The sequence below is a fragment of the Sus scrofa genome, chromosome 9 (genome assembly GCF_000003025.6).
Source record: "Sus scrofa isolate TJ Tabasco breed Duroc chromosome 9, Sscrofa11.1, whole genome shotgun sequence".
Lineage (NCBI taxonomy): Eukaryota > Metazoa > Chordata > Mammalia > Artiodactyla > Suidae > Sus > Sus scrofa.
Window position 1 is genome coordinate 5,413,945 of NC_010451.4, and position 144,179 is coordinate 5,558,123.

General features: G+C 43.0%; 9 protein-coding genes across 9 annotated transcripts; 6 read left to right on the forward strand and 3 right to left on the reverse strand.

Annotated features, from left to right (window-relative positions):
• LOC110255384 (olfactory receptor 51F2-like) lies at positions 9,481-14,927 on the forward strand. Its single transcript, XM_021062410.1, is given in 3 exon segments — positions 9,481-11,674; positions 11,677-11,814; positions 11,817-14,927. Coding segments are annotated over 3 exon segments (1,026 nt in total). The 5' UTR covers positions 9,481-11,055; the 3' UTR covers positions 12,086-14,927.
• On the forward strand, positions 17,154-20,539 carry LOC100625684 (olfactory receptor 51E2). Its single transcript, XM_021062411.1, has one exon. It carries the CDS (start codon positions 18,667-18,669, stop codon positions 19,627-19,629), a length of 963 nt encoding a protein of 320 aa, XP_020918070.1. The 5' UTR covers positions 17,154-18,666; the 3' UTR covers positions 19,630-20,539.
• LOC100738083 (olfactory receptor 51I2-like) lies at positions 35,923-39,090 on the forward strand. The gene has a single exon (XM_003482548.3). It carries the CDS (start codon positions 36,437-36,439, stop codon positions 37,400-37,402), a length of 966 nt encoding a protein of 321 aa, XP_003482596.3. The 5' UTR covers positions 35,923-36,436; the 3' UTR covers positions 37,403-39,090.
• LOC100737488 (olfactory receptor 51I2-like) lies at positions 43,972-46,690 on the forward strand. The gene is given in 2 exon segments (XM_003482539.2): positions 43,972-46,111; positions 46,114-46,690. Coding segments are annotated over 2 exon segments (1,053 nt in total). The 5' UTR covers positions 43,972-45,462; the 3' UTR covers positions 46,518-46,690.
• On the forward strand, positions 55,831-60,452 carry LOC100738133 (olfactory receptor 51I2-like). Its single transcript, XM_021062413.1, has one exon. It carries the CDS (start codon positions 55,947-55,949, stop codon positions 56,907-56,909), a length of 963 nt encoding a protein of 320 aa, XP_020918072.1. The 5' UTR covers positions 55,831-55,946; the 3' UTR covers positions 56,910-60,452.
• On the reverse strand, positions 60,642-78,828 carry LOC100737531 (olfactory receptor 51E1). The gene is given in 3 exon segments (XM_005656617.3): positions 60,642-61,826; positions 61,829-62,687; positions 78,666-78,828. Coding segments are annotated over 2 exon segments (951 nt in total). The 5' UTR covers positions 62,646-62,687; positions 78,666-78,828; the 3' UTR covers positions 60,642-61,692.
• On the reverse strand, positions 70,427-77,033 carry LOC100737577 (olfactory receptor 51D1). The gene is given in 2 exon segments (XM_021062412.1): positions 70,427-75,790; positions 75,793-77,033. Coding segments are annotated over 2 exon segments (972 nt in total). The 5' UTR covers positions 76,534-77,033; the 3' UTR covers positions 70,427-75,559.
• On the forward strand, positions 88,987-102,992 carry TRIM68 (tripartite motif containing 68). Its single transcript, XM_003482550.4, is given in 8 exon segments — positions 88,987-89,057; positions 91,558-92,036; positions 93,816-93,911; positions 94,738-94,998; positions 95,418-95,440; positions 96,003-96,103; positions 96,286-96,390; positions 96,393-102,992. Coding segments are annotated over 7 exon segments (1,455 nt in total). The 5' UTR covers positions 88,987-89,057; positions 91,558-91,610; the 3' UTR covers positions 96,836-102,992.
• On the reverse strand, positions 98,297-104,141 carry LOC100738212 (olfactory receptor 52I1-like). The gene has a single exon (XM_003482551.4). It carries the CDS (start codon positions 102,572-102,574, stop codon positions 101,459-101,461), a length of 1,116 nt encoding a protein of 371 aa, XP_003482599.3. The 5' UTR covers positions 102,575-104,141; the 3' UTR covers positions 98,297-101,458.

The window sequence follows — 144,179 nt, forward strand, 5'->3', positions numbered from 1 at the left end:
GGGGTGTCCTGACACCTGTATGATCCACATCAGAATGGCTCAGTGGCACTTGAGTCTCTTGTGTATCTTGCAAAGATGCAGATTTTGATCTAGTACATCTGATATTCTGCATTTCTAACACACTTAACACAGGGGATGCCAATACTGTTGTTACCCACCTGGATTCTTGGACTTCTTAATCAATAGAAATTGACAAGAGGCCAGCGTAGAAAATTCAGACAAGGCTCCATCGGGACTCGGGCGGCATGGGGAATGGAAACAAGCATCAGGTGCCCTCGGTCTGTCTCCCTGAGGAGGGCGGGCTGATTCCGTAACCGGGGTGAGGGTGAGAGCAGATGGGTGGTCAGGCAGCAGGGTGGCTAGAGTGGTCTGCCCACCCCCTTGGAGGTGCTGCGTGCAGGGATCCTGCACGGTGCCCTCCTTCTGCTCCTGACACCTCAGAAGTGGCAGCTGAGTTTTTGCTCGTTTTGCATCTTTTTGTACATAACTTGCCCCACTTCCACATGCATGCAGTTATTTTTAGTCCCCTATCTCTGTCTATAGTTGTAGTTCTGCTGCTGGAGGAGACTTTGTCCAGGTGCAAGCACTGCAGCAGAGGGTCCCAGGTCCCAGATCCCAGCCTGTCTCACTCTGAGTTCTTTAGTAGAAAAAGATCTCTATTTATTCTCCTTTTACTGTAATTATAACATGTATTTAATTACATCCTCCACTAGACTCTGTAACATCCAGGGCAATGTTACAGCCTCAAATCTTGTTCAGTAAGAGGTGTACAGTGTGAATACAATATTTTTGTAAAGATGAATGAATAAAAACATTGACAGAAGCATGTACAAGGCATGGCGGGAACAGAGGAATGGAAAAGTTAGAATAGGAATAGCCAGAAGAAGCGGATAAAGAGAGAGTGGGAAAAGCTACATTTCTTTATCCACTAAAATGGGATGGTTAATTTTGACCAAGTCAGCAAGGGAGGAGAACTGCTAATAATTTGACAGGCTATTGAAGTGGATTGCATTGCTAGCTGCCCTTCTGCTAGTATTTGACTTGAGGGGAAGAGGAGAATTAAGACTTTCACAGACCACATAGGGCCAGTAGGCACTGTAGGACCTTAACATTTTTTTTTAAATAGTGGTCTAATCAGATTATTGATGCTGCAACCAGATGTTGCTATTGCTGTTATTGTTTGCTTGGTTTTAAGTTTATTTCTACAATCTGGATACCTTAACTCTAGATTACTGGGTTTGCATCTGGCCTCCTGTGTCTGTCCCAGACTTTCTTTTTCTTTTAGAACCTAATGCTGTTTCCTGCCTTGTAAACCTCTCAGCCCTGACTCTGGCCTTCCCATTTCCTGATTCAGGATGAGCATCAGAGCAGCTGCTACATGCATGAATTTTAAAGTTATATAACCTCCTATGACTGGATATATGACTTCATTTATTTCTGCATCATTGAGAATGACCTGTGTTTTTTGACTACTGTGAATAATGCTGCAATAAAGGTCCCCCTACATAGAACACCACCAGCATCTCTGATTTTTTTTTTTTTTACTTTGGATAACTTTTTAGAAATGGAATATTAAAGACATTGTAAGACAGTAATATACTGGAAAATTCACTTCCATAAAGTTTCTACAAATATTGTAAAATACTGCTTAGAACAGTCTAACATGGCAACACAACACTCTGAGTTGTGTTTAAAAAATATTCACTGATTTAATAGGTAAGATTATTTTTCTGTTAACTGTGAAATGTTGATACTCAGAAAATATTTATTATGAGTCCCTAACAAGAAACAGAGTTCTTGTTTCTGTTTCTGCTCTTTCTGATTGTCTTAATAAGTTTGGAAACATTAATATGGAATCCGTTGACATCACAGACCATGGTATGCCTCCCAGGTTCAAAGTCATTGATATTGAAATATCAATCACTACATAGTCCTGTTGCAGCTGATTTTACTGAGGGATCGCTGACCCAGGTTTTTGGAATGCTGGCTTGAGTTCCTAGCTGCTCTTCTGTTAGGCTGGTGTAAGCATAGGGCAGCGGAGAAGGGACATGTTCTCAAAGCATGTGTGTAGCAGAGCAGAACCCTTTGGGGTCTGCCCCCCATCCTCTGCTTTAGCTCCTCTCCAACGTACCTGGATAATAGTATTTGGTGCACATCTCCTGAGTTGGTTTACAGATGCTAAAACCCACAGCAAATGGATGACATTAACTATTTCGTGATCATGAGCATGTAGCTCCCAGACCTACTGGTGCTTAAGGATTGATAATGTGAACCCCTGTGACATGACCATTGGCCAGTCAGAGAATTGTGCATGAGCTGATCACTTACACTGCGACCGCCCCCCCCACCTCCCTGCCTTAGCTTTTTAAAATGCTTTAAAATTTTGGTTAGCGGAGTTCGGGCTTTTGGGGGAAGTCACCCATCTTCTTTCATGGCTTGCAATCCACCTTTCTCTGCTCCAAACTCTAACACTTCAGATTGTTTGGCCTCACTGTGCATTGGGCACACGACCTTGCACTAACACGTGTACACGTGTGTGGATCAATGCTTTACCCTTACACACACCAGTTCCATGGGCATGCACCAATCTCTGGCACAAAATGCTTATGATACTCCTCTAGTAACTCTACTACTTTGAGAGAAAAGGAACGTCCTTTTGTCCAGGGGAAAAATAATTCTTATCCTTGTCAAATAGTTTCTGATGGGAAAATAGTCACTGCCCTAGAATTTGTCCAGCCTGGCGGAGACAAAGTTTCCATGGGTCTTGAGGAATTCACTGTGAGATCACAACAGAACAAAACTCCATATGCAAAACATAAACACACACAAGTGACAAGGCATTAACATCCAGTCTGGCACCCAGGCATGCATGCCTGCTGTAGGTTTAGAACAAGTTGAGTCGGATTTACTGGTAGATAAATAGTCATGTGAAAATTCTCTAGGGCATGAGTTTTAAACTTGAAAGAGTCTCCAATAGCCCTTGGTTTGAATCCTGGTTGTCCCACTTGTTAACTTCGAGACCTAAGTAAGTTACTTAAAGCCTATAATCCTTGGTAACTGCATAAATCAAAGTAATAATAGATTCTTTTACCAAATTTAGTAACTTGAAATTGTGTAGGTTGAAATTTTGACTTACTAAAATCAAAGCATCAGCAGGGCTGCATTCTTCTCTAGAAGGTCTCAGAGGGTCTTGGGGAAAGTGGGTTCCCTTGCCTTCTCTCCTTCTAGAGGCTGCCCACATTCCTTGGCTCATGTTCTCCTTTGGCCGTCTTCAAACTATTGACAATGGATCAGGTCCTTCTCATTGAGCTCTGTCTCTAGCTGTCTGCTTTGTAGGACTCATATGCTTATACTGGATCTCCTCAGAAAATCCAGGATAATCTTCTATCTCCAGGGATTCAACTTTAATCACATCTTCAAAGTCCCTTCTTCCATGTAAAGTGACATATTCATAGGAAGCAGTCATTTTTGAGGGTCATTATTTTGCCTACCACAAATATTGGCATACTATATTGGACACAGAAAGCATAATCGTATATAACTATTGTTTTGATACATTGTCAAAATAAAATACTTTATACCAAGACATTTTCCAGGGTGAAACAGACTTGGTGGTGGGGATGTAATATGGAAAATGGTTAGGAAATGACTGAAATTATCACATCAGAGATAGTTGTGACTTGGATAAGCGAGGCATTTTTGAAGGTGATGGAGAATGATTCCATTCTGGTTATAGTTTCAGATGTTGGCATGATTTGCCAATGGTTTGTATACAGAGTGTAAGAGATAGAAATCAGAGATGACTCATACACTAAAGACTGGTCCAGAAGTGGTGGAAATATCTGAGGATCTAAACGGTACCGTTAGTAGAGAAGATGGATAGTCCACAGCTAGAGGTGGGTTCTGTTTACTGAAGACTAAAGAAGACAGTATTCACCTCGCAGCAGCTATACTCAGATATGCAATATAAGATCCTCCAAATTTAAATGCAGGTTGGGAGAACCCCAGATAATCTTGATTAGTCTTCTTCCACCTAGTGGTCTGGAGCTTCAAAACAGAAAATAGAATGGATTATGCAAAAGTAAATTAACTTTATTTTCTGTACACCTAAGTGATGCTGAGTAAACTAGGAGATACTTGGAGAGTAAGAACTATTGTTATATCCTTTTTTTTAATCTCTAGCATTTAGCATGATGATTGGGATATAGGACATTTTAGGAAACATTTACTGAATAGGTATAGATGAATACATAATTTTTTTCTTGTAAGAGAGAGGCTACTGTGAAGCATAGGTAGTCAATGATAGAAACTCTGGGGTGGAGAATGATATACACTCACAATAGGTGCTTTTTAACAATCTTTGGCAATCGAGTGTAAAATTTCACTTAAAAATACTCTTCAGAGTGATTGCAAATAGGTCTGGGTTTCTTTTTGGCATAGTGAAATTTTTCTCAAATTAGACTGTGATGGTTGTTTCACAACTCTGTGAATTTACTAGATTAAATGGTATACTTTAAATAGGGGAGTTTATGGTATATGACGTATCTCAAAACTGTTTTTACAAAAAGTCCTTCAATAAAAGGGCACCAGGGAAAACATGACATCAGCCTATAAAGCACAGAGCTACACCAAGCAAGTGCATAATGGAAGGGATATAAAAAGGCGACGTGAGGCGAAAGAAGTCTTCTGGGAACCACCATACCCTGGAGACACAGGGAGTGACACCACCCCTGGGAATTGGCCGCTCAGCTCTGAGACTGTCCCCACCCAGGCTTGCCGTAAGTCTCCCATAAACTCCGCCCTCCTTTGGATCAAAGCCTCCTCAGCGTTTTGAGTCAGCCTGAGAGGGACAGAAAGACTGCTGTATGGGCCCTGTAAGTAAAACCATTTTGTTTAATGAAACAGCTCAACTCTAGACAAGCCGAACGAACTTTCTTACCCACAGAGAAGCGTTTCCCCACGTTGCGCAGAGTTAGATTAGATAATGGGACAGTGGGCTGAGGGAGACGGTAGGTTTGTAGAATTATGTATTCTCTGGAAATCTGTAGAGAAGGTGGGTTGGATATCCCGTTGGTCTCTAGTTAAAGACTTAATCCGTTGCTAATGTATTTATCCTAGTTAGTGTTTTGGTACCCAAGAAAACCAGAGTTTTTTCAGAGGTTGAAAAACCTCATTTCTAAGCCCAGTGATTCTTACTAAAATTTTAAAAAGTACCAATTTTGAGAATCTACTGAATGCCAGATACTGTACTAGACACAGTGCAAAGAAAGTTTACGCTACTTGTAGGTTTCAGGGATGCAATAGGTTTTGAAGCAAGCACATTGGAATTAAAAAAGAAATGGGTCTAGAATCCCAGCTCTGCTGTTCAGTAGTTGTATGTGATCCTATATATATTTCATAACTTCTCTGATACTCAGTTTCTTTATCAGAAAAGTGAATTTAATAATACTTGCCACATTGTGTCATATTAAGAATGAAAAGATAAAATGTTTATAGAGTGCTTGGCAAGGTAATGTTAATAGAACAAGTTCCAGTAAATGGTAGCTGCTGTGATGAGTAATATTTTTTGCTATTACCACTGTGCAAAATCTCAAAACTAGTTAGTGTTTGAGCAAGGATCTAAACACAGATCAGTCACACAACAGCCATGCCATTGGCAATGGGTGGGACAATGCCGATAATGTCATACGGTCTGATTCAGCAGTTAAGGACATAGCCACAAACTATAGCTTATGGCAATGCAAAGAAAGAAGAGCATTGTTGTAACCTAAGTGGACAGGAAAATTAGGAAAGACTATAGCTTATTTCTCACAAGAGAAAATGAAGTTATACAGGGATTGGAGAGGGTGTGTGGAACGGATTCAAGGGTAATGGTTGCTCAACAGAGTAACTTGGGGAAATTTTTGCTTCTTGCTGCTAAATCCATGGGTCCTCCTTTATTCTTTGATAAGAACAGTTACATGTTTTCGATTTTTAAAAAGTGCAATGAAATATAGCTACAAGGACCCACTGCCAACCAGATCGCTACTACACAGCCTTCATAGATAGACCTGATGCTCCAGGTTTTGGCACTTAGGGAGCAGAATCAACACAAACTTAATGATAATTTATATGTTGGGGAGGAGAGAGAGGGAGAAGAGTGTGTGTGGTGTCTGCCCGTGAAGAATGTCTGCATCATTCTAAGTAGAGAAGTTGCTAGCATTTGATATTATTTACAGATAAGTGATGTGTAGGAGAGAGAGCCAGGCTTGGAATGGGGGAAGGAGTGGCTTCTGTTTGGCTCTTATTTATTTCGCAGTGTCTGCGGATATGTGAGTGGAGATACACCTCAAATGAGATAACAAATTTGTTTACCTTTTATCTCTAGCACTAAGCAGAGAGCTTGCATTTGCTCTCCAACTTGCTGCTAGTTTTTTTCTAAATTATCAATTTTGATCATCTAGTTCATGATTCATTACTGCCTTAAGTTCAAACATAGAAATCTTGCCACAGCTTCAAAGATTCTATTACTTTTGAAATATAAAACTCAGGAGAGGCCATAATTAGATTTCAGATTTGGAGTCATCTGGGCATGTGTTATTTAAAGCCATGGGAAAAACTAATATACCCCAAGGAGAATATACAGAGACCAAGGAACTCCTTGGAAGAAAAACAGCTCCTAAAAAAAAAATCAGAATTAAAAGACAGAGAACAAAATACTGCTTGATAGACAGGGGAAACCACAGAATCATTGTCATTGAAGCTTTTGTAAAGAGGAATGTTTCAAAGAGGTGGCAGTCAACACTACAATAATTTGAGATGAGGGAAGGGAAAACTAAGGTGGAAATCAGCTTTTGGACTTGGTATTTAGAAAGTCATTGGTGACATCAGTCGGAGAATGTTCTGAGAGTCATTAGAGGCAAAAATCCAGATTGTGCTAATGGTGAAGACCTCATAAGCAAAAGAAGACTGTCCTTCAAAGAACATTTTTTTGACGTTACAAAAGACATGGCGGGAAATTGAGAAAGAAATAGGATTTATGTTTCTTTCAGTAGCTAAGCACAGGAGCCAGTTATGAGAGCTGTTCAGTGTCTCGCGGTTGAATTGAATGTGCTGAAGAAATATGTACATATGTATATCAACATGTGGGAAGCTTTTGCTGATAGGTGGGGGTAAAATTGATTCTTGTAGGCTGCAGAAAGGGAGTCGATGGTCCTAAATAAGATGTTGAAGAAGGAAAGATATTTTGTTGGCATTAAATTAGAAAAGATGAAGAATAATTTATTTACTCACTCATAAAATATTTGGAAATGCCTAATGCAACAAAAATCTATTCCTTATCCTTTCCACAGAATCCAAGAGTTTCATGTCTCAGCCCCCTTGCCTCCTCTTCATCTTTCATCTCCCATAGCACCCAGCTTCACCTCTAAGACTCCGGCATTCTGATGTTCTTGTAGTCATTCAACAAACTGTATTGCGCTATTATTCCATTTAGCCTCTGCTCCATTGTTACCCATGTCAACAATACCTCTTTCCTGCTTTCCATCCTTGTCAACTCACTCCCCACCCATCAAAATGTTACACAGATAAAATCCATCTGCTCTGTTAAGATTCCTTGGAACTAATTCCTCTCAACACACAGACAAACACATTTACGTAAATATGCACTCCAAATCTGTCACCCCACAGTTTCTGCCTTGTCTATCACTCAGGAGCACCTTAACCTGCACACTCTATGGACAGTGGCAGTTCTTTGTCTCTGATACCCACTGTACCTAATACAGTTCCTGACATGTAGCAGGTGTACAAAATTGGTAGTTTTTCATTTTCATTTTCATTAGAGTCCTTGTGCTCTTATTAAAAGACAAGGTCTTAGCCTGATGAAGACGAGGTCCCGACAGCCCCTCTGGTTTCCTCAGGCACCAAACCACTGTTATTTCCCTTGCTTCATACCCTTAGTGCTGGCGTAATACACAGTGAGCTCCCATTTTGAGGCTGAGATGAACAAAGCGTTTATGGTGGATGATCAAGAGCTTAGGTGGAGTAGGAGTTCCCTGGTGGCTCGGTGAGCTAAGGGTCCAGCATTGTCACTGCTGTAGCTCTGATTACTGCTGTGGTGTGGATTCAGCCCCTGGCCCAGGAACTTCTGCATGCTCCAAGCACAGCCAAAAAAAAAAAAAAAAAAAGTTTAAGTGAAGTTCTTGGTTATGAAAGGAATAAGGACACCCTGTGTCTGAGCCCAGTATGGATGATGAGAGGGTGAAGGAAGAGATAGATGGGTGTGGACTCACAGAGGAGAAGCAATTCGAGGGCGTTCTCTTCTGCCAGGCTCAGCACAGATCACTTCAGCCTGTGCTGTCCTTCCGACCTCTCAGTAAGAAAGGAGGGGGAAACAAAAAACCCACAAAAACAATGAAAATGAGGAGTTCTGTCATGGTGCAGTGGAAACGAATCTGACTAGGAACCATGAGTTTGTGGGTCCAATCCCTGGCCTTGCTCAGTGGGTGAAGGATCCTGTGTTGCTGCGAGATGTGGTGTAGGCCAGCGGCTGTAGCTCCAACTGGACCCCTAGCCGGGAACCTCATATGCCACAGATGCAGCCCTAACAAGCAAAAAAAAAAAAAAAAAAGAATGAAAATGAGCAATGAATGGATTGTTTGGATTAATCAAATAATGTAAGAGGACTCATGAAGAAATTGGGATGAAAGAGAAAGTGTTCAAACAGCAATTTGTTTTTTGAACTGATTTCATAGTTTCCAAGAACTCAGTGACAAAAAGTACAACTAAGTCATTGCATATCATCCTGAAAATCGTTGTGATAGGCAGGATTAACTGACATAGATGGAGGCCCTCTGTACTCCCATAACCATTGTTATTATTCGTCCTTATACACTAGACTTTGGAGTTACTTATGATGTTACCGTTCTTTCTCCCCTCTTCGATTGTAAACCCTTTACAAGGGATTTTGTTTGTGTTATGCCCTAGCTTCTAATGCAGCACTGTGCCCACAGTAGATGCTTCGTAAGTGTCTCTGAGAATATAAGGCAACAACAAAGGGAGAGATACTGCAAGTTCAGTCGGGCTTAACACTTTCACAGATGCCATCCTAAAAGCCTTGGAATACATCATCTTGGCATACACAAAACAGAAATCATCCAAGCACTGATTTTCTGGGAAAATCTTCTCCGAATACCCCAGACCTTTTGGACACAGAATTGAAGTGCTCCCTTTTTCATAATTAGTCTACCTCCCAGTAACCCCGGGAAGTTGTTACCTTCAAAAACTTCATCCTTTGGAGTTCCTGTTGTGGCTTAGGAGGTTAAGAACATGACCTTGGGTCTGTGAGGATGTGGGTTCAATCCCTGGCCTCCCTCAGGGTGCGAAGGATTCAGCATTGCCTCAAGCTGCAGCGTAGGTCACAGAAGAGGCTCGGGATCCGGCATTGCTGTGGCTGTGGCATAGGTTCAGCTGATTTGAACCTATAAGCTATAGCCTGGGAACTTCCATATGCTGTAGGTGTGGCCATAAAAAGAAAAAATAAATAAACTCAGTCCCGGGTTTGGTGAATTACTAATGAACAGATTTTGTAGGAAATGAGAGGGGAACCAATTACTTGAAATTATCATAAATATTATTCATTTAATAGATTTTTAGTTTATCTTTCTGACAAGTATGTACTTTTTTGAAAGAACTATAAGAATGCTTTTCAGAAATCAATCTGTTTATGGAAAGTGCTAGTAGGACTTGCTCCTCTTTCAGACTTTTCAATTAGTGGGAAATGCATGCCCTTTGGGCAAGACAGTATCGACTTCATTTCTATATATTGCTGGTCAAATTCATGACCCTCAATAACCAGTCACCGGAATTAGTGTCAAAAAAGAGATGCCCTTTTTAAATAAACTGTTTCCTTTCTGTTAACTCTCACTACATTATGAGGTTTGATAATATGTTTCTGGCAGTAATTCCGTTGGTTCTTTGAAGTCACACTCTCATTACCTTAAACTGGAGACTCTGTAAAGTTACAATTCACTGATTTGGTCACCTTCTGTAACTAAACACTTCTTCTTTTTTTTTCCTATAATTTTCCATTTGAAGTAAAAATTTCCCAGTTGCTAAAACTAAGAGATTTTGGGGGGGATTCTTGCAGTGCACTTGTGTGATCTGGAAACATATTCCCCTGAGGAACAGTTACCTTCACCTTGGCTACGTCTCCCACATTGAGCCTCTCCAGGCACAGCCCAAAACTCTAACTTCTCCAGACCCCATCGTCCAATTCATACAGACCCATCTGCCTCATCTTCAATTCTCTACTCAATGAAAAAAGAAATAGGATGTTTGCAGTAAAGTTTTACCATCCCCTCCAAATTGCAACAGTGACATCTAGTAGGTATTGCCTAAGAAGTAGGTCTTGACATAATGGAGAAAATCCGTTCTGGAGGAAAGCTAGTTTTCAAACAGATTGGAGCAAGAAATATATTTGAGCACACCATTATGTGACATCAAGTGGGTGGCAGAGGTCTCGGTAGGTGACAGTTCTGTGTTCTACTTCTTCATCTCTCTCCAGTGCAATTCCAGATGCTGCACAGCAGGGGTTACTTGAAAAGTTTGATGCTCTAGGCACCTTCACATGACTGCACTGGTGCCTAAACCATTTTTTATCCCTTCATATGTGTCACTTTGCTTTACAGGTACATCTTTCTCAGTATTTTCCCACATTGTCTGTAAGCTTCGCTGTTTTCTATTCTCATGGCCAGTGTAATATTGCTGTTCCAAAACCCCAATCTATTTTCCTCTGATGGCAACTATACAGAAAAACATTCCAGAGAGGATGGCCAATCTTGGATAAGGTGTCTTTTTCATAGTCCAGTCATCTCTGACTAGAGAAAAAGATCCCATAAACCTAGCTACCAGCAAAAGGTCCCATGGAAGAAAAATCATGGGTGGAGCAAATATTTTTTTTTAAAGGTACCTACTACAACAGTTGAAATATAGTGATTATTTTATCAATTTAAATGAGTCATTCATATTTACGTAGTATGTAAATATTCATCTTTGGTTAGTTTTTGGCTAAATAAAATGTTATTGATTGGATTAATTTTTAAAATAAGGGGTTTTTTAGTTATCGTAGGATTTCATCTCAGAATTCTATGCTTTTCATCCAGCATGTCACACTTCCAGAATACCACATCCTCTTCCATCACTTTCCTGCTGACTGGTGTTCCTGGGCTGGAAGCCTCCCACACCTGGATCTCCATTGCCTTCTGCTTTCTCTATGTGACTGCTCTCTCAGGAAACAGCCTGATTCTCTTGGTCATTGTCACCCAGTCAAGCCTTCACGCACCCATGTACTACTTCCTCTCCATGCTGTCCACCACTGACCTTGGCTTGTCCGTTTCCACCCTGGTCACCACGATGGGCATATTCTGGTTCAATGCCAGGGAGATCACCTTTAATGCCTGCTTGTCACAGATGTTCTTTATTAAACTCTTCACTGTCATGGAATCGTCCGTGCTGTTGGCCATGGCCTTCGATCGATTTGTGGCCATCTCTAATCCTCTCAGGTATGCCACCATTTTAACCGACTCCAGAATCATTCAAATTGGAGTGGCCATTGTCATCAGGGGGACACTTACGCTGACACCAATGGTAGCACTTCTTACAAGACTGTCCTTCTGCCACAGCCTCGTGCTCCACCACTCTACTGCTTCCACCCTGACGTGATGAAGCTCTCGTGCACAGACACCACAGTCAACAATGCAGCTGGGCTGACTGCCCTGATCTCTACCGTTGGTGTGGACTCAGTCCTCATACCCTTTTCTTATGTTTTGATCATTAAGACATCCTCAGCATCGCATCCCCGGAAGAGAGGAAGAAAGCCTTCGGCACATGTATCTCCCACATTGGGGCTGTTGCTCTTTTCTATATTCCATTGATCAGCCTGTCCTTTGTTCACAGATTTGGGAAACGAGCCCCAGCCTATGTACATACTCTGATTGCTAACACCTACCTGCTGATCCCTCCTGTAATGAACCCCATCATCTACAGTGTGAAGACCAAGCAGATACGCAGAGCTGTGATAAAAGTTCTCCATCCCAAAGACACATAGAATCATAGAATTCTGTAGGTGGTCTATGTCAGGTCGTATGACCAGTTGAAAAATAAATCTGGCGATTGTTGAAGCTAAGTGTGCAAATATTGAAAATCAAAGCTGAAAGAGATACAGAAAATCAGCTCAATGGAGACCTTTATTTTAGAAATGATGAGATGAGAGACACAAGAATAGAAGGAATGAATAGCCTAACTATTCAAATATGCCCCTAGTGCAAGTTACTTAATATTCTGTGCTTCAAATACTTATGTTTCTTATCAATGAGAAAATTGAAACACAGAAGATGAAGGAACTTGCTTAAATGGCTAGTAAGTGTCAGAGCCACATTTCACATCCATACAAACTGACTCCAAGGTGCCCTCACTCTTAACTTGAATGCTGTATTGCTATATACAGTATTATCAATATATTTATATATCTATGCTATATTTATATATAATATAAACATATATATGCAATATAGTGCATATTTACACATGAAGTAATTAACTTGTACTAGGGGACATAATTTATCCAAACACACAAATGAAAAACAAAACTGTCCTCTAAAAATTTTCAAACAATTTATGGAGGAAAAGACCCCTCAAAAATATCAAAACCGCACAAATATATTCCTACCTGATGTTCTTTCCCAACTTTCTCCACCCTCCATCAACTTTCTGCCTCAGCAGAAACTGAAAAGTGACAGAAATACAAAGGAATTACAATTTGTATTATTTGCTTAGATTTTTTTAAAATTGTGACATATATTTCATGTAATGGCTTAATCTAGCAAGTTAATTATTTTTTCCAACTGTCCACATCAAAATCCTCAACATGTTTGATAACAGTATTTTCAGTCTCAATTACCATCTTCCTAGTCTTTGTATGTTGAGATGTCCTGGGACTTTGCTATGTTCTATTCTTTATATTCTCAGTTTTGGTCATTTCATCTAGTTATCATCATGACTTTAAATACCATCTGTATGCTGGCAAATCCAAAATTAATGTTTATAGTCCAACTCATATCCTGTTGCCTGTGTGTCAGTATCTCCATTTGAACATCTACCAATCATCTTAGACTTAACATGTCCAAAACCTATCTTAATATTCATGTAAAAGATAAAAACTCTCAACCAGTCTTCCATGACTCACAAACTCTGCCTTTCAAGTTGCTGTGATGGAACCCTGGAGTTATTTCTGACTCTTGCCTGTCTCTCCCGCTCCACATCCATCCTTTCAGCAAGGGCTGATGACACGTCATTGCAGGTAGTCTAGATGTTGCTAGCTGGAGTACACCTAGTTTCTGCTACCTCTGCCGCTCCCACCATGATCCAAGCCATCACCACCTTGAACCTGAATCCAGTAGCCTCCTGCCGGATCCTCCTTTAATCCACTTGTAGTTTACAGTACAGCCTATTTTCCCCACTGTAGTTGGAGTGATTTTGGGATACGCAAGACAGATCATGTGTATCATGTAATACGCAAGGCCTGTGCAACATGGTCTAAAGGCCTCCTATCTTGCCCAGGGCACATTCACAGCTGTCATAATATCTTATAAGGATTTATGTGTTGAGTCCTCTGTGTTATCTCAACTTCATCTGCCACTGCTCTCCCCTTTATTTGCCCTGCTGCATCTGCATAAGCCTCCAGATTCTCCCTCAAACTCACTGTGCACGCTTCACCTTCAGACTTTGCACTTGCTCTCCTTCCTCCTTGGATGCTCTTCCTCCAGACGCTCAAAGGGCTTCCTGCCTTGCTTCACGCAGCCTCTGCTTCTGTGTCTCCTTATTATAAGGCCCTTTACAGCATAAAAAATCATCATGACAAATCCCTCCCTCAGTTAATGCCTGCATTCACGCGCTCCCTTACCTGCCTTGTTTTAATTTCTAGCACTTTCGCCCCTCCCCAACGTATTACATACCTGTTTATTTCTTTCCTAGTGTCCCCATGACAAGGTACGTTCTTTGAGAATAAAGACTTTGTTTCATTTATGCTGCCTTCCAGACCCTAAACCAACACCTGCCAGATAGAAAAATAATAAAAAATCTCTGAACGACCTGGCTCTATTTACTTCTCAAGGCTCATTGCTTCTCCTCTATGCAATGCTCCAGACATAACTGACAACTTGCATTTCCTTAGCCCTGATTGCTCCATCCCACTTTCAAGCCTTTGCATAAGCTGTCACCTCCATCTACAGCACCCTCCCTTCTCCTAAGTTAGAACAGAAGTGACTTTCCTTCAGAGACTTTTTCACGACTTCTCAAGCCTGTCTGGTGGCCTTTCCAGGTGCTCATGCAGCACCTTGTGTTTCTTCCTCATGACATGCCTTTTCAGACTCTACTGCAACCATTCTCCCCACAACAGACACTGCCCACTACTCAAGACCAGGGACCACATCCTATTCTCCATTGGAAATAAGTGAAAAAGCGAAGATGATGGGGACGTACAGACTCGATTTTTGTTTGTTTCCACACATGGCCTAAGATGGACCATGGAGAAGGAAAAGGCAAGGAGAAGGGGGCTTGGGCTAGAGAAGGACGGGGTACTCCAAGACCTAAACATGGGAAGGGAAGATGGAACTTCACTCAAGAACTAAACAGCCAAGATGTGCACACTCCTCCACAGATGTTTCCCCCCCACCACGTCTCCCCCCAACACACACACTAACATGTGAAAAGCCAAACTGTCCGACAACCCTGGAAACTTGTAAGCTTCCGTTCCTAGATGATTTGGACCCTTAGGTGGTTGCCGAGCAAATGTCACCTCTGACCCAAGGGACAGGCTCACAGTGAATCGGAGACTTTCCTAAGGGCCAGAGTGGTGGTAGGTACCTAACCACTGTCAGAGTTACTGGAAGTCAGAGCCCCGGTGAAAATCCTTCCGTGTCCCATGAGTCCTGTCTGGCCCTCTGTGACCCAGTCCCCACCAGCTCTCTCACTCTGCCCCCCTGGTCCTCTTGCCTTGTTACCTCTACTCAGGCACACCAGCTTCCCTGGAATTCTAAACCACCAGATACACTTCCTTCTTAGGAACTTTATTTGTAGTTTCTGTTTCTTCTTCCTGGAATAGTTTTCTTCAGATAGCTCCATGAATATGTTTCTCATTCTCCCCTGGCATCTCCTCAAATGTTTTCATTACATGAGAACTTTATACATAGTTTTGTGCTACAACTTCATTTAAAATTTCAGCTACCCCCTTGATACTTATCTGTTCCCTTCTTCCCTTTATTTTTCTCCTTTCAACTAACTAACATTCTATTTCTTTTTTTTAATATTAACTCCATTTATTATTTGCCTCCCAACCCCCTAACTCCTTGAGAGTGGGGATTTGTGGGTGTGGTATATGGTTTCTGATTGAATCTCAGGCCCTTGATAACCACCTGTTGAACATGAATGCATAGAGTCCGAATACCTGGTTCTCTGACCAGTAGTCTTGCTCATTAACTGTGTGGCCCAAGCAAAGAGCCTTTAGGTCATGTGTTCTTTCACTATAACGCAGGGGCAATGAAAAGTGGCTTCTTTACCTCAAGGTCTGTCTCACCAATGGAAAGAAAACTGAAGAGACACAGGGCCGTCTCTTGAATTATGGGACTGCATTTTTGTGTTCCTGTCTCAAGAAAGAGAGTGTGAATTCCTAAAGGACATAACTATACACCCACGTTGGCAGTTGTGACTGGCAAAGAGCTGTGAGGAAAACACTAAACACTGTGGCTAACTGGAGTGTGAGCTATTTGGGAAGTGGAAATAGATGGCTGAGAACCTGTGTGTGTGAGTGTGGGAGTGACAGCAGAGGCAGCGGGCACTGGCTGATAAACACCCCACACACACTCACACACACCAGACTGAAAGAGTGGGAAGCCTGTGGGAGTGACACGCAGGTGGCCATGGTGATACTGCCCCCTGGCTGTCTACCCTCCTGGGTCCTCTGTCCCTATTCCCACAGCTGGCCCCCATGGGCTTCATGCACAGCATGAGAAATAGCCCTGTGCCTGAAAGGGAGAGCCAGCTTCAGCTGCATCTCATCAGGAGTGCACCGAATTCCAGTGAGAGACCCTCACGGGGGTCCGGCAGCCCAAGGCCCCTGCCATCCTCAAAGACCCCACAAACTGTCTCATGGCAGGGTGGCGGGAAGCTCTTATGTCTCATCCATATCTTCATTGGCTGGGAGGAAGTGTTCCAGAGAATTAGCTGACATCCAGAAAGGCAGGTGAGAGTAAATGCACAGCCGCATTCAGACCCAGAGAGAAGCTAAAACTGGGTCTGACAGGGGTCATTTAGGCAGAAGGACAGACCACATGGGAGAGAAACATGAGGTCTTCTGGGATAGGTGACTGGGGAGGTGACAGGATGGCCTATAGGCTTAGAGGGCTACCAGCAAAGCAGAAAAATGTGCCCCACGGAGAGAAGAGTCAGGGAAGTATCTGACTCTGAGGCCAGCAGAGACCCCTCTGTCTGCCGGCGCTGATGCAGCAGCATGGGCGAGAGGCCCTGAGGAAGGGGAAGTGCATTGCTGTGCTCCCCTTGGCACTCTGCAGGCCTGTAAGCATCTGCCCCTGAAAAGGCTCTTCTTTCTCTGACGGCAGCTGGGGGCTAGATCGGGGGTCTAATCTTTGTCAGGGAAGGTAGCTGCGATATCTAGGCACATGTCCTGAGAATGGAGAACAAATAATAATCAGGGGTGTGGATTTTGTGAGCTTTGAACCCTATATCTGTTCTTAATCCAAATCAAATTTTTTGGTTCTCATTTTATCATGTTGTGTTTTAAGACCTCTGGTCTCCAAACCTTCTCCACTAAGGCCAATTAGAAGAGAAATCCCAGAGTTCCCGTCATGGCTCAGCGGTTAGCAAACCCGACTAGCATCCATGGTGAGGCAGGTTCGATCCCTGGCCTCACTCAGTGGGTTAAGAATCCGGTGTTGCCATGAGATGTGGTGTAGGTTGCAGATGTGCCTCAGATCCTATGTTGCTGTGGCTGTGGTGTAGGCCAGCGGCTACAGTTCCAATTGGACCCCTGGCCTGGGAACCTCCATATGCTGTGGGTGCGGCCCTAAAAGACAAAAGGACAAAAAAAAAAAAAAGAAAGAAAGAAAGAAAGAAAGAAAAGCAAAGCATGTCCCAGTAGCAGTAAGGACCCAGGTTAGGAGTGAAGAAGAATCCTGGGGAGTAGGAGGGGGGTGGCGAACAGATTAACCTGAACACCACAATGAAGGCACCTGCAGACTTTATTCCCCCAATTCAGAACCTCTTCCAAACAAAGCCAAGCCCTTAGCTCTTTCGAGACAATTAGCTGTAAGTACCAGGGCTCTTAGGAAGACTATCAGGGAGAGAGTTTGATGAGGTCAGCGCACAGGTGTTTGGGCAAAGCAGAGCAACACTGGGCTTCCAAAAAAACAGATGTCCCACCCAACATGAATGACTTGTTGGCAAAAGTTCTGAGAAAAATAAAGCTCTAGGAGTGTTAGGACTCAACCCAAGTCGTCATCGAGACCATTCAAATGGCCTTTCAGCAGCTTCTAAGCGTGGAGGAACCTGTTGGCCAGGAGCAGAGAGAAGATTCCTCACAGGGACCATGCCTGGCAGCCAGGATGCTGCAGCACCTTCATGTTCAGGAGATGGAGGTTGGAGGGAGCTACTGCCTTTCATTTGATGTCCCCAGATAAGTTTCCTTTTTATCTTAAGAGATTGCGTTCTGGCCCCTCCCCCCTTTTTTAAGTGTGTGTGTGTGGTGTGTGTGTGTGTGTGTGTGGTGTAATCACAGCCATGCTTCTTTCTTCTCTTATTGACCTTAGACCTGGAGACCCGGAATCCTGAAAATTTGCCAAAAAAACAGAAACCTGCATATTCCCACTCTTGGGTACACGTACCTTTTATTCCCTCCTCTGTCTGTTTAATTTCAACCCGTGTTTCAAGACTAGCCAGAAGGATTATATTTTTTTCAGGAAGGTTCTTTGATCATGCCTCTCCTCCCAATCATTACATGCACATCTTTTGCTAACACTTATCCCAAGATTCTAATATTTCAGTACTTGTCTAGATCGTTCACCCTAGATAGGTTATCCGAAGGGCAAAAGGTATGTCTTTGTATCGTGGGCACCTAGCAGATAGCCTTGATATATATAGTAGGTCTTACAGAACAGCTGAATGGTGGAAGGAGAGGGGAGGAGAAGAGAGGAGAGGGTGGAAAGGGGACACAGCCTATCAGGAAGAAATTCCTGGGAAGGCATCTCCTAACATCTGGCTGAGAAAAGGGCCACCCAATATCCAGGCCATAAAGGTATGTGCCAGGGCAAGGAGTCTGAGGGAACTTGGAAAGGACAGAGTTGGGATAAGCATTGTTCTCTCCAGATTCCCTTTTTCAAATGAAATGGACTTTGAGCATAGTGGCTGATAATGAATCTGAGCTCTCTCTTTTGTCTTTGGCAGAAGGCTTCAGAGAGCCTCCTTAAGAGAGAGGTAAATGACTTGGAGGAGTAGGGGAGAGAGCAGGGGAGGGAGAGCTCAGGTGCATCCAGGGCTGGCCTCTCTGATTGTGCTCCATGTCCTAGCAGGCTGCCAGTGTGACCTCACCCTCTCCAGTGCCCCCTCTCCGTGCCAGCTATGAGTTCCTGCAACTTTACACATGCCACCTTTGTGCTTATCGGTATCCCAGGACTAGAAGAAGCTCACTTCTGGATCGGCTTCCCTCTGCTCTCTATGTATGCCGTGGCAGTGTTTGGAAACTGCGTCGTGGTCTTCATCGTAAGGACGGAGCGCAGCCTGCACGCACCCATGTACCTCTTCCTCTGCATGCTGGCCGCCATTGACCTGGCCTTGTCCACATCCACCATGCCCAAGATCCTTGCCCTCTTCTGGTTTGATTCCCGGGAGATTACCTTTGATGCCTGCATGACCCAGATGTTCTTTATTCACGCTCTTTCAGCCATTGAGTCCACCATTCTGCTGGCCATGGCCGTTGACCGTTATATAGCCATATGCCATCCACTGCGCCATGCCGCAGTGCTCAACAACACAGTGACGGCCCAGATTGGCATGGTGGCCCTGGCCCGTGGATCCCTTTTCTTCATCCCACTGCCTCTGCTCATCAAACGGCTAGCCTTCTGCCAGTCCAACGTGCTCTCACATTCCTATTGTGTGCACCAGGATGTGATGAAGTTGGCCTCTGCAGACACATTGCCCAATGTCGTCTATGGTCTCACCGCCATTCTTTTGGTCATGGGTGTGGACGCCTTGTTCATCTCCTTGTCCTATTTTCTGATTATACGAGCCGTTCTACAACTGCCTTCCAAGTCAGAGCGGGCCAAGGCCTTTGGAACCTGTGTATCACACATCGGCGTGGTACTGGCCTTCTATGTGCCTCTCATTGGCCTCTCGGTGGTGCATCGCTTTGGAAACAGCCTTCACCCCATTGTGCATGTTCTCATGGGCGATGTCTATCTACTTCTGCCTCCTGTGATCAATCCCATCATTTACGGTGCCAGGACCAAAGAGATCAGAACTCGAGTGCTAGCTATGTTTAAGACTGGCTATGACAAGGACTTTCAGGCTGTGGGAGGCAGGTGACCCGTATGGTGGCACTTACTCTTACCCTTAGTGGCTTGACATAATGATTTCGTAATCTGGCATAATCCCAGTTGCCCATAAACACATCAGTGCTTTTCTCTAGTTTGGATTCCAAAAACTCCCTCTGCTTGGGGTGAAATGTTTGAGGCTACCATAATTCTTTTCCACAGATAAAACCACTGTTGATATCTTTACTCTATAAAAAGCTTAATTTGGAAAATAAATAGTAGAAGAACATAAAGGAGAGTGACAAACATTACAATTGACTTTGAAACAAAAGATTATCTGACTAGTAATCCAAGAAACCCCTATACTGAGACAATAATTAGGAAACATTTTTGCCTATTAAATTAGTAGTTTTTATTAATGAAAGTTCACAAGAAAAAAGGAGTTTGGGTTAAAACATATATATATGCCTGAGCATCTCAGCTGATGGTGGACATCGCAAGAACATTTTAAAAGTTGCATTCTTTAAGGAATTACCTGGTGCCTAGTTAAGGATCCTGTGTCACTGCTGTGGTGCAGGTTCAATCCCAGGCTGGGAAAACTTCTGCATGCCAAAGGCATTCCCCCCTCAAAAAAAAGTTTCATGCTTTAATACTGTAATCTCACTTTTGAAGATTCATTTTAACAAAATAACCCTAAATGCAGAAAACAAGTTTTTAATAAAACATATCAGTTATACAATTATTTAGAATAATCATATATTAGAAATCCTAGGGTATGATCTATAAAAGTTAGGAATAGTAAACTCAAGTATGCCCATTCACTTAATTGAATATTTATGAAACAATCCATATTAATGAAATATTATGCAGTCTTCAAAGACTCTACCAAAAAAATGAATCTTGAATGTAATGTTAACTAAAATTAGAAAGAGGAGTTCCCGTCGTGGCTCAGTGTTAACAAATCCGACTCGGAACCACGAGGTTGTGGGTTCAATCCCTGGCCTTGCTCAGTGGGTTAAGGATCCGGCATTGCCATGAGCTGTGGTGTAGGTCGCAGACACACCTCAGATCCCACGATGCTGTGGCTCTAGTGTAGGCCGGAGGCTACAGCTCTGATTAGACACCTAGTCTGGGAACCTCCATATGCCGCGAGAGTGGCCCAAGAAAAGACAAAAAGACAAAAAAAAAAAAATTAGAAAGAAATGTAATTCAAACTAACTTGAAAAAGAACCTAAGCCTTGAAGGCAATGTGTTCAAATTCTAGTGACTTAATTATGCTTCCATTATTTAATTTTTAATGGACGTCTTGTACAACTTTTTCAACTTGTACAAGTGACATGGTCAACTTTTAAAATGGAAAAAGTTAAACTGATAATTTACATAAACAAGGGCTTGTAGGAGACCTCACTGTTGGTTTACCCTCTATGACCTAGGAATTTAAGCCCTAAATAACAATGCTAATGACTATATCTTGAGCTCTTGTAATATTCCAGGACTGTAAGTGCTTTATAGGTTTTATCGGATCTCACAACAACTTTATGGGATAGGTAATGTTTTTTCCCCAGTACCAGTGAGAGAAGTGAGGTTTACATTAACAAGAAAACTATGTCACACAGTTTGTGGTGCTGTGCCATAAGCCGAAATTAAATTTCATAATCAAATACAGTTATTTACTCTCTGTGCTATATTGCTTCCTGTGTAACATCTGCCACTTATTTCCTCAGCCTGTGTAAATCCTGTTTTCTCTCTACTCTGTGCCTTATGAGATGTATGACTGTATTTGTGTTGAGAGATAACTCTGCCCTTATTGGGAGCTATAATTCTAGATTTTTCTTCATGTTCTACAGTCACCTTTGTGTTCTGCAGGCTGCTTCTTTCCAGATTAAGGAGAACATTTTTGTCTATTTATCTCTTATATCTTCTCAATCATGTCTCCTTTTTTGTAGTGTATTCTATATCTGTCAAATATTTCCAGTGTCTGAGTTCAACCTATGTGTGAGACATTATAAATTTTCTATTAAATTTTTCTAAGGGCTATATCTATTTGCTTTCACATTATAGAATGCTATAAACTCAGATTTGGAGATGTGAGAGTTTCCCTGATCTTATTCCCACCAGTGCAGAGGTCTGAATGCATCTTTTCTCAAGACGAGCTATTTCCATTGCATTGTTGAGCAGATCTGATGAGAGTTGAAACCTAAAGTCAATCATTGAGCCTATGTGTTCCCTCAATAGCCTCCCTGAACAAATCTTGGATGGGGGACTAGGATGGATTAACCATGGGGGAGACTCCAACCTGTGGGCTCTTTCTTACAAGGAAGGGACCTCAGACTCTTAACCTCTCTCCTGGGAAGGGTCCTCCTAGCATATGTGTCTGTGAGCATCCAATTGTGATTCTCTGTCCAGGGGCAGTAAAGTCACCTCCAGAATCATGCAGCTAATCAATGCAGATAGAGAGGGGTAGGAGTTCCTGTCGTGGCACAGTGGTTAACGAATCCGACTAGGAACCATGAGGTTGCAGGTTCAATCCCTGGCCTTGCTCAGTGGGTTAAGGATCTGGCGTTGCCGTGAGCTGTGGTGTAGGTCGCAGACGTGGCTCGGATCTGGTGTTGCTGTGGCTGTGGCGTAGGGCCGGCAGCTGTAGTTATGATTGGACCTCTAGCCTGGGACCTCCATATGCCATGAGAAGCAGCCCTAGAAAAGGCAAAAGACGAAAAAAAAAAAAGAAAAAAAGAAAGAAAAGATAGAGAGGGGCTGAGGGAAAGAGACAGAGTGGAAGGAATGGATGACGTCCCTAAAGAAACAAGGGGGTTCTCACGCTCTGTAAAAATGGGGTTCAGGTATTGGGTGTCATCCCACATAATATGGTGGGAGCCTCCTTTTATGAGATCGAACCCCCATATCTCTCCCCACAACTTATATCCTCTTTTATTTTCCTGTGCGTTCCTCTACCTCAAAGCATACCTTCCTGACTACTTCTATTTGCCTAAGTGAATGACTAGATTGATAGTTTAACAAAGTACAAAACTCTCACTCCCAAATCCTCACTGTTCACTGTAGTCCAATTTATTCATATTCTATTGCAGTTCCCTACCCCTCCTTCCACCCTGAGATTTTAACTTTTTTAAAGTAGTCCAAAGACCGTGTTCATAGCAGCACTATTCACAATAGCCAAAAAAGTGGAAAGATACCCAAATGTTTTCAACATGTGAATGAATAAACAAAATTAATATACACACACAATGAAATATTCAGTCATAATAATGTGAAATTCTGATATATTCTACAACATGATGAACCCTGAGAACATGATGCCAAGTGAAATAAGCTAGACACAAAAGGACAAATATTGTATGATTGCACTTACATAAGGTACTGAAAATTCATCAAGATAGAAAATAGAAGAGGGGTTCCCAGGAGCTGGGGGGGGGGGTGAGGATGAGGCATTATTGTTTAATTGGTAGAGTTGCAGTTTGGAATGATGGAAAAGTTCTAGAAATAGATAGTGTTAATGGTTGCACAAAATGCGAATGTACTTAATCCCACTGAATCTGTACAACTAAAAATATTGTTTAAATGGTAAATTTCATGTTATGTATGTTTTATTATGATTATTACTAAAGAAAGAACATGATATATCTCCTATAAATTTTATAACAAGAACATGTTGAAATGTTTGTGCATTTTGGATACACTGGGTTAATGAAAATATATTATTAAAGTTTTCAGAAAGTATCCTAGAGAGGAAGATACTTAATTCCCAGGATTGAGAGTAGGGCAGAGCCCTGGGATGGAATTTAGGAGCTCAAAACTCTCTCGTTCTGCCACTAAGTGGATAACCTTGTCTTCAGTCACATTATGTCTTTGAAAAAGACCATAACGAATGGTGAATAAATTAGATAAGTTTTGAGTTCCATCTACATTCTAAATATTGTGTACTCTGATCATTAGGAAGCCAGGAACAATTCTAAAGGTCCTTCAAGGCTGAAACTCTCCAAGGAACCCTTGAGAACTGCTTTCTGACCCACATAAGAAAACCAGCCACCTTACCTGGGGCCACACCTGTTATTTGCCCAAATATGTTTTTTACCAAATTGATCTCCTGCCCCCTTGATTCTGCCAATTATAGCTCTTTCCAAAAATCAAAACTCCTCTCGAAGATGGGGGCCTGTCCACCCAGGAGACATTCACAGGCTGAAAGGGAGCCTGTCTCAACAGCAGGAGCAAACTGTTCTGCGACTCATTAAATGGATTCATTCTCCGTGAGGCTCATTTTGCTCTCTGTTTACTAGATGCAGTAATCGTATCTAGCCATCAGTACTTTTGTGAGGTTATGTGCAGTAATCCATGTATAATGCTTAGCACCGTATTTAATACATAGTGTAACTCAATAAATATTCGCTGTTACTGTTAATGCCGTGAAGGAGGTGGACAGTAATCCCTGCCTCACATAGACATTGAGGGGCTAGAAACACGGGTTCCTGCCCATGGCAAAGCAAGATCCACAGATCTTTCTTACATACCCATCTGGTCACATTAGCCAGAGTTGGAGTTTAAGACCTGGGCTTTTTCCCCCTTCTCATCTTTCCCTTTTCAAAGTTGTCCCCGGAAAATTTGATTGCATTCTAGAAGGTGGCAAAATAAAGGGGAGTTATGATGATGGCTTATTCCTTGTTCACACAGACCAGAGTCTGGGAGAGTGTCTGCCTTCTGTTTCCCAGTGATCTGGAAGGGCTTCCAGGAGGAGGGTGCTCAGGGCACTGAGTCAATTTGCAGAGGTGGTCCCAGGCAGCCCTTGCCGTGAGAGGCCTCTGAGTCTCAAGCAAGCACTCACTGTAATTCGCAGAGGTGGTCCCAGGCAGCCCTTGCCAAGGCCTCTGGGTCTCAAGCAAGTGCTCACTGTAATGAGAGCTTCAATTTCCCAGTGAAAAAAAGGGACTCCAGGGACCAAGGACCATAAAAGCACTGCCCTGTTCCCAGCCATGTTTATGTTGGCCTGGACAGTGGAGGGCACCCGTTTAGGTAGCCAATTCCCCTTGAGAGCCAAAGTGCCTAAGCCTGCTCCATAGCCAGGACAGCTCCCCCCAGCCCCCAGTAATTACATTTAGCCCCATCTCCAAGCAGCACATCCAGACTGATGGACAAGAAATAAGGGTAGAACATAAGGGGTTATTTTTTTGTTTGGGCATAGAGATTTACTCAGGCTTTTTTTTTGTTTTCAGTGGAAGGAAAGATTTACTCTTAATATGTATTTATGACCAGAGATTACCAGCGTCACATATCTGAGATTCTTTCCAGTGATGATCACCAAGAATTCTCCCAGCCAGTGGCAGAATTTATGCCCAAGTCCATTTCTGATATCATTTAACTTGAACATTCAGAGATCGCTCACAACATTCCAGGCCCTGAAAAAACATGAAGAGAATACAAAAGTAAACAAGAGTGGATATTAAAGTGTATGTCAGATATTATCCAAAGAAAAGAGATAACAAGGGTTGGCAGGGATGTGGAGGAAAAGGCACATTTGCACACAGTTGGTAGGAATGTGAATTAGTGCAGCTACTAAGGAAAACAGTATGGAGGTTATTCAAGAAATTAAAAATAAAAATACCATATGCAATCGTTACCTCAAAGAGCTAGCTGCACTCCTGTATTGATTGCAGCATCGTTCACAATGGCCCATGTATGGAAACAAGCTAAATGTCTGGCGTGGATGAGTGGATAGAGAAAATGCAATATAAATATATACTACACATACATATCATATATATAATGTGTGGAATATTATTCAGCCTTTAAAAAGAAGCAAATTTCACCATTTGTGACAAGATGGGTGAAGTTGGGGGACATTACGTTAAGTGAAATATCAGACAGAGGTAGATAAATAGTGCATATTATCATTTATATGTGAATCAGGAGAAAAAAGTTACACTCAGAGAGTACAATGGTGGTTGCCAGAGGCTGAAGGAGGCAGGGGACAAGTAATAGAAGGTTGATAAAAGATTACAAACTCTTAGTTATGAGTATGTTCTTAGTTATAAGATGAGTATGTTCTGAGGCTATAATGTATAACATGTGACTATAGCTAATAATACTACATTGTACATCTGAAATGTGTGAAGAGAGTATAAATTAAGTGTTCTCAGTAAAAAGGAAAAAAGGTAGATATTTAAGGTGATGGATTATTTTTTTAAGGTGATGGACACTTTTTTTAAGGTGATGGATTTGTTAACTGAATGGTAGGAATCCAAACATTTCAAGTGTGTGTGTTTATAAATATATATATACAGTCATCACACTGTATACTTTAAATATAGTACATTGTTATTTGTTAATTATATCTCAGTTATACACAAAATAACTCAAAATTGATCATTAATCTAAATGTAAAAATTTAAATGTAAGCATAAATCCATAAAACTCTTAGAAAACATAAGAGAAAGTCTTCAGGATCTAGGGCAAATCTTTCTTAGTCTTAACACCAAAAGCATGATTCATTTAAGGAAACATGGATAAATTAAGCTTTATCAAAATAAAAATTGCTGCTGAATCAAAGATTCAGTAAAAAGGATAAAAAGACAACACACAGAGTGTGAGAATATTGCAAATTATATATCAAAAAAGGCTTATTGTGTAGAATATAAAAAGAACTCTGAAAATTCAACTATAAAAAATCTAAGTAAAAACAGGCAAAAGACATAAGGAGACATTTCATGGAAAAATATATATGCAAGAAAACACAAAAATATTCACATTATTAGCCAGTGGGAAACAAAAATTAAAGCTATGGTGAAATATCATCACACATGTATTAGAATGGCTTATTTTTAAAAACAAATGTGAATACATCAAACGCTACCCAGGGAAAACTGGATGCTTCACACACTGCTGGTTGAAATGTGAAATGATATAGTCAGCCAATCTGAAAAACATTTTGGTAGTTTGTAAAAATACTAAACATCCAACTAACATTTGGCTGAGCATTTGCACTCTGTTGTTGATCTTAGAGAAATGAAGAATTACGTTCACCAAAAGCTTGTATACAAATGTTTGTATTAGCTTTAAAATAATAGCCTACAACTAGAAACGTCACAGATATTCTTCAACAGGTGAATAGTTAAACAGTAGTATAACCATGACCTATAATATTGCTCAGAATTTAAACAGAATAAACTATTAAGATGATGCTGTCTGAAGGTCCTGAGTTCACTTCCTCCCATACACCAAAATTACAACTATTTACAGAGCAACTCTTTATGAGAATGACCTGAGGACTAGAAGAAAATTTTTTCACAACTAAAGATATACACAGACTGAATGTGACGGAATAGAAAAAAAAAAGTATTCCATGCAAATGGACATTGAAAGAAAGTTGAGGTAGCAGTACTTATATCAGAAAACATAGACTTTAAAACAAGGACTGTAACAAAGACAAAGGACATTGCTTAATGACAAAGGGATACATTCCACAAGAAGCCATTGTAAACATATATGTATTAAACAGGAAGCAACTAAATATACAACGCAAATATTGACAAACAGAAGAGCAGACATTGACAATTACCCATTAATAGTAGGAGAATTTAACCACCCATTTACATCAGTGGGCAGATCATCCAGGCAGAAAATCATAAGGAAACACTCTTCTTAAAAGACACATTACACAGATGAACTTAATAGATATGTATAGAACATTCCATTCAAACCAGTAGAACATACATTCTTTTCAAGTGCACGTGGAACATTTTCCAGGTAGATCACGTGCTATGTCAGAAAACAAGTCTCAATAAATTTAAGAAGATTGAAATCTTATCAAGCATTTTTTCCAAACGCAAAGTCATTACTAGAAATCATCTATGAGAAAAAAATTGCAAAATGCACAAACGCACGGAGGCTAAATGATATGCTACTGAAAAACTAGTGGGTCATTGAGAAAATTAAAAAAAATACGGAGACAAATAAAATGGAAATACTATGACCCAAAATCTATGGGACTCAGCAAAAGCAGTTCTAAGAGGTAAGTTTATAGTGATACAAGCCTATCCCAGGAATCAGGAAAAATGTCAAACAACCTAACCTTGCACCTACTGGAATTAGAAAAAGAAGAACAAACAAAACCAGAAATTAAGAAAATAAATCATAAATATCAAGAAATAAATGAAATAGAGACCAAAAACAATTAAAAAATCAATGAAACTAAGAGATGATTCTTTAAAAGGATAAACAAAATGGATAAAACTAATTAAGACCAATGAGAGAGAGAGAGAGAAAGGACCAAATAAATAAAATCAAAAATGAAAAGAATTTACAGCTGATACCACAGAAATACAAAGGATCATAGGAGACTACTATGAACAATTTTATGCCATAAAATGGGCAGCTCAGAAGAAATGAATAAATTCTTGGAAACGTACAATCTCCTAAGATTTAATCAGATAGAAATGGAAAATATGGACAGAGAGACTACCACCAATGAAGTTAAATCAATAATTTAAAACTCCCAACAAACATAAGCCAGGACCAGTTTTCACAGGTGAATTCTGACAAACATTTAAAGAAGAGTAAATGCCTACCATCTCAAACTATTTCAAAGAAATTCAGGAGGAAGGAATGCTTCCAAACTCATTCTATGAGGCCATCATAACCCTAAAATCAAAACCAGACAAAGATACCAAAGAGAGAGAGAGAGAAGAAAATTATAGGACCATATCACTGATAGTTAGGTTCAAAAATGCTCAACAAAATATTAGCAAATTAATGTCAACAATACAATAATCATATAACATGATCAAATGAGATTTATCGGTAGGATGCAAGAATGTCTCAATATCAATAAGTCAATCACTGTGAGACACCTCATTAACAAATGAAGAATAAAAATCATATGATCATCTCAATAGATACAAAAAAAAACTTTTGACAATATTCAGCATCCATATATGAGAAAAACTCTCAACCAAGTGGGTATTGAGGGAACATACCTCAACATAATAAAGACATATATGACAAACCTACAGGCAACATTATACTCAACAGTGAAAAGCTGAAAGCAGAGTAAAAGAAAACAAAACCAAAAGGCAGCCTACCTAATAGAAGAAGATATTTGCAAATGATGTATCTGGTAATGGGCTCATATCCAAAATATGCAAAGAACTCATACACCTCAACATCAAAAAAAAAAAACCTAATTAAAAAATGGACAGAAGACCTGAATATAGTTTTCCAAAGAAGACACACAGATGGCCAACAGACATGTGAAAAGATGCTCAACATTGCTAATCATCAGGGAAAAAGCAAATCAAAATTGCAAAGAGCTACCACTTAACACTTTGTCAAAATAGCTGTCAACAGAAAGACAACAAATAACATGTGTTTACAAGAATGTGTTAAAAAGTGACCCCTCTTGCACTATTGGTGGGACATAAATTGGTGCAGCCACTATGAAAAACAGTATGGGAGTTACTCAAAAAAAATAAAACTACAGAATGATCCAGCAATTCCACCTCTGTGTTTTTTGCTGAAGAAAAAAAAAATAATATGAAAAGATATATACACCTCTATGTTCATTGCACCATTATTTATGATACCCAAGACATGAAAGAAGCTGATAGATGGATAAAGAAGGTATGGTGTGTGTGTGTACACACACATACATAAATATATATATATACACACAATATGTGTATATACACACTGAAATATTAGTCATAAAAAAGAACGAAGTCTTACCATTTACAACAATATGGATGAACCTAGATGATATTATGCTTAGTGACATAAGTCAGGCAAAGAGACAAATACTATATGACTTTACTTACATGTGTAATCTAAAAAAAAAAACCAAATAAACAGAAACAGAGTCATGGATACAGAGAACAAACTGGTGTTTCCCAGAGTGGAGAGAAATGGATAGACGAGTGAAATAGGTGAGGGAGATTAAGAGGGACAAACTTCTGGTTATAAAATGAACAAGTCGTGATGATGTCATGTACAGCAAAGGGAATATATTTGGTAATGTCGCAATGGCATGGTGACAGATGGTAACTAGACTTATCACGGCAATCATTTTGTAACGTAAAAAGTTATTGGATCACTATGTCATGCACCTGAAACTAATACAATACTGTAAATTAATTATACTTCAACTTAAAAGGAGCAGACCATTAAGACATGGAATAAACTGGACAAATCTCTAGATAATTATGCTGAGTAGAAAAAAAAAATCCCCAAAGATTATACACCATCCTATTTCATTTATATAACAATTTTGCATTGAAAAAATTGTAGAGATGTAGAACACCCTAATTATGGCCAGGGATTAAAAAGGGGTTGGGGAAGGAGGGAATTGGGAGTGGCCATAAAAGAAGAAAGTGAGAGATACTTGTGGTGACGGAAATGTTCAGATCATGACTGTACCAATGTCAGTATCTTTACTTTGATATTGTACTACTCTTTTGCAAGACATTAACCTTGGGGGAATTGAGTGAAGGGTTCATGGGACCTCTATATTAGGTCTTACAACTGCATATGAATCTACAAGTTCCTCAAAATAAAAAACTTAAAATGTCTCAAAATAAAAAATCTTAACGTGTCTTGGTTCAGCTATGGCATTTAGAATTTCATTTATTCATTTATTTAATATAATGGTTTTTTTTCCATTATAGCTTGTTTACAGTGTTCTGTCAATTTTTCTACTGTACAGCATCGTGACCCAGTTACACATACATGCATACATTCCTTTTTCTCACATTATCATGCTCCATTATAAGAGACTAGACAGAGTTCCCAGCGCTACACGGCAGGATCTCATTGCTAATCCATTCCAAAGGCAATAGTCTGCATCTATTAACCCCGAGTTCCCAGCCCATCCCACTCCCTCCCCCTCCCTGTTGGCAACCACAAGCCTGTTCTCCAAGTCCATGTTTTTCTTTTCTGTGGAAAGATTCATTTGGGCCATATATTAGGTTTCGGACATAAGTGATATCATATGGTATTTGTCTTTGTCTTTCTGACTTACTTCACTCAGTAGGAGAGTCTCTAGTTCCATCCGTGTTGCTGCAAATAGCCTTATTTTGTTCTTTTTATGGCTGAGTAGTATTCCATTGTGTATATATACCACCTCTTCCTAATCCAATCATCTTTTTATGGACATTTAGGTTGTTTCTGTGTCTCAGTTATTGTGAATAGTGCTGCAATGAACATACGGGTGCATGTGTCTTTTTTAAGGGAAGTTTTTTCTGGATATATGCCCAAGAGTGGGATGGCAGGGTCATATGGTAGTTCTATGTATAGATTTCTAAGGTACCTCCATACTGTTCTCCATAGTGGTTGTACCAGCTTACATTCCCACCAACAGTGCAGGAGGGTTCCTTTTTCTCCACACCCCTCCAGCATTTATTTGTGGACTTATTAATGGTGGCCATTCTGACTGGTGTGAGGTGGTATGTCATAGTAGTTTTGATTTGCATTTCTCTAATAATCAGAGATGTTGAGTATTTTTTCAAATTTATTTATTTATTTATTTATTTATTTATTTATTTTTGCTGTAAATAATGAGCAGCCAACAAAGAAGTAGTTAAATGGTGGAGATGGGGTTGACATGAAACACACGTGCCTTGGGCTGGGTAGTCTCTCTGGCAGGGTGTGGTTGTAGGAGTGGAAGCAAGTGAGAGAGCGGACATGTTGGGCAATAATCTTAGAAAGGGCACACTTGGCGGCCTTGGCTTCTCATGAGAAATTAGGTGCAATAACAAAGCAGCTGCTGAGAGTAAGACGGAAGTTTGGATAGAGCTTGAGGAGAATGGTGACAATTTAAAAACGGAGAGGAGGAGCTCCCGCTGTGGCTCAATGGGATCTGCAGTGTCTTGGGAGCTCTGGGACGCGGGTTGGATCCCGGCCAGCACAGTGGGTTGAAGATCCAGGCATTACCGCAGTGGAGGCTTAGGTCACAACTGCAGCTCAGATCTGATCTCCGGCCAGGGAGCTCCATGGGCCATGGGATGGCCAAAAATAAAAAAATAAATCAATAAAGACTGAAAGGAAAATTATGGAGAACTTCAAAAATCATTACTTTTCTGAAGTTTACTAATCACCTCCAGAAGGGAAAAGTAGGCAGGCTGGGCCCCGTTCAGCCGGGAGAGAGCAGCCAAAATCAAAGAGAAGAAAAGTCAGGTGTGTTCATAGAAAACAGCTCCAGGTAAATGACTGTAGTCCCAGTTGACTTAGGAAACTGCTGAATGTGGAGTAGAGCTACCGGAGTAGAGCTCTCAACAAAGTGAGAAAGAAGGGACACGGACTTTTATGTGATAAGAAACTGAGCCAGAAGTGGAGAAGCATTTTAACCCAGTTCTGAATGGCTCTGCAGAACCATTCTGAACCTGCTGGATTCAGGTTAGGAGTGTTGGCAGAACCTGTGCCAGCCACAGTCTGGAACTGCAAGCCTAGAGTCCTGGAGTCTGTCCCAGAATGAAGGCTAAGAGTTGTTTTGTGCTTTTTAAAAATTTTTATCGGAGTGTAGTCAACCCAAAATACTGTGTTAGTTCCAGAAAATCAAACAAGCCGTGTATATATGGCTACATATACCATTTTATATAGCTGTTCCTTTTCAGATTCCCCTCCCACAAAGGCCACCACTAGGCAACCACCACAAAATATTGGGTAGATTTCCCTGTGCTGTATTATACAGCAGGTCGCTGTTGGCCATCTGGTCCATATACAGTAGTGTGCAGATGCTACTCACAACCTTCTAATCTATCCCTACCTCCCCACCATACTTCCCTTTGGTAACCTTAAGTTTTATTTTGAAATTTTGGGGTCTGTTTATGTTTTGCAAATAAATACCTTTATATCATTTTTATTATCCCACAAAGAAGTGATATAATATGATATTTGTCTTTCTCTGCCTGACTTAACTTCACTTAGTATAATCTCTCGGTGTACGCATGTTGCTGCATATGACATTATTTTGTTCTGTCTAATGCCTGAGTAATATTCCATATGTACCACATCTTCTTTATCTATTCCTCTGTTTATAGATATTTATGTCGCTTCCAAGTCTTGGCTATTGTAAATAGTGCTGCAATGCACACTGGAATGCATGTGTCTTTTTGAATTAATGTTTTCTCAAGATATATGCCCAGGAATGGGATTGCTAGGCCAAATGGCAGTTCTATATTTAGTTTTTTTAAGGAACCTCTATACTGCTCTCCATTGTAATTTACCAATTTGCATTTTCACCAATACTGTAGGGGGGTTCCCTTTTCTATACACCCTTTCCAGCATTTATTGTTGTGGACTTTTTGATGATAACCCTTTTTGCCAGAGTCAGATGATACTTCATTATACTTTTGACTTGCATTTCTCTAATAATTAATGATGCTGAGAATATTTTCATGTGCATTTTGATCATATGTCAGCTTTGTTTGGATAAATTTCTATTTATACCTTCTGCCCATTTTTTGATTGAGTTGTTTCTTTTTTTGATATAGAGTTGCATGATATGTTTATATATTTTGGAGATTAATCCCTTGTAAATTGCCTCATTAGCAAAAATTTTCTCCCATTACTTGGGTTGTCTTTCCATTTTTTAAATAATTTCCTTTGCTATGCAAAGCTTTTAAGTTTAATTAGATATCATTTGTTTATTTTTGTTTCTATTTTTGTTACTCTAGGAGGTTGATCCAAAAATGTACTGCTGCAATTTATGTCACAAAGGGTTCTTCCTGCTTTCTTCTAAGAGTTTTATAGTATCTGGTCTTACATTTAGGTCTTTAATCCATTTTGAGTTCATTTATGTGTTTGGTGTTAGAGAGTGTTCTAATTTCATTCTTTTACATGTAGTATCCAGTTTTCCCAGCACCACTTATTGAATAGACTTTGCTTTCTCCATTGTATATTCTTGCCTCCTTTGTTGTAGATTAATTGACCATAGGTGCATGGATTTATTTCTGGGCTTTCTATCCTGCTCCTCTGATCTGTATTTCTGTTTTTATGCCACTATCTTACTGTTTTGATCACTGTAGCTTTTTAGTATAGTCTGAAATCAGGAAGCCTGAATTCTCCAGTTCTATTTTTCTTCCTTAAAATTGCTTTGGTTATTCAGGGTCATTTGTGTTTCCATACAAAATTTTTTTAATTGTTCTTTGAAAAAATGCCATTGATAATTTGATAGGAATTGCATTGACTCCATAGATTGCTTTGGGTAGTAGAGTCATTTTGACAATATTGATTTTTCGAATCCAGTAACATGGTATATCTTTCCATCTGTTTGTGTCTTCAGTCTCTTTCATCAGCATCTTATAGTTTTTCGAGTACAGGTCTTTTGCTTTCTCTGGTAGGTTTGTTCCTAGGTATTTTATTTTCTTTGATGTGATAGCAAGTATGATTTCTTACTTTCTCTTTCTGATCTTTTGTTACAGTGTATAGGAATGCAAGAGATTTCTGGTATTAATTTTGTATCCTGTAGTATTAATGAATTTATTAATGAGCTCTAGTAGTTTTCTGGTAGCATTTTTAGGATTTTCTATGTAGAATCATGTCATCTGCAAACAGTGAATGGTTTTACTCTTTTCCAATTTGGATTCCTTTTATTTCTTTTTCTTCTCTAATCACTGTGGCTAGTACTTCCAAAACTATTTTGAATGAAAGTGATAAGAGTGGACATCTTTGTCTTGTTTCTGATCTTAGCAGAAATGCTTTTCTCTTTCACCACTGAGGATGCTATCTCTGGATTTTTCATATTGACCTTTATTATGTTGAGGTAGTTTCCTTCTAAGCCAAGTTTCAAAAGAGTTGTTTTTTTTTTTTCATAAAAGTGTGTTGAAATTTTCTCAAAAGATTTTTCTGCATCTATTGAGATGACCATATGGTTTTTGAGAGCTGAGATATTAGAACAGGGTCTGTGGGCCTTTCAGAAGTCTCCCCTCTCTCCACTTCCTATAGGAAGCCTTTCTTGATTCCCCCTGACTGGATTAAGCCAATACTACTAGGCTCCCAATACATTACTCCATATCCCCACCCTTTACTAAAAACTGGGTGCTCCTGCTGGACTCATCCTGGGGTCTGTCCAAGAAGAGGCTTGCTTCATGAATATTGTCTTAAAGTGATTTCAAATGCAAATAGGCTGTTGAAGCTGATAGTCTTTGAAGATAATTTAAACCTTGGATGTTGTAGAATCTATGACTCTCTTTCCTTTCCTCCCTTATTGTTTAATTCCTCCAACCACTTCCTCATGGCAAAAGCTAGACTTAACTTGTGCATTCCCTAGGGACCTGAGCAGAGTGACACATCTGTGGCTCAAGCCTGGCCTTCCCTGGAGATAGGCACTGCAGTTAAATCATACCCATGCAGTGGAATAACGCTTAATCCCTGTGCTGCTTAGACATTCTGGGTTCTTGCAGCATGTGGAGTGGCAGACCAGCCAAGGACAACAGCCAGGGTGAGTCACCCGGGCCCTCAGCACACCCTCTACTCCACCTCCCAGATGACTGACTGCCATCACCTCATCCTCAGATGTAGATATCAGTGGAAAAGTTATGGAAATAATGCAGAAAAAAAAGAGAAATAACCAGTCTTGGACCATAGAAGACAGTAGTGCCATCTTGAGAAAAGGGTCTGAAGGAGACTGCCGTCCTGAGGGTCAGGGAGTTTACAGCTCAGAGAAGAACCCCAATCCTAACCACATTTCCAGGAAGTGGTGTCCCTCATAGTCTCTCAAGAGAGGGGACAGATGAGAGGATATGTCAAGCTCTTCTCTCATTTGGCATTCATTTTCCTTTTTCACAATTGACCTGAATTTTATGCCCTAAGAGCAAAAAACTAATTTGATTCTTTTTTAAATATCTTTATTTAGAAAAAATTTATACATAATGTTTCTCTCTCTTGAATAATTCCTTATCTCAAAGAGTATTTTTACATATCTTTAATGTGTTTTATCCCTTTTAAATTTTTATGAAACATGTTTCACAAGTTCAGTGCTAGAACTTCTCTGTTGGTTATTCATTTTTGAATGGAGTGAGTTCCATCGGATTTTGATATTTGCTCAGAAATAGTGTCAGAGAGGGATGGAGGATGCCAGAACTGACACTGTCGGCAACTTTAATTCACTATATTTCCTTTAAAAACTTATGCCAAAATATGCACAATCTTCTGCTTCACAAGCACAATGCTTGTCACCACCTCCTAAAAGGGGGGGGAAAGTCATTCCTACCTTCAGATTGAGTCAGTTATGTTGGCTAGATATGGCATATCATTAAACTCTAGGGTTTGCACGAAATCCCCTTTTAGCTCTCAGATTTATTTTTGGTGGATTTTGAATCTTTAATAAAAGACATTTGTGTAGCTGTTTTCCTTACATTCCTTTACTGATCTACCTTTAAAGAGTTCTTTTATTTGCTTATTTACTTGTTTATTTTTTGTACTGAGATTTAAAGGAAAATCCAAGAAAGATGATGATAAAAACCCATGCTGTCAGCCCTTTAGCCTTCCACAGTATGTTTGCAACTTATGTCCATGAGAATAGTTCTTCCTGTTTAAAATAGAGTGTTTTCTAAATTAGACTCTTTATAGTCATCTCACATATTTTTAAAGAAAATACTTTCTCCACTAGGTGAATTGATCAATGTTTCACATTATGAGATAATACTTCTGTAGCCAACAGGTTTAAATTATTCTTATTTTCTAATTTGGTTTTAGATGGAGTACATTTTTCAGTCTCCTTCACATTTCATAGTTGCTATTGCGTGTGACTCCATGTCAACCAATATCATAGCTGGTGTTTTTACAATAACTGTGTCTTGTCTTCTAATTTTCTGGCCAGACTGAAGAAGTCACATCTTTCTGGAAGAGTTATCTGTCCCCAAATGATGCTCTCTTCCCAGTCCTTATCCAATACCTCCTTCTTCCAGCCACCTGCTTTCCTGTTGATGGGCATCCCAGGGATGGAGGCCGTCCATGGCTGGATCTCCATCCCCTTCTCCTCCATGTACACCGTGGCCCTCACTGGAAACGGCCTGATCCTCTTGGCCGTCAGGAGGACCCCCAGCCTGCACCAGCCCATGTACTACTTCCTGTCCATGCTGGCCCTCACCGATGTGGGCCTCACCTTGTCCACCATGCCCACCACCCTGGCTGTGCTCTGGTTCGACCACCGGCTCATCGGCTTCAATGCCTGCCTGGTGCAGATGTTCTTCCTCCACTCCTTCTCTGTGGTGGAGTCCTCGGTGCTCCTGGCCATGTCGTTTGACCGCGTTGTGGCCATCTCCAACCCCCTGCGCTATGCAGCTGTCCTCACAGACAACGTCATCATCAGGATTGGGCTGGCCATTGTGGCTCGAGCCACTGTGTCCCTCTTCCCAGTGCCCTTCTTACTGAAGCGATTGAACTTTTGCCCTGGCAAGATCCTCCTGTCCCACTCGTTCTGTTTCCATGCAGATGTCATGAAACGGGCCTGTGCTGACATTACGGTCAACATCCTTTATGGGCTCTATGTAGTTCTGTCCACGGTGGGTGTAGACTCCTTGCTTATCATGCTGTCCTACACGCTCATCCTGCACACGGTCATGGGGCTGGCCTCTCCCAGGGAGCGCACCCGGGCCCTCAACACCTGTGTCTCTCATATCCTGGCTGTTCTGGTCTTCTACATCCCAGTCATAGGTGTGTCCATGATCCACCGTTTTGGGAGGCACCTGCCCCATGTGGTACATGTTCTCGTTGCCTACATGTACCTGGTGGTGCCCCCTGTGCTCAACCCCATCATCTACAGTGTCAAATCCAAGCCCATCAGGGAAGCCATGCTCAGGGTGCTCAGGGAGAAGAGGCAAGGCTGATGAAACCGAGAAACAACCTCAGAATCTGAGAAAACAAAGACAAATATGCAACTCTGATACCCAGAAAGCCCTTATTCTGAGCCCTGACTCAAATACGTTATCAAGAGAATGACAAGCAAATGCATATCTCAGACTTATGGCTGAAAAACAGTCCTGATTCTTTCCTACACGCATTAACCTCAGCTTTTTTACTTAGTATTTACTTGTGGAAGAATCTGTGGTCATTAGAGGAGATGATATTAAAACGAACCATATGTAGTGTCTTCCCCCCGCTGGAGGATAGAAGCTTCTAAACAAACAGGTGTTTTCAAGTGTAAGGAGGCTGTGAGAGGCTCACAGAAGAGCTGTGGGAACCAGGAAGAGGGCCTGCTGCCTTGTCAGGAGGAAATGAGAAAGGACTCAGCTAAGGAGGAGACGGAAAGTGAGAAGGATTTTTGTCAGGTAGGAAAGCTAGGCAAGGTGAAGGCACATCAAATAAGTAGGAAATAATTTTTAAAATGAAAAAAACTGAGATGTAGAATTTTGTGGTTGCTTGTGGAAAAGCGAATAGTCAAGAAGGCTCTGTACAATGTGTGTGTGTGTGTGTCAGAGGGAGAACAACAGGAGATGAGCTTGAAATGATGGGTGGTGGTAAGACTTCTCCAGGCCTTTCAGATCTTCCTGAAACATTTTGCCTTCATTCCTTGTTTAGAAGTCAGCCCTGGAAAGAGGTTGCAAAGGCTTAACTGTGTATTACAAATTAGAAGGTGAAAATAGAGGGAAAAAGCATGCAAAGAAAGCGTTTAGGAGGTTGCTGTAACAGTCAAGAAAAGAGAGAATGAGAGCTAAAACTTAAGCCAGTAATGGAAAAAAGTAGATTTTTTTTTTAATTTCATCTCTACATTTCTCTTCTTTGTCTTCTGAAAGTACCTGGAAGCAATGATCCCAGTGGCAGTGAGCAAAGCTAGCATCTATTTTTTGGCTTCTCAATACTATTCACCACTACCAACAACCTAGGATTCTTGTTGCAATGGATAATTGCTAATTTTATGTATCCAGGTGTGAAGTAGGAAAACGTGACAATATGGAATGGTTTAAAGCAATAAAGAACATAAAAACAATAGAACCACGTTTTAACAAATATATACAGAAACTCATTTGGAGAAGCTACTAGGGACCAAATGTGAGTCAATTAGAACATTAAAAATAAGTTTGCCAGCAATCCATTACAGCAGATGGAATTCTTTAAGAAAGAGTGAGTCCCTAGTGATATTCAAAATGAAGAGAGAGGGAAAAAAAGAAAACATTTTTATAGAAGAGTGCCATATAATAAATGCAAACATATTGATACATTTGATAGATTTAGAAGATTACCTCTTTTTCAGTTTTTAATGTAACTTTAAAATAACCAACAAATGCATAGAGAGTGGTGGGGAGCAACATTCATACAGTCTCAAAGTACGTTGCACAGCTGCTTCCGAATCGAAAAGGATGAACATGTCTTAGCAAGAAAGAGATTGGCAATAGTACCATAAGCAAGGGATCGAATTTAGCTTAACCAACACAGAGGTAATCTGATTTTATATACCTTCTGATATGAATAGTTAGGATACAAAATCATACATGTAAAATTCCTACCAAAAATGTTCAAGTTAAATTAACCATGAGGAAATAACCAGGAAAGCCCTGATATAGGAAGCAGCACACACATGCACTCACACACACTAGCCTGCAATCTTTTAAAAGTGTAATGTTATAAAAAAAAAAAACTATGTCGGGGGATTTAATCTAAATTAAAAGAGATGAAAGGGACATACAAACCAAATGCTGGCATTAATTAGCCATTATTAGGGCACTAGTGTAATTCAAATGTGTATTATATGTTGATAGTATCATGAGGCTGCATAATTTGCTTGGGTTCGAAGATGATTTTGTGGTTATGCAGGAAAAGTTATTTTTTAGAAGGTGCATGCTTAGTATTTATTAAGAAAGGTTGTGATGTCTACAATTTATTTTCAAATGAGTCAGCCATAAAAATGTGTGTGTGTGTGGTGTGTACGGAGAGAGAGGGAGAGACAGAGCCAGAGAGAAAGAGAGAGAGAAACAGTATAGAAAAATGTTATCAATCTAGGTGACTGGAATAATTATAATAGTCTTTCAACTTTTCCATTCATTTTAAGCTTATAAAGATGAAAAAGTGTGGGAGTTCCCGTCATGGCTCAGTGGTTAGTGAATCCGACTAGGAACCATGAGGTTTCGGGTTCGATCCCTGGCCTCGCTCAGTGGGTCAGGGATCCGGCGTTGCTGTGGGCTGTGGTATAGGTCACAGACTGGCAGCTTCAGCTCTGATTGGACCTCTAGCCTGGGAACCTCCATATACCACGGGTGTGGCCCTGGAAGTAGGCCAAAAAAAAAAAAATATATATATATATATATATGAAAAAGTGTTAGTGGGTATATCAAAAAAAAATAGAGAAAAAGAAACAGAGACAAAGAGATAGAGACAGAGACATCCTTATGCGTAGGGTCTCGTAATTCAAGAGAGATAAGACATTCTCTTGGATAATTATTGAGTGCTGGCGAGATCCTAAGACTGAGCCTGGGTGATCTGATCTATTGGTGATAAGAATACAGAATTAGAATGCAGAGAAAACAAAACAATTATACTTCCTATTGACTGGAATTGGGACTTTGCCCACTCCCACCCCAAGCAGAATCAGAGGTTTCCACCCTGTGCTCTGAGCACCCTGTGCTCTACTATTTTAACTGTAGTAGTTAACACATTATATTGTAATTATAAATGTCGATGAAAGCTTACTATGCAATACATAATATTTTAATGGATGAATGAAGATAGTGAGAGAATGTAGCACAGGGCGGGGTCTCACATACCCCTCCCCCAGATTAGCTCCAAATTTAGGTGCAGAGGGATGGCCCTGCAGCTCCACCGCCCTGGGTAGTGGACTTCTCAGCTTGCCTTATTGCTGCAGGACTCCACTGCTCCTTAACTGGAACTCATGTCCTCCCAAGAGGCAATGAAAGATCATGTCCTCTGTGTCCTGCTCCTTGATCTCTCTTCTGCTCCCTCTGCAGATTGTAAACACCTGTCTTAGAGCACGTATCCCTTGCTGTGGAAACCATCCTTTGCAACACGGAAACCTGACTCACATTGAATGCCTTTGTTATCTGAAAAAGGAATGGCCCAGAGCTGGTTTCAGGAATATTTTTCAATAAACCTATGTATGAATCATACGTCCTAAATAAACACCCTGAAGTTTGTTCGTTTATGTATTGAACAACTACCTGCTAAGTTTACATCACATCCCAAGCAAATGAGAGCTGAGATACAGCTCCTCACAGAGTGGATCAAACGGATCAAAATACTTCGCTCTGTTAGAAGCAAAGGGATTCCCTGGGGATGGAGTAAGATAGCAAGGACCATTTCGAGGTTGGAAGACATGCTGCATCTCTAAAAGGACAAATCCAGAGATAGGGATGCTCTCCCAGGAGACACGTCTACCCCTATTCCTCTCTCTCTCTTAGGGCCCTTTCTTCCCCATCTGTCTCCTCAGGTAGCTTGATATGTTTATGCTGTGGAACATAAAGGGGCTTTCACAATGTCACACGAGAAATAGACACAGGAAGTGGGGCTGCTTAACTTGTGAAACCAACCCTGGGGATGGAGGACAGAGAGGACGGAAATAGACATAACCAAGCCTGGGCGTCTGAAGGGTTGGAGGGGCCGGAAGGTGTTCTGTATGACCCAGATAATAGACCTTATCTCACTGAAAGGCAGAGTACAGAAAAGACTGACACGCCCAGTAAAATTTACTACCGATTGGTAGAGCAGATGAGCCTGGAGAGGGTGATGCTTCTAGACCCCTCCTCCATAACTCAGTTGCTGAACTATCCCGTGTGCCTCATCATTTTCCACCCAAACACACAAATCCTGCACATTTTCCATTGCCCAGGAAAAACTAAGCAGAGAATACCCTCTGTGGCTTCTGGCCTAGATGTCCCTGGGGAGCAGCAGTCACCAAGGCACCCGCCGGTGGTATTTAGTAATAGGTGAGCTTCAGAGTCTTTCAGGTCTCCTGCAGAAGAATGTGGAGCAGTAGAGAAGGCTGCAACAACAAGCTGAGTGAGTAACTCGGGGCCCAGATACAACCCTTTCTACACTCTTTAGAAGGACAAGGGCCTGGTGAGTGAGTCTCAGATTCCCTCTCTGTCAGCTGCTATCATGTGGAGGAGACAGTGGGTTGGAGGATAAGCAGGTGTCAAAAGCAGGAAGCAAACCAAGGAGGCCTAGACTTCCATAAATGGCAGGTCTGTTGTACCCCCAGATAAGGGAGAGGACATGAAGGAGGCTACTTCCCAAAGTCCCAAAGCAAAGATTTCCCCATTCAGATAATTCATTATCAGTGAGCCAGACTCAGTGTCCAAGCAGATTAATGCCCTTTTGTTTCTCTAATTAGGGCATCAGTATAAAGGTATCTTAAAACCCCATCCTGGAGAGCATCCTGTGGGTGATTTGATTGTTTGCTTGATGTCTCAACTCTCACTATGAGGTTGTCCTTCATGTTTTTCTGAGTTAAGAAGAGCCTTTTAGAAAAGCACTTGACTTGTATATTGCAAAACTATTACACCATAGCATCAGACAGTGCTTCCACCAAGTCACAAAATTACCAGATTTTTTTTTCTTTTTGTAGAAAACACAAAGAAAAGAAAAGCACTTGGCTTTCAGGGGAAGTAAAGAAATCATGCTGGATTCAGTCTTTTGTTTCTAGGCAATGTGACTTTCCCAGATAAGTTAACAGATCCTGGAGACCTAAAATGAAAAGAAATGAATGCCTCAGGGGAGAGCTATAATTTACAATATCACTTGCCCTTCAGTGTCCTTGAGATAATAATAGAAGACCAAACCTGGTCTGATTCCAGGTTAAAGTGATTTACTGTAAAACTTCTGGACTTCATGGGAAGCAAGAAACATGTCAATCCAATTTGGCTACTAAAATAGGAACAGAAAAAAAGAACTATCCTTTCACTACACAGAATTCCTTTCCAATGTCAGACTCCTCATTACACTGTAATATTTACAAAAGAGATTGAAAGATCCTTATCTGGATGCAAGGGAGAAATTGGTTTGATTGTACGAGATTGCCCATAATTTTGGCAGTTTGTCTTAAATGACATCCTATAATTTTATCCCCTTGAGCTCTAAGTTTCCTATAATATTCAGCCTAAATTACTGTTTGGATCCTTCTACCACAGCCAAAGGCAATAAATCACCTCAATACCCAGAGTTGCATGGGATCTACATATCGCTGGGGACAAAAGCAAATTCTGAGATAACATATGGAGGATTTGTGAATAACTCAATAATAGATCAATGCAGGATGAAAGAAAGAGAACTGTGACATGAATCCCAGGTAAAATTAATTCTCAGATTCCTGCAAATTAAATGGAGGCCTCAGAGTTCCCACTGTGGCTCCGCAGAAACAAACCCAACTAATATCCATGAGGATGAAGGTTCAATCCCTAGCCCCGCTCAGTGGGTTAAGGATCCAGCTTCAGCATTTGCATGAGCTGTGGCATAGGTTGCAGATGCTGCTCCTCGGATCTGGCATTGCCGTAGCTGTGGTGTAGGCCAGCAGCCGCAGCTCCAATTTGACCCCTAGCCTGGGAACTTCTGTATGCTGCAGGTGTGGCCCTAAAAAAAATTTTGATTAAAAAATAAATAAATGGAGAACCTTCACATTCTATTTTGATTTATGCTATAAATGACCAAGAGTATTTCCTGAGTTGATCCTAAGTAAATCCAAATAAAAATGGATAATAATAAGTATTAACTCTGTTACTCTAAAGGAGCCACTGGTCTTTATGATACACAAAATATATAGTTTAAGCTGTGAACATATGCACCTAGGAGGCACTATTTAGGGTTCCGGTGGAGGGGAATGGATAACAAAATTAAGGTCTTTCCATTCAGTTATTCATTTTCTTGTTCGTTCATTGATTATCCCTGACCAAAAAAAAAAAAGCAAATTTATGAAATCATCAAAATCAGAACAATGCGATTGAATAAGGTTTCTGAAGAAATGGGTCTTGGATTAGTGAAAAGAAAAGCAGGAGTAAAGAGATTATTAGCAAATAAAAGGCAAATGGCTTTCTAAGAAGGACCCCAAAGGTCACAGCAAGGAGTAAAAAGAATTTTGGAGAAACAGGAAGGGGCTTCATTTGTAGAACATGCCCTTGTCATCACAGGGCATCAAAGAGAAGAAGCTCTTCTTGGAGTTCCCGTCGTGGCGCAGTGGTTAACGAATCCGACTAGGAACCATGAGGTTGCGGGTTCAGTCCCTGCCCTTGCTCAGTGGGTTAACGATCCGGCGTTGCCGTGAGCTGTGGTGTAGGTTGCAGACACGGCTCGGATCCCGCGTTGCTGTGGCTCTGGCGTAGGCCGGTGGCTACAGCTCCGATTCAACCCCTAGCCTGGGAACCTCCATATGCCGCGGGAGCAGCCCAAGAAATAGCAACAATAACAACAACAACAAAAAAAGACAAAAGACAAAAAAAAAAAAAAAAAAGAAGAAGAAGCTCTTCTTAACAATCAGAGCTGTCCAGCCCTGTACTTGACAAATCTTCAGTAGGTAGTACAGCCCGCAGTCAACATAGGCAGTGTAAGATGCTGGAAGTGTGTAAGCCCAGTTGACCTGGACTTGAATTTGGACTCATTCCCGTCATGGCGTAGAGGAACTCTCTAAGCCCCTCCCTCCAGCTTTATTCTTTAACATCATCCCTATTATTGCTGTTCTAATTATTTGTTTAAAAAAGATGCAGTAATACCTTACGTCGTTCTTTTTGAGACTGAGCGTTATTATTTACAAACAAGAAAGTGAGGCGTCTAATATCTGAAACTCTAGAGAGTTTCAACAATTGATGAATTAGTAAATTTATTGGCCCAGCATCAGACACTAAAATTAGTGACAGCACCAGGACAGATCCCACTGAACACGAAAGGAGCTTAAATTTATGTCTTCAGTTCATGCCTTCAGTAGGTGTCTGAGGACATTCAAACTTTGAGAAGAAGACCTTGGGGTCCATGGCCCCTGCAGGTGTGGCCCTCCCAGCTAGGACAGGTGCAGTGCTTAAGCCATTTATAGGGAGGCATACTCAAGGACAGATCATAGATGAGTGTGTGAACGGGCTGAACAAATGTTCAGCTGGCATTGTGAATGTCGGGGATGTCAACCAAACAGAGTGAGGGCGTGATTTCCCTAAAAGCCATGTGTAGCCTGGATTTCAAGGGCATCCAATGACCTTGCCTGATATTCTCTGGGCAACTCATACATGGACCCTAAATACTTGTGTTCTTAGTGACCTTGTGAGAATCAAGGATCCCTTAATTTAGCAAAACCTTCTGAGTTCTTATTTTACTTTTCAACCTAGGAATGTATCATTACTGGGGCTTTAATCGAAAGGCTATTTCCTAATATTTGTACTAAGACCCTCCAAACACAAAAAGATCTCATATTCTGATAGCTGGTTCAGTGGAAAGCTGAAATTTCTCCTTCTGTGATAGGCTTTCAGAATTTCTCCCTTTTCACTTTAACTAAAACATTTCCCTTCTCTATTAGCAAGGTAACTGTGAGAGGGCATGAGATAACTACGTGAAAGCATGTAAAATATCACGAAATGCATTACAATGAGATAAAAATAACTACCAGGACAAAGACTTGGCGAAAATCGTGATGAGGAAGAGGATGATGAGGATGACGAATACGGGGAGAGTGGTTTACGTGTTACACAGTGTTAACAAACTCCACTTTATTTAATGAAGGCACCACATATTTGAGTGTAAGCAGTATAGTATTTGCATTTAGAAGCAGTAAATTCTAAATCTACTTCAGTCATTTATTTATTTTGGCAATCATGGAGAATTTAAACGAGCCCTGACATCCTGCACTTGTTCTGAGGACATATTATCTTATAAATGTACATTCCTAGAACAGTTAGTAATACAAAGTAAAAGGTGAGAAATGGAAAAAAACCTTAATGAAAAAGCCTATACAGCATAAATAAATATGTTCTTGATGACAGGTGCCCAGTCAGTGTCTTTCAGTGTGTCCATATTGAAAAGGTCACATTTTTCTGGAGACTTCAACTGCCTTCCAAGGATGCTGTCTTCCCAGTCCTTCGTCCACATCTCCTTCTTCCAGCCACCTGCTTTCCTGTTGATGGGCATCCCAGGGATGGAGGCCGTCCATGGCTGGATCTCCATCCCCTTCTCCTCCATGTACACCGTGGCCCTCACTGGAAACGGCCTGATCCTCTTGGCCGTCAGGAGGACCCCCAGCCTGCACCAGCCCATGTACTACTTCCTGTCCATGCTGGCCCTCACCGATGTGGGCCTCACCTTGTCCACCATGCCCACCACCCTGGCTGTGCTCTGGTTCGACCACCGGCTCATCGGCTTCAATGCCTGCCTGGTGCAGATGTTCTTCCTCCACTCCTTCTCCGTGGTGGAGTCCTCGGTGCTCCTGGCCATGTCGTTTGACCGCGTTGTGGCCATCTCCAACCCCCTGCGCTATGCAGCTGTCCTCACAAACAATGTCATCATCAGGATTGGGCTGGCCATTGTCGCCCGTGCTACCCTGTCTCTCTTCCCTGTGCCGTTCCTGCTGAAACGACTGAACTTCTGCCCTAACAAGACCCTCTTGTCCCACTCATTCTGTTCCATCCTGATGTGATGAGAAGAGCCTGCGCTGACATCACTATAAACATCCTCTATGGGCTTTATGTGGTACTGTCCACTGGAGGCATCGACTCCCTGCTCATTGTCTTGTCCTACACGCTCATCCTGCACACGGTCATGGGGCTGGCCTCTCCCAGGGAGCGCATCCGGGCCCTCAACACCTGTGTCTCTCATATCCTGGCTGTCTTTGCCTTCTTTATCCCAGGTATCACCATGTCCATGATCCACCGTTTTGGGAGGCACCTGCCCCACATGGTACATGCCCTCGTTGCCTATGTGTACCTGGTGGTGCCCCCTGTGCTCAACCCCATCATCTACAGTGTCAAATCCAAGCCCATCAGGGAGGCCATGCTCAGGGTCCTCAGGGGGGGAGGCCAGAGCTGATGATGCAGGATGCTGCAGGAACAGGGCCCTGAAAAGAAGTTGGTAAACCAGAAATTCAACTCCTGGATAGATTAAGTCCCACCCATACTTTGTTTTGGGCATCTGGGAAGAGTGGCAAAAAATAATCATGAGAAGAGTTCCCATCGTGGCTCAGGAGTAATGAACCAACTAGCATCCATGAGGACATGGGTTCAATCCTTGGTGGGTTAAGGATATGGCATTGCCAAGAGCTGTGGTATAGGTTGCAGACATAGAGACTTGGATCTGGCATTGCTGTGGCTGTGGTGTAGGCTGGCAGCTGCAGATCTGATTCGTCCCCTAGCCTGGGAACTTTCATGTGCCGCAAGTATGGCCCTAAAAAGCCAAAAAAAAAAAAATAGAAAAAAAGAAAAATAATCATGAGAAACTTTCACTTATTTATTCTCTCATTTATTTCACATATATTTTTTCACTGCTAACTTCTTTCAGGTGCTATGCTAGCTACAGTAACACAGAAATGATTTATAAATGATCTTCCCCTTCAAAAATCTCACCTTTGAATACATATAAAAATATAAAATAGGAAAATGGTTAATGCAGTGTAATAAGTGCATTGTTAAAGGTATGTGCAGAATTATGAGTAAGCACAGGAACAAATTATTCACCTCAGCATACTTTGCTTTCTCTACAGTTAAGTGGGAATATTGTAGGGTCTATCTTATAATGTCGTTATGAGGATCAATATGTGGAAAGTAATGTATAACATATGGTAAATGCCAATAAAGCTTTTCTATTCTTGTTATTGTATTAATCACTGATTTATTCATCAGGACCAAATACTTAACCTCAGAGTTCTGAGCCCTCGTAAATGAGCAAGACCTAAATTTGTGCCTTTGAGAAACTTATATCCTCATATTTGAGCATAGAGGAAAAATAGGTAGGCAACTATGATGACATTGATATAGGACAAGCACAGGGGTGTGTAAGGGAAAAAAAAACAGGAAAAATGTCAAGTTTATGTGTTTTCTGGAGGCTCTGTCTGGGCTAGATTCTTTGAAAAATAAAGATATATCATGCAGATGAGAGACTGTGGAGTAGTGGATAAACAGTAGGAAAAGATACTGCAAGTGGAGAAATTGGTAGGTTTCTTTCATGGAAAAAAAATCACGGCGATTAGAGAAGAGACTGAAGTGACAGAGGGAGAGGAGGGAGTAGAAGGCAGGGATCAAGCAAGTAGAACTTCAAAAAACGTATGCAACCACAAGTCTGTTCTCCAATCCCATGAGTTTCTTTTCTGTGGAAAGGTTCATCTGTGCCATATATTAGACTACAGATATAAGTGAATCATATGGTACTTATCTTTCTCTTTCTGACTTATTTCACTCAGTAGGAGAGTCTCTAGTTCCATCCATGCTGCTGCAAATGGCATTATTTCATTCTTTTTTATGGCTGAGTAGTATTCCATTGTGTATATCTACCACATCTTCCTATCCAATCATCTGTTGATGGACATTCGGGTTGTTTCCATGTCTTGGCTATTGTGAATAGAGCTGAAATTGGGGGAGGGAGTGGGATGGATTGGGAACTTGGGGTTAATAGATGCAGACTATTGCTTTTGGAGTGAATTAGCAGTGAGATCCTGCTGTAGCACTGGGAACTATGTCTAGTCACTTATGATGGAACATGATAATGTGAGAAAAAAGAATGTATATTTGCATGTGTAACTGGGTCACCATGCCATACAGTAGGAAAAAAAATAATGTATTGGGGAAATATGCAAAGGGGAGAAGGATCAAGATGGCTGAGGAGTAAGACGTCGTGCTCACCTTCTCTCACAAACACATCAAAAAGCGTAGGCAAAGGGAGATGAATCTGAACCTGAGCACCAGTATAGTGCTGTTTCCATGGGCCACCCCACTCTAAAGGGCAAAAGGGACTTTAAAGTGAGATTTTAAAGGGGTCTTTGTACCTCTGTATAGCACTTACCATCTCCTACTTTATATCCTAGTGATAATGGGTTATCACTAGAATATAAATAATGAATTACCACTCTATTAGCAAGGTTTTTTTTTTTTTTTTTTTTTCCATTTATTCCCTAGAAGTACAAGGCTCAGCAGAGAATTTGTGCCTGGTGAACATTTGCCAAGTGAATTTTCCAAAGACTAAATGCAGACTCACCCCCAGGAGAGAACTCAATAGTCCAGCTCTACTGAAACCCTAACTGAGCCTTCTGTTAAGTTGAAACAGGCTGTGGAGAGATGGAAAGAATATCAGACTGGGGCTGTCAGAAGACTCAGATTCTAGCACTGACCTTGATATTATTTTCCCATCTGCTCTTCTGAAAGATACGTTCTCAAGTTTGAGCATTAGTTTCTGCAATTGAAATATAGGAATAATAATACTTTCTTCATTCCACCACAAGAGAGATAAGATAATAAACTCAGGAAAAGTAATAATAAGGTTTTTGAAATTCAAAATAGATGAGAACACATTTGATTAATCAAATATAGTTCCTAAAGCTTTATTTCCTCTCCAACTTTTTATATTTTGTGATGAAATTTAAGGACAACAGCCCCATGATCTTTGGTCAAAGTCTTGGGGGCTGCCCTTGGACAGAGAAATTAGGGTGAACATAAGAAGAGGAAAGTTGACAAGTTAAATGTCAGAGAGTTTGGAAAATATCTTCTCCCTAAACTGTAAAACTGATAGGACTGTGTATATGACTCTTTAAGCTGAATTCTCCCGGAAGCAAATCTTGAGATAGGACTTAATTGCAAGTGTTTCATTTGAGGGATTGTTCCAGGAAATATTGAGGGGGAAATAAGAAAACCAGTAAGGGTGAGTGATTGAGCATGTTACCTTTGTGAGTAAGTGGGGGTGAAAACCCAGTGGGAAATTTTGAAACATAGTGGAGAATATACTTCAGAGTTATTCCACCTGTAGGCCCGGGAGGTGAGTTAGTTATCCTCCCATTTTTCATTGGCTGGGAGCTGCTCTTGCCGGCTTCCTGTCTGACCCTGCATGATGGATAGCAATCCCCCAGGTAGGGGCTCATTTCAGGACACAAGAGGATGCTGTTGAGGTAGAACTGTGGGTGCTGAAGGTTAGGGCACTCAGGGTGTGTGCCACCCTCTTCACCTTGCACCACGCTGATCCTAGGTCTACACTACATTAACTAGACCTGTCACTGATCCTTCATGATGGTGGTAATTTCAGAAAAAGAAAGAAAAGGAAAAAGGATTTATAACTAAAACTAGAGATGAGCAATCTAGAGGCGTCATTTCTGTGATCGCTCCCAACATAAAATGAATATTCATAATTTCCCTCATTTATCATCCGTGGTAGATGCCACCCTTTCATGATCAGTTTCAGGTTGCTGGACAAAGGCAAGCAACCCAGACCTTTTCCTTAATGAAGAGGCCAAACTTACAAAGTTTCCTTTATAAGCAAGCTTATTTGTGTGGTCTCTAATATTGGCAAGTCAGACATTCTCAGCAGCAGGAACCAGATATGCCCTGGTGAAAGGGTGTCCATTCCAGGGGGCATTCGCTTACCCCATCCCTGCCACTCTGGCCACTCAGCTGGGGGCTCCTTGTGCAGGCCCTGGGAAGAGTGAGAAGAGAAGCTTGCTGAGCACTAGCTGTGTCATCCTGTCACCAAGTTTACCTGGTTGCTCAGTGTTTCCTTTCAAACTGAGACTCTCTGCTGAGCAGTAATTCGAGACATCTTGATGTTCACATTTTATTACCTCCCCATATAGCCTTTCACATGTCTCCCCCAGACTCTTTGGTTTTCAGTCTTCCAGTATTTCTTCTTCTAGGCCTCCTCGCTTCCTTGAGACTGCCTCTGAATAAAGCTGAAGTGAGGCAGCATTACCTGTTTTACTTCAGCCAACACATAGAGCCGCCCAACCATGGATCAGGCCCAGGTTATTGCTCCTCCATCAGCTAGAGGGAGGGAGATTCCCAGAGACCATACATGCAAGCTGAGCAAGAGGCATTGACGTAACAGAGAGAAGTCACAGGAGGTCCAGGTCACCTGTTCATGTAACCCACTTGTGCCTGCGAAACCTGTACCAGTATAATCGATAGTTACTGTCTATACCCTCCCTATGACATGGGTGGGCCTGACAATAGCCATGTAAAATAGGCAATTTTAGTTACCTAGTCCCTTCACTTGATGTCCCATGAGCAGGTGTTTAATCCCTATTAGTTCCAGGAACACCCCAGCACCTGTTTTTCGGAACAAAGACTCTAGTGGAGATATCAGAATCTTAGGAGTAATGCCAGAGAAAAAGAAAAAATATATATATATATATATATATAAACTGGGTCACTTTGCTTACAGCAGAAATTGGCAGAACCTTGTAAATCAACTATAATAAAAATTTGTTTAAATGTTTGAGGACTTTGTCTCCCACTCTGTGATGTGTGTGTATGTCTCACCAGGGCATTCAGAGGACTTACCGCGTCCTGGTCTCCCAACCCTCGGTCCGTGATCTCAGTGTCTATGTCCAAACATAGATACTGATCTAGTCACTAGTTCCGAGTAGTCTCACCCTGTGTTGGCTAACTCTGCCTCTTCCCAGCAAATAGAAAAGTACTCTTTTTAAAGATGAAGTGAACAGTTTGACAGGCCACCAAAGCATGAAAACATGCTGAGATCATGTCTTAGAAAGGGTTAGGATGGATAACCAAAGAGTCTCTATGTTCCAGAGAGCTCTGACGGCTCACATCTCTCATTACATGTTCCCACCCCAGGGGTGACGCTCAGCAGGGAGCAGTTTCTCTGTGACCCAAAGCCCAGTGTCCCTGGAGATGGGCTGCCTTCCCCCCAGCAGCATAAAAGGGTCATATCTTGGCCGCAGAGTCTTCCTAGGCCTCTAAAGGATGTGGTACAACAAAACAGCCAGGGAAATCCTGTTTGGTTTGGTACAATACAGCCAGGGAAAGCTGCTGGGGTGAGTAGCCACGGCTCAGACTCAGACCCTTCTCTACGGCCAGAGTCCTGGAGGGCACCTCTGTCACCCCCGCGTGTCCTCGTCCAAAATAGGAGTCAAAGCAAAATAAATGACAGAAGGCAGAGGTGGCAGAGAAATACGGAGATGGGAGCATTGAGTACCCCCAGTGGTAGCTTCATATTCTGTGGAAGGCGGGGATCAAGCAGAATCTCTTACTGTGGCTTTTGGATTAGATCAGAGGAGGGCTCAGAATTCCCAGAATGGTGCCGGTCTTGGTGATCCAGTGTGGTAATGGTTAAGTGTATCCAATTGGAGTTCCCGTCGTGGCGCAGTGGTTAACGAATCCGACTAGGAGCCATGAGGTTGCGGGTTTGGTCCCTGCCCTTGCTCAGTGGGTTAACGATCCGGCGTTGCCGTGAGCTGTGGTGTAGGTTGCAGACGCGGCTCAGATCCCGCGTTGCTGCGGCTCTGGTGTAGGCCGGTGCCTGCAGCTCCAGTTCAACCTCTAGCCTGGGAACCTCCATATGCCGCGGGAGCGGCCCAAGAAATAGTAAAAAAAAAAAAAAAAAAAAAAAAAAAAAAAAAAAAAGAGTATCCAATTCTCTACTGAGCTTCCATTCTAGAAAAATATAAATATTTGTGCTTGACAACGTAAAGGCATAGTCCACAGATTTCTCTAGAGTTTTTGTTCACTCAACCGTTTATCAAAACCACTGAATTCCTAAGATATACTGTACATGTGCTGAGAGGAGCTTTATCAATATACATTAGAATTGCTGTTCTTGCTCAAGCTGGTTGAGAGGAGAGAGAAAGTAGAAATTACTATATAAATGATTGAATGATTGAATGGGGTTTCTAAGAGACATGAATGGACAGACAGAAGGAAAATATATTTGGACTTAGGGAAGGTTCTGCAGAGAAAATAAAAGGTTAATAACAAGAAAACCTTAGGGGAAGGAGATTTGGGGTGAGGGAACAGAATAAAGTGAGGAGGTGGGAAAGTGAAAAATAACTCTATTTCAGGAACACTGGGTCTTGTAATCGTAGAATGCCAGCATTAGAAAGAGAGGCTAATCTTGTCCAGGTCTCTGATTTTTGCAGAGGAGGAAATTGAGAACCATAAGAAGAAACTGAGGAATTTTTGCAGGTACAATGCGTAACACCAGTGCAGCTTATTTGGGAGAAGAAGGTATTTTATACCAAACAACAAAGATTAGAGCATTCCATACTGTCTCCTTGCTAGAAACATGATTTATCCAAGCCTCAGTGCCTTCATTGATGTCCGTGGAGAAAGCTACATCTCTCTCTCAATGTTGTTTCAGAGCTGAGGGAGTTTTATCAAGTTTATCAAAACTTGACTAATTTCTAATATGTGCCTTATTTAACCCTCATAATACAACAATGTAGTGGCACAACTGGACCCAGAAACCTCCTCTCTCATCCTCTACACCAAAATAAGTTGAAATGCCTCATATCTGGTTCATGTTGTGTGTTAGTGTTACTCCAGCAATTACAAAGCCTGGAGAGAGAACTGAGGGTCCCTGCCCTTGCAGTCGTCCCAGAGATTCTAGAGCTTTGAAGGGAGGTACACTCAAGCGATAGTACAGAGCTTCAGCTGGACGCACGGATCCACTGGCCTAGAAAATGATTGAAATGCCGTGGGGCAAGGATACAGCAATTTCAGTGTGGTGCCTTAGGAAAACTGAGTTGATTGAAGCAGTTTGAGAAACCTGCAAGGCGAGAGAAGTGGTGGTGTATGTTGAAAGACATGATACCAGCCAAGTGGCGGCCCTGAGAAACTAAATGATGAGATTAGGAGCAACTGAATTAGAGACTGAACAGTGAGAAGGAGAGCACAGGTGCAAGGCAGCAGGTGGATGAAAAGACATCCATTAGCTTTAATTCTATGCAGATCCTCCAATAGTAAGGCTGTAAGTACACATATGTATGAGAGAACCTCCCATCGCTCTCCTCAAAGCAGTGTATGGCTAGACCTAAATATTTGAGATTCATCGTTGACCTGTTATGAATTCATGTTTCAGAAGTGTAACCAAACATTTCATTGGAAATTTCTTCTATGCTCCGTCACCCATAAATCAAACATGTTTCCAATGCTATAATGCATTATTGCCTGGTGTAAGATCTCAGCCCCCCTCCTCTTTAAAATCAACCACTGATCCTAGTATCTGGAGGATGGGGGGGGCAGAAAATTTATTTTACTTCCTTTCCTTTCATGAGTTTACAGACTTAGTGATTAATTCTGTCATTTATTTATTCAAACAAGCAAATATTGGCTAGAAATCTATTCTGCTCCAGGTACTGCACAATGCAAGAGCAAATTGTGTGTGTCAGCAAATAAACCCATATGGCTGCTGGATTCATGGATCTTATAGTCCAGTGAGAGAGAACAAAAGATTTCAAGGAAAGGAGCAATCATAAAATTTTAAAGCATGTTGAGTGGTATAAAGGAAACTAAGCAGGTGTGGTGGAGGGAGAGCAGGTGGGGTATGTGGCTCCAGGCGCCTACATCCTAAATGGTCTCTGAGAAATTGATATTTAAGATCTAAAGAATGAGGAGCCAGCCATGTGAAGAGCAAAGAGAGGGATTTGGGATGAACATGAAAGCCCCAAAGTGAAGAAGCAACTTGGCTTTTTTAATAAACTGAAATAATGTCAGTGTGGTTCAAGAATACTGAGCAAGGAGTTCCTGTTATGGCGCAACAGAAACGAACCGGGGGAGCATCCGTGAGGCTGCAGGTTTGATCCCTCGCCTCACTCAGTGGGTCAGGGATCCTGCATTGCCGGGAGCTGTGGTGTAGGTGTAGGTCGCAGATGTGGCTCAGATCCCATGTTGCTGCGGTTGCAGTGTAGACTGGCAGCTGTGGCTCTGATTCAACCCCTAGCCTGGGAACTTCCACATACTGTGAGTGTGGCCCTAAAAATCAGGAAAAGAAGAAAAAGAATACTGAGCAAGAGTAGCCTTTTACGTGATAAGGGTGGCGTGTTATCATCTCATGCAGGCTTTCTCTCAGTGCACACTGGGGAATGGCCGAAGGGTTTTAAGCAGTGGAGTGACATAAACCAGTCCCCCCTTGAACCCCACTTACATCCACCCTCCACTGGGAATAGTCATGCCTTCAGGATCTGCATCACGGAATAACTGTAACCATTAAGGGAATACTATAGAGTGAAGGATTTAGAGAAATGCAACATAGTAGACAATAATAGCAAAAATCCTCTCTGTGGGGCTTTGCACGTAAGACAATTTTTCATGTCCTTTGTCTCATTGAAAGGAGAGGTCACAGCAAAGAGGATCGGATTTGGAATCAGACAGACCCGGATCCAGTGTCCAGGGCTCCAACACGTGAGCCGTTCATTCCGGGGTCAGCCACTAGAGTTGAGCAAGTTTCCTCATTTAGGGGAGAGAGGGCCTTGCCCAAAGTCTCAGTGGATCTGAAATGGGAAAACTCAGTCTAAACTGCTTAAGTGCACATCAAGCAATGTGTTTATACTCAAAAGTGTATCGTACAAAAGCCAAGAGCAAGAAACGTGTGTGGCCTTTGAAAGACTGGGTTCAGGAGATGGGAAGAGAGTTCCATGGGGGGGGGGAGCAGCTTCTCACTCTTTCAGACCTTCTCTCTATGGGACTGCATGGACGCTCATCCTTGCCTCTCTCGGCACATCTGATGCAATGACTCTTACCTCTTTCCTGACAGGCATTCTCCTTTTGTCCCCGGGCACAGGGACGTCACACACCCTCGACTGAGGGAACAAGTGGATGACAGCTCGTTTCTCTGAGCGCCAGTCACTACTTCTTGCAGGGGAACTTCGTCCTGTCAGCTCCTGCCAAGGCTCAATGCTATAGGATGATGAACTTTTGCAGGATAGATGAGATTATGTAGCGGTGACGTAACTCTTAGGGCCCAATCTCGTGGGTGAGAGACAGCAGCTTAAAAAAGAAATTTATGGTTTTTATCACGAAATGAGAAAATCCAGGCAAATGCACTAGCATAGTACACAGAATATAACATAATAGGGAGTCAGAAAAGATTTAAATTGTTATCGTCATTATGTGTTTAACATATCGATAAATAGTACAACCAGTTATGGAATTGATTTTTTTTTTTTTGTCTTTTTGCCATTTCTTGGGCCTCTCCCATGGCATATGGAGGTTCCCAGGCTAGGGGTCGAATCGGAGCTGTAGCCACTGGACTATGCCAGAGCCACAGCAACGCAGGATCCGAGCCGCATCTGCAACCTACACCACAGCTCACGGCAACGCCAGATCGTTAACCCACTGAGCAAGGGCAGGGACCGAACCCGCAACCTCATGGTTCCTAGTCGGATTCGTTAACCACTGCGCCACGACGGGAACTCCTGGAACTTGATTTTTAATATTGGGATTCAGTACTAGGGTTCCTCTCCTGTTACGCTGGATCTTCTCAGTGTCTGCCCAGATTGAAGAGCTGACATCTTTCTTCCTTCCAGGGATGCTCTCTTCCCAGTCCTTAGCCAATACCTCCTTCTTCCAGCCACCTGCTTTCCTGTTGATGGGCATCCCAGGGATGGAGGCCGTCCATGGCTGGATCTCCATCCCCTTCTCCTCCATGTACACCGTGGCCCTCACTGGAAACGGCCTGATCCTCTTGGCCGTCAGGAGGACCCCCAGCCTGCACCAGCCCATGTACTACTTCCTGTCCATGCTGGCCCTCACCAATGTGGGCCTCACCTTGTCCACCATGCCCACCACCCTGGCTGTGCTCTGGTTCGACCACCGGCTCATCGGCTTCAATGCCTGCCTGGTGCAGATGTTCTTCCTCCACTCCTTCTCTGTGGTGGAGTCCTCGGTGCTCCTGGCCATGTCGTTTGACCGCGTTGTGGCCATCTCCAACCCCCTGCGCTATGCAGCTATCCTCACAAACAATGTCATCATCGGAATTGGGCTGGCCATTGTCGCCCATGCTACCTTATGCCTCTTCCCTGTGCCATTTTTGATTAAGCGTCTAAACTTCTGCCGTGGCAACATCTTCCTGTCCCACTCATTCTGTTACCATCCTGATGTGATGAGAAGAGCCTGTGCTGACATCACCATCAATATACGCTATGGGCTCTGTGTGGTACTGTCCTTTGGGGGCCTCAACTCCCTGCTCATTGTCTTGTCCTACACGCTCATCCTGCACACGGTCATGGGGCTGGCCTCTCCCAGGGAGCGCATCCGGGCCCTCAACACCTGTGTCTCTCATATCCTGGCTGTCTTTGCCTTCTTTATCCCAGGTATCACCATGTCCATGATCCACCGTTTTGGGAGGCACCTGCCCCACGTGGTACATGCCCTCGTTGCCTACGTGCACCTGGTGGTGCCCCCTGTGCTCAACCCCATCATCTACAGTGTCAAATCCAAGCCCATCAGGGAGGCCATGCTCCGGGTGCTGAGATGGAGAGATCAAGGCTGATGTATTTATGAAATAGTAGAGGTCTGGGAACCATAAAGGTACATGCTGTAGCCTTGCAGGAACCTGGTCCCCTCAGCAAGCACTGAAAATTCCTAGTCTATGCTAATACAGTGGGAAACCCATCAGGCTTATTGACATTACAAATGGATGTTTTCACCATTTACCTAGAACTGGAAGCAGTGCTGAGGATTAAAGACTGAGAAAATATTAAACATGGTCCTTTCTTTCTAGAAACTCACAAGATAAAGGCATATAAATACACAACCATAATGTAGACTTATACATCCATAATAAATTTATATGCAAGAGATTACTATGGACTGTAAATTGATTCTTGCCAGAACTTTTCTGGGAAGACTGGACAAACCTCTACAAAAGAGATAATCCTTTTTATTTCATCTTGAAAAATGTGTAGGATTTTTCTATGTAAAGTAGAAATTAAGAAAGAGAAAAATTTAGGATAAAATAGAATATAAAAAAGGTGTTTAATTTTCCCTTAGATTTTTATTGAACAAGTGAATAAATAAATGTGTTGATGAAGTGATAAGGTGCCACCTGCCTCAGTAGTGACTCTACCTGTAACCCCTTCTCAGGAATGTCCTTTTCTCCAAGAGACCCCCTTACTTGGCAGATTCCATGCAATGTCTGACCCTGACAAAGGCATCCTCTTCTATGTCCCATTTCTGATCTCTTCCAGATTCTCTACCTTTGTTCTTCAACTTTCTTTGAGTTCAAAGCCCTACATTCTTGTTGGCTTTCTTAGCAATGGAGTAGGCAGATTGCCATCTGCTTCTGCAACTGCTTCACTCCCTTTGGATCAAATCGAAGATAAAAAGCTACAAGGTGCCAGGGGAAGACGATTGAAAGTACAACAAAACCCTTGCCCAAATATAGATCTTCCCATCTCAAGGTCAGACGTAATGGAAGGGAATGACCTTCCACATGTATGTTCACTGCCTCCAAGAGAATCTTATCTCAACTTAATTGAGTGATGTAAGATACCTCCCTTTAACCTTTTAGATACAACTCAGAGGTCTCGTCCAAACTTCTCTGAACTGGAAATGGTCCAGTTCTAAAATATGTGCCAACAAATCTGGGAACACTGAAAAGAGGAGACTTCTTGGAGTTCCCACTGTGGCAGGGTGGGTAAGAATCCCAACTGCAGTGGTTCAGGTCACTGGGTTTGAGTCCCACCCCGGGAACTTCCACATGCCATGGGTGTGGCCATAAAAAAAGAGAGGGGAGAGAGAATACTTCTTTTATCCTGATAAAGCATAAAGAACTTCATTTATAAAGTTACTAAAGAAAAATGGCAAAACAAAAAAAAAAAATTCAGACAAAGCACACAGAGCAAACCACAGGCTTTAAAAGTATATAAACTCCATAAGACACCAGGTAAAGTAGCTGAGTAATGTGGTATGTGGAAAAATTAGAGATCTTACATTGGAAAAGTAAGATGGGGACAATACCTGTGGGGAAAGGAGGTGCCTACTGTCGTTCTGAAATGTTTAAACTTTTCATAGGAAGTAATAAAAGATTTTTGGTGGCTTTTAGGCAGGGATGTTAATCAGAGTTGTGTTTTGAGAAACTCCTACAAGCTGTGTGGGATTCAGGACTGGAGCAAAAGATGTTCAAGAAAAGAGACCCGTGTGGAGATTTTGACAATCGTCCAGGCAAGCGGGGAGCATCTGGACTGGGGTGTTTGTAGTCACAGTGGAGAATACAAGGCGTGTTTATGAAACATTTCTAGGTAATATCTTAAAGAAAAAGTTAGCAAGTGACTTAGTGAGATTTCATACTATTCCATCATCTTTAGGACCCAGCAAAGGTCCAAGGAGCTGAGACAGTAGGACAAGAGACAAGAATATCCCAACAAAGGAAACGGGGGCAGTAAATGGATGCCCATGGAAAGGATGTATGAGGAAGGCCTTTGAACTTACCTTAACTCCAGCCAAATCTTCTACAAGACCTAGCGTCTCCCTCTCCTCCTGGTTCTTAACGCCAGGCCCTTCTGAGCGATCCATTAAGTATTCATGAAGTAAATGACAAGACAGAGTTTTGTTTCTGTGTCTGGCATTGAGTACTTACTGAGAAACTTAGGAAAGTGGTGGTGGTGATGCATGTGTGTTTTACAGTCCCTAGCCCTCTAGAATCAAAATTATGAAAATTTAACCTCAACTCTCATAGACTTGGTATCCGTTTTAAAATCTAGGATAATGGCTGCATCTCCAGAAAAAAAATATAAAATGTGTCTGTCTGATTTATCTCTTTATTATCCATCTATCTATGCACCCAATGGGATTTCAAATATAAAACAGATACACATATTCATCATATGTCCATACAGAGGCATGTACACAAACACATGTAAGAATCTGGAAGAATAAACATCAAAATGCCAAAAATAATTTCTTTTAATTTAAGACAAGTTTTCTGGAGTATTTATTATATTTTTATTTTTTTATATTTTCAGAGTGTCTCAGATTTTTGCTTACAGTGATCATATATTGCTTTCACATAAGAAAAAAAATCTGTCTCTTCCTTTCTTTCAATGTCAATGTCAGGGCACTACTTGGATGTGGGATGATCCTCCATAACATTCAAAGTCACCAAAGCCACCACTGCCTCTAGTCCACATGCCTTGTTCTGTAGACCACCGCTTGCCTGGGTATGGCAGATTCTCTACTGCTTATAATTACCATCTTCTGGATTCCAGTCCAAGAAATTGGATATATTCTCCCTATCTCGCCTCTGTCAAGTAGTTCTGTGCAGCTTCTGTGGCCAGAAACTCTGGCCATGTGTGGTGTTCTCCACAACACTACCTGCATATCACACTTACCTACCTCTCTCTCTTTTTCTCCTCCGACCACACTTGTGGCATGTGGCAGTTCCCAGGTGAGGGATCAAACCCATACCACAATTGCAACCTGCACCACAGCTCCAGCAACACCAGTGGCACAGGGGGCTTCCTTCCCTGCTTCTCTTTAAGCCTGACTAGCACTCCCCTGTGGGTGGACATCTCCTTCCTGCCCCATTCATTCCTACTGCACTCCTGTAGAATCCACACTCGTTCTGCTCCCTTCTGGAAGGGCTGTGCTTGGCTTTATGGGTCCTGCATCAGCCTGTGGAACCCATATTCATGCTAAGTACAGCTATCGGGATGCAGTCTTTGTTGGGCTTGCCTAGGTCTTGTTCTCTGAGCATTGATGCTCTGGGCATCCCCTGAAGGGTAGCTTTGAGGCCTGGGAATATGTGGTGTCCACTCACATGCTCTGTTCATTTTCTAGTGCTATGCTCGCACTAGAGAGCCGCCAGCCCTATTCAGTTTCATAATGTTTCCCACTCTTGACCCCCAGGGCTATGGTAATCAGCCCTACCACTTCTGCCACGACTTCTAGCCTTCCTCAGCTGCGTCTCCCCATAAAGTGTCTCTTCAGATATCCAGTGACTATCCCTACTGCTAACTATACTATTTCCATACGAGCCACTATTTGGGAATAACCCAGACATACTCCTGCTGCTACTACCCAAGTTCAATGGCAACTAGGCCAAGAACTACTGGGATAAAGACATCAGGAATGGAGTTCCCATCGTGGCGCAGTGGAAATGAATCTGACTAGGAACCATGAGGTTGCGGGTTCAGTCCCCGGCATCGCTTAGTAGGTTAAAGATCTGGCGTTGCCATGAGCTGTGGTGTAGGTTACAGACACGGCTTGGATCTGATGTGGCTGTGGCTGTGGTGTAGGTTGGCAGCTGTAGCTCCAACTGGACTGCTAGCCTGAGAACCTCCACATGCTGCGGGCATGGTCCTAAAAAGAAAAAAAAAAAAAAGAAATAAAGACATCCGGAAGAACTGAACAGGAAATTCCTAAATACAATACTGGATGAGCAAGAAAGGAACTTAAATAGCCCCCTCCCATAAAATTCAAAACTCTGGAATGTCTAACTCATTACCCCACTAGCCTCGCAGTCCCTCCTACCAACGTGGGCGTGGGTGCCAAAAGACGTAATGTTTTGAGCCTATAGATCAGTCCCCCATCCCTGTAATGGATACACCCATTGGTATAGTAGGGTACGAACCATATCCCTGCCTAAATCACAATGTTGATAAGAAAGTTAAAGAAGGGAAAGTGCCCACGGTCTGTTAAAACTTTCAGAATACAGTGCATCATCTTCATTAACTTAGGTGACTATAACCTTTTCATGGCTTTACTTGCAATCCTCTTCTTAAGGACTGGCACTCGGAAGGAAAAAAGAAATACTTTTTTCTCTGTGGAGGTCCTTTTGAAGAAGGAGATCCAGCTACATCTCTTTCCTATGATCCGAAACGGTTGGGGATTCTGAAGAGGAAATCATAATTCTGAGCCAGCTTACCTACCTGGCTTAAATTTGTTGTACGTTCTTGTATTCATTTTAGTTTTGCCATGCTTAAGCCTTTGGTAAGTGTTTTAGATGTATCTCAGAACACTGTGGACCATCAGTGCAAGCAATCCCCTTAATGATATGGAAATGAGAACTGGACTGAATAGTTAAGTGGGAAGTAATCACCCTCCAACCGCAACTACCTCAAAGAACTAAAAGGAAAAATCACGTTGACAAATAGCATTAGGAGCATACAGTTCCACTGCCTCTGCCCACGTGGAGATTCTCTGATCACTTTCATCTTGGAAGGATCGGTTGTGTTTTTAGTAATGATTTTTTTTCCTAATACTGTCCTCCAAAATATTGATATGAACATCTGCGTTGAAGTACTTTGCATGAAAAAGAAGTTTGATCCCGACCCCTAGGGATGGGAGGTGTGGGTAGTCAGGTGGAAAAGACGAAGGATGCGTTGCCGGATCTCCTTTGTCTTCACTCCGTAGACAATGGGGTTGAGCACAGGAGGAACAAGCAGGTAGGTGTTGGCCATGATGACGGCAGGAGGGAGTCATGCCGCTTGTCAAAGCGATGCACCATAGACAGTCCAATGAAAGGCACGTAGAATATGAAAACTGCGCACACATGGGAGACACACGTGCCAAATGCCTTTGCCTGGGCTTCACGTGTCAAGCCCAACACAGTCTTGAGGATAAGCAGGTACGACAAAGAGATGAGAAGCGAGTCCATGCCAATGGCAGAGATGATGACGATGAGGCCATAGATGATGTTGACGCGGATGTCAGCACAGGCCAGCTTCATGACATCTTGGTGGAGGCAGTAGGAATGGGAAAGGACGTTGGAGCTGCAGAAAGGCAGCCGTTTGATGAAAACAGGCAGAGGTGCCATAAGGGCAACACCCCGCACCACGGCAGCCATGCCAATCTTGGTAACACGGGGCAATGTTAGCACGGTGGCATGGCGTAGCGGGTGGCAGATGGCCACGTAGCGGTCAAAGGCCATGGCCAGCAGCACCGTGGACTCCATGCCAGACAAGGAGTGGATGGCAAACATCTGTAGCAGGCAAGCATCGAACTGAATGGTGGTGGAGTTGAACCAGAAGATGGCCATCATTTTGGGCATGGATGAGGTGGAGATGAGGACGTCGAGGCCGGAAAGCATGCAAAGAAAGATATACATGGGTTCGTGGAGGCTGTGCTCTGTCCGCACAATGTAGATGATGGTCAGGTTACCGAGCACAGCAATAAGGTAGAGGGAGCACAGTGGGAAGGCCAGCCAGAACTGAGCTTCTTCCAAGCCGGGGAGGCCTATTAGGATGAAATAGGTGGCGCTGGATTCGTTGCCGTTGGGGCCCACCATAGTGACGAAGCTGAGCTGCGGCCAGAGCCGGGCAGGTAGAGGCTGGAACACAAAGATAAGCCGTTGTCAGGTCCTCCGGAGTTCCCACATTGTTCTTCTGTCCCTCCCCCCTGATGTCCTAGTCTCTGCCCAAATCTAACATCATTGCCTACTTAAACTCTGATTCTATCCTAAACGCAACCTCGCCACCCTTCATAACTCAAGGCCCAAGTGAACATTCTCCCAGTCCTATTTACCAACCCCACCTTTAAAGTGTAACTGGGTCCCCATGCTCTACAGTGAGCCAAAAAAAAAAAAAAAAAAGTGTGTTGGGGAAATAACAATAAAAAATAAGTTAAAAAAATAAAGTTAATCCTGAAAACAAATGAAACGCTAAGACAAAAATTCTAAGTATATTTTAAATCATTTAGGTCACCAAGGACAGGTTATTGCCTAAATGCACGTCAAACTTAATGATAAAAACTCCCATCACTTCTGTTCTATCCTAACCCCCTGTTCCCCTAAGCTTAATACCAACTGAAATTCTACCGTTGGACTGTCTTTAAAACTAATTCCAGTCTGATGTAGCCATACTAAGACGAACATAGATTAACACTGAAACCTTATCACTAATCCTAATCTCTCCAGTTCTAGCTTTAACACGAACTTTAACATTAACCTGACAACTCTCGTAACTACTTCAAATGTAAACTAAAATTTAATAACACCTCTTCTATTATGCTAAAGTCTAATTCAATAAAAATACCTGACACGCTAACCTCATCCTGAACTCTCTGTTTCACTTTTGCCCAAAGGTCTGTGCAAAGCCCTCCACGTGTCCAGGCTGCTCAGTTTACACCACAAAAGGAACAGTGGCTGCAGCGGATGCCGTTGGTGTCCCACTTAGACCCCGTTCACCGAGCCAAAGCTACTGAACCCCATCAGCCGTGGGCGTTAAGGGCTAAAGACTCTCGGTTCTCCCTTTCCCCAGATCAAATGAGAGGCACCTCACCCAGGAAGTTCTGCTGTCCCCACCAGGGACCATCTAGAGGTCAGTGAGTACCTGACGCAAAGGTACAAAAGGCCAGGCTCCTTGCCTCCAGCCGGGACCAAAGCCGTGATGCACTGTGCGCTCCAGGGCTTCCTGGGGACCCACAGCTGAAGCTGGTCTCCGGCTTTCTTTCCCCGCTCTCTGCCGCTCCCCTCGCTCCTCTTCTCATGACAGCTGCCCCTTCGTGTATCCTTTAAACAAGAATTCCTATCTCAAGCTCTGTTTCTGGGGGACCAACCAGGCTTCAGAGAGTGGGACTGACACAGAAGACCAGAGAGAAAGACCTGATTGTTCTAGTGCTTCTCTTGGTCATAATTCTAAAGTCACTAAGAGGAGTTCCCGTTGTGGCACAGCGGAAACGAATCTAAGAACCATGAGGTTGCGGGTTTGCTCCCTAGCTTTGCTTGGTGGGTTAAGGATCCAGTGTTGCCGTGAGCTGTGGTTGTGGTGTAGGTTGCAGATGCAGCTCGGAGCTGGTGTGGCTGTGGCTGTGGTGTAGGCTGGGAGCTGTAGCTCCGATTTGACCCCAAGCCTGGGAACTTCCACATGGTGCAGGTGCGGCCCTAAAAGAAGGAAAGAGAGAGAGAGAAAGGAAGGAAGGAAGGAGGAAAAAATAAAGTCACTAGGAATCCACCTAGTTATTTCTCAAGCATATCACACTCTCTGTGTTGGAAAGTCGGTCTTCCAGAGGCAGATTGTGTAGCTGTTAAGAGTATGAGCTTTGAAAGTTATCCTGGGTTCATATCCCAGCCAGCACTTTTGTTTGCTGGGTGATCTTGGGTAAATCGTGTGAGCTTTCTAAGCCTTGGTTTCCTTATCTTAAAAACGAGGTTGAGGAGTTCCCGTCGTGGCGCAGTGGTTAACGAATCCGACTAGGAACCGTGAGGTTGCGGGTTCGGTCCCTGCCCTTGCTCAGTGGGTTAAAGATCCGGCGTTGCCGTGAGCTGTGGTGTAGGTCACAGACGCGGCTCGGATCCCGCGTTGCTGTGGCTCTGGCGTAGGCCAGTGGCTCTAGCTCCGATTCGACCCCTGGCCTGGGAACCTCCATACGCCGCAGGAGCGGCCCAAGAAACAGCAAAAAGACAAAAAACGAGGTTGACAGTCCTGCTCGATAGAAGCCAATGTGAGGATTAAATGAGATGACGAGCAAAAGGGTTTAAACACAACACCTGGCACGCACGAATTGTACAAAGAGCAAGAATGTGTCTGCTGTTAACTGTTTTCCTGTGGTGTTTTCGGGTCTCCCATGGTGGCCTCAACAGTCACATAAACTAAATACCCTGATTCTGATGGCCAGGCCCCTAGTATAAACTTCAGCAGCAGCAGCAGAGTCCCCATAATCTTCTACCCAAATGAAATCAAGTCGCCATTTATTGTTTAAAAAATGCCTTTTTAAAATGATTTTTTTTTTCCGTTATAGCTGCTGTGCAGTAATTCTGTCAATTTTCTACGGTACAGCAAGGTGACCCAGTCACACATACACACACTTTAAAATCCCCAAAATTAACCCTGGAATAAAGACTAAACTACGAGGGTAGAGCAAAGGTCTGTCTTCCTGTCTCTCTCTCGCCACCCCCACTGCGTGCCCTAGGCTCCACGCACACTGGAAGACATGCCATTTCAAAGACGTGGCATTGCTCTTGTGCCTCCGTGTCTGTCTGTCTGCGCACGTCCTTCCATTTGTCAGCACCATCCCAGACGGCTCTCCCTCCTCAACTGCACTCGAGGCAGCATCTTACTCATCTTTCACATCCCGGCTCACTGTCCCTCTCCAGGCACTTCCCCAAGCCCCTTTTCCTCTTTCTCCGCGGTGACATGTTTCCCGCTCTGTGCTCCTGAAAAACTTTGTTGTCCCCTCTTTCTGTGCCTTTACCATCATGAACGGAAATAATTGCTATATTTGTTTCTCACCAAAGTATTAACTTCTGAATGGCAGGGACCTTACCCTGTGTATTCATTCGTGTTTAGTTGATGTTTGTTGGAGATAAAAGTGAGTTTCATCAAAAGAAGAATTCCTCAATAAAGGGCTAATGAGGGCAGCACAGCTGAGGGTGGGAAGGGCTGCCAGGTGTCAGAACTACAGAGATTTTGGAGAAGAAAGAAAGATGGTTTGGGATCAGGAGGTCAGGGCGGGGTGGTCCATACATTCAGAAGAAGAATCTCTGGAGTCAAACAGGAAAGAGCTTTCTCGGCCAGGGAGCCGAGGGCATGAGAACGGGCACATGGACACGCGGGCAGGTGCGAAGCCCCGGCTCTAAGTAAGGGCAAAGTGGACACACAGCGGTTTGTGACCAGGCAGGGCGGACCTAGGGTCCCTGGTCTGGAAACCATAGGGTGCAGGCTCTCGTGGTCCAGAAAGCCCGACGGTCACGACCACCCGGAAAGTTCCCATGGACAGACACTGTAAAGGCAGGAAATTCCCGGGATAAAAACCTCCCGCCTTAGGAAGCACATTGGGAAAGGATTGTGGGTTGGCACCCTCAGCGCTCCTACCCCTGAGGGTAAAGTGATGTGTGAGCACAGTCACGGGACTCGGAACGCAAGTCTCGGCTGTAAGTGAATGCAGAGGACAAAAATCACCTCATCGTGCCGCCACGAAACTAATGGGAAAGGGAACGGCAAAGACAGCATAGAAATAGCATCACCGTGTACAAAGCACTGGTTTTCGCATTTCCATAAAAATGGGACACCAAGTCATGAAAATGTCTGAAGTTCCCAAAAACTTTTTATTCCCCCCGCCATTGCCACTTTGCTTCAATCACACACACACACACACACACACACACACACACACACACACATGCATGCACTGACTGACTGTCAGCCTCTCACAGGGGCAAAGTCTAAGCACTGAGATGGAAGATGCCAGAGATCAGAGAGGAGGATTCGGCTGGCCTGGAAGGGAGCTGTCTCGACGGCTGTCACTGGAGGCAAGGTCAGGCTGGATCTCAGGAGGCGGCAGCAGGAGCGAAAGGAGAGGATGGAGAGGAGAGCCAGCCCGAGGACCCAAGCATCACCCTGCAGACGGTCCGGCCCCGAGTGCCCCACGTCCTGCACTGACGGCCAGCCTGGGCCGCTGGTAGTAGTCAGAACCACGTGTGCAAAGAGAGAACATTTGTAGCTCTGAAGGAAATTGGAGCTAAAGCACTCTTTTGAAAACAAAACATAATCAAGGAAAAATAAACAAAGAAAGAGGTCTTTTTCTTTTTTATTTTTAGAAAGCTTACACTGCTTAACTCCCAGGGAATGGCCCTGTGCTGGAGATTTTCTCTGAAAAAGTCTATTTTCGCAAGTCCCAGGAGCATAATGGACATCGCTGGCCCTTCCTGAGGAGGGGGAGCAGGGGCCTCCAGCGACACAGAGGAGGAATCACTCTGAGGCCTTCACTTCTCCTGGCCCCTTCCCCCGGCCTCCAGGACCCTCCCCCAGGGCCAGCCCAGCCCCCTGCCCACCCATCTTCACACTCCTCCTCAGCCTCTCTGAACCTTCCTCCTCAGAGACCCAGGCAAAGCTGTTACAGACACAGACCCCGGAAGACAGCAAAGTCATTCCCAACATTGATTCTATTGTTGTTGCGATTATAGCAGCAATCAGGGAATGCCTACAAAATCCCAGACACCTATAAATATTGTCCAGCCCAAGAACAATTCTGCATAATAGGATTTCTACATGTCTTTTTTTAAAGATTTTTATTTTTTCCATTATGCTTGGTTTACAGTGTTCTGTCAATTTTCTACCGTATAGCTAAGTGATTACATATATACATTCTTTTTCTCACATTATCCTCCGTCCTGTTCCATCACAAGTGACTAGATATAGTTCCCAGTGCTATGCGGCTTTCTACATATCTTTTCGACATTGTAGTTGAGAACGCTGAGGCCCCAAGGAGGAAAATAACGTTTCCAGGGTTTAGCATGTAGCTAGTAAAGCAGAAACTTGACCTTGACTGTTCAACTCCAATGCCTGTACATTTTCCCCTGTAACTGCCTTTAACGGTGCTGCAACTTGCGAAAGCTAACAAAATCTGCCAAGAGACAGGGGAGAAGAAGGCCTTGGTAAGTAGGACACCTGGGCCAGCTAGAGCCTTGGAAAGGAAACCAAGAGGGCAGCGTCTTTCCCTTCTGGACCGGGGTGGGCACCCTCCCCTTTTTAGCCCCGACGCCTCTGTAAAAAGCTTTATCTCTACTGAGCATTTCTTTGTTATGCGACACAAGCTGCTCATCAAGCTGTGAGGCAGGTGTTATTAACCTCATTTGACGGATAAGGATGCTGAGGGTAAGCTAGGTCTCTCTGCACCAAATCCATGCACTTTCCAACAGGCCAAGCTGCTGCCGACTCCTGTCCCAGCCTCTTTTAGAATGACCCAATGCTATATAAGGACTATTTCAATGTTAATCCCCATGGAACCCAAACTTTGAAGACCCATGAGTCCAGAGGGCCTCTCTAGGACTCAGGACACCTGACCAGCTCTCCCCACTATGTTCGGGGGTGAGGAGGAACTAGGAGGAACTGGGACAGAGGCTTTGTGGTCACTGTCATTGTATGGGCTGAAAACACAGAACGTTCCGTGCCTAGAGCAGTGGGGTGGGGGCCTCTGGTGGCCCTGCCAGCCTCTGTGGGGACATCTGGAAGAAAATGTCCTTGGAGGGAAGCCCAGGAATACCTGGGAGCCTCTGGCTCTTACTCCCAGGCCCAGAGGAGGGCAGGCCTCAGGGGTAACGCTGTGGCTGGCAAGGTCTGTCGGGGCCCAGCACTGACTTCACCAAGACGGAGCCCTTTACTTAACATAAGGAAGGGTGGCGCCCCAGACACACATCCGCCCCAGGTCCTCTGCATCTTCTCTCCCTCAGACCTTGCTTGGATTTGAGAAAGCCCGTGATCCTTGGGAGGGCCTTGGACATTCTTTTTAGAATGGCCACAATGAGATGGGAAAGACGAGAGCGTGCCATGTCTCGCCCACAAAACAAAGAGTGAAGCTGCCAGCCCCGCTGTACTCACTCACCGGCCCTCTGAAATCTGCCCAGGTAGAGCTCCAGGGCCCAGGCTTCCCCCTCCCGGGGGGACCAGAGGCCATTAGATTCCCACACACCTACAAAGCCTGGCCGAGTTATCAGGGCCCTTCAGAGCTACTCTGTTTCCTACATGCCGTGGAAAGCCCGATCTGGGACTTTGACTGACACACTGATTTTTTTTTCAACAATTATTGATTGCCTACTGTATGCCAGACTCTGCTAGGTGCCGGAGATACTGAAACACAGAATCAGCAAAACGGTTCAGCTCTCCAGTGGCTGGAGAAATTGAGACAGATATGCAGCTATCATCACATGTTGTGATAAACGCTAGGGCAAGGGTGAATACAAGAGGCTCGGGAACAAAGCAAACAATAGCTCCTCAAGCGCATCAGGCTGGGAGGGCTTCCCTGAGGAGGTGGCGTCTGAGCCAAGACTTGCAGAGCCAGTCCCCGTTCACCAGACAGGGTTGGGAACACAGGGACGGCAGCAGTCAGTCAGACAACAAAACATATTGAATGCCTACTGTGTGTCCCAAACGGGAGATAAAACTGTGGCTAAAACAGGAAAGATGACTGCTCTTACGGCTCTCAAGCCCCAGGAGGGCCATAAAGGGAAGTAGACACATAAGAACGTTTCAGATAAAGATAAGGGTGCTGAAGATAAGACAGAGAGATGAGACAGAAAAGGACAGGGACAGGGCACCCATGGTTGAGAGAGGGGTCGGGGAAACCCTCTCTGTGGTGGGTACTTACCAGCTGAGAGCCGTGTGATGAGAAAACGCCAACCGTTCCGAAATTAGGGAAGGAGCGGTCCAGGCCAAGGGGCAGGGGGAGAAAGGCCTTCTGTGCCAGGGTTTCGTGGAAGGAAAAAGCCGGTGTGGCCTGAGCATCAGGGGCCCAGGAGAGTGTCGGAGGTGAGAGCAGAGAGGAGGGCAGGGGCCGGACCACGGAGGGGCTGGCAAGACATGGCCAGCTTTGATTTCATTCTGAGCGACTTGCAGGAATTTAAGCAATAGACCTGATCTTATTCGTTTTCAAAAGTTCATTCCGGCAAATGCAAAGACCCAGAGAGCAAGAGAAGAGGCTTTCATCTTTGAAAAGCTGCAAGCGCTTCAGTGGAAGGAGGGGACACGGTGGGGGTGGGTTAAAGAGTACGAGGCAGGGGGAGGCACCGCGTGGACACAAACCTGCTTTTTAAATGGGCTGGAGGGTGCACCCTGATCCTAGGCACAGACTGGGAAGATGGTGAAGTCCCCAAGGCGGCCGCAGCCTGACTCCAGAGCCAAGTGTGGAAGGAGCCCGACGCATTCGGAGCCCGCGCCCCAAACAGAGCTAGCGCCTGGCCCCTGATGACAAACGGAGTTCGACCACACTCACAACTGGGTGGGACTGGCCCCTTCACACACCGAACCCCAGTCCGGCTCTAGCCCAGTCCGGCCCCATCTCTTCTCTGCCCCCATCCCCTTCATTCAGGCCGGCTCCTCCTGCCAGGCTCTAGCTGGGCATCCCCATAGACCAACCACTGGAATAGCTCATGAAAACTCCATGGTAAGCAGCCAGCACGACCCGTGCTTCCCTTCACTCACAAACAGAAACTGCCTCTCCCTGAGTCGGGCCCCCTTCACATCCCAGGCTCTGGTTCTTCCTGGCTTGTTTCTCATTCACTCAGCAGGTCTAATGAGAGCTCCCAGCTGCAGGAAGCCCAGGCCCCCAACACACACCCCGTCTCCTGCACTCACCTCAGCTGCACTGAGGGCACGGCTTCTTCTGCAGTCCTCTTCTGGCAGCAGAGGCCCTCGGTCTGGCAGCCTGCTCTGAAGGGCAGCCCTCTCTGTCTCCGCCCCCTCCTTCGCGCCTCCTAGTCGGGGTTATTTATTCTCTGTCCCTCCTCCTCTTCCTTGGGCTTCTCCCTTCTGGGGGGGCGGGGTGGGAGGGCTTCTGCCCAGAGAGTCTATCAGCAGGTACCCCTCAGCAGCCACCTGCAGGTCTGGTGTCCTTCTTAGTTTCCATGTCCTGGGAAGGGGTGTCTGGGGGGATGGGGAAGGAGGGGCTGTGGGTAGAGAGGTCCCTGGGGTCCCCCCCCAGATGGGCCTTTGCCAGCTGGGTTACTGATGCCAGCTCCCCACATGGGGTTAGGGTGAACGCGTGAGGAAAAGCTATAAGAAACTTGTGTGCGTGGCATGGCCTTCAGGAAGAGCTTTCTCCAGGTTACATCCAGGCTTGTCAAACTCGGAGGACAAGCAGGCTATGCTTTCCGGGGAGCCCGTGTTTAGGTACCAGCTCACCCCTTCCTGAGCTTTCTCCGGCCTCTGCCTTCTCTCCACGCGTGGGTGGGGCCTGCCTGGTCCTTGCTAAGCCTGGATCCCGGTGGAACCATCTGCCTTTCCCCAGAGCTCTAGGGCTGCATCTTCTTTGTCCCCCAGGCTCTGGGGCCTGTTTCTAGCTAACTCATAACAGGGATCCCTGGGGACCAGGTCCCTGCCTTCCACTCCCTGACCCTGAGTTTCTGACTCTTGCTGAGGAAGGAGGATGTGGTTTCCCCAACCCCCCGCCACCTCCAGCACCAGCCACATAGACCAGTGCCATCTGGTTTCTCTCTTAAGGGCAAAAATAGTTAGAAAGCATTTTGGTGAGTTAGAGGACAGTTTGAATGTGAAACTCAGTATCTTACATATTTAAATATGCTCCCAAATCTATGAATAAAGCCAAGCACATTTTAGTTGGTTTCTCCTTACAATTTTTTTTTTTGATGCATTTCACAACTCAAGTATTCTATTCACAACGCAGGGCATGCGGATTGAAGCTCTGCAAAATTAGACAATGTCAAATCAGGTCATTCCAACTCAGACCACAAAGCCAGTGATTACAAGACCTCCAAGTACCTGTGCACCTGCAGCCTGACCCCTCACTGCCAGCATCCATGTGCCGTCTCTGCCTCAGCCTCCCACAGACTTAGAGGCTGTGAAGCTAGATGAATAAATAAATAAATAAGCTCCCAAGGTCTTCTACTTTTAGCCAAGATGGGATAACAGGAAGTAACAGCCACCTGAAAAAAAATTTTAAGCTAGAAAATATACATGAAGAACCATGATTTGCCAGATACTAGATATCAGGCAATGAAGGACAATGAGCCCTGAAGTGCGGGGAACAAATAAGGCAAAACTGGGGTTTCCCCCGCTTACTGCCCTGAGAGAGTTTCCGTGCTGCCGCCCAGGGAAGGAGAACCCAGGCTGAGTCTGGAGATCACTCTGAGTGACGGATGTGAAGCCGAGAGGGGGGGAAGCGCCAGCAATTTGCCGGCAGAGGATTGCAGCTGAGCGATCCACACAGAGGGAGCTCCAGAGACATGCAAGGGCAGTCCGCAAGACGTCAGCCGAGTACCAAGCAGGACATGCAGAACAAGCCACCTCGAGCTGGAGAAAGAGCCACCTGGATGGATGAGAGGCAGCACCACCCAAGGTGCACACAGGACTGAGGACAGGGACTGTGCCCACCTGCCAGACTGGAAAGCAAGAGTCACAGGTCGTTGGGTAGAGAATACAGAAGGCTCCTGCCTCCATAGTGAGGAATGATTAACCAAATATTATCTATAGTCGAGTGTTTGTTTTAGATCATAGTTGATCATGAATGGGTAGGGAAAGTACTTTGTGGACTTTATAAGATGGCACAGGTCAAACCAAGGACGATAATTTATAGAGACAGAAACAAAAGACTAGAGTGGAGGGGGCAGAGAAGTGAATGTGCTTATCTTAAATGAACCGGAGCCCACACAGCCGCCGGTCTCTGCGAGGCCCCAGCCAAACAACCATGGAGCACAATATTCATCAGGCCCCGGAGACAAAGAAACCTGATCCTTGTCCTCTAGGACAACTGTGTATATGAACATTTCATTCTAGAATGAAAGATAAACAGACAGCTATCGTAAAATGATTACAGCTCTCGTTGGAAGCAGAGCTTTAAGGCATATGATAGGAGGAAGTACAGAACCTGCAGGAGTCCAGGGGAAGCCCTTAGTCTTGTCTGACAATTAGCCAGCTAGTTACCCCAGTTACAGTTACCAAGTAAAGCGATTCTAAAGGACTCAAGGATATCTCAAGATCCCTGTGAGTTAGTCTAAAATCAGTGACACCCGATCTGGACTAGCTTCTGGCCTCGGCACGTAGGTCATTATCAAAGGTGAAATCTGTTGTATGTTGAATATTATTGCCTGTAATGGAATAAACATATCTTACTTCATGAGTTTTATTATTTAAAGCCATTGCCATCAACCTTCATGGACTGCTTTCTATTTTCCATGTGTTTTCACACCTATTATCCTACGTTAATACCCAAAACCAACCAAAAAGAGCTATATTCTATTTCCTTGTCATAGCACTTACAGTTTTGAAAATTACTGAGGCGCAGTAGGCTAACTTGCCCAAATATGAAAGCTAGTGATCCAAGGCTATATTGTTTCTAATTTCAATCCTACAGTGTCTCTTTTCCAGATATAGTTATCAGCTATGTCTGAAGGAATTTCTTGGCAAGGTCTTGCTTTCCTTGAATTTCATTTATAAATCTGAACATCCTTTGTCGATCAGACACCAGCACAGGAAAACAAATCTAAAGTTCTCTGAAGCTTTGTGACAACAATGTATTCAGAGATAAAGCGTTGTTTTAATTAATAACAATATGTCAGGACAGCCACCCGGGCCAAACTGGGGACGCGCTGCGGAGTCTGGGAGCATCACTCAAATGGGCCGTGATGTGGACTGCGTTTCCCCAAAGCGTGATCCCTGATGGCACTTTACACCACTCTGAGTTTGGAAAGGCCATGCATGGTGTTTAAGCTTTATGACATCACTGCTCTTGTAGTTTCTCATCATACAGAAGAGGAAATGAGATCCAAAGAGGTTATGCAGCATGCCACTTTATGATATTTCTAGGACTTCAACCTTACAAGTCCTAGTTCAGTATTCTTTCCTCTGCCTCAAGTGAATGTACGTGGTTTTCTACCTATAATTCTCCAAGGCGAATGTTTTTGACGTAACAGGTTCTAAAGGATGGGAGTTGTGAATGCACCTAGAGGGAGAGGCCCCTGGCAGGTGCCAGAGCCTTTGCAATGTCTCATGTGGGTCTCCTCCATTCCCAACCCCCACCCTTGTTCACTGAGTCCCCAAAGGGATTAAAAGAAAGTCCCTGCAATCAAGGACTCTTGCAAGTGTTTGGCAGATTAGCAACAGAGGGAAGGGAGAAGGGAAGATGCTGTGATCTGCTACTGACGCGCGAGGCCAGGAGTTTGGGAAGGTCAGTACCTCTGGAAGGGTGGGAGAAAAGATGGTAAGAAGTCACAGAAGCACCTGAATGCCCAGCGGCCAGGAGTAAGAAGCTGTGACCTGGTTACTGAGAAGAGGGAGAGGAAGGACTGTGCATTCCTGTCCCCCTCAGAGACTGAGCCATAATTCCTGGATGAACCCAGGCCAAGAACTGGGCCTCTGTGAGTCATCGCTCCCAAATCTGGAAATTACTTCTGATACAGTCAAGACGTCTTCACTTTCCTGCCCCCACCCCGAATATACAAAGACACTCATCAATCAGTGCCCAGAGACACACAAGTTGCACCCACTCTTTTGCCATGTAATCCACACCCACTGCACAAAGGCAATAGGCTCTAAAACACAATAATCACAATGCACACACACACACACACACACACACACCTGCACACACTGATCCTTCAGACGTTATATTCCACCTACAAAGGACTAAAGACATATGCACTACATGAAAGGATTTCTTATCACAAATACTATACATATCAGACATGGCCAAAGATAAACAGCATACATGCCAAAAGGCACAGCCATCCCAACAGTACACATTCCACACACTCATGCCTGTCATATATTCTACCTTGTTTCAAATATGTAACATTTTATGTTATATTTTACATTATACATATTACATATTTTACTGCATATGCGTTGCTATATCTTACATATTACATTCAACATTTACATATTCCAAATATGAAGGCAAAAAGAGGCAGCATTCTAACATAGATGCGTGTCACATACCAACTAACAGAAGCCACATAAACTCAATAAATGTACAGTCAGAGATACTACTCATGAAATATATACACGCCAGGATGCTGCTACCATATAGACCAAAACAGAATTGGCACATATTCTATGCACACACACACACATACACACACACACAATCACATATAGTCACATAAACATACCTATATACTCAGAGTTACAACCAGGATAAACATCACCCTTATGGAAAACAGTTTCCAGTAGATCCACAGAGATGCACGTTGGCAGATTCTGCATGCATGCAACATACATACAGAATACACCGCTGTGCATATAGAAATGTAACCACTTCACATGAGCTGTCTCCTCTCTCCCTACTGTCTTTGCCTTCCCTCCAATTATCATCCAAATGCCTTCATTAACCTCTAAAAATGACTTTGTAACCACTTTGAGGTCCAAGAAAGAATCTTTATAGCCAACGCAGATTCACTGACATGGATACATGGGAGCAAAATAATTAAAATCATAGATCAAAACTGGAATGAATCGTGAGGTATGGCCTTTACAGCCTTCTCATGTCAAAATTACACGTGTTTTCTAGCTGGGAGAGAGAAAAAGGCAGGCCACCACAGCAGAGAGACTAAGTTGATCATTCTCCAGCATGTCCTGCCCGAGCCAGGCCGTAAGTTCTTACTGACACATTCCTGGAGACAGATATCCAAGGTCTATTTAGATAACTGGGAGCAGACTGCCCAGTGGGTTGGATGTTCCAATCACCAAGACATTCAACAGGACTGAATCCTGCTGTCTTTGATAAAGACTGAGGACCCCGGGGAGGTTAACCTGCTCACCCGCCATCCTTTGAAAATACCTGAAGGACCCGTGAGCGAATCTCCTTGGTTTTGGCTCCGTAGACTAGAGGGTTAACCACGGGTGGGAGTAGTAGATAGATATTAGCCATAATCACGTGCAGCAGGGAGGTGGGGCCCCCCAGCCTGTGCACCACCGAGAGCCCGATGAGGGGCACATAGAAGACCAGCACAGCACAGAGATGGGAGATGCAGGTGTGGAAAGCCTTGAGGCCGCCCCCTGAGCGGAGAGCTCCAGCACGGCTCTCAGGATGAGGATGTAGGAGAAGCCAATGAAGAGGGAGTCAACGCCCATGACCGAGAGGATGATGAAGAGCCCGTACACCACGCTGACCGTGGTGTCGGTACAGGACAGCTTCATGATATCTTGGTGCAGACAGAAGGAGTGTGTGACAGTACGTGTTTGGCAATACGACAGCCGTTTCAAGATGAAGGGCAGGGGGAAGAAGAATACAAACCCTCTGGTCAGGGCAGCCAGTCCGATCTTGGCGACCCTAGGCCCTGTGAGCACAGAGGCATGCCGCAGTGGGTGGCAGATGGCCACAAAGCGGTCAAACGCCATGGCCAGCAGTACCGCTGACTCCATGGCCGACAGGGCATGGATAAGGAACATCTGGGCCAGACAGACATTGAACTCGATCTCCTGGAAGCCCGTCAGGAAGAGGCGGGCCATCTTGGGCATGGTGACAGAGGAGAGGACTAGGTCATTGGTGGAAAGCATGGCCAGGAAGAGGTACATGGGCTCATGTAGGCGCCTTTCCACGCGGATGATGAGGACAATGGACAGGTTGCCCAGGGTGGCCAAGGCATACAGAAAACACAGTGGGAAAGCCAGCCAAAAGTGTACATCAGGTCCCAGGCCGGGGATGCCCACCAGCAGGAAGTATGCTGGGTGGACCAGAGTTCCATTTGGAGTGGCCATGGCAGGAACCAAGAGACGAGGCTTCTGCATCGCAAGTCCAGGGTCTATGAAAGGGTAGAGACATCAGTCAGTCATGGCTCAGAGAGGAGAAGGGACTTAAGAAAGGGCACTGAAATGGTGATGGCAGCAAAGAAAAAGACTAAGTACTTCTGGTGATTCTGACTCCAGCCTCTTTCTGCTCTAATTCTCCACATACATATCTCCCCAGGGGTCCCTTTACCCTCAGTGTGAAGCCCACTCAGAACACAGGTGCAATGGCTCTTCATTTCCAGAGCTGATGATGCTGACCAGACATGGCTCCTGACCAGTTCTCAACCAGAACTGCCAGGCTCCCACAGACCTTTCAGACCCCAGCTTTTCTAGTGCCTGTTGGGGTTAGGGTCTCTCCGGGTTCGGAGGCTGACGCTCAGTCTGTGGTTGTCTTTAAGACACACTCTCAGAGTTCCCTGGTTGTTCAGCAAGTTCCTTGGTGTTGTCACTGCTGTGGCTCAGGTCACAGCTGTGGTGTGGGTTCCATCCCTGTCTCAGGAACTTCCACATGTCGTGGGAGCAGCAAAAAAAAAAAAAAAAAAAGACCCACTCTCATCTGATTTTAAGATAGGAAGTGAAGGTGGGCCTGACACTAGATTTCAAGAGATAGGTTTGCATTTCATCCTGTGCCATGTCGCAAACTTCCTTGATAAGAATCAGCTGAAACTGTTACTGAAAACACACTCTCCTCAGCTCCCACTCCAGGGCCATAGCCTCAGAATTTCCAGGGGAAGGGGTCCAGAAATCTGGTTTAAAAACAACCAACCAACCAAACAAACAAGCCAGTAAATTCCTTGGCTCCAGGTGATTTTTTTTTTAAATTAATCAGAGAAATTTGGGGAAGTTGCTCTCGTGTTCTAGAAGGCAGGGAGGGCAGGGAGACAGGAGTGAAGTAAGAGTGTCATTTCCAGCCCCCAACAAAGCACGGGCCATTCTTGCACTGAGATGGCTCCCAGTCCACTTGACAGTCAGCCCCAGACTGTGGTCAGCTTGGGTGTGACATGGAAATCAGATGCTGCTGAGACATGAAAAGACCATCCGTCTGTGTTGCCACCAGCACTGTGTGGTGTTGTGGGCACACCGCCTTCTTCCTCTACCCTTGCTGGTGAGCACAGAACATTCCAGGCTCAGCTTCCTTCTCTACACTGACCACTCTGTTCCAAGCCTCTGTCCTAAGAGCCAAACCCATAGAACCTGCTGCCTGAGAGCCTATGGGCCTCATGCTCATCTTGTTCCAAATAGGGTCCCTCTGAACGGTACCACAGGGTCACCCAAGTCACTGAGGTCTGGAAGCTCATCCTGTCTTGGTTTTCTCTGCTCCTTCACTTCCACTGTGACTTTCCTTTTCTGAGGAATCTTTGACGCCCTCTCCTTTTATCTAACACATCCTCCCTCCCTCCCAACCTCATTAGACCATCCACTCTGCTCTGATTATGAGAATAACTTCCTAACTCACCTCCCTGCCTCCAAACCCAGATATTCCAGTCCAGCTTCCATGTCACTGCCATATAAACAGCAACAGTGGGCATGTCAGGCTCCTGCTTACCACGTTACTGGTGACTTCCCATTGCCTTCAAGATCAAGTTGGAATTCCACAGCCTGCATTCAAAGCTCTTCCCAGTGTGGCTCCCACTGGCCTTTCCAGCCCAGCTTCCCAAGCTGTTTCTGCATTACCAACTACCATCACCACACACAAGCATTTTTCTCTGGGTAAGTTAATCCCCCTTGCGTTTTTTTTTTCCCCCCGTGAAGGGTGGGAAGCTGGAACCGGGGAGTCCTTCCTGGCACAAGGGCAAGACAACGTTTGGAACGAGCCTCACAGTGGTTTGAGGGATTCCTCTTGGAGTAGGTCACTGAGCAAGGTCTGGGATCCAGACGCTGTAATCAGGGAGCATGAGGCTGGCAGACATCTCCAAGCAACCAGGCTGTCAAGGGCCGGCTTTCCCAGGCAATGCGCCCTCCCTGCCGGGTCTCTGCGAACTTCCCAGGGCTTGTGCAAGGCTCCCCTCCCCTCGCCTTCTCCCCCAGCTGGCACACTCACCAACAATGCCTCCGACCCAGGCAGCTGCCCTTATATAGCCTCTCTGAGGGCCCTGGGGAGCGTGAAGGATGAAGAACAGTAAAGTACTTACTCCCGGCTCCCTGGGAGCACCGCTCCTCTGCTTAGCGCCCAAGGAAAGCTGAACCCGACCTCTACCCAAGGGGGCTGCATCCTGTTACTATTCCAAGGCCACCTCAGGAGACTACGGGGGAGGGAATGCAGTGGATAAGAGGACTGACCGGCGCTGGAAGAAAGGAGCTGCTGGAATGGATTCAGAAGCGCTGTCCAAGGGGATCCCGCTCAGGCACTGCCTCTCGCTTCTTGGTGCTGCCCCCTTATGGTAATGTAGGCGAATTGCAGCTTTGTGGCCGCTTGGGCAGTGGCTCTGAGGAGGCTGGACCAAGGTCCTAACTGACCTTGAATCTGAGCTCCTGCCTCTGCACTTGGTGCTGCCCCTTGGCTCTCTCTCTCCTCTCCCTGATAAGCCAACTCTTTATGCCTTAGGCTGCTGATCATAGCTCTCCTGTCTATCCATCCCCCACCCCATGCCAGAAATGCGACAGTGTAGGGTGATTGTTTAAATGTGGGACTCTGTCCGGAAACAGGCTGATGTCCAGATCTAGGCCCAACTACCTGCTAATGGTCTGACCATCCATTAGCTTCTATTTGATGTGAAAAATAAAATGAGATACTAGCAATTCTCATTATTGCTCAAAACAACTGGAAACCTCAGTGAAATAGGAGGAAATCCATTTGAGATAGTGCTACAAAAGCCAGAGGAATAAAATAACATTGGAGGGGAAGAGTGGACAGCAGTGCAGAAGACTTCTGAGAGGTCAAGTAGGATAAGGCCTGCAAATAAAAGGTAACCAGTGTGTTGAGGTATGTTGGGGGGGAATGGAATTTTAAATGCAGCAGAATGGGGAGTGAGTAGGTTTAGAAGAAATGAAGAAAGTACATATAGACCACTCTTTTGAGAAGTTTGTGAAGAGGGTTGAGGTGGGCAATACATGAAGAATTGATAGCTCTAAGAGAGATTTTAAACATGTGTATCTTGGCGCTTAAAGAGATTGAACACATCAATGTCAACAGGATGGGGTTAGTGGAGCGGCTCCCTGCTCTTTACTTCTTATAGTCCTGGTGCAATTCTTCAAGGTGTGACCCAGGTGGACCCTCTGTCGTTCCACTGCTAGATAGTAACTGTAAGAAATCTTACCTGCTCCCACAGCATCACCCAAACATGACAGACCAATATCCTAACTACAGACAAGGTAATGTCTATTGGGCATCACCATTTAAGCATCCCTCAGACACCTCAAACCCAAAGCATTCAACTAAGTTCGTTATCTGTGAACTCCATTTATGCCCCCAATGTGTGTTTTCTGCTCCCTGTCACAGAAGTGACTCTCTTTACCAAGCCAGAAACCTAGAAGCCATCACCTCTGTCTTTTCCCTCTCCCTCCCTTTCCTCCCTCTGGCCAATCAAGTCAGTCACCAAGTCCTCTTTAAATCACCTGCTGGATATCTCATGAATTAGACTACTTTTCTCCACCTCATTTGCCTTTGCTCCAATCCAAGCCAATATAACCTCTTGCCTAGATCATCAGAATAACTTGTTCACAGTTGGCCTCATTGAAGATCTTTCCTACCAGTTGTCTTCCAAACACAAATCAGTTTGCAGCATCCTCCCATTGACCTTAGAATGAAAGGCTGAGGTTCATACTCCCTAACCCAGCTCTTAAAGGCTCTCTTTGCCATCTCCGTGTAAGCTTCCATCCCATCTTCAGTCATTCTACCTCTCTTTTTGCATGCCAAGTTTCATCAAGTGTCAGATGCACTGAAATTATCCCCCTGCTCCAAAGTGCCACACTTTCTTTCACCCTTCAGCATTTCATATGTTTTCCCGCATGGTAAAAAATTCATTCTAGTCCATGTTTTTATTAATTTGTAGCCTTCAGATATCTGTTTAAACATCCTTCCTTAGGAAGATCTTTTCTGAGCCATGATTTTTTTTTTTATTTTCCCACTGTACAGCAAGGGGATCAAATTATCCTTACATGTATACATTGCAATTACAGTTTTTCCCCCACTCTTTCTTCTGTTGCAACATGAGTATCGAGACAAAGTTCTCAATGCTATTCAGCAGGATCTCCTTGTAAATCTATCTATTCTAAATTGTGTCTGATAAGCCCAAGCTCCCGAACCCTCCCACTCCCTCCCCCTCCCATCAGGCAGCCACAAGTCTCTTCTCCAAGTCCATGATTTTCTTTTCTGAGGAGATGTTCATTTGTGCTGGATATTAGATTCCAGTTATAAGTGATATCATATGGTATTTGTCTTTGTCTTTCTGGCTCATTTCACTCAGGATGAGATTCTCTAGTTCCATCCATGTTGCTGCAAATGGCATTAGGTCATCCTTTTTTATGGCTGAGTAGTATTCCATTGTGTATATATACCACATCTTCCGAATCCAATCATCTGTCGATGGACATTTGGGTTGTTTCCACGTCCTGGCTATTGTGAATAGTGCTGCAATGAACATGCGGGTGCATGTGTCTCTTTTAAGTAGAATTTTGTCCGGATAGATGCCCAAGAGTGGGATTGCAGGGTCATATGGAAGTTCTATGTATAGATTTCTAAGGTATCTCCAAACTGTTCTCCATAGTTGAGCCATGATTTTTATTGAATCATGTTACTCTCTTTTTTTCCCCCTTTGTTTCACTTAAAGGCTTTAACATTATGAGATTATTCTTCATACTTCTAAGACGATCTTATCATTCTATTTCCGTAGGGGGATGGACACTGTATGTGTATATTTAAAAAGCGAACTTTGCAGAGTCCTTTTTCACTCACTCTTCATGCAGAAATTATTGGACCTCTTTTTGAAGTTCACTCATAACTCACAATTCAGTTACTTCAACTGAGGCTTGTTTAATGGGCAGGTCCCCTTAAATTTTTGGTAGCAACATCAAGGACCAAGTTGGCACAATTTTTGAACGAAAATTTTTCATGGGGAATCTTCAAACATTTTTTTTCACTAGTTACAGTAATAAGAGTAGCATTTTACTGAGTAAGGTGAACCAAGGTATAACTTTTAAAATAATAGTACATCCCTATATTTTTGTTTCAGTATTTTTCACAAGAGACAAACAAAAAAAATCATTCAGCGTAAGCACAATGTTAAAAGGTCCAGCCAATAATGGAGAACTCTGGCCAGGAATGTGCTCAGATTTCTGGCTTAGGAGGTCCTGAGTTATATGAGCTTGCTGATAATAATTCTCCAGCCCCATCTCACGCCAACTGTCCCTCAGTATGCTCCTACACTGGCATTCTTTCAGTCCCTCAGATGAAAGGGGAATGTGTCTTTTCCTTACACCCACTTCGAGGACTTGCTCAGATTCTGGCTTTGTCTGGACTAGTCGATCTCTTTGTTCCCTTTCTCTACGTACTAACCATCTTTAGATTCCATTTTAGGGGCTGCTTCTACAAGGAAATCTTTCCTGTAAGAAGGTGTTGTCTTGTTTCCAAAGGTATCCAAATTCCATTTGCAGATGAGTAACGCCATGGTTCTGTGCAAGGGAACACTAATGGGCATTTCCACACAAAACCACAAATAGCCCCTGTGAAAAGAGGACCTGGCTGTAGAAATGATACTTTATGTTTGTAACTTGTAATAAGGCAAGAAAAAGAAACACATTGTGAGAGAAAAAAATATATAATCGTAATGTGTGGATTAGTGATTGTATGTGTATAAAAAGACAAATAATTAGATAAATAAATAATTAGAATTGATAAATAATTAGAATTAATAAGTACATAAAGGTTGTTAACTACAAGGTCAATATACAAAAATCCATTGTATTTCTTTATAAAATAAACATGGTTTTCTTAAAACAGCATTTATAATAAGGTAGAAATATCACACACATCTAAGAATAAATCTAACAAAAAATATCAAGGAACTTCCAGAAGGAATCCCTAAAAGAAACTAAAGAAGATCTAAATAAATGGAAGAATAAACTATGTTCTTTTATTGGAAAACTCAATAATTTTAAGAATTTCATTGAATTTAATTATCTCCCCCAGTTTCTCTACAGAATTAATTCAATCTCATTAATATCCTAACAGGTCATGTTGTAGACCTTGGTAAGCTTAATTAAAAATTTATAGTAAAATGTAAATTGCTGAAAATAGCCACAACGCCCTTGAAGAATTGGACCAGTTTGGGAAGACTTGCTGTATCAAACATCATGACGGCTTATAAAGCTGTAGTAATTATAACTGTGTAGGGAGGGTAGACGGTTGGACCAATGAACACATATGAAAGCCCATTTCCTTCTTCCTTTCTTCCTTTATCAATGGACATTTTGGTTGTTTCATGTCTTGGCTATTGTAATTATTGCTGCATTAAACATGGTGGTGCAGATATCTGAGATAGTGATTTCATCTTCTTTAGCAATATACCCAAAAGTGGCACTTCTGGATCATACGGTAACTCAGATTTTTTTGAGGGACCCCCCCCCATACTGTTTTCCATCATGGCCACTAATTTACATTCTCACAAGCAGTACACAGGGATTTTCTTTTTTCCAAATCCTTGTCAGCACTTGTTATCTCATCTTTCTGATTTAATAGCCATGCCTACAGGTATGAGGTGATATCTCATTGAATTTCTTTATGATTACTAATGCTGAGCATCTTTTCATTACCCGTTGGCCATTTGTGTGTCTTCTTTGGAAAAATGTCTTTTAAGTCCTTTGCCCAAGTCATTTTTAATGGGATTATTTTGTTTTTGTTTTTTGCTATTGAGTTGTATGAGTTCCTTACATATTTTGAATATCACCCCTTATCACACAGGTGGTGAGCAAATATTTTTTCCTGTCCCATAGATTGCCTTTTTATTGTACTGATTGTTTCTTTTGTAATTATGCCTGTTCAACATAAACTCACGTGACGTCAGGGAATACCTTGATCATCAGTGTTTCCTCAGCGCCAGGACTGTGCCTGGATAGCTGTCTTTTTATCTATATATCTTGGGATCATGAAAGGCAATATATCAAAAAGGGAGTCAATTATAAAATAACTGATAAGAAAAGATTCAGGAGTTCCCGTCGTGGCGCAGTGGTTAACAAATCCGACTAGGAACCATGAGGTTGCGGGTTCGATCCCTGGCCTCGCTCTGTGGGTTAAGGATCCGGCATTGCTGTGAGCTGTGGTGTCGGTCACAAGCTCAGCTCAGATCCCCTGTTGCTGTGGCTCTGGTGTAGGCCGGTGGCTACAGCTCCGATTTGACCCCTAGCCTGGGAACCTCCATATGCCACGGGAGCGGCCCAAGAAATGGCAAAAAGACAAAAAAAAAAAAAAAAAAAAGGAAAAGAAAAGAAAAGATTCAGCATTGCACTCATAGGGTTCTGGGAATATGGGAACATATCTTTGATTCTCTCTAATTTTGTGTGCCAAAATTTCAAGTAAGAAAGTAAAATTCAGTAAGAACCTATGATCCTGTCACAGAAAAAGAGCAGAAGTTCTTTCTAAAATTTGGGATTCCTATGACTCTCTTGAGAGTAAGATAGAAGGCAACTGTCCTTGGAGGAAATCTCTCATGAAACCATGCTGGGAGGGCCTCACCTCAGAACTTCCAGTATTTATCCCATGTTGAAAGATCTCTGCCTCATGTCTCCATGAGTCTTACCTTGCTTAAGAGTATGGGCTGGCCAGCTCACCTGTGCTATACTTATACCTGTGCTAACCTGTGCTATACTTATACCTGTGCTATACCTGTGCTATACTTATACCTGTGCTAACCTTCCTAAGAAGATACCTAATCTGCTGTTCAGTGAGGAGGCAGAACTCTGTTAGAACCTACATCAGCTAGGAACAGTGATATGCCAAACCCTTACTCACAGCCATGAGCAAACAAAGAAAGCAAGTAATATGGAAAATGTCAGAGCTTGGAGAAAGGGAACAAGCATGAGAAAGCATATCTACTGGCCCAGTAAAAAACCGGGCAGAAAAGAAAGAACTTAGAAAAAAATTCGTAGCATGAGTGAGACGTGTGAAAATCCTCTCGTGTTAAAACAAGAACACATGGCTACAGACGAAAAACAATCTGCAAGTAAAAAAGATATTTGAAATAATAACAATAAAATGGGAGTGTGCAAGTTTTATGGGAAAAACTTGGTTGGTTGTTAACCAAGAAGAGGAAGAGATAGGAATATTGTCTTGAATTCCTAAATCCCTAAGGTTTAAAACACAACAGTAAGAACAACAACAAAACCAAATCGCTGAATAGAAACCCTGTTTTGTTTCTGCACAACATTCTGGAAGAACCCCTCAAGTTGACCGCGCTCAGTTCTTTGTTTTTCAGCAAATATACAGACTTGGGCAAGTAAAGGTATGAGGCATGGAGGGCAAATCCAGGCATTCCGGAAGGAACGAAAGTGGGGGATGGGCCAGATGGGGAAAGATCAACAATCAAGGAAACAACTAGGAGAAAAATTTCCAAAATCCCAAAGCCTAAGTTCTAGGATATAACATGCTCATTCATTCATAAAATAAAAGCTATACATAATTTGATGATTTCAGATGAAATTTCTGAGTTTCAGTAAAAAATAAACTATCTGGCATGCACTTGGACAGGCATGCCTAAAAAGTAATGACAAATTATACTGGCTAGCAGTAAGCTCCACAAAAGCATTTTTCTGTTGTTCACTGATATATCTGCAGCACTTGGAAGAGTGCCCATTACATAGTAGGCACTCAGTCCATATTCATGGATGAATTAGCCAGCCTTAAGAAATCAATCTCCTCCAAAAAAACTAAAAGTAAAATTACAATATGACCCAGCAATCTCACTCCCGGGCATCTATCTGGAGAAAACCATGACTCGAAAAGATACATGGACCCTCCATGTTCATTGCAGCACTATATACAATAGCCAAAACATGGAAGCAACCTAAATGTCCATCAACGAAGGAGTAGATAAGGAAGATGTGGTACATACATACAATGGAATATTACTCAGCCATAAAAAGGAATGAAATAATGGTATTTGCAGCAACATGGATGGACCTAGAAATTATCATGCTAAGTGAAGTTAGTCAGACAGCGAAACACAAACATCATATGTGATCACTTACATGTGGAATCTAAAAAAAGGATACAACAAACTTATTTGCAGAACAGAAATGGACTCACAGACTTTGAAAAACTTACAGTTACCAAAGGAGATAGGTTGCAGGGACGGGTGGGCTGGGGTTTGGGACGAAAATGCTATAAAATTAAGTTGTGATGATGGCTGTACAACTATAAATATAATAAAATTCACTGAATTAAAAAAAGAAATAAATCTCTACCTGAGATCATGAAAATACTCTTTTAAATTACTTTGGGAAGTTTAATTGCTTTGCCTTTTCAGTTATATCTACAATCCATACGTGAGTGGTGTGAAGTTAGGGGTCATGTTTTATTTTTTCCATATGTATATTTGATGTTCCCAATACCATTTGTTAAAAAATCCTTCTTTCTCATATAATAACCAGCCATATATGACCAGGTATGCTTCTGGGCTTTTAGTTCTACTCATTGGCCCAATTGTGTACCCTGCACCAATATCACACTGTCTTAATTACTCTGATAACATGGGGAGATTATTTGAGATTTTTCTTAGATAATCTGACCTCTCTTAGGTTGGATGCCCAAGAAACAAACCTGAACCTTGGATCTGAGTTCCCGTACCTTATTTGGGAGGTGATCCCAGGATGAAATAGTAGGTGTGTTAGGGAAGCGAGAAAAGGAAGTCAATAAAATGTACATTATCAAGCAGGTTATCCCATAGGAAGTCGGGCTCAATTCCCTGCCATTCTTCTCCCTCAGCACAGATAGAGACCATCCCACAGGTGGCCACTTCCCTTGCTTCCTGTTCCATCCAGGATTCAGCCAGAGAGCTGGGATCTGCAGTTGCAGCCATAGGATGTATCCAAGACAGAACCTCACCTAGACATACCTGTCTGCCTCTCACCTCTCTGACAGAGGCCGGGAAGGAGAGCTGCTATGTTTGTGCAGTGGGCTGATGTGTCTTCAGAAGTGCTCTGTCCAGCTTCCTCCTCAAAAGCACAAGCCCCCTCTCCCAGCAACTTCAAGGTGCCCTTTTGCTAGAGACCTTGAAAGACAATCATAGTTATGGACAAATTGCCAAATTACAAATGAAAAGGATCTTCCCTTTAACTGGTTTAACTTCACAGAAGCTCCTTTGACCCTTGAACAACACAGGTTTGAATTGTGTGGGTCTTCTCATACACAGATGTTTTTCAAGAAATATATTGGAAAATGTTGTGGAGATTTTCAACAATTTGAAGAATCTCACAGACAAACCATGTAGTCTGGAAATACTGAAAAAAATAAGAAAAAGTTAAATATGTCATGAATGCATAAATTAGATATTAGTTTATACTTACATAGGCATAAGATGAATGATATTTAATATAAATACTTGGTTAGTTTTCTTACTATTTCATAACTTTGTTTTCAAAGAATTACATAACCTTATAGTATGTCTCTTTCATAATTGGAGAGACTGCATACCTGCCTATTATCACATGTAAGTAGTTTTTTAAATGTAACAATGTTTCCAATACTGTATCATTAATATGACTGTAGTACTATATGCCTTAAAAATTTTATAATGGTTCATTCATTAGTGTAGGCTAGGCTATGGAGAAGCTATCATATCGATTACACTAGGCTACCGTAAAGCAGTCATACTGCTGCTTCTTCATTATCTATGGAGGAACTGCATGAATCATTATAACTATAAATAAATATGAATTTCTTTTTCACATTATCTTTTCATTTTTTATGTCTAGTGTTAATAATATGTATAACATCTACAGTGTTTTGTATCATATACGACCATAATTGATGTAGGTACTGATAGATGATTCATCTTATAAACAGAAGATGTAAATTAATGATGTTGATAAGAACCATACGGTAAATGTATTTTCTTATCGTTATAATTTTCTTAACATTTTCTTTCCTCTAGTTTATTATAAGAATACAGTATTTAATACATACCAAATATGTTTTAATTGACTGTCTATGTTACTGGTAAGACTTCGTGTGAACCGAAGCTACTAGTAGTTAGATTTGGGGGAGTCAAACTTATACACAGATTTTTGACTGTAGAATTGGCCCCTGACATGTTTAAGGGCCAGCTGTACCACCAACTTGATGCAGAGTTCCCTAACTCAAAATCCAGCAACCAGCACAAAGTGCCAAAAGTTGATGCTCCGTAAACGTTTAAAGCAGATTGTTTTAATTAATCCATTTACTCTTCTGTTTAAGCAGCTATTTTTCCAGATCCAGGTGACGCACAGGGTACAGCTCAGACCTCAGCTAACTCTTTTCTTCTCTTTTTGCTTACGGCCCCATTTGTTTCAGGAATTTTCTGGGCCTCACCCTTCAGAATTTCAAACATGGCCTGAGCCCTGACGTGGGCATAGGATTCAAAGAGTACCCGTCCCAATAGGGACATCATTTCCAACCAGGCTTCAGCTGAAGTATTTCCTGGTAATTTGTCCTGCAGACAGGATGTCTTTGCTTGTTCAATATTCAGTCAAACACCTAAGTCTCAGCAAGAGGACAAGAAGCAGGGAGTACAAATGAAAAACCAGTCTCTGCCTTGAGTAGCATTTTGTGTGTGTTCATGTCTTGTGTGTTTAGGCGAGGGACGAATACCCCTTGTTTTAAAAAATTTAGCATCTGAAGCAATTTCTGACCAGGAAGACCACTGCTACTCGGCCAGCTCCCTCCAACTGCTTCTAGCTGTAAAGAGGGGTTGTGGCCAGTGATACGCTGCCCGTTGAGGTAATGAAGGCTCAGAGCTTGCCAGGGAAACGCAGGGACCAACTGCAGCCTGCATCCAGGAGCTGTGGAGTCCGCTGCATTATGAGTGCCTAGCCCTGTCCTAAACTGGGTCACAGAACCAGACCTGGGTGATCTCACAAGGTGCTGAATTTAACTTGGAAAAATGGCAAGTGAACAGCATGGGATCTGGTGCTATCATCCCGAAGGAACAAAGTTCGCCCTGAAAAGCCTCGAGTCATCCGGGGCGGAAGCGTGAAAGGCAGGAGTTCTGTGGGCCGAGGGCCAGCTGAAAGGCCCCATCCAGGAGCCTCGCCCTGGGCCCTTTTACGGTTTAAAGGGCTCCAAGTGGGGGAAGGGGCCGGAAAACCCAAGAACACGGAAAATACGCCTGCAAGCGCAGAGGTGTGTGCAGCCCTGTCCGCTCTCCCGATTGGCTAGGGTTGTCCTGACCCCTGTCTGTGATTGGCTGTTCCCACAAGGACGCCGGCGGCAGGGCGGGTCCCGGCGCCGGGCCCTGCCCGCCCTTCATTGGCTCCGGCCCTGTGGGCGGGGCCTCGGGGCCCAGCGGGAGAGGCCGAGGAGCCGGCCGCGGCTGGGGTCTCGTCTCCGGTCGGCGGTAAGTGCCGCGCGGGCGGGGCCGGCTGCTGCTGCGCTGCGGGCCCTCGGCTCTGGGAACCGGTCGCCCCCACTTTCGGCTTCCGCCCCGGGGCGCTAGTCCCGGCTGATGAGGGAGGTGGGTAGACGGTTGTGCCTCTTCGAATTCAGAGGGCCCGCCAGGCGGCCAGACTTGCTCTGCCCGCACCGGCCCGGAGCCCGCGGGCCCTGCCTGGCGTCCTTTGCCGGGAGGTTCCCATCCCCCTCCGTTTCCGAACCCCAGAGGTCACCGCCTCCCTCTCATCCCACTCTGGCCCCTCCTCTCCATCCTGTTCCAGACTCCGCCCCTTCCCCCAAATGTCTTTCCTGGAAGACTCCCCACTCCGTCACATGCGCGGTAGAAGCAATGAAATATTTAGTGATTCAAGGTTTTTCAAAGTAATTTGTGCCTAATAAAAAATGAAACGTTAAGTCAATAGTTCCCTGCCCCTAAGCCTTTTGCAGAGGCCTCCACTTTTAACTTAGCCGTGTTTAGAGCTTTTTATGACCCTACTAAATCTAAATCCTCAGCTTCCGTGGCATTTTTTGCTTTTTCATTTCGGTATTTCTTTATGCTCCTACTGCCACTCAGTTTTCAATAGCTGTTTTCATTTTTTTTTTGTTGATCCTCGTGGCTTTCAGTCATAGCTGTCAGCCTCTGTCGTCTCAACCTTGGATGGTAGCGCTTGTTGCTTCTCTGTATTAGGTGAGGGTATCAGCATTTCTTCCACATCCACCTACTTCCAGCCCGACCTCAACGTTTACATTTAATTCTTATGTACTCAGAAATGTTTGAGCACAGTTTTTGGCCTTGGGAATATGGTCGTGAGCAAAATAGATGATGTCACTCTCTGCATGAAACTTCTCCTGTGGGAAGAACAGTAAATACATGCATGTCCGATGATCTGACGGGCAGGCATTTGGAGAAGTCATTTCATGCTGGGAGAAGAGCAGGAATCAGGTGAAGTGGAATGAAGGGACGTGGAGTTTGCAAGAAGGTGTGGGAGTTTCTCCTCTTGCTTGTCTGGGCTGTTCAGGGTGAAGACAGAGCTTCCTATTAGACTGAGTGCTGGGGAACCAGGATAGGCTCTGCAGTAGGTTACTGATTTGGTAAAACAAGGTTTTAGGATACTGGATCCTACAGTTTGGTAGTGACAGTGGGAGGAGGAAAAGTAGGAGGCAGGGGAGCCAGTGAGAAGGCAGGACCTGCTGATGGCCCGTGACAGAGTGCCCTGCAAAATCTACTTACTGCCCCACTTCCTTGGGAGGCCTTCCTGGACTACCCTAAACCACAGTGATTTCTGTTTCCCCTTGAAATTTATTACACCTTGAAGCTAGAGAGATTAACTGCTTTGCCCACAATAGAGTGGTGGAGCCCGGACCAAGCATCTGGGAAATGAGAACAGTAGAATAATGGTTTCTGCTTGTGGTTGTGAAATGCACTTAATCAATCCATGTAAAATGCTCACAGCAGGGCCTGGCATATGGTGTGCTTGCTATTATTATTAATGTATAATATGCTATTAACTACCTAACACGTTATAAAAGCCTTTTGGGTTTAGGACCTGTTTTCTGTGTCTCACTGATTGACTCATTCAACAAATAAGTATTTAGCAGTAATCGCATGGCAGGCACTAAGTGCTGAGAACACAACAGAGACCATCAGGGCTGTTCCCATTAAAGACTAATTGGTAACAAACTTGCAAAGTGAACAAATAAGCATTGCAAACTGTGCCAAGAGCCTGCCATTGATCATTGAAGTTCTGTGCCCACATGTGGCCCTGGCAGGAATCTCAGCTTTCTTGCTGGAGTGATGAATTCATCAGCACAGGCTTAATTATCATCAGATGACTTTGATTTTTTTCTTGCAAGGGGTGTTTGTCCGTGCTTCTAACACATCACTGAGGGGTGTGACTTGGCATCTTAGTGGGTGTTAGAGCTGGAGAAGTGGGCAGGGGGTTTACAGGAAGTGGGAAAAGTATTTCTGGCTCCTTTATACCTTACACTTCAGTGTGCAGCACCAGAAAGTGAAGTGAGCCTACAGGCAATGGGCTGGTAGCAAATTACCTTTTCCTCACCTTGACGTATGTAAATATACATAGAAACATTCTAGAGAGAGAGGCTGGGGTATTTCTGGCCTTATTTTGGAGACTGGAACACCATGTGGGGAGGTTCTCTTGAACTGGGGTAAGTGCTGCTTTGGAGAACGTGAAGGAGGCAGAGCGAGAATGGCCTGGCAAGCAAACCCGGAGGAGGGTCAGAGATGGCCAGATGACCGGAAACTGAAAATCCCCAGCATCCCAACACTCAGAGGTCCCCAGGTGGCCCTTCTGTGCTGAGAGTAATGTGACCCAGTCTGATTCGGTTGGGAAGACTGGTGCTCGTTAAACAAGGCCGATAAAGGATCCAAACGAGGGAGTTGTTTTTTCTGGTCCCTACTTGTCCCTGTTACTGAGTTCTACTCCTTTTTCTCTGCGTCTCAGCCTTCAGTGCCTCCGCCGGGTTGTGTTCATGTTCCGAGGGTGTGACAGGAGCCATGGATCCCGCAGCGTTGATGGAAGCCGTTGTGGAAGAAGTGGCCTGTCCCATCTGCATGACCTTCCTGAAGGAGCCCGTGAGCATCGACTGTGGCCACAGCTTCTGCCACAGCTGTCTCTCCGGCCTCTGGGAGGTGCCAGGGGAAGCCCCCAACTGGGGTTACTCCTGTCCCCTCTGCCGGGCCCCCGTCCAGCCAAGGAACCTGCGGCCTAATTGGCAGCTGGCCAACGTCGCAGAGAAGATCCGACGGCTAGGGCTGCACCCCGGAATGGGGCTGAAGGGCGACGTGTGTGAGCCCCACGGGCAGCAGCTGAGGATGTTCTGCCAAGAGGATGGCCTGCTCATGTGCGAGGCCTGCAGCCGGGCCCCCGAGCACGAGGCCCACCGGGTCCTGCCCATGGAGGATGTCGCCTGGGATTATAAGGTAGGGAGGTGGAGGCCACCCCACCCCCCAGTCTCTTCCCTGCCCGTTCTTGCCTGTCTCTAGGTCGAGAACTTGACCAGGGGCCCCAGAGACATCGCGAGAACCGATGCCTGGGCTTCTCACACCTGCAGATCCCGGTGCCTGATCCAGCGGGCGCTCGGCCTGCAGTTACGACCTCCTTGACCTTGACTTCCCTCCCTCCCACTTCCCCACCTCCCTCCCCCACCCCAGCATGCCTCAGGGCCTGGCCCAGACTCGCTCTCCTGCTGAGAATGCGAGGGAGACCAGTCTGGGGTAGCGGGGGCTCTGGGTGCTTTGGGTGAGGTGGTAAGGCTGCCCTGTCAGAACCCACACACTCGTAGCAGGGCCACAGACACTCAGTTGACATCAGCTGAGTCACACAGGCACGATGAAGGCGTAGGAACAAGGTCGCAGTCACTGGGTTTAGAGCTGGAAGGGACCATGGCTGAGGCATTTAGGATTGAGTGCGAGTGTCTGATCCAGCGTTGTAGGGTCCCTTCTGACCTGAGGTTAAGTCGGTGAAAGGAAGGTGAAGGGCTGGGACTCAGGTCTTCTTGCTCTTTAGCCAGAGTTCTTTCCCTCCCGACCTTTTATTTACTGGGGGACCTGGAGGGAGAGCCATCTCTGGCACACCCGCTGCTCCTTTTTTATACCTACCCTTACTGGCTTTCTGGCGTCTCATTTTTTTCCTCAGATGTCCTGCTGACGTATCTTTATCAGAATCGTTAACCCCAGTGATTCTGTGATCCATTGATCTCATACTGGCCTAAGTTCTCTTTCTTGAAGTTGAGATTAGAGGGTAACAGTGTAAGATAAACCCCCTGAATTAGCTGTTTTCCTATGCAAGAAGAATTTCTTAAAAATTAAAAGTTTTACTGACTTTGTTTTGCAAGTATTAGAATAGAGAGTGAGTAAACATAGGTGAGAGAGTTTGAGATGGGTTAAATCTCAGCCCAGCCATTTACTAGCTGAATGACTTTGGATCAGTCACTCTCGAAGCCTCAGTTTTGTGGGTAAATCTTTAATAAAATGGTTCATATTAAGAGAATACTTTCCAGGAGTCATCTCTGGCATTAGTATCTATGCTAGTACTTCTTACCTTTAATGTGCGTATGAACCGCCCAAGAATCTTGCTAAAATTCAGATTCCAGTTCAGGAGGTCTGGGTTCGTGAAGCCCAGGATTCTGCGTTCCTGACAGGCTCCCAGGTGATGCTGTGCTGCCGACTCACGTGGACCACACTCTGAATAACAAGGTTTTAGGAGGCTGTGCGATAATAAGGCAGATAAGCATACAAAGAAGGGGGGATACAGAGCGTGTCAGATATTCACGGATGAGGACAAATACTTCACCTGGTCTTAGCCAAAAGGCCAAGAAGCTTGCTAACGTCACACCCAAGTTTAGTTACTGATTTTTGGTTTAATTCCACTGTAATAAATTCTTAGTGATTTCACTGGTCATGGGGGGAGGGGAGGGAGGCAAGGACAGGAAAGTCCAAGGTGGTTTTCTGGAAAGGTGGGAAATGGACCTTTTCTTCCACTTTACAGAAGCTTAGAGACCGGACGTTGAGGTGATTCTCGGCTGGAGAGATCTCGAATGTCTGGTGGGCAGGGGTCCACTCCCGAGGCCGCCCGACGCCCCCTTGCCTCCCAGCACCCATGGCCTCGGGGGCGCTTGTCTGCCCAGCACCTCCCAAGGCTGGAAGCCTGGCTGTCGGCTGCGGCTGCCCGGGTGCCCTCATGAGGTTTTCTCTCTTTAGTGGAAACTGCACGAGGCCCTGGAGCATCTGAGGAAAGAGCACGAAGAGGCCTGGAAGCTGGAAGTGGGTGAGAGGAAGCGAACTGCCAACTGGAAGGCAAGTTGCCGCCTGGGGAAAGGCGTCTGTGGCCCCTGTGTCGTCGCGGAGCTGTCCACAGCAGCCTGCTCATCCCTGTGGGGCGGAATGTGGAATGTGGGCTCCCCATTCCAGCCTCGTCTCCCAGGCGTGCAGCCTGGGGCAGGCCTTGGAACCACTCAGTTCCAGTTTCCTGAGTGTGACGCTTAGGGCCTCCCATGTGAGAAGGGAAAAGTCCCTACCCCGGGCCTCACACGCACTTTAGCTCGTGGCGGCATGACTTGTGTAATGCTTGGTAAAGCAGTTTCTGGTTCTCTTGCCCCAGCTGGAGCATGTTTACTAAAGTTAAGCTATTAAGATACCAGAAAATCACTTTGGAAATGAACTCGGGGCCCATAACTATCAAACTATCAGAACTTTTAATCGCCAGAAGGTAGCCCTGAATCAGTCTAAAACGGCATATTGAATTGATAGACTATTGATGCAAAGCGAAAGCATCCAACAGTGTAGTTTTAATACTGCCTTAGAGGCCTAAGTCTAACGCTCCCAGTCATTGTTCTGGAAAATAGAATATATTATTATAAAAACGAAAAATGCTCTAGAGCGTGCAGTGCCAAGGTAATATGGGCACTCCTAGGGGCAATAAGAGTTCGTAATAAGGACACAGGAGCTTGTACTGGAGCTGGGGAACAGGAAGGTAGGAACACGTATATCCTGCATGTTTGCCTCTGCAGTGCCTGGCTCGCAGTTGGGACCAAGACATTCCAGAATGTGTGTGTGTGTCCTGCACCCTGGGTGACCCTTAGGTGACCAGTGTCAGTGCTGATTTTTGACCTTGACTCTGCAGATACAGGTGGAAACCCGAAAGCAGAGCATCATGTGGGAGTTTGAGAAATACCGGCGGTTACTAAAGAAAAAGCAGCCACCAGGTCGGCGGCTGGAGGTCGAGGCGGCCGCAGCTCTGGCCAGCCTGGAGCAGGAGGAAGGGGAGACGGCGCGCAAACTGGAGTTGAATCACGACGCGCTCATCCAGCAGAGCCGGGTCCTGTGGCGGATGATCGCGGAGCTGGAGGACAGGTCTCAGAGGCCCGTCCGCTGGATGCTGCAGGTGAGGCGCACCAGGCCCGCGGAGCAGGCGCCCGGGATGGCCCGGGCTGCCAGGAGAGAGGGTTCCCGAGACTTCAGGGGGGCCTGGAGCTCTGCTCGCCAGACACGGACCCCATCTGCCCGCTGCCCTTGCCCTGCCCTGGTTGGGTGGAGGACCTGGCCCACGGCAGTGGAGGCCTCCTGCTCGGGCAGGGCTTCGGCAGCTTTGCCTTCATACCAGAGCGTTGGGATGGAGCCGGAGGTCAGCCGGTCCAGCCAGCACTGAGCTTGCACCCCCCCCACCTCCCCACCGCGTGCCTTCTCTCCATCCTTGTTCACTGCATCCCTCTCCCTGAGAGAAAGGCCCTCCCAGAGCTCGGGGTCTGCCTGGTCCCTCTGAAGAACAGGGCTTCCTCACGCGCTGCCTGTCTTCTCTCCTAGGGCATCCAGGACGTCTTAAACAGGTAGGTGTCCGTCTTTGGAGCCCCGGGCAGCCCCGTGGGGGTAGTGGGACCTGGCCAGACCGGAAGTAGGGAAGGAGCTTAGACCGAGTGGGTCCTGGCCTCTCGTCATCTCCCTTTTCCATTGTATTGGCTAATGAAGCTTCGAACATCTTTTTTCTTCCTTGTACTTGGTCAGATTCATTTCAGGTATTACCCGTAAGCATTTCAGGTAAAGCTCTAAAATGCATGGTTTCAAGTAGACCATGGCCCAGGGAGGGGCAAGAGTGCACACGTCTCAATAGGGCCAGTGCCGTGAGTCTGGGTGGCCGACTTTCTCCTCTCTGGCACAGCTCCTCCTCTTCCAGCGTCAGGGTCACTCCCAGCCCTCCCACAGCCTGGGGATGTGAATAGCCCCTCCGGGCCGCAGATGTCGGGGCTGGGTCAAATGACCATCACATCTCTGCCTGCTGTTGTGGGGAGGGCCCGTCACTGTCCCCCTGGCCCAGCCTCCTCCCCGTGCTGAGGGCAGGCTCGCGTGGCAGAGCCAGGGCTTCTGGCCCCAAGGCCTCCCTGTCTCCACCAGGAGCCAGTCCTGGAGGTTGCAGCGACCCGAACCCGTCTCGCTGGAGCTGAAGACAGACTGCCGAGTGCCGGGGCTGCGAGAGATCCTGAAGACGTTTGCAGGTAACGGTGCTGGACGCCACCAAGGAGCAGGGGTGGACCGCTCCCGGGGTCGCCCAGTGCCCTCCCTTCGCCCCATCTAGCCCCGCTGCCACCCTCCAGCAAGGAAGCGGTGGCTGTGTTTATCACAGAGACCTCGACCCCAGGCCCCGTGTCAGGGTACCAACCAGCATCTTTTTCCTTAGCGGACGTGCGCCTGGATCCGGACACGGCTTATTCTCGCCTCATCGTGTCTGAGGACAGAAAATGCGTGCGCTACGGAGACACCAAGCAGAAACTGCCCGACAATCCGAGCGGTTTTACCGCTACAACATCGTGCTGGGCAGCCAGTGCATCTCCTCGGGCCGGCACTACTGGGAGGTGGAGGTGGGAGACAGGTCCGAGTGGGGCCTGGGGGTGTGCAGGGAGAGCGTCGACCGGAAGGAGGTGGTCTACTTGTCCCCCCACTACGGCTTCTGGGTGATCAGGCTGCGGAAGGGCAGTGAGTACCGGGCGGGCACCGACGAGTACCCGCTCCTGTCGCTGCCTGTGCCGCCCCGCCGGGTGGGGGTCTTCCTGGATTACGAGGCCCACGACATCTCCTTCTACAACGTGACCGACAACGGCGCCCACATTTTCACTTTCCCCCACTACCCCTTCCCTGGGCGCCTCCTGCCCTATTTCAGTCCTTGCTACAGCATCGGGGCCAACAACACCGCTCCCCTGACCATCTGCTCCCTGGACGGGGAGGACTAGGAGGGCCACCGTTCCAGCCACAGGCCTCGGCACTTCGCCTGGCCCGCAGGGATCTTGCAGGACCTCACCCCCACAAGGACCCCTTGGAACTGAGCAGAGCCCGGAATCTGCCTGACCCGGTGGCCTGTCACGGCTGGGCCAAGTCTCCCATAAAGCACCCACGCAAGAAAGCTGCGGCTCAGCCAAGGGAACGTTGTTCCCCCGAGGGAAGTGTGACAAGGCTTGTGGTGAGTATCAGAGTGGTCCCAGGACCTGGACAGTCCTTTCTGCAGCTCACGCCCGTTTCCCATCCCTGTCAGCGCCGCAGCTGAGTCAGGAGGACGGGGACATCGACCCCAGCAAGCCAAAGGACGCTTCCCGTTGCCAGATGACATGCTGATGCCAGCAGGAGGATGCTTCACCTGAGGTTTGCTGCTGCTCAGAAACCCGTGTTTCACCCCAACTCTGACCTCCCAACTAGAGAAACGTGTCACCCCCTGCCCAGACCACCTCAGGGGCTGTCCCTCCCTGAGCACAAGCTGGCAAGTCACTCCGGCAGACTCCAAGGCCAGCTGTGTCCTGGTCCTGCCAGTTCCTCTAATGTCGGGACCAGAAAACGCGTGAGCTTTGTTTCTGTCTTCACTTCACTAGCCTTAGTGCAGCAAAGGGTCTCTGCCAAAGCTGTGGAAGGAAGGGTGTAAACATTACAAAGCGTTTCTCGCATTCCAATGAAACACAGTCGACAAACCTCACTTCTCAGGCCTCACGCCCGCAAATCATTCATTACATTCAGGTCTGCACCGCCCCAGTGTGTGCAAGATTTTAAGTGTCCTCAGTGGGAAAGTGGGTACAGTAAATGCATAGTCTCCTACCTCGCAGGATTGTTGTGAAGATCTCAGATCCATCCCGTACTGTTGTTCCTTTCTCAGGGTCGAGGAAGGCAAGCCAGGGCTTTCGCCCGTGGTGACCTTCCGAGCTCGCCTTACAGCGTCTTTGCAGCACTGCCTTAGCTTCGTAGGGCCTCTCCTGACAGTCGAGAGCCCTTTAGACAGAAAGACGCCTGTGCCCTGGCAAGAACTCCTGGCTACAGAAACACACTGTGCATCTAGTGCGTGTGTTTGTCTTTGGGTTAGAACAGGGACTGTGACAGGGTAGAGAATGGAAATAATGCAGAGAAAACTGTAAGCAAATGCACTGAAAGGAAGGCTCCCCCCAGGCTCATTGGGCTGAAGCTTCGATCTTCGTATGTCACCAGAGGCATCTTCATGGTTCTGGTAACTACATGGTATAGCCTTTCTCTAAATCTGTGACAGAAGGGGGAAGCAGATGGGACGTGTGGGGAGAAAGAACTAGGCACAAAAGCCATATGTGATCACGAAAGGGAACTAAGACTCTGTATCTGGGCACTTGGCCCTGGAGAGAGAGTGTGGTGTGTGGCAGAAATGATTCGCTCTAGGTCTTAAGAGCGCAATGTGGGGATGATTGTGCTGGAGACAAACTGCAAGGTCAGCATGTGAGAGCTCTTGGCTTTGCCTGCTGTGAGGAGCTGCAATGTTGTACATGAGGTATTGTCACCATGATGCTGTGTGACACAGCCTCAGGTGTGGTTGAAGGTAGTGACTGAGTTAGGACAGGGCAGCAAAGTAGATACTAGTTGAGGTACAGGCAGAAGCAAAATAGTTCCCGTAATAAAGAATAGCAAACATTGTCTTTCTACCTGAATTGTATTGTTTGTTTCTATACAAAGGAGGCAAAACAGGCCAAAATGGAGAAACAAACTTACTCCACCCACCATGTCTCCAGGTTGCTCCTTAAGCGTTAGCAGTAGAAGGGGAGAGGTTTCCCTCATCTGCTTGGAGGGGAAGGACTGGTAAGTCACGCACTTGGTCTTGGCAAAGGGTTAAGCTGCCCTACACTGAAGGGACCTTATATCTTGGTGGGGCTGGCGGGGGTGGAGGGGGGAAGTGCCTGGGGAGGTGTTTACAGACTTGAGAAATAGGCCTTGAGGAAGTGCTTCCAGTTTTTGTCCATGGAAACTTATCCAACGCTAGAGGCTCTATCAATGCTGTTCTTTTACTGTGGTTTTATTAGGAATTTTGGAAGTTCCTTAGAAAAATAAAATTATTCGGTGATGCATTCACTCAGACTGGAATGAATTAAGGAGTGAAATGGTTTCATTTGTACTGTGTTCTTTGGGTTGCTTTTTTGTTTTTGTTTTTTTCCATTTATAAGCTGATTTAGGTGCTATGATGAGTGTTAAAAGAATTACAAGGGTAAACATTATATGTTATATATTGTCTGATTTTTAAGACCAGACAAGAAGATTGAAGGGCTTAGGTGTATGAAAAACTTTTCTCCAGGGTAGTCGCTTACACCCCCTTCCGAGAACCCCACGAAGACAAGGACCTTATTTGTCAGATTCACCACTGGAGCCCCAGTCTAGTGTTTTGTGTGTGTCTGTGTGCGTGTATAAATAACTCAGTGAGGGAACTTTTATTCAGATGACTAGTATCTAAACAAAAATAAGCTCTTGCCTTATAGTGGCATGAAAGAGTGCCACTAAAGTGGACGTTATTTAATTGTAATCCTATTGAAAACCTGATTTGATGGATATTTACAAACGTGGTCCAAGGGGGATGAGGCAGGCAGCCATGGGGAATGTAGCGTGTCTGCTCGCTGGAATGCCTAGGGCTCTACCCCTAATTTGGTGTGATCGTTCTCCACAAGCCAGGGATGAGCTTTGCCCTTGTTTTATTGGCAGAGAAACCAAGGGCACGGTGCCTGAGCTTGAGGGGAAAGGCTATTCAAAGGGCAGAATGCTTGGTTCTGGAGACAGTGGAGACTGAGGGCAAATCCTGAGGCTCCCAACTCCCCACGGAAAATCCAGTCTCCCTTTCATTCAAGCAGGATTGGCTATAACCTCCAAAAATCCAAACACTGAGAAACTACCTTGGGTCCTAGGCTCCAGTTAAATGAGATGCTTTGCTTCAAGTGAAAGGGCAGAGATTGCGTCTGAATACATCAGAGGCAGCATGGGGTTTTCTGCCCGGGGTCTCCGTGGCAGTCCCCTTCGGGAAGTACGGCATTCGGTATTTGAGGACCAGCAATGGGTCTCAGCTAGTTGAGTGAATACCAGCATGAATGAAACATAAAGCTGGCAGGACAGGCTTCTGATGGAAATGCTGGGAAGAAGTTTGCTTTGAGGGCTGCCTGAGCTGTCCCTCTGCCACAGTCCGTCACATTCTTGGTGCATCTGATGTTCTTGGATTTAGTGGACATAGCCAATTCACTGAGTTGTTTGTGGAGCAAGAGTGGTGTGACTTGATGGAAATCTTATGGGATATGCCTGACCATCTCACAATCTTGGTTTGGTGTAAGTGTGCACACTAGGCCAGATGTGGTGGTGTGTGCTTTCTATTCATTATTTTGCTCAATCGCAATACTGTCTATGAATTAGCATTGTTTCCTCCATCAGCAGAAAGGAAAAAAGACTCAGACACAATAACTTGCTGTCAACACTTAATAGGAAATTCTTTTATTAAGATTTTTGGATGTACCAGAGTCAGATATATGTGTCTCTTACATATGAAATCTCCGTTTTAACATATACTGAATATTCAATTTAAGGTTCTCTGAAAGGGGAAAATAAAAAACAAAACCCAGCTAGATCTCTGATGACGTGGGGTGAGTAGTGATATTTCGGCGTCATTTTTGTTACTCTTCTCTGTTCACCTTTTGGTCCCAGAGCATCACCTCCTTAGAGGTACCCAAAAGAAGAAAGACCCGTGTTATATTCAGTCCCTCTATTTTGTATCTTATAGTTAAATTACATAAGCAGGACTCAAAAGCAAAGAGAAGGATGTTCACAGCCAAACCCACATTGCCTTAGCTTCTGCTGCTTAGAAGTAAAAAGCTGGCGGTTAGTCCCCTGACTCCATCTAGCTTAACAGTAGTGGGCAGCTTAGACAGACAGAGATTCGTCTTAGAGAACATAATAACGGGTATACCGGGTGTTCAAAGAACCAGAGACTCAGTTTCTTCCTCCCGTTCTGCTCATCTGCTTCTCTTGCTGTGGAGCAGATTTCCTTCCCAAGTTCTGTGTTGGAAATTGGTCATCAGTGATCCCCAATTTTGTCTCGTCAGATAAACTGTAATCCCTTTTGGCTGGAGAAGGACTGTGGCCCAGGTGTGAGCACACGACGCAAGTCGAGTGGATTCATCGGTGGGATTAGGCCAGGAGGCAAGGTCATATGTTAGTAGTTGCTTCCATATGATCACATAAGGAGATGAACGGTTGTGAGAAAAATCAGATCTGGGGGGACCAAACAGTTGTTGTTTTCTGCAGAGGGACTGGTAGGATACGAAGTTGGAAATACAGGTCAGAATCTAAGGAAAGAAGAAAAATCTGTATTCTCTGCCCAGACTTATCTCTGATTCAGATACTAGTTGATTGAAACCATTCAGGGTGTCAGAAAATTAATCATTTCACTCACATCCTTGCTAGAAATTGAAAAGTTAGGCCAAGATACCCTTTACAGCTTCACCTTGGAACTTTTATGGTGCCAGGTGAACCAGATCAGCTCCACAGATTTCTAAAGCAACTTGACTTGGCCGGAACACTCCAAGTCGGATCAGACTCTGTGTTCATAAACCCAGGTTGGAGTGCTCCAGTAGGCAGCGCATCAGCAAGCTCCACGTTCGCTTCCGCAGTTGATTGGTCTTCAGGCCGTAGATGATGGGGTTTAAGGTGGGTGGGATGATCAGGTACAAGTCTGCTAACAGAACTTGAGTGTGCAAAGGCACCGCGTGCGTCCCTAGCCAGGCTACGTGGATGGATGCCATCCCAGGTAGGTAGTACAGAGCCATGACCCCCACGTGGGAGCCACAGGTGCCTAATGCTTTCAGCTGAGCATTCTTTGAGGAGAGCCGGAATACGGCCTGAAGAATCAGGATATAGGAGGCAGCAATAAAGGCCACATCAGAACCCACAATAATGGAGGAACCAATCAGGCTGTAGAGACAACTGGGCCTGGGGTCAGCGCACGCCAACGTGGCCACAGCCATGTGCTCACAGTAGGAATGGAGAACGACATTGGAGCCACAGAAAGGGAGCTGACTCACCATCCAACTCAGTGGTGTCATGAATGTGATGGCTCTGACGGCAATGGTCACGCTCATCCCCCACAGCACGCGAGGCGTGAGAATTCTCTTGTGGTGTAGGGGCTTACAGACGGCCACATAGCGGTCGAAAGCCATGGCCAGGAGCAGTCCTGTCTCCATAGCTGTGGCTGCATGGACAAAGTACATCTGAGTGAAGCAGGCAGTAAAGCTGATGGAGCTGTGCCCGGAGGAGAAGATGCTCACCATCGTGGGCACCACAGAGGAAGCCATGGCCATGTCCACGGCAGCCAGCACACATAGGAGGTGGTACATGGGCTCTTGCAGAGCGGAGTCTGTCCAGATCACAGTCACTATGAGGCTGTTTCCTAGCAGGGCTGCGACATACGTGATACTCAGTGAGACAGCCAGCCAGACATGTGAAGATGGCAGACCTGGGATACCCACCAGGATGAATGTTGCAGGGGTTTCCATTGCATGGTTGTAGGATGGGCCCAGCATCACATACGAGACTGCTTTTCTGTTAATGTATAAAGCGATATAAGAAAAGGATGCAGTCCTGTAAGACTCGTTCCCAGCGGTGGTGTCAGGAGAGCCTGATGGTGTTTTCAGCTCAGGGGACGAAGGGACTAAAACTGACATCTGACAAGGTTATCCTGCTCCTCACATCTTCAGTATTCTTTGCTTTGCTAATTCCTATTCCTTGTTCAAAGATCAGCTCATGATATGTTCTTTGGCATTCTTCCTTTCTCTACCTCCTCCTCCATCTCACGCCAAAACCAGACTAGATGCCTTCAGAGCTTTTGTGGAATCTCCCATGCTGACCACTGAGGGACCTAAATGGACAGTTCCCGGACTCTTCCTGTACTCAATCCTGTGTGTCTCGTTCACAGCCTTATACCAAATGTGTGACCCGTAGCTGTTGTGCACGAGTCCATTAAAAGAAGGTGTGTGTGCTCATCATACCAAACAGCCAAATGAGTGAGAAATCAGATGAAAGTTTTGTTTCTATATGTTCCTAACATGTAAAAGTTGTTGAATAAAACAGTGAACTTCCCAAGATTGAACAAGTCACATTTTGCATCTTCTTCTCCTCAAACTCTCACTGCCCTAATAGTGCAACTCTGAACGCCTCAGTCACACCACTGTGTGACTGTGTTGACCTTACAGCAGTCATACGTAGTCTAAGAACTGTTTCCTGGGTGTCCAGACTTACATGAAGAGGGCTTATTTGTCAAGCCTCAAAAGTAACCTGCACTTAACTATCACCTTCTCTCCCTCCTCTTGGTAAGAGAATTTCAGGCTAAGAACCTTCCATATTCTTGGATGTTTTCTTTCTTGACCCTTGTTGATTTTTCATCAGACCTGGCTCCTCTCTGAAAAATTGAATAGATCAAATGGATGGAGTACTGGCCTCAGAATCCCCTTAGCTGCAGTAACATGTTCTCTGTTAACCAAGCCCTAGGCAGACATTTACCTGGTTCTCAATTCTACCTAGGTGACATACATTTACCCCTTCCATTTACCCTCCTGGAGAACCTACCATGAAATGACTCCACACCAGGTACCAATAGCAGCCTTGACGAAAGTCCTTGGGAGTTTTTTAAAAGCCAAATTTCTGGGATGTGATTGCAAACTGGGTGTCTTTATTGAATTAGACAAGCAAAAAACAAAAACCCTAAGCATAAGAAATGCCTTATAATGGAAGAGACTGAATACAGTAATGAGCTCTGTTTCATGGAGAACCTCAGTGCATATAGCCACTGGATGACATCTTCAGCGATAGATCATTTGAGGAGGCGAGAAAGTTTTTGAAATGGAATGGTAGGGTAAAGCGGAAGAAAATTACTCAGGATGCCCTTAAGGCTGTTGTGTGTTTTCTGGATGCCACAAACTCAAGGTTGAGCATCATTCCTTCGAGTTGAAGAAGAGTCTGAGGAATCAGAACACCTCCCTCACCCCCACCTCTGAGCCAGGGTCGTCTTCTGGATCACTGCCCTGTATACATCCCACTTTCTTCAGGGGCCACTCTCAGCTGGTGCCCGCCCGGCCCTCCTCTCTGGAGCCCTGACACCTTGTAGCTGGTCATACCTTTCTCTCTCCTTTTTCCCCTCCATCCCTTTTTCTTCTTGATTAGTACTGCTCAAGGTTTACATATGATCTTCGTCCTTTCAGAGGACAGGAAAGTTAGTTCGGTTGGTCTTTTTTTTTTTTTGCCGCTCTTCAATCTGTTGCTACTTAAATTTTTCTTGCTAAGATCAATGATCTCCATGTGGCCAAACCAGTGTTTTCTTTTCATTCTTTATTTTACTCAACCTACCCAAAACATTTAGCATCCTGCCTGGCCCCTCATTTTTTGGTTAACTTTTCGATTGCAGTATATAACATACACATTGTAAAATACACAAAAGGTGTACAGTTGATAAAGTTTACAAGGTGAGCACATGAACACAGCCTCATGGCTAGATTAAGACACAGAGATGGTTGCTTCCTGCTTGATGAGGTTCATTGTTCAGAAAGCTCAAGTTCAGCTCTCCTAAGACATTTCCAGCCCAGAGCCTACCTCTGTCTTCAACTCTGCAGAGACCTGAAGAGCTAATCTCTAAGGAAAAGCTTGGACAAGGCACTTAACTTGAATAACTAAGTCGTAGGACATGTGGCGATTTTTAATTCCTACTTAAAGGATGGGAATTACACAATTCAAAGTAAAATTGTCTTAAAGGTAAAAGCCGTAGTGCATGGTTCATTTGAGCCCTATGTCCCTCCTCTACAACCAAAAGCACATGCTCCTAATCTGCCCCACTGTCCAGTTGCTCTTCTCTCAGCGCCCCCTGGTCCCTGAAAATTGTCTCTCCATCACCCCAAGTTTGGACTTATCCCTTTTTCTCTCTTCTCAACCAGAGCGGTCATGTGTTCCCTGATGCTTTCCTCTCCCCAACTGTCCAATCATTTCCAGAAGCGGCACCCACTACACTGGGCCAAACCTTTTTAGCGGGATTGAGGACCTATATCCTCTTTTCTAGGGGATGGCTTTGAGACCCCATCAAGCCCAAAACCAGTCGCCAGATCAGTTACCCACATCGCTGAGGTGTCTCCGGCTGACGTTCTCTGGTAGTGCAATGTCCTTTGCTCAAAAGAAGGGTGATTTATACAGGACCCTTCAGGAAGAGCAACCCAAGATCAAAGGTGAACAACATGAGGTCATGGTGAAGTACTGTCACCTTCAAGATCTCCCACTGGGAGCCCTCTGCCCTCTTTATTTTCTCTACCATCCTACTCTTTCCCTGGACACCCCAGCCTCCTTGGCCTCTGCTCAGCAGCCAAACACTGTAACCCCTCCAGAGACTGATTCTTCTCTGTGCTTTGGCCCCTGGAGTGTTCCCACAGGCAGATGCTTAGTGAATGAAGAGGCCTTATTTCTTTACGTCCTCGGAGGATTCATAGGAGAATACCATGCATTCTGGAAAGAAAACAAAAGACCTGAGATTAATTAGATTTGTGAAACCCTGTTATGTGCCAAGAACCCTGCTAAACTCTTTTCAAAGATGATCTCATTCAATTTTCACAATCCTTTGAAGTAAGCTGCCATGATTACATCTACATTTTATAGATGAAAGTGAGGTGCCTAGACTGACACAAAGCTAGTAAGCCAGAGAGTCATGATTCAAACTCTAGCCATCATCATTCATTTAGCTTTGTTGAACTCATCACACTGACAGCATACTTAATCTCTCAAAGGCCACTCTTTGCCCACTTCCTCCATCCTGCCAGGGCAATCGTGTCGGGCTTTATGGTTAAATATATCTCCTAGCAGTGTGTTATAAAGACCTAGTTGAACATAAAAGGGCATCAGAATACAAGAGAGACCACAGAAACAATCTTTCCCAACTGGGAGAAGGACACAGACCTCAGCACAACGACGTGAAAATACAAACTATTCTCCAAACCAAAGATAAACCAGAGAAGGTAGAATGCAGGATACTTGAAAGAGAATGCAAATAGATGAGGCCAGGGGAGTGCATGGGCCATATTTAAGAGGTCTTGACCTTTGCACGGGCATCACGATGGGACAGGAATAAAGCTGAGAGGGGGAAGCCTCCAGATGCAAACATAAAGGGATTTATTATGGCAAAAGACACAGAGACACATGGAAATAGGAAAAATCAAGAGGTGATGCTGCAGGCTCCCAGTCCTCCAGGTCTCAGCAGACGGAGTTATTAGTGACATGAATGGTGAGACATCCTGCTGCCTTTTGAAGGGAGATGCTGGCACTGCGTGCCTTCTCCAGCTGGTCTAGGTTCAGTTTACCAGGCTTAGTATCCGTCAGAACGTCCAATCATCAAGCCTGCAAGAGAACCCTTCCCCCAAACTGCTCTCCTGTGCTCTGCTCCGAGGTAGAGAAGGAAGTGTTCAGAAATAGATAAAAGATCCATCCTTAGGAATATATCATCTGTATTTATTAACTTGTTATTTCCCTTAGTTGATGCAGAAGCTCACTTCCCAAAACCCCTGCCCCCAACATCACTGAGATTCATCAGGAGGTACCTGATATTCACATCCTTTGTAATCCCCTCCCCTTCAGGGTGGGCTCAACCTAACCAGTCACTTCTCTTCAGTAGAAAAAAGTGATGGGATTTCACTTTGGAGATTAAGGCACCAACAGACTGTGCCTTCCATCTTGCTAACTGTTTTGCTGTCTTTCTCATTCTTTCTGAGGTTCAGAGGTGAGCCATCTTCCATGTGATAAGCTGCCCTGTGAAGAGGTCCACATGGCAAGAAAATTATCTCTCTAGGTGAGTTCAGAAGTGGCTCTTCTGAGGCTTGCCTGCCAAGTGAATGAGCTTAGAAGCCAGTCCTCCTCCAGGTGGACCTTCAGATGACTGCATCCTGGCCATCGCCTTCATCACAGCCCGTAAGATCCCTGAGACAGAGGCACCTGGTTCAGCCACATCTAGGTTCCTGAACACCCCTACTCCCAAAAAACTGAGGTTCTAAATGTTGTCTATGCTGTTGATTTCGGGTAATTTGTTACAGAGGAAAGATACCTAATACTGTAGATAACCACATCCTTGTAATTTCACATGACTACACGAGAAAAGGGCTGTGGCCACTACCGCTGTTTTTGCCATTGGGGGCAGTTGATTGATCATGACCTTACTGGCCCTCTGGGCCCCAAAACTGCATGGTGATGTGTGGGGAGATGACTCTGTCCTGCTGTAGATCTGACAATGCTGTCCCACTAAAAACTGAGGGGCAGATCCCAAGGCAGTGTTGCTGGTGATACAGTTGCATCAGAGTTTACTTATCAGCTTCTGTGCCTGGGACCCCCATATACATCCAGAGGAAGGGACAGGGGTCAGATGCAGTTAACAGCTTCAGGCTCCTTACCTACATCCCCTCTCACATTCACCGTACGTGGCTCCTCTTCCTCTTAGGAGATATTATCTGTCTGCATGATCTCCAGTGGCACTCTGTAGGCAACAAGACTACTTTTGGAATATCTGACCATTCAAATTTAGACTCCGGATCTGCTTCTGAGAAAACACAATCTAAGGCAGGGGGCCTTCTTGCCTTATTCCTGATCTTCATGGCAAAGCTTTCCTGTTTCTCCCTTAAGTAAGATGCCGGCTTTAAGTGTGAAGTACAGATACCAGTGGTAATCAGTTACTTGAGTGCTTCATCAACAATAGGTGTCAAGAGCTTTTTTCACCTTCTCTGGAAAGAAGCGTGTTTGTTTTTCCTTTGATTTATTAGTGTGATTTACGTTAAAGATTTCTTGTAAGTGAACCACACTTAAATTCATTGAATAATCCCACTCGGTCATGGTGGGTTACTTTCTTAATGTGGCTGGGTTCTATTTGCTGATATTCTAGTTAGTATCCTAGTATCAACATTTATAAGAAAGTTCATCTCTAGTTTTCTTTTTCTGTGCAGTCTTTCTCAGATTTAGTGATGAAAGTAATATTTCCTTTGTAGGAAAAAAAGGATTTTTTTTCCTTCTCTGCAAATTTTCCTTTTGTTTTCTGTGAGACTCCTGTGAAATCATCTGAACCTATTGTGTTTGCAGAGCATAGTTCTTAGTTTTATTTCGTTAGTGCAAATTTGCCTTCTACCTCTACTGAGATCAGTTTTGACCAGATGTATTGCATTGTGCTATATTCTGTTGTATTGTGCTGTATTATATTGATTTCACCTGTTTTACAATTGATTTGCATAGAATCGTGTATCATCAAAAATTTTTTATTAGTTTCAGTGATTACTTCTTGTTATTTCTCTTTTTAAACTTTTTGTTTAATGAAGCAAAGTTTATTTACAGTATTGTGTTAGTTTCAGGTGTACAGCCAAATGATTCATGTGTGTGTGTGTGTGCGTGCACGTGTGTGTGTGTGTGTGTGTGTGTGTGTGTGTGTGTGTGTGAGGAGAGAGAGATATTGTTCTTTGTATTTTAGGCCTAAATCTACCTGGTCTGATGTCAGGTAGACATTTGCATGATAAGCCTTTTCTCTCTCTTTATTTTAGCCTCTCTGCATCACTTTTTCTAGGGTTGGACATTATATTCTGAGCTAGAGTGAAAAACCATTCTATTTTAATTGACAAGTTGGACTAATTTGTGTTTACTGATATGACATTTATTTTATCTCAACGCATATTACTTAATTGCTGTATTTACCATGTTGTTCTGTGTGGTCTAGTTTCTTTCTTCCCCTTTTCTTTCTCTTTTGGTGTTAGAGTGATTTGTGTTTTTATTCTATTTTATGTCTTTGTGTTAAAAACTTTTATCATAAATCTTTATTCCTCGTGTTCCTTATTTAGGCTTTCACTGCTTTCCTCTGTCAGCTTCAAGTGATACTCTTTGGCTCCTGCCAATTTGTACTTTCTCTTTCTTTTTTTTTTTTTTTTAAACACAACCTAATTTTTATTTTTATTTTTATCTTTTTTTTTGGTCTTTTTGTCTTTGTTGTTGTTGTTGTTGCTATTTCTTGGGCCGCTCCCGCGGCATATGGAGGTTCCCAGGCTAGGGGTCGAATCGGAGCTGTAGCCACCGGCCTACGCCAGAGCCACAGCAACGCGGGATCTGAGCCGCGTCTGCAACCTACACCACAGCTCATGGCAATGCCGGATCGTTAACCCACTGAGCAAGGGCAGGGACCGAACCCGCAACCTCATGGTTCCTAGTCGGATTCGTTAACCACTGCACCACAACAGGAACTCCTGTACTTTCTCTTTCTTTCTCACTTCATTTCTCATATTGATTTGCATCCTTACCATTTTGATCAAACATTAATATTTGCTTACCATTCTTCTGCACGTGTTCCACATTTTTAAGTCTTAGAAGCAATTAAATACAGTTGATCTTTGAACAACACAGGCCTAGGGGCACTGGCCTTCATGTGGGAAGATCTTTGTATGACTTTATGGTTTATCCTTCGTATCCACGTGGATTCAACCAACTGTGGATCATGCAGTGCTGTAGTATGTATGTAGTAAAAAAAAAAATCCATGTACACATGGATCTGTGCAATTCAAACCATGTGGTTCAAATTGTGGTGTTCATTACTCAGCATCATTCCTTTTGCCAAAGATTCCCCAGTCATCTTCTGATTGGATCAAATTTGTAGTGTACTTACATTCTTCAAGAAAGTGCAATAAGTAAAATATTCTATGTCTGTAACATTTAACATTTCTTTCCTATCTCCTTCATATTTAAAGACATTTTAATTGGTTATAAAATCTTGACTAATGCTCGTTCCTTGAATTTTAAAAAAGGTTTCTCTATGGTTATTGATTTTGTATGTTCCTCTCAGGAAGCATAATTCAAAATTGGTTTTATTTTCCTTGTTCAGTGACTTGGATTTTTTTTTTCCCTGAAGACCTAAAGCATTTTTTCTTCATTTTTAGTATTTGATGGGCTCACCAAAATTAGTCTGTCTTGACAATGTCAAATACATTTTTCCAGATGTATAGTCCTTTAAAAGCTGTGTTAAGATCATATCTAATTCTCATTATTTTAAAGTCTTCAGGAAGATGATTTTATAGCGTTTTTTGGCTTTTATTATTTCTCTGATGCTTTTCCTTTCATCCCCTTCACCTCTTTCTTTGCTTTGTTTACCTTCCTGAGTGTGTCCAATTCTATCTTCAATGCCCCTTATGAAACTTTAAGTTCAGTCTCTTCTCTCAAGCAGATTGTAATTTAACTTGCATTTCTGAACAAACTACTTGCCTTTTTTCTTAAATTACTTTCCTGAGTCTGGTCAAATTTTCTTTTATGTCTCTTGTTTTTGTACTTTTCTGAGGTTTTGAGTTTCGAATGAAAGGATTTGTTTTTAGTATCTGCAAATGTTTATAACACATCCTAATTTGTGTTATGTTACTATTTTCCTCTGCTTCACAGTTTCTTCTTTATTTGCTTGTTTGTTTGATAGAGGAAGGTGGGGAATTTTCAAAGGCAAAACCTTTTAATTCTAGTTCTTTCTCCTCTTGTAACATCAAAACATAAAAGATGTCTGTCATAGTCTGTTCATTTGGAAGCATGCATTTTTCAGAACCAGCAGTAACAAATGTGTGTAAGCCTGTTTGAAAATTGTTGGTGGCTTGTTACATTTCTTCATTCATGAGTGCCTCTCTTGATGTGGTGAAAAACAGTATTTGAAATTATTATCATTGATAGATCTCTCTCTGGGGGAGGAGGGAAGGTGTTGGTAAGTCTTTAGGTTTTGGTATTGTCCTTGTTTCTCTAGGACTCTTTAATTTCCATTGCTTCTATTTGTCCTTCATGTTGTTTTTTGCATCAAATAGTTACAGCATCTGTTTTCTCCAAGACCACTGATGCTAGCAACCATGAGTTATATACATTGTGTAATGTATTATGAATGTGGCAAATAAGAGATGCATCACTCTTGAGTGATGCACCTTAAACCTACTACATTAGTGTGCTGAAACTATAAACATTAACAGCTTGTCCTTGATTTAACCAGTGGATTAATTGTCATGCTTTGTATAGAAACAGTGCTAGTTTAATTTTAAACATAGAGAGTATTATAATCATATTTTTCTAGGAGTTTGGATGATGAAAATGAGAATGATGACATTGCCAATACTAGCATGACTCAGACGTTACCAAAAAAAGAAGGCTGAATGACTGGGTTCTTTTACCACCACATAGAAGATCACAGACAACTGAATGAAGGTGGTGAATTCATACCTATTCTGTGACTAGGCAAGCAGAACAATACTGCACAATTCACGGAAAATAACTTGGGGGTGGGAATGACGGAGAATGGGATATGACACACACACACACACACACACACACACACACACACCACCTCTTCTTTATCCATTCATCTGTCGATGGACATTTGGTTGCTTCCAGTCTTGACTATTGTAAATGGTGCTGCCATGCTATGAACATAGGGGTGCATATATCTTTTCAAATTATGATTTGGTCTGGATATAGGCCAGGAGTGGAATTTCTGGATCATATGGCAACTCTATTTTTAGTTTTTTAAGGAACCTCCATACTGTTTTCCATAATAGCTGCACCAATTTACATTCCCATCAACAACGTAGGTGGGACAATGTAGGTAGGCTTTTTGATGATGGCTATTCTGACCAATGTATTGTAGTCATCGTAGTTTTGATTTGCATTTCTCTAATAATTAGTGATGATAAGCATCTTTTCATATGTCTATAGGCCATCTGATCTTTTTTTTGGAGAAATGTCTATTTAGGGCTTCTGCCCATTTATTTGATTGTGTTGTCTTTTTTTTTGATATTGAATTGTATGAGCCATTGGTATATTTGGGAAATTAATCCTTGTCAGTTGTATCACTTGAAAATATTTTCTCCCATTCCATAGGTTGTCTTTTTGTTTTGTTTATAGTTTCCTTTCCTGTGCAAAAGTTTTTAAATTTTATTAGATCCCATTTATTTATTTTTGCTTACATTTCTATTGCCATGGGAGACTGACCTAAGAAGACATTGGTACAATTTATGTCAGAGAGTGTTTTGTCTAATGTTCTCTTCTAGGAGTTTTATGGTGTTATGTATTTATTAAGTTGTTAAGCCATTTTGAGTTTATTTTTGTTTATAGTGTGAAGTGTGTTCCAACTTAATTGATTTACATGCAGCTGTCCAAATTTCCCAACGCCATTTGCTGAAGAGACTGTCTTTTCCCCATTTATATTCTTGCTCCCTTTGTTGAAGATTAATTGGCCATAGGTGTATGGGTCTGCTTCTGGGCCTCTATTCTGTTCCATTGATCCATATGTCTGCTTTTGTGTTAAAACCATACTGTTTTGATTACTGCAGCTTTGTGATATTGTTGGAAGTCTGAGAGGGTTATGCCTCAGCTTTGTTCTTTTCCCTCAGAATTGTTTTGGCAATTCTAGGTCTTTTTGGCTCCACATAAATCTTACGATTATTTGTTCTAGTTTTATGAAAAATATCATGAACAACTTGTTAGGAATCACATTAATTCTGTAGGTTGTTCTGGGTACTGTGGCCATTTTTTTTCTTTTTTTTTATTAAGAATATAGTGATTTACAGTGTTGTGTCCATTTCTGCTGTATAGCATAGTGACCCAGACTTATATACATATATACATTCTTTTTCTCATACTGTCTTCCATCACGTTCTACCTCAAGAGACTGAATATAGTTCCCTTTGCTGTACAGTAATACCTCATTGCTTATCCATTCTTTTTTGTTTGTTTGTTTGTTTTTTGTCTTTTTTTTTGCTATTTCTTGGGCCGCTCCAGCGGCATATGGAGGTTCCCAGGCTAGGGGTTGAATCGGAGCTGCAGCCACCAGCCTACGCCAGAGCCACAGCAACGCAGGATCTGAGCCACGCCTGCAACCTACACCACAGCTCACGGCAACGCCGGATCGTTAACCCACTGAGCAAGGGCAGGGACCGAACCCACAACCTCATGGTTCCTAGTTGGACTCTTTAACCACTGTGCCATGACAGGAACTCCTGCTTATCCATTCTAAATATAGTAGTTTGCATCAACCAACCCCCAAATCCCCATACATCGTAATCCTTCCCCCCCCCTTGAAAACTACAAGTCTGTTCTTCTGTCTGTGAGTATCTTTCTGTTTTTTTCAATAGGTTCATTTGTGCCATATTTTAGATTCCACATATAAGTGGTATCATATGTATTTGTCCTTCTTTTTCTGAATTACTTAACTTAGTGTGAGAATCTCTAGTTGCATCCATTTGCTCCAAATGACATTATTTTGTTATTTTTTATGGCTGAGTAGTATTCCATTGTGTATATATGCCACATCTTCTTAATCCATTTATCTGTTGATGGACATTTAGGTTGTTTCCATGTCTTGACTATTGGGAGTAGTGCTGCAATGAACATAGAGGTGCATGTATCTTTTTGAATTATAGTTCTGTCTGGATATATGCCCAGGAGTGGAATCACTGGATCATATGATAGTTTTATTTTTAGTTTTCTGAGGAACCTCCATACTGTTTTCTGCAGTGGTTATACCAATTTACATTCGCACCAACAGTGAAGGAGGTTGACTTTTCTCCACACCCTCTCTAGCATTTGTTATTTTTGACTTATTACTGATGGCCATTCTGACCAGTGTGATGTGGTACCTCATTATAGTTTTGATTTGCATTTCTCTAATAATTAATGATGTTGAGTGCTTTTTTCATGTGCCTACTGGCCATCTGTATGTTTTCTTTGGAGAAATGTCTATTTAGGTCTTCCATCCATTTTTAATTGTTTGTTTTTTGTTGTTGTTGAGTTGTATGAGCTATTTGCATATTTTGGAGATTAGGCCTTGTCTGTTGCATGGTTTGCAGGTTTCTCCCATTCTGTGGGTTGTATTTCATTTTTAATGGATTCTTTTGCTATGCAGAAGTTTTGAGTTTAATTAGGTCCCATTGGTTTATTTTTGTTTCTATTTTCATTATTCTAGGAAGTGGATCAAACAAGATTTGCTAACCATATGATCATCAATACATGCAGAAAAAACTTTTGACAAATTCAACACCCATTTTATGACAAAAAAAAATCTCTAGAAAGTGGGCCTAGAGGGCACCTACCTCAACATAATAAAAGCCATATATGATAAAGCCACATCCAACATCATTCTCAAAGGTGAAAAACTGAATGCATTCCTGCTAAGATTAAGAACAAGACAAGGACGTCTGCTCTTGCCACTTGTATTCAGCATAATTTTGGAAGTCCTAGCCATGGCAATCATAGAGGAAAAAGAAATAAAAAGAATCCAAATTGGAAAGGAGGAAGTAAAACCATCACTGTTTGCATATGACATGATACTTTACCTAGAAAATCTTAAAGATGCTTCCAGAAAACTCTTAGAGCTCATCAATGAATTTGGTAAAGTTGCAGGATACAAAATTAATATACATAAATTGATTGCATTTCTATATACTAATGATTTCATTCTATATTCTAATGAAATATCAGAAAGAGAAATTAGGGAAAATATCTCATTTACTATCGCATCAAAAAGAATAAAAAATCTAGGAATAAACCTACCTAGAGACAAAAGACCTATACTCTGAAAACTGTAAGATGTTGATAAAATAAATCAAAGATGACACAAATAGATGGAAAGATATACCATGCTCTTGGATTAGAAGAATCGATATTGTCAAAATGACTATACTACACAAGGCAATCCGTAGATTCAGTGCAATCCCTATCAAATTACCAGTGACATTCTTCAAGAACTAGGACAAAATATTTTAAAATTTGTATGGAAACGCAAAAGATCCTAAATACCCAAAGCAATCTTGAAAAATAAAAATGGAACTGGAGGAATCAGCCTCCTTGACTTTATACTACAAAGCTACAGTTATCAAAACAATATGGTACTGTCACAAAACAGAAATATGTATTAATGGGAAAGGATAGAAAGCCCAGAAATAAACCAAAGCACCTATGGCCAACCAATCTCTGACAAAGGAGGCAAGGACATACAGTGGAAGAAATATAGTCTTTCAATAGGTGGTGCTGGAAAAACTGGACAGTTACATATAAAAGAATGAAATTAGAACACTCTCTAACACCATATACAAAAAATAATATCAAAATGGATCAAAGACCTAAATGTAAGGCCAGACACTATAAAACTCCTCTAGGAAAACATAGGCAGAACACTCTTTGACATAAATTATAATATGGCCATTTTAACCAAATCAATTCTTCTAGTCCAGGAGCATGAGTTATCTTTCCATTTCTTTAATCATCTTCAGTTTCTTTTATTAATGTTTTGTAATTCTCTTTATGTAAATCTTACTTTCTTGATGAGTTTTATTCCTAAGTATTTTATTTTTTTCATGAGATTTTAAAAGGGATTGGTTTTTTACATTCCCCTTCTGATATTTCACTGTTAGTGTAAAAAAATGCAATTGGTTTCTATATGTTAATCTTATATCCTGCTACCTTGCTGGATTCATTTATTGATTTTAGTAGTTTTTGTGTAAAGTCTTAGGGTTTTCTATTTATAGGGGCTTTTTGGCGGCATATAATGGCAATTTTACCTCTTCCCTCCAATTTGAATACCTTTTGTTTTTTTTCCTGTTTGATTGCTGTGGCTAGGAGTTACAATAATACGTTGAAGAGACATGGTGAGAATGGATACCCCTTTCTTGTTTTAGATTTTAGTGAGAAGACTTCAGCTATTCACTCTTGAGTATTATATTGCTATGGATTTGTCATAATAGCTTTTATATGTTGAGATATATTCCCTGTATACCCACATTCATAAGGTTTTTTTTAACTCATGAATGGAGGTTGAATCTTATCAATTCATTTTTCTGCATCTATTAAAATAACTATGTGGTTTTTGCCTTTTTTTGTTGATGTGGTGTATCACATTGACTGATTTGCATGTATTGAACCATCCTCGTGACCCTTGGGTGAATCCAACCTGATCATGGTGTGTGATCCTTTTTATGTGTTGTTGGATTTGGCTTGCTAATATTTTGTTGAGAATTTTTACACCTATATTCATCAAATACGTTTGCCTGTAATTTTTGTGTGTATGTGTGGTAGTGTCTTTGTCTGGTTTTGGCGTCAAGGTGATGATGGCTTCATAGAATATCTTTGGGAGTGTTTCTTCCTCTTCAGTATCTTGGAAGAGTTTATGAAAGATCAATATAAATCTTTATATGTTTGGTAGAATTCACCTGTGAAGCCATCTGATCCTAGACTTGTTTGTAGGGAGTTTTTGTTTTTTTTTTTTTTAAATCATAGATTCTACTTCATCACCAGTGATTGATCTATTCTGATTATGTATTTCTTCTTGATTCAGTTTTGATGGACTGTGTGTTTCTAGAAACTTAAGAACATTTGTGCATTTTAACCAGATTATTTATGTCTTAGTTTCCTTATTTGTAAGTTGAAGATCATTTATAATTCATTTAAGGTGTTGTTTTAAGAAATAAATATTATTACACATGAAGAGTTTATCAAATTACCTGGTACAAAGTAAGTATTAGTATGATATTTATAATTATGATCATTATTCAAATAATTCCTATTATTCTCTGTAGCTGTTGAAGATAAGATTTCAACTGTACTTGGAAAATTATGAGTCTATTAAGCTCTTGCTGCTCAAAATATAGGAACAGTATTATTAGTATCACCTGGGAGCTTATTTAAATACAAAATTTTGTTTTTCACATCAGACTCATTTAATCAGAGTCTGCATTTTTAATGAGAACTCCCAGGTGATTTTCATGCATATGAACATTTGGGAAGCATTAGTATAGACCACTCCTTTTTTTACATCACTGCTTCAGGTATTAGGGGCATGGCATTAAGCCTCAGAATGCAACCAGGAAGGAAAATTTAGAGGCTAGTGCTCTAGCTGATGAAGTGATGTACAGGTGTACATTCAGCAACTAATGACTTCAGTTTGTATCAGTTTTATACTCTTTTTATAAATGAAAATCTGACACTTAAACTGGCCCAGGACATTCATTAGACAGCTCAGGAGAGTATAGCATGAAGAAATATTATTCAGTCAACAGGTGGATGGATTTTAGGCAGTAATGGAAATCTTTGCCTACCTACAGGCATTGAAACCTCAAAAGTTATGTTGGTGTAAACTATGGAATTATGCCTACAATTCACTAGGCTAAAGCTTTATTTGGACAAGTCTACCTAGGCAAATGGCAAATATCACACTTATGTGTGTAGGTGTATTCATGTGTCCATAAATTTATGCAGGCAAGTAATTGTTGATATGTAATAACATTTCAATCACAAAACCCTTTCTGTTTGAGATGCTTTTCATTAGGACCCTGTCATATATTCCAAGGGAAGGATTTCATTTTGCGCCATAAGAAACCAGCCACAATATCCCCAATGAAAACAATCTACAAGGTTCTGGCTGCTTCTTCACCAAAATTTCTTTTTGTTAGAGAAAATGAATGAGAATTTTCCAAGAAGCAAAATTATTCTCTGTGTAGTTGGATCAGTATAGTAAGTCTCTTGAGGTCCTGACTCAGATAGATACATCAGTTACTTAATGTCTTTGGCTTTCTGCCATGAGACACTATAATTTCTAATTCCCTGCATGTATTCTTCTGTATTGCCATAAAATTAACCAGTAAATACAAAAAAAATTGAGTACTTAATTTTATTTTCCAAATGTATCTGTTTCCCATATTTTAGTTCCAGTAGTTTTATTTTTTTAATTTATATTTTTATGTATTCATTTGATGTCAGAATGAAAAATAACATTCAAACTGAGGTGAATATATTATTGTTATAATATCTATTTACATTTTATCTAGGGATTTTTTTCTTTCTTTGGTATTAATATTATAAAATTATGTTTAATTGTATTATATGTTTAATGATTTTTATTGAAGAATAGTTGATTTACAATGTGTTAGTTTCATGTGTACAGCAAAGTGATTCAGGGTATACACATACGTTTGTATATATATGTATGTGTGTGTATATATATATGTATAAATGTGTACACACATTTTCAGGTTATTTTCCTCTATAGGTTATTACAAAGTGTTGATATAATTCCCTGAGCTATCCAGTAGGTCCTTGTTTTTTATCTATTTTATGTAGTAATAACGTGTATCTGGTTAACCCCAAACTCCTAATTTATCTCAACCTGCCTTTCCTCTCCCCTTTGGTAAATATAAATTTCTTTTCCAAATCTTTGAGTCTATTTCTGTGTTGTAAATAAGTTCACTTGTTTCATTTCCTAGATTCCACATATAAGTAATACCATATGATATTTGTCTTTATCTAACTTACTTCACTCAGTATAATCTCCAGGTCCATTCATATTGCTACAAATGGCATGATTTCATTCTTTTTTTGGCTGAGTAATATTCCATTGTGTATATCTACCATATCTTATTTATCCTTTCATATGTCAATGGACATTAAGGTTATTTCATGTCTTCACTATTATAAATAGTGCTGCTCTGAATAATGTGGTACATATATTTTTTGAATTAGAGCTTTTGTATTTTTCAGATAAATGCCCAGGAGTGGGATTGCTGTAGCAGACAGCAACTCTATTTTTAGTTTTTGAGGAATTTCCATACTGCTTTCCATGCTAGCTGCACCAGTTTACATTCCTACCAACAGTGTAGGAGGGATCCCTTTTCTCCACAGCCTCTCCAGCATGTATTGTTTGTAGATTTTTCCATGATGGCCATTCTGACTGGTGTGAAATGATAACCCATCATAGTTTTGATTTACAATTTATGAATAATTAGTAATGTTCAACATCTTTTTAGGTGCCTTTGGCTATGTCTATGTCTTTGCAAAAAATTTCTAGTTAGGACTTGTGCCCATTTTTTTATTGGGTTGTTTATTTCTTGATATGGAGATGTATAAGCTGTTTGTATATATTGTAAATTAGTCCTTTGTCAGTTGCATTGTTTGCAAATATTTTCTCCCAATCTGTAGATTGTCTTTGTGTTTTGTTTATGGTGTCCCTTGCTGTACAAAAGCTTTTGAGTTTAATTAGATACCATTTGTTTATTTCTGCTTTTATTTCCATTACTCTAGGAAACAAAAAAATATTGCAGTGATTTTTGTCACAGTGTTCTACCTATGGTTTCCTCTAGAGTTTGATAGTATCCAGGCTTATATTTAGGTTTTAATAAATTTTGAATTTATTTTTGTGAGAGAATGTCCTAATTTCATTCTTTCACATGTAGCTGTCCAGAATTCCCAGCACCATTTATTGAAGAGACTGTCTTTTATCCATTGTCTATTATTGCCTCCTTTGTTGTAAATTAACTGACCATAAGTGCATGGGCTTTTTTCTGGGCTTTCTGTACTTTTGGCTTGATCTATGTGTATGTTTTCATGCCAGTACCATAGTGTTTTGATTATTGTAGCTTAGTCTGAAGTCAGGGAGTGTGATTCCTCCACCTTCATTCTTCTTTCTCGAGATTGTTTTGGCTATTCAGGGTCTTTTGAGTTTCCATATAAATTTTTACAATATTTTTTTACTTCTTTTTTTTCATTTTTTTATTACTCAAATGAATTTATCACATCTGTAGTTGTATAATGATCATAACAATCTGATTTCACAGGATTTCCATCCCACAGCCCAAGCACATCCCCCACCCCCCAAACTGTCTCCTCCGGAGACCATAAGTTTTTCAATGTCTGTGAATCAGCATCTGTTCTGCAAAGTTCAGTCTGTCCTTTTTTCAGATTCCACATGTCAGTGAAAGCATTTGATGTTGGTGTCTCATTGTATGGCTGACTTCACTTAGCATGATAGTTTCTAGGTCCATCCATGTTGCTAAAAATGCTGGTATTTCGTTCTTTTTGATGGCTGAGTAATATTCCATTGTGTATATGTACCACATCTTCCGGATCCACTCCTCTGTCGATGGACATTTAGGTTGTTTCCATGTCTTGGCTATTGTAAATAGTTCTGCAATGAACATTGGAGTACATGTGTCTTGCGAGTCATGATTTTCTCTGGGTAGATGCCCAGGAGTGGGATTGCTGGATCAAACGGTAGTTCTATGTTTAGTTCTCTGAGGAATCTCCATACTGTTTTCCACAGTGGTTGCATCAATTTACAATCCCACAACAGTGTACTAGGGTTCCTTTTTCTCCACACCCTCTGCAGCACTTATTGTTTGTAGACTTTTGGATGATGGCCATTCTGGCTGGTGTAAGGTGGTACCTCATTGTGGTTTTGATTTGCGTTTCTCTAATAGTGAGTGATGTAGAACATCTTTTCATGTGTTTCTCGGCCATCTGTATGTCTTCTTTGGAGATCTGTCTGTTTAGATCTTCTGCCCATTTTTGGATGGGGTTGTTTGTTTTTTTGGTATGGAGCTGTAGAAGGTGTTTATAAATTTTGGAGATTAATTCCTTGTCAGTTGTTTCACTTGCAAAGATTTTCTCCCATTCTGTGGGTTGTCTTTTCATTTTGTTTAGGGTTTCCTTGCTGTGCAGAAACTTTTAAGTTTAATTAGGTCCCATTTGTTTATTTTTCTATTTATTGTCAATACTCTGATAGGTGGATCTGAGAAGATGTTGCTGTGGTTGATGTCAGAGAGTGTTTGGCCTATGTTTTCCCCTAGGAGTTTGATAGTGTCTGGTCTTATCTAGGTCTTTAATCCATTTGGAGTTTATTTTTGTGTATGGTGTTTAGGGAGTGTTCTAATTTCTTCTTTTCCATGTGGCTGTCCAGTTTTCCCAGCACCACTTATTGAACAAGCTGTCCTTTCTCCATTGTATAGTCTTGCTTCCTTTGTCATAGATTAGTTGGCTGTAAGTGCATGGGTTTAATTCTGGGCTTTCTATCATGTTCCACTGATATATGTCTGTCTTTGTGCCAGTACCATGCAGTTTTGATGACCGTTGCTTTGTAGTGTAGTCTGAAGTCCGGGAGCCTGATTCCTCCAGCTCCATTTTTCTTTTTCAGGATGTCTTTGGCTATTCTGGGTCTTTTGTGCTTCCAAACAAACTTTAAAATATTTTGTTCGAGGTCTGTGAAAAATGTCCTTGGTAATTTGATAGGATTGCATTGAATCTATAGATTGCCTTGGGTAGTATAGTCATTTGATGACAGTGATTCTTCCAATCAAGAGCATGGTATATCTTTCCATCTATTTGTGTCCTCTTTGATTTCTTTCATCAGTGTCTTAGAATTTTCAGAGTACAGTTCTTTTGTTTCTTTACGTAGGTTTACTCCTAGGTATTTTATTCTTTTGGATGCGATGGTGAACAGGATTGCTTCCCTAATTTCCTTTTCTGCTTTTTCATTGTTAGTATATAGAAATGCTATCGATTTCTGTGTACTGATTTTGTATCCTGCAACTTTGCCAAATTCGTGGATAAGCTCTAACAGTTTTCTGGTAGCGTCTTTAGGATTCTCTAGGTATAGTATCATGTCATCTGCAAATAGTGATAGTTTTACTTCTTCCTTTCCAATTTGGATTCCGTTTATTTCTATTAATTCTCTGATTGTTGTGGCTAGGACTTCCAGAACTATATTGAAGAGTAGTGGTGAGAGCGGACATCCTTGTCTTGTTCCTGATCTCAGCGGGAATTCTTTCAGCTTTTCACCATTGAGAATGATGTTTGCTGTGGGTTTGTCATATATGACCTTTATCATGTTAAGGTAGGTTTCCATTATGCCCACTTTCTGAAGGGTTTTTATCAGAAATGGGTGTTGGATTTTGTCAAAGGCTTTTTCCACGTCTATTGAGAGGATCATATGGTTTTTGTTCTTCAGTTTGTTAATCCACACTGATGGATTTGCAGATATTGAAGAATCCTTGCATCCTGGGATAAATCCCACTTGATCATGATGTACAATCCTTTTAAGGTATTCTTGGATTTGGTTTGCTAGTATTTTGTTGAGGATTTTTGCATCGATGTTCATCAGTGATATTGGCCTGTAGTTTTCTTTTTTTGTGGAGTCTTTGTCTGGTTTTGGTACCAGGGTTATGGTGGCCTCATAGAATGAGTTTGGGAGTATCCCTTATTCTGCAATTTTTTGAAATAGTTTCAGAAGGAGAGATGTTAGCTCTACTCTAAATGTTTGATAGAATTTGCCTGTGAAGCCTCTGGTCCTGGACCTTTGTTTGCTGGAATTTTTTAATCACAGTTTCAATTTCAGTTCTTGTGATGGGTCCATTTATCTTTTCTATTTCATCTTGGTTTAGTCTTGGAAGATTGTACTTTTCTAAGAATTTGTCCATTTCTTCTAGGTTTTCCGTTTTATTGGCACATAGATGCATATAGTAGTCTCTTATGATCCTTTGTATTTCTGTGGTGTCCGTTGTTACTTCTCCTTTTTCATTTCTAATTTTATTGTTTGAGTCCTCTCTCTTTTTTGCTTGATAAGTCTGGCTAGGGGTTTATCAATTTTGTTGATCTTTTCAAAGAACCAGCTTTTCGTTTCATTGATCTTTTCTATGGTTTTCCTTGTTTCTATTTCATTGATTTTGCTCTGATCTTTATGATTTCTTTCTTTCTACTAACTTTAGGTCTTGTCTGTTCTTCTCTCTCAAGCTGCTTTAGATGTAAAGTTAGCTTGTTTATTTGGACTTTTTCTTGTTTCCTGAGGTGGGCTTGTATTGCTATAAACTTTCCTCTTAGAATGGCTTTTGCTGCATCCCATAGGTTTTGGAGTGTTGTATTTTTGTTGTCATTTGCTTCTAGGTATTTTTTAATTTCCTCTTGGACTTCTTCAGTGATCCATTGGTTGCTTAGTAGCATGTGTTGAGTCTCCACGTGTTTGTGTTTTTTGCAGTTTTTTTCTTGTTGTTGATTTCCAGTTGTATAGCATTGTGGTTGGAAAAGATTCTTGATATGATTTCAATTTTCTTAAAGTTACTGAGGTTGGATTTGTAGCCCAGGATATGGTCAATCTTAGACAATGTTCCATGTGCACTTGAGATGAATGTGTATTCTGTTGCTTTTGGATGAATGTCCTATAAATATCTATTAAGTCCGTCTGGTCTAATGCTTCATTCAGGGCCTGTGTTTCCTTATTGATTTTCTGTCTGGTTGATCTGTCCATTGCTGTAAGTGGGGTGTTAAAGTCCCCCACTATGATTGTGTTATTGTCGATTTCTCCTTTTAAGGTTGTTATCAGTTGCCTTATATATTGTGGTGAACCTGTGTTGGGTGCGTAGATATTTTAAATTTTTATAACATTTTCTTGGATTGATCCTTTGATCATTATGTAATGTCTTCTTTGTCCCTGAAAATATTCTTCATTTTAAAGTCTATTTTGTCTGATATGAGTATTGCTACTCCAGCTTTCTTTTGATCCCCATTTTCATGAAATATTTTCTTCCATCCTCTCACTTTCAATTTGTATGTGTCCCTAGAAGTGAAGTGGGTCTCTTGAAGACAGCAAATATATGGGTCTTGTTTTTGTATCCATTCAGCCAGTCTATGTCTTTTGGTTGGGGCGTTTAGTCCATTCACATTTAAGGTAATTATTGATATATATGTTCTTATTGCCATTTTATTAATTACATTGGATATGTTTTTGCTGCTCTTTTTCCTTTCCTTCTTCTCTTGTTCTTTTCTGTCTATAGAAGTTCCTTTAGTATTTGTTGTAAGGATGGTTTAGCGTTGCTGAATTCTCTCGCTTTTGCTTATCTGTGAAGGTTTTGATTTCTCCTTCAAATCTGAACAAGAGCCTTGCTGGGTAGAGTAATCTTGGTTGGAGGTTTTTTCCTTTCAACACGTTGAATATATCATGCCACTCCCTTCTAGCCGCAGAGTTTCTGTTGAAAAATCTGTCAATAGCCTTATCGGGGTTCCCTTGTATGTTATTTGTTTCTTTTCCCTAGCTGCTTTCAAGATATTCTCTTTGTCTTTAATTTTGGTCAGTTTGATTAGTATGTGTCTCAGGGTGTTCCTCCTTGGGTTTATTTTGTATGGTACTCGTGCTTCCTGGATTTGAGTGAGTGATTCCTTTCCCATGTTAGGGAAATTTTCAGCTATTAACTCTTGGAATATTTTTTCTGTCTCCTCTCTCTCTCTTTTCTCCTTCTGGCACCCCTATAATACGGATGTTGGTGTAGTTCATGTTGTCCCAGAGTTCTCTGAGACTCTCTTCATTTGTTTTCAATCTTTTTTCTCTTTTCTGTTCTGCATCCGCAATTTCCACTAATCTGTCCTCCACCTCGCTTATTCGTTCTTCTGCCTCCTGTATTCTGCTGTTAGCTGCTTCTAGTGAATTTTTTATTTCCATTATTGTATTTTGCATATGTTCTTGTTTAAGTTTGATATCTTGTATCTCTTTGGTCAGTGTTTCCTGTAAGTTATCCATCTTTGCCTCCAGTTTATTTCCAATGTCTTGCATCAGCTTCAGCATCAACAGTCTAAAGTCTTTTTCCTGGAGGCTGAGAATCTCCTCATGGCTTAGCTGTTTTTCTGGGGTTTTTTCTTTCTCCCTCATCTGAGTTATAGTTCTCTGTCTTTTTTATAGGTTTTTGGTGTGGTGACCTTCTTACAGATAATAGAGTTGTAGCCTCTCTTACTTCTGATGTCTGCCCCCCTGTGGCTGAAGTCAGTATGGGTCCTTGCTGTAGGCTTCCTGATGGGAGGGGCTAATGCCTGCCCCCTGGTAAGAGGAGCCATTCTAATCCCTCTGTTGGGTGGGGCTTAGTCTCTGGATGGGATTAGAGGCATCTGTGTGCCTGAGGGGTCTTTAGGTAGCCTGTTTACTGAGGGGTGGGGCTGTGATCCCACCTGGGTTGTTGTTTGCCCTGGGGCTTCTGAGCTGCTGGCTGATGGGTGGGGCCAGATTTTCCCCACATGGCCCCCTCCAGAGAAAGGCAGCTGCTGAATATTCCCCAGAGGTTTGCTTTCAATGTCCTTCCCTCACAACAAGCCACATTCACCCCTCTTTTCCCAGGATGTTCTCCAAGAACTGCGGTCAGGTTTGACTCAGATTCCCTTGGAGACTTTGCTTTGCCCTGGGACTCAGTGCATGTGAAAATCTGTGTGCACCTTTTAAGAATGTGGTCTCAGTTTCCCCCAGTCCTGTGGAGCTCTTGCACACAAGCCCCACTGGCCTTCAATGCCAGATGCTCAGGGGCTCTTTCTCCTTGTGCCAGATCCCCCACATGAGGGTTTGATGTGGGGCTCAGAACTCTCACTCCTGTAGGTGAGTCTCTGTGAACCAGTTAGTTTCCAGTCTGTGGAGCTTCCCACCCGGGAGGTATGGGGTTGTTTATATCGTGAAATCAGCCCTCCTACCTCTTGATGTGGCCTCCTCTTTTTCTTCTGGAGTAGGGTATCTTTTTTAAGGTTTCCGGTCCATTTTGGTGAAGTGTGCTCAGTCTTTAGTTGTCAATGTTTTTAGGAGAGAAGCTGAGCTCCAGTCCTTCTATTCCACCATCTTAATCCCCAACTCTCTTCTTAGAGTCCTTGAAGGTACAGAGAGGGCCTCAAGATATATTCATCATGCTTCCCAGGGTGCACTGCTCATTCGTATTTGTTCTATTTCTATGAAAAATGCCATTGGTAATCTGACAGGGATTGCTTCGAATCTGTAGATTGCCTTGAGTAGTATTGTCATCTTTGCAATTTTTTGTTCTTCCAATCTAAGAAAACAGTATCTCTTTCCATCTGTCCATGTCATCTATAATATCTAAATTAGCATCTTATAGTTTTTGGAGTATCCTCCTTAGGTAATTTTATTCTAGGTAATTTATTCCTTTTGATACAATGGTAAATGAGATTATTTCCTTAATTTCACTTTGTCATAGTTTGTTGTTGGTGTATATAAATGCAACGTATTTCTGTGTATTAATTTTGTGTTATGCAAATTTACAGAATTCATTGATGAGCTGTTGTAGTTTTCTGGTGGAGTCTTTAAGATTTTCTCTGTGTAGTGTCACATCAGTTGCAAATAGGGAGAGTTTTGCTTCCTTTTCAATTTGGATTCTTTTTATTTGTTTTTCTTCTCTGATTGCTGTGCCTAGGACTTCCAAAACCATGTTGAATAAAAGTGGATAGAGTGGACATCCTTGTCTTGTTCCTAATCTCAGAGGGAATGCTTCCTGCTTTTCATTGTTAACTATGATGTTGGCTGTAGGTTTGTCATACATTGCCTTTGGTATGTTGAGGTATGTTCCCTCTAGACCCACTTTCTGGAGATTTATTTTAACCATAAATTTAATGGATGTTGAATTTTATCCAATGCTTCTTTTCTGCATCTATTGAGATAATCATGCGTTTTTTATTCTTCAATTTTTTTAATGTGGTATCACATTGATTTATGTGTGCATATGGGGAAATCTTTGTATCCATTGAATAAATCCCACTTGGATGTGGTATATGATCCTTTTAACATATTGTTGGACTCAATGTGCTAGTATTTGGTTAATAATTTTTGCACCTATGTTCATCAGTGGTATGGGCCTGTCATTTTCTGTTTTGTATCTTTGGGTTTTGGTATCAGAGTAATGCTAGCCTCATAGAATGAATTCGGTAATCTTCATTCCTCTGTAATTTTTTGGAACAATTTCAGAAGAATAGGCATTAACTATTATCTAAAGTTTGCTAGAATTCACCTATAAAACCACCTGGTCCTAGAATTTGGTTTTTCATTACAGATTCAACTTCAGTACTGGTAATTTGTCTGTTTATATTTTCTGTCTCTTCCTGGTTTGTTCTTGGAAAATTGTATCATTCTAAGAATTCTTCCATTTCTTCTAGCTTGTCCATTTTATTGGCATGTGGTTACATATAGTAGTCTCTTAAGATCCTTTGTATTTCTGAGTTTTGATTATAACTTCTCCTTTTTCAATTATGATTCCATCAATTTTGGCCCTCTTCCCTTTTTTCTTGATGAGTCTGTATAAAAGTTTATCAATTTTGTTTATCCTTTTAAAGAACCAGCTGTAAGTTTCATTGGTCTTTTCTATTTTTTTTTAGTCTCTATTTCATTTATTTCTGCACTGATCTTTGTAATTATTTTCCTTTGAATAACTTTGGGTTTTATTTGTAATTTCACTAGTTCCTTTGGGTGTATGATACAGTTGTTTATTTGAGGTTTTACTTGTTTCCTGAGAGTAAGTTTGTATTGCTGTAACTTCCCTCTAGGAACTGCTTTTCCTGTGACACATGGGTTTTGGATTATCACTTTTTTGTTTTAATTTAGATATTTTTATTTCTTCTTTGATGTCTTCAGTGAGACAATAGTTGCTTAATAGCATATTGTTTAGCCTCCATGTGTCTGTGTATTTTGCATTTTTTAAAATAGATGATTTCTAGTCATGAATTTGTGGTTGAAAACATGTTTGTTATGATTTCAATTTTCTTAAATTTACTGAGGCTTGCTTTGTGACCCAGTAAGTGATCTATCCTTGAGAGTATTCGATGTGCACTTGAATGTGTATTCTGCTGCTTTCAGATGGCATGCGCTATAAATATCAAATAAATCCATTTGTGTAAAATGTCTAATATGTTATTTAAGGCTTGTGTTTCTTTATTGATTTCTTAGGTATTTCATATCTGTAAAACTGTACTACCATTTTCATTGTTTCTCTCCTTTTTTATTTTTTGCTTTTTGTGGACGCACTAGTGGCATATGGAGGTTCCCAGGCTAGGGGTAGAATCATAGCTACAGCTGCTGGCCTACACCATAGCCACAGCAACACCATATCCTTACCCCACTGAGTGAGGCCAGGGATTGGACCCGTAACCTTATGGTTCCTAGTTGGATTCATTTCTGCTGTGCCACAAGGGGAACTCCAGTTTCTCTCCTTTAATAAAAATTATTGGAGTATAGTTGACTTACTATTCTGTGCTGGTTTCAGGTGTACAGCAAAGTGAATCAGTTATGCATATACATATAGCCATTCTTTTTCAGATTATTTTTCTCATATTAGTTATTACAGAGTATTGAATATATTTCCCTGTGCTAGTCAATAGGTCACTCTTACTTGTCTATTTTATATATAGTAGTGTGTGTGTGTGTTAATCAAAACTTCCCAATTCATCCCTTCTGTCAACATTTCCACTTTAGTAACCATAATTTTAATTTTTAAATCTTTGACTCTTTCTTTTTTTGTAAGTTCTTTTTATCATTTTTATTAGAACCCACATATAAGTGATACTATATGATATTTGTGTTTCTCTGACTTATTGCACTTAGTATGATAATTTCTAGGTCCATCCATTTTGCTGCAAATGGCATTATTTTATTCTTTACTATGGCTATGTAATATTCCATTATATATATGTACCATGTCATCTTTATCCATTCTTCTACTGGTGGAAATTTAGGTTGCTTCCATGCCTTAACTATTGTAAATAGTGCTGCAATGAATATTAGAGTGCATGTATCTTTTACAATTGTACTTTTCTCCAGATATATGCCCAGGAATGGGATTGCTGGATCACATATCAGGCCTATATTTGGTTTTTAAGAAACCTCCATCAGTGAATTTGGCAAAACTGCATGATACAAATTAACATACAGAAATCCCTTGTATTCCTATACATTAACAACAGAAGATCAGAAAGATAAATTAAGGAAACTGTCCCATTTACCATGCATAAAAGAAAATAAAATTCTTAGGAATAAAACTACCTAAAAGGGCAAAAGATCTGTACTCTGAAAGCTGTAGATACTGATGAAAGAAATGAAAGATGATATAAACAGGATTTTCCATCGTGGCACAGTGGTTAACCAATCTGACTAGGAACCATGAGGTTGCGGGTTCGATCCCTGGCCTTGCTCAGTGGGTTAAGGATCCAGCATTGCCATGAGCTGTAGTGTAGGTTCCAGATGTGGCTTGGATCCTGTGTTGCTGTGGCTCTGGCATAGGCCAGTGGCTACGGCTCTGACTAGACCCCTAGCCCAGGAATCTCCATATGCTGTGGGATCAGCCCTAAAAAAGGCAAAAAGACACAAAAAAAAGACATATACAAATGGAAAAATATACAATGCTCTGGGATTTAAAAAAAAAAAATCAATATTGTCAAAACGACTATTTTACCCAAGGTAATCTAAATATTCAATGCAATCCCTATCAAATTACCAATGTCATTTTTCACAGAACTAGAACAAAAAAAATTAAATTTGTATGAAAACACAAATAACCCAAAGACCCAAAGCAATCTTAGAAAAGAATAATGAAACTGGAAGAGTCAGGCTGCTGGTATTTAAACTATGCAACAAAGCTACAGTACTCAAAAATAGTAGAGTACTGACAAAAAAACATAAAAATAGATCAGTGGAACAGGATAGAAAGCTCAGAAATAAACCCATTCACCTATAGTAAATTAATTTGTGACAAAGGAGGCAAGAATATAAAATGAAGAAAAGAAAGTCTCTTCAATGAGTGGTACTGGGAAAACCAGACAGCTACCTGTAAAAGAAATAAATTAGGGAGTTCCTGTCTTGGTGCAGTGGTTAACAAATCCAACTAGGAACCATGAGGTTATGGGTTCGGTCCCTGCCCTTCCTCAGTGGGTTAACGATCTGGCGTTGCCGTGAGCTATGGTGTAGGTGGCAGACGCAGCTCGGATCCCGCGTTGCTGTGGCTCTGGCGTAGGCTGGCAGCTACAGCTCCGATTGGACCCCTAGCCTGGGAACCTCCATATGCCATGGGAGTGGCCCAAGAAATGGCAAAAAGACAAAAAAAAAAAAAAAAAAAGAAAGAAATTAGAACATTCTCTTATACCATATACAAAAATAAACTCAAAATGGATTAAAGACCTAAGCATAAGGCCAGATACTATAAAAACTCTTAGAGGAAAGCATAGGCAAAACACTATTTGACTTAAATTGCTGCATATCTTTTTTGATGTACCTCCTATAGTAATGAAAATAAAAATAAAACAAAACAGACCTAATTAAACTTACAAGCTTCTACAGAGCAATGGAAACCATGAACAAAACAAAAATACAACCTACAGAACATATGATATTTGCAAATGAAGCAACTGACAAGGAATTAATCCCCAAATATACAAATATCTCATACAGCTCTATATAAAAAAAAAAAAACCAATCAAAAGATGGGCAGAAGGTCTAAATAGACATTTGTCCAAAGACAAACAAATGACCAAAAGCACATGAAAAGATGCTCAGCATCACTAATTATTAGAGAAATGCAAATCAAAACCACAATGACATAAACCTCACACCAGTCAGAATGGCCATCATCAAAAAATCTATAAACAATAAAACCTGGAGAGGGTGTGGAGAAAAGAGAACCCTTATACACTGTTGGTAGGAATGCAAATTGGTGCAGCCACTATGGAGAACAGTATGGAGGTTCCTTAAATAAGTAGAAAATCTATTTTTTTCACCCCGTCATGTTACTCTTCAAGTCAGCTGGTGCTGTCTGGCGATGAACTGCTGAACAGCAGCAGAGGGTACTGATCGTGAGCAAGTCAGTCCCTGAATCTGGGCCTGGCCACGTATTAAATCTTTCATTTTGAGAGAGTTGTTTCATATCTAAAAGCCTCAGTGCTTTCAATATACAAGAGCAGTATTTCATAGCTAAAAGCCTCGGGAGTTCCCGTTGTGGGGCAGTGGAAACGAATCCGACTAGGAACGATGAGGTTGTGGGTTCGATCCCTGCCTTGGTCAGTGGGTTGAGGATCTGGTGTTGCCTTAGGCTGTGGTGTAGGTCACAGAGGCGCCTCGGATCTGGCATTGCTGTGGCTGTGGTGTAGGCCGGCAGCTGTAGCTCTGATTAGACCCCTAGCCTGGGAACCTCCATGTGTTGCAGATGTGGCCCTGAAAAGACAAAAGACAAATAAATAAAAATAAAAATAAAAAAGCCTCAGTGCTTCAAATATACAAGCTATAAAAAAAGATACCTCCAGGAATTAAACAAAATGGTCAGTACTAAAGCACTTAGCACCTAGCCTACGTGTAATTAATAAGTAAACAGGATATACTGGCCTGAGGGTAAATATTTGGTAATCACCTTCAGTTTGCACTGAGATGCTACCTGAATTTGTGAACATGAAGGCAGTGGCTAACAACCTTGGCTGTACTAGGGAGTCACCCAGAGAAGTTTACAAAAGCTACATTTGATGTTTGGAAAAGCAACACAGCCCCCCAAGGTTCTGACGGAATTGGCAGAGGGCAGTGGTCCTCCAGCTTCAGCAGGCATTGGAATCACCAGGAGGGCCTGTTAAACCACAGGTTGCTGAGGGCTATCCCAAGAGTTTCTGATTCAGGCGATTAAGAATTTGCATTTCTAATGTGTCTCAGGCGGTGCTACTGGTGCAGCTGCTGGAGAGATGCTTCATAAACTTATGAATATTCGCTTGGCAGCATAAGTGCTTTTCTATTAAATTGAGTAAAACTAGAAATTGCCCTCCAGCTGTCCTCATTAGAGATTTCATCAATTTCCCTAAGCTCAAACTGAGGATGAGGACGTATTGCTGAGAAAAAGTCTAAGACGTGAAAAGCGCATTTTGATACCAAGTGCAGCCATTTAGAGGAACCGTTTGAAGCCATGCCGTGACTGAATGGCCACTAGGTACACAGTTTTATTCTGTCCAGACATGTTTCTGGAGGAAGAGGGGAGGCCTGCGAGAAGAGACCCTGTGAAGTGGGGGTTAGCAGTGGTTTCTGCTCACACAGGTAAGTCATGACCAGCCTCTCTTCTTCAATAATTAGGGAAAGAAGTATTTGTTTTTCAAGTGGAAGGTTGTAACATCACTACCTACTGCATTTATTTTCTCTACCATCAGATTTAAGACTCTACTCCATTTCTTGCAGTTGCCACTGTTTTTCTTGTTGGAGAGCGTTAGCATACTGTACTTGCAGGTGAACATGCTCAAAGGTCTCTCAATTAAAAAAAAAAGAAGTGGCTGCAGGGGAGGGAGTGGGAGGATCAGGAGCTTGGGGTTAACAGATGTAAACTATTGCTCTTGGAATGGATTTACCATGAGATCCTGCTGTGTCGCACTGAGAACTATGTCTGGATACTTACCATCATGACACGACAATGGGAGGAAAAAGTATGTATACATGTATGTGTGACTTGGTCCCCATGCTGTACAGCGCAAAATAAATAAATAAATAAAATTTTAAAAGTAAGCAAAATCCTCAGCTGTTGCTTTACTTCTGGTTCAATTGATTCAAGAAGCTCATTGGCTGGCGTTTGGCCAATCATGTCTGGGCTCCAGTTCTGACCAATTAAGTTCTCTCCCCTTAAGCTTAAAAGAGACGTCCACAACTCCTTAGGTTTTACTGCTGCTGACTAAGGCGGGGGAGGGTGGGGTCTCTCTGCAAGTTGGGGAAGAGACATGGGGTCGCGGGATTTAGTCTCTCTATTCTGTCAAGGACTGTTTCTGCTTTCCTGTTTCTGCCACCTTTGAAAAAGCGAATTTTTCTGCTGCTTGGGTGTGAGGGGAAGACAGGGTTTTCTTTGACTAAGGAAAAAAATTTGATACTGGGTGGAAAAAATGCTTTAGGCTGATCAAAACTAGATACTATCTCTTCCAGTGGATTTCTTTTCCTCCTACCCGTACTTCCTTTCCTTAGCTTTTTGAAGGGTTTTGAAGACTTGGGTCTGGGAATGATCCTAGTTAAGGGGCCAGGCTGATGAGCACGAACCCAGCTTACATTAAGAAGGGCATTTGTAATGCTCTTCCTTCTTAAGATGGAAGGCAGCAAAGAAGAGCCATTTGGCTGACTCAAGCTTTGGTTCTAACTTTAGCCTAATTTCTTTGTACTAGCCTTACCATTCCTGATAAGTGCAGACCACGGGTTGCTTTCTCTCATGACTCACCCCAATTCACACAGAAGGAAACTACTGTGTAAACCATTTTCCCGGTGCCTTCACTAGGCTCACGCTTGAGCTTCCTTCTGCCCGGCAGCTATCCAGACCTTCCAGGAAGGACTGGGGGTCTAGTCCACTTGATGACCGGGAAATGTGCCTTGTCTGAGATCCATTTTGGACCAAAGCCTTTTCAGGACACAAGAGCTGTTGGTCCAGTTAACCTTCCCTTATTCTCTCCGACCTTCTTGTAATGAGCATCTTTCCCAGGAAGGTTGAAATCTGGGAGGCCTGCTGGTATTCATTTAGATTTGCTCTTGCTCCAGCTGAGGAGGCAAGACCCAAGGCTAGGGAATGATTTTTGACTGGGAATAGACCGTACTATCTATAAGGTCCTTTTGTTCTGCTGTTTACCTCTTTGCCTCTCCTGTTCTTTCCAGCTCCTGACCTGGTGCTTTTGTTTTCCTAGAAGCACATGGTTCCTCCAATATGCTCCTTGGTCCCCTACCTATTACGCTTTGAAATTCCTTAATTATATCTGAAGTGTGTTTTTTAATGCCCCTAGGCTTTTAGACTAGACTCAACCATGCTAATCTTGGCTGACATGACAAAACTGGCTTGCTTATGGGAACCCAGACCCAAGAGGTCCCTTCCATATTTCATGTCCAAACTACAGATCTTTGAATTCAAAGAGTTTGATTTCAGAAGGTATTTTCTAGTAGGGTTTGCTGATGTTCCTCAGCTGGCAGTTGACTCTCTCCTTAATCTCATAATTGGTTTTAGCAACCAGATCCCTGTAATGCGTGAAGGCTGGAGGAATAAATTGGATCAGTCATGGGATTGGTGGTGTTGATCCTAGAAGTTCTGTTCCTTCAACTGCTTCTGTCCTCAGAATGAAATAATCCCAATACAGGAGAGATCATGAAATGCATCAAGACCCCGTTGATAAGTGAAATCTTATGTGCTCTAGAATTTCTACGGGAATCACTTGTTTATGCCTTAAAGGGCATTCAACATTTTCCTTAGTGCACGAGTTGTTAATTTCTGAGGGCTAAGATGTTTTTAAGTCTGAAGCTCACGGATGTTGTCCATTAAGTACTAATAAGGCTAACCCATGGCAGGCTTCCTTGAACAAGCTTATCTTCTTCCATTAGAAGAAATTAAGACTTTTATCCCTGTCTTGAGCCATTGTGAGGTAAAGCAGAATATCTGAGCACCCTGTTTCCTGTTGTCTCTTAATTCTTAAAGATACCATGGGGTAGCCAGCCCAGCATCCACCACCAACCCCAATTAGTGTGGTTAAGTTGGCACCTGCCCTCTTGTGTGGGGGTTGGGTGGTCAAGGCCTGGATCAAAGGATGCCCTTAAATGCAACAGTGCTGCGAACAGGAGTTGCTTCTCAACCTAACATGTACCTTCAGATGTATCTAGACAAAACATTAATCACAGTGGAGAGTTTGCTGCTCCCAGGATCGCCATGGGCTTATTTTAGGCCTTATGTCCTAAAGGAATTGATGATTCAATGCTATTCACCAGATTCTTTTGCCTGAATAACTGCCTTTCCAGCTAAAGATTCAGATCACCTGGGAGCTGCTTGTTTTCGATTACATGATACCTCCTGAGCTGGGCTCAACTTGGAGGCTTTCCAACAGTCCTAAACTCTTGCTCTCTGGTCTTGTAGAAACTTTCCAGGTCAGAGCAGGGGTAACTTCCACCGAATAAAGGCCATGACAGGGTAACCGTATCGTCAGCTTGCTCATATTTCTGTGCTTTATCACTGAAAGTTCCAAGCTCCCATGTGGGGCTTCTCCAGGGTTTGAAGGTCCTATGTTGGTCTCAGGAATTATCTTGGAGTAGATCTAAGTAGGAAGCAATCCTTTGGGTAGAAGAAAATCTGGACTCACTGCACAGAAGTTAGGATGCAAGCTCTTACCTTCCCAGTCCCATAAGCAGAATTCTAATTAACTGTTTGCTCCATCCTCTCATAGAGGAGTTGGCCTCAATAGCCAGAAAGAGGCATGTGTGTTAAGCAAAGTTGATACGAAGTCAGTGTGGGACTTTTCCTTCTGTCTGCAGTTACTTAACACTTGTTTCTCTGTCAGCAAAATGTGTAATATCTCTTCTCCAGTGACCAGCAGCTCGTGCAGGTTTGAAAAATCAATCTTGTCAAATAACTAGCCATAAAACTCCATCCTCTTACAAACTCCCTCTTCAAGCAATCACCTTCCCACTAATCCAAAACAGTTCCTTGTCTTTTCCCTCAAAGACAATTTTTGTACTGATCCAGGTTCTTTAAAACCTTGCAGTTACATTTCCTAAACTGGAACTCTAACAGCCTCTAGTTTTTGGAGTCCCCAAAACTCCGGTGTTCTAGCCTTAAGAACCTTGTTCCTACTTGCCTCTACTGCTTGATCAGTGGGAGCAGGGCAGCTTAATCTCACTGTTTCTGTGTAAGGATTTAACTTTTCTACTGAAGGCAACAGTATTAGGAAAGACACTTCTGACTCTGCTCCATACCTCACTGGCCCCTTCTCAAGGGATGCATATTGATCTATGTGTTTAATGGAGATTTAAAAAACAAATAACAAAAATACTATATTTTTCAGAATAGGTGTCTCATTCTATAGTCCCCTGTGGGCAGCAGATGTTTTAAAAAAGTTTCTTAGCAATGCTGCTTAGCGTCAGTCCATCAAAATGCCTGCTTGATAATAATGGCTTTAGACTCTGATTCCATACTACAATCAGTTTAATCAGGCAAATGAACATTTCAGTTCCACAGTGATGCAATATGGTGTATTGGTTAAAAACGGATTCTGATGTCAGACCACCTGGATTTCATGCAGGTTTCTACTGCTTACTACCTGTGTCTCCTCTGAAACAACTTAACCTCAGTTCTTCAGTGACTCCTTGCCTGGAAAATTGGGGTAACAGTACTTAAAGTGTAAGATGGTTATGAAAACTAAGGAAGCGGACAAATCAAAAAGAGCTCAGAAGTGTTAAATTGTCAGGCACTGAAGTATTTATGTGGCTCCCAGGTGCTAATGGTTTTAGTATCTAGAGAAGGAAGGCTGTAACTCGCTCTCAGGAACCCAATCCTGAACCCTTGCTCTTCCGCCCCCTCAGTATTCCAGCTTCTTCAGTTTGGAAGATTTCTTTCTCCTGAGGTGTAATTACATCCTTTATCATTTGACTCTCTGCTCAAATACATCTTGGAGAAATCATGCTTGAACTGATGGCTTTACAGTCTAGTAGGACAAAGGGCCACATAAAGTTACACCGTGAGAACAGGGTTACCTTTCTATGACCAATAGGAAAGTCTCATAGCAGCAGAATATATTTCAATCTGTTGATGCTCAGAAAACTCAAAGAACCCAGAGAACGTGAGACCACTTGGATAGTGGGCTGCAGAGCAAGCACGATACTAACCACGTTCCGGAGACAGTGAGCAGCAGAGTTCCAGCTGGACTCAGGTTCGGGAAGCTCAGAGTCACTGTCTCTTAGGGACAGGAACACGCAATGCGGTCTGCAGCTTCTTGATGCCATAGCGGAGACCTAGAAATAGGCTATGTGCCCAAGAACCCTTCTGTATCAGGAAGCAATGCTGATCTGTAACAGTGACATACTGTGTCAGCAGGAAAATCGAACTAGCAAACAAAAGGTAGCTAACAGAATTGATTGGACGAACCGGATAAGGGGTGTGATACAGTTAAAGAATCCATGTTGTTCCCAATTGGCATTCTGATCAACCTTCACACCTTATGATCATTCAGCAACAAGGCATCCCAGAGTTTTTTCCTGGAAGTTGATGATATGTCAATGTTTGAGCACTCAGCTATGTACTCACTCAAATTTCAGAAGACCCACAACCGTATGGTCTAGTAAGTTCTGAAAGCACCACCTCACTATAGATGTAGAGGCTTACAAATGCCTCTCAACACGTGCTCAGGAGATGCTGACCCAGCAGGGTTCATGTCCTCAGCTGTGGCTACCTGTTAGTGAGCTGATCTGGGCCCAAGGAAGCAGGTGAAGGGTCTGCTGTTTAAGGCTGTGAAGAGCCTTGATAAGTCTCTCAGCATCCTGTCAAGATGCTGTCAGGGATGTCTGCCCCGGGAATGGAGCAAGGCAGCATCTTTGCTGCTCAGGGCTCCCTGTGCTCTGTAGCCTGAAAAGAACAAGATAGTTGGCAAACAGCTGAGGTCTCATGGATGCCGTGCCCAGTAACTTCAGGGTTTCTCTGAACCAATGGGAGAGATGGTATCAGCCTTTACAAAACATCCACCAACTTCTCTCCCCTCTGAAGTTAGCGTTAAAAATCAAACATGCAGGGAGTTCCGTCGTGGCGCAGTGGTTAACGAATCCGACTAGGAACCACGAGGTTGCGGGTTCGGTCCCTGCCCTTGCTCAGTGGGTTAACGATCTGGCGTTGCCGTGAGCTGTGGTGTAGGTTGCAGACGCGGCTCGGATCCGCGTTGCTGTGGCTCTGGCGTAGGCCGGTGGCTACAGCTCCGATTCAACCCCTAGCCTGGGAACCTCCATGTGCCGCGGGAGCGGCCCAAGAAATAGCAACAACAACAAAAAGACAAAAGACAAAAAAAATCAAACATGCATAAACAACCAGCTCAGAATTGTCCAAGAGCGCTAGTACTGTCAAATGTCTGTCTTGCAGAGGAATAAATCGAGAGACCAGTCATGTTCATTTCTGGGAATAGGACAAGGAAGAAAGGTTTTCTCCTGCTCTCCTGTCCTAGCTGTGAAATAACCACTGACCTAAACACAAACTGAAATCATTTATGCTCTTGCCAGCGGGAAGACCAGCTGGGTTATAGGATCGTCCTTGTGGTGACTTAAACTGCTCATGGACACCAATCACTGCTTTTCTATTCAGGCTAGAGATGGCTTGTTTTCTAAGAAAATGCCCTTAAAACAATAGAGCATTTGGACCAACTGTCAGTGCTGCCTACCTGTGCATAGCTCTAGAAAGTTCAAGTCCCTTCTAACCCCTGGCTTCCAGATCATCTGAAACTTAGTGATGGTTTTTGATAGTTAAACCCTGAAAAGGCAACCCTGACTTAGAAGGGATAAAAGGAAGACTGAAACACTGGCAAAAATGATTCCACCTGCCAATTCCTAAAAATGCCTGCATCAAAGTTTCTAGTCCCCTAGTCACCATGTGAGAGTAAAAGCCAGGGAAGTGTATAGCTGCCCATTCGTCTAAGGTCCACAAGTGCTGCTGCTGACCCCAAGAAAATCTTTGCTTCAGACTCTTTCAGACTCTCCCTTATCCTAGAAAGTAAGGGTAACTTCTCCCCTTTTTATACTTGGTACTTTCAACCCTATACTCAGTGTGACCATGTTTCAGGGCTGATTTCTGGGCACGATTCTAAGATAGCCTATTTTCTAACTTAACTAATGAGTTACTGCTATCCTTTAACCTGGACTGTTATCCTAATTGCATCCTTAGGATGTGTCCCAACCTCTAACATTTTAATTCTGCACTCTCCTAGAGTTCTCGCCTCTACCAGGAGCCAGGCCATGTGTCTCCAGGCAGTTTATCATTGACTGTCCAATCCCACCACTTCCCATGTGTTTACCTGTGACTAGATGTGGTGGGAGCACCACCATGCAAATCCCTGTCTCACCTGCTGGCTATGTCATATTGGGCTGAGGCTGAACTTCTTCAGGCCTCATGTGTCCCCATTGCTGAAGCCTGTGTTGGAGGACACCCCTTGGTAGGGAGAATAGAAGACTCCATCCTATGATGGGTGCTTGAACTCAGTGAGGTTATTACCATAAATCTGAGCTTACAGGGTCAAGGGAAGAGAAGAACAGAAACCACAAAAGCAAACCCAGTAATTTCATAACATCAGCAATGAGTATGCTACAGGAATAAATGAGTTTCAGCTGCCTACCCTTTTAAAAAAAACAGTTGATCTTACATCTCAGGAAGTTGAGTCTTCTCCCCTTCCCTCTCCACCAAACTGGCATTGGTTGAAGAGAGCAGAAGTGATTGGAAAAATTGCTGGGTCTAAAAGCCCAGAATAGGGTATTCTGGATTATAGGGACTTAGCAGGTTTGAGAATTCCAAGAACACAGGATAGAAAGGGCTCTGCGTGGACATGAAGTTAAAATAGCAGTGTATTTACACTGGTCTGCTGAGAGGTGAGACCAGTGGGATATATAAAAGCTATTATAAGGAATTGGGTTAAACAGTTGCATAGACCAAGAATGCTTGGAGTTCCTGTCACGGTGCAGTGGAAACGAATCCAGCTAGGAACCATGAGGTTGTGGGTTGAATCCCTGGCCTCGCTCAGTGGGTTAACGATCCGGTGTTGCCATGAGCTATGGTGTAGGTCACAGACACAGCTGGGATTCTGCCTGGCTGTAATGTAGGCCAGCAGCTGTAGTTCCTATTCGACCCTTAGCCTGGGAACACCCATATACCACTGGTGCGGCCCTTTTTTCTAAAAAAAAAAAAAAAAAAAACGAACAAAAAAACCTGAACCTGCTGTTGGCAACTAGAGACCAAGGAGAGCCAACATGTAGTTCCAGCCAGAGTTCTGAAGCCTGAGAACCGAGGAGCCTATAGTTCAAAGTCCAGTCTGAAAGCCTGCAGGCCCCAGACCCAAGACAAAGTAATGTGTCCAGAGGCAGGAGGGGCCAGTGTCCTGGCTTCAGGTAGTCGGGTAGGAGATCCCTCTTAATCAGCCTTTGTTGAACCCAAAGCTCCAGTGGAATGGATGCGGGTCATATGCTTTGTTCACTCTACAAATTCAAGTGTCAACTTCTCAGTAAACACCCACTAGCCGGGCCATGTGGTTCCCAGATACCTGATCTGCCAGGTTTTCACATAAAATTAACCACCACATTGTGGATCACAGTATACAGGGTCAGACACCTCAACATGGTAACCAGAAGCCCCAAAGACCAAGTGACTGGCTAGAAGAGAGAAGGTTCTGGAAGGGATAGGACTATATCAGAAGATCCAGTACAGGGACTGAACTGAAAAGTGAGAGGCTTGTCTGTTCAAATTAGGAAGCCTAGAATAGAGCCTGGCAAAAGAAGGAATGAAGGCTGTATTTTTAATAAATGTACAACCTCAAAATGAAAGTGATATTACCTATACCTTTAAATACTGTCTTGAAGCTGCAGACAATGCTTATTGTAGCTCCAGTGCACAAGTCTTAACTGCCCACTCTCTTTCTGAGCCTAAGGACTTGAGGATAATAAAACTAAGACAATTAGCACATCTAAGAAACAAAGGATAAATGCCCTTCCCTCAGGATGTCTAATATTGAAGCCAAGGGGCAATGAGTGTGTTGTCCATTTCCTGAGCTGTTGAAAAGTGGTATTTTATATGGCACAGCAGGCTTACCATCAATCTGGTTGTCCCTCTCTAAACTTGAGCTGAAAAGGGATGTAATCCAGCAGGAATATCTTAAATGCAGCTAGGTCTCTGTCTTAAGACTGGATTAGGGTCCCAAGAACTTCCAACTTAGCAGGAGCAGCAGAAATCAACAAAACCAAGATAATGTTGGTGAGTTGGGCTTCCATGTCCTCATCTCCCTTCCCTGTCCCTTTCCTAAAGCTCTACAGTTCCATTTAATCATGATTTTTCCAACCCTTTAAAAGCTGGATCTCTTCCAGCTATTTTCAATGGAATATATTTCATGGTTCTCAAGTCTTCTACTTATTCCGTAGACTTCTCAATGTTCCAAACTTTATGGACACAATAAAATGTCATAGACTTTAGTACATAGGCCTAATAAAGATCTTGGGTCCAATTTCATAGCCAGAAACCATGTTAATCTTCTGGCCACACTGTTCTTTGGTCTCGAATAGTATGAAATGAAATGCTTCTTTACAAATGGCTAAAAAGTTGTGGCATTTTCATGTGGTATGTACTTCCTGATCTGTCTGCTACCTGCTCTGGGTGTTAGCAGCCCTAGGCAGACACTGGGCTGGCTCTACTCCCATCCGTCCATCTGTGTGTGTCTGTTCTCTACCAACTTGCTTCCAGTTTTGGTCCTTACAGACCTCTGACCAGCAGTCAAGCCACTTGCCACTGCCCATTAGTGTATGTGTATTTAAACCTCAAGGTGTAGATTTTTCCACGTAACATGGACAACCAGGTGCACTGGCAGAGCTGTGGCCATTGGGAGCCCTGCCCCTCTCCCCATCACTCAGGACAACCCTGGAGTGGAACTGCTGTGCAGCAGTTACCCATCTCTGGCTTGTGCTCACTAGACAGCTATCCATTTTCTTCCTCCTAATATCGCCTAAAACACAAAGATGCTTTCAAGTTAATTACAAGTGGATTTGGTAAACTGTCTACTCAGGACCTGGGGGAGGAGCAACACTTCACCTGAGGCAGGAATGTCCTTTAGTCCATTTGTGACCAGTCTCTGCCCAAATATTACCAGTTTTGGGAGCTCATGATCTTCGAAGGCTATAGGTTCCACTACATAGAGCTTTGCTTGTTTTGGCTCATCAATTGAGTCGGCTTATGTATTCTGTGATTCTTTGGACCTCTACACCCTCCTGGGCAATCTCTCCCATTAATCGATCTTATGAAGGCAAGTCTTTCTGACATTCTCTCTACATCACGCAACTTTCATTGCACACAGATGTGTTTTGTTTTCAGCAAGAGTGTGAATTCCTCGTTTGTTTTACTAACCCATTCACAAAATATTACTGAGGATCAAATCTGCCCAGGGCTGGGAATTCACAGATTGTTATGGGGATTCCACACATAAGTCTCTGTCCTGAGACAAAGAAGGAAACATAAAGCATAAGAGGCTGTGCTCTCAGAACTCCCATCACAGTATCATGGGATAAAGTGGGCAAAACAGATGGGAAATGGGGATATTGACCTGTGTTTGTCCTCTTTGCTTCTGTCCAGTACGACTTTGCATACTAGACAATCTCCTAATAGTAATTCCGACAGCTAGAACTCGTGTGGTCACACAAGCCCTTACACAGTCAATTCACGTGTGCATTCTTCTACATTGATCTTGTGACTCCTTTCTCAGTGACTGCTTTTTAGGGGTTATATCGTTCTCTCTCTAGTTCTCTCTCCATTTCTATAAATGTCTATTCACATTACCTTTGAAAGAGAATCTCCAAGCCCATGTCAGTGGTGGGAAGCATGTAGCTGGAGACCAGAGGCTGCTTTATGCGCTTTTTTTTTTTTTTTGCCATCTGTGCTCTCGTAATTCCCTCTTACCTTGACATACACAGAGAAATGGAAATGTTCTACCTTTTAGTGCAAAATCTCATTTCTTCTGTGCATGTTGGGCAGCTTTAAAAATAACAGCAAAAACTAACCACGCATGGATGAGCAGACGGTAGCATGCCTTATTAGAAGCTTTTTCCAAAACAGGTCTGCTTATCCTTTTCCTTACACGAGGAGTGTCACCAGGTTCTAGGTCATACACGTCACCAATGGACAAAGAATGGCTTTATTTTCAGTCCAAGTCCAACATAACATTCCCATAGCCAGGTAATACCTCTAACACCAGAGCAACCGTGATTAGTCATATAAGAATTATTTTATGTTCTCTCCTGAGTTTGGCACACAAAGCATGAACAAGAAACTTGAGCAGCCTGTAGGGCCATAAAATTTTACCACGGCACGAGAAATATAAGAGTAGGAAAGGGAATCTGGTTTAGTCTGGGGCTAGTGACAATATTTGCAGTCACTTGCTAGGACTTGCCAACGTCCTAAATGAGGCTGGAGAACTGCATCTCGTCTATGACGTAGCAGGAACAAAGCATGCGTGTAGGATCTAGTTCTGCTCAGCCATCCCGCAGCTCCTTCCTTCCACTTGAGTCTTGTGTCATCTTTGACTTTTCTCCCACACTCCATAATGGAAAGAAATCACATTGGTACTTTTACAAACACATACAAAATCCACTGACATCGCCACATACAGGCCACCCCGTTGAGTATATGCCATCACCTTCCCTCTGGATGACTGTAGCACTCAGAACTACTCCTTATTTCTCCCCTCAACCATTCCTGCTATTCTCATCATGGGAGCCAGAGAGAACTTTAATACATGTTCAATTATGTTTAATGAAAACTCATGGTTTTTATTTCTGAGGTAGAACCTTAAAGTCCTTATAATGGTCCTACAAGTACAAGGGATCAGCAGTTACACTGGCATTTGACTTCAGCATAAGCAATGCCAGACAGAACGCAAGGGAAATATAATCTTGAAATAGACTAAGAACGGCCTTTCTAAGGTTAGAGTCCTTGAGAAATCCTTTCAATGATGAAGATGAACAAATGATTCTTCTGACAAAGATTGATGGAAAGTGTCACTATTAGGCCTGCACTAAAAACAAAAATGGAGTTCGTGGGAGTTCCCATTGTGACTAGTATCCGTGAGGACGCAGGTTTGATCCCTGGCCCTGCTCTGTGGGCTAAGAATCTGGTGTTGCTATGGTGTAGGTCACAGACATGGTTCAGATCTGGTGTTGGCTGGGGGTGTGGTGTAGGCCAAGACAGTTCTTAAGGCAGAAGGAAAGTGATCCAGTAAGAAGCAAGGTTGCAGGAGAGAATGAAGAGCAATGGAATAGTTGGATAAGTGGATGAATGTAAATGAATACTGACCACACAAAACAAAAAGCAGGAAGAAGGAAATGGGATTGAGCCTAAGTGTTAGTTCTAATATTTCCACAGTTATCTGAGCCATGGCCACTCCCACCTCATGTGATTTTTTTTTTTTTTTTTTTTTTTTAATCCCTGTCTCCATGACTTCAGGCTGAAGACAAGGGGCAATGAGAGGTCTTCTGTTCCCTCAAACCCTGCCTACTTTATCTGGCTCCTGTTGGGGTGTTAGGACTCTAAGCTGTAGTCACTCAATTAGCCAGTATGACTGCAGCTTCCCTGGTCACAGCCTGGATCCCTGTTTGCTACAAGCATAACATGTTTAACTCAGCATATGTCCTGTTTCTTCCTGAGCTTTCCCTCAATCCAAAGCTGAGTTTCTTTTGCTTACTTTTGCCTCTGACAACAATTTTTGCCACTTTGGGGTCAATGTCAGGCTCCCTTGGCTATACTCTTAATCTCTTCAATCTTGCTGTGCTTGGTGAATTTTTAAGCACCAGGTGGGGGGGGGGGTCTCAGTTTATCTTAATACCTCAGGAAATCATTCATAATGGAAGAATGCTGAGTCCACACCACCTGAGGGCCAAGAGTTGAAAAGATAGTTCTGACAGAAGTATACTGAATAAAACTGTTTTGCAGAGGTATAGTGGCTTGATACTGCTTTTAAAAAATATAAGCTTAAAAGTTAAATCACAAATATAAAGTGTAAGCAGAACTGTAAGATTGAATCAGTAATAAAAACCAGCCAGTAAATGAGAGCAAGACCAAAGGTGCTAATTTCTACCAAATATTTTAGAAAGGAAACTACATTTAACCTTCTCTAATTTTGTTCAAAAAAATCGAAAGGGAATATTTGCAAATTCATGAATCCACCATTACCCCAATGCCAAAGCCA

What these genes read in the sequence shown, in the direction of transcription:
- LOC100738083 (XM_003482548.3), top strand. Translation starts at nt 36,437, where the DNA reads ATGATGCTCTCTTCCCAGTCCTTATCCAATACCTCCTTCTTCCAGCCA.
- LOC100738133 (XM_021062413.1), top strand. Translation starts at nt 55,947, where the DNA reads ATGCTCTCTTCCCAGTCCTTAGCCAATACCTCCTTCTTCCAGCCACCT.
- LOC100625684 (XM_021062411.1), top strand. Translation starts at nt 18,667, where the DNA reads ATGAGTTCCTGCAACTTTACACATGCCACCTTTGTGCTTATCGGTATC.
- LOC100738212 (XM_003482551.4), bottom strand. Translation starts at nt 102,574, where the DNA reads ATGTCAGTTTTAGTCCCTTCGTCCCCTGAGCTGAAAACACCATCAGGC.